General features: G+C 44.6%; 1 protein-coding gene across 4 annotated transcripts; it reads right to left on the reverse strand.

Annotated features, from left to right (window-relative positions):
- Window positions 1-23,092: 23,092 nt before the first annotated feature.
- ZNF326 (zinc finger protein 326) lies at window positions 23,093-102,363 on the reverse strand. Of its 4 annotated transcripts, XM_029617544.1 has the most exons (11): window positions 101,846-101,990; window positions 93,758-94,407; window positions 86,319-86,409; window positions 83,956-84,361; window positions 81,866-82,052; window positions 57,051-57,165; window positions 45,621-45,768; window positions 39,860-39,956; window positions 39,280-39,410; window positions 30,655-30,750; window positions 23,093-23,853 (listed from the first exon to the last, which is right to left on the reverse strand). In XM_029617544.1, exons 2-11 carry the CDS (start codon window positions 93,897-93,899, stop codon window positions 23,629-23,631), a joined length of 1,638 nt encoding a protein of 545 aa, XP_029473404.1. In that variant the 5' UTR covers window positions 93,900-94,407; window positions 101,846-101,990; the 3' UTR covers window positions 23,093-23,628. The 4 variants fall into 4 exon arrangements, with proteins under 4 accessions (XP_029473404.1, XP_029473406.1, XP_029473407.1 ...); XM_029617546.1 differs by lacking the exons at window positions 93,758-94,407; window positions 101,846-101,990 and adding an exon at window positions 102,336-102,363; XM_029617547.1 differs by lacking the exon at window positions 93,758-94,407 and having other exon boundaries at window positions 101,846-102,000.
- Between the last annotated feature and the right edge of the window lie 5,751 nt (window positions 102,364-108,114).

The following is a 108,114-nucleotide window of genomic DNA, read 5'->3' on the forward strand; positions in this document are numbered from 1 at the left end:
AGAGTACAAAGTAGGGGGGGGGGGGTCACACGGTCAAATATTTTTACCCCAGAAATAACCTTGGCAGCAGTATTTTGGAATAACTCTGAACATTTTAGTTTGAAAGAGGAAGACCAAGAAGAAGAGAGTTACAGTAATCAATTTTTTACATAAAAAAAGCATGCATTAATAGTTTTAGGTTATGAAGATCTAAGAGAGGTCATAGACGATGAATATATCTGAGGAAAAAGAAAGATTTTTGAGCAACATTAGAAATATGGACCCTAGAAAATTTAGAATCAATTTATACCTCTAACGCAGAGGAGATGTTCTTGACAGAAATTGGGGTATCAAGCATGACAGGAAACTGGTGTAGATGATTTGTGACAAATCCTCAGGACTTCAGATTTAGCTGGATTTATCTTGGGTTTATGTTCTGACAGCCAGTGGACTATCTGATCTAATCAATGATTCAAGTCAGTAAGTGAAAATGAAGCATTGGCAAGTTAAATGTAAGACATTGATAAGATAGGCTAAGAGGGAATTTGAAAAGAAGTTGGCCATGGAGGCAAAAACTCACAGTTAAAATATATCCGAAGCAGAAAGCCTGTGAGGGAGTCAGTTGGACCGTTAGATGATCAAGGGGTTAAAGGGGCAATTAGAGAAGATAAGGCCATCATGGAAAGAATAAAAGATTTTTTTTTACTTCAGTGTTTACTGAAGAGGATGTTGGAGAGATACCCGTATCAGAGAAGGTTTTCATGAGTAATGATTCAGATGGACTGAACTAAATCACAGTGAACCTAGAAGATGTGGTAGGCCTGATTGACAAATTGAAGAGTAGTAAATCACCTGGACCGGATGGTATACACCCCAAGGTTCTGAAGGAATTAAAAAATGAAATTTCAGACCTATTAGTAAAAATTTGTAACCTATCATTAAAATCATCCATTGTATCTGAAGACTGGAGGGTGGCTAATGTAACCCCAATATTTAAAAAGGGGTAATCTGGGAAACTACAGACCAGTTATCCTGGCTTCAGTGCCAGGAAAAGTAGTGGAAAGTGTTCTAAATATCAAAATCACAGAACATATAGAAAGACATGGTTTAATGGAACAAAGTCAGCATGGCTTTACCCAAGGCAAGTCTTGCCTCACAAATTTGCTTCAGTTTTTTGAAGGGGTTAATAAACATGTAGATAAAGGTGAACTGGTAGATGTAGTATATTTGGATTTTCAGAAGGTGTTTGACAAAGTTCCTCATAAGAGGCTTCTAGGAAAAGTAAAAAGTCATGGGATAGGTGGGGATGTCCTTTCGTGGATTACAAACTGGCTAAAAGACAGGAAACAGAGAGTAGGATTACAAGGACAATTTTCTCAGTGGAAGGGAGTGCCTCAGGGATCTGTATTGAGACCTGTACTTTTCAATATATTTATAAATGATATGGAAAGAAATACGACGAGTGAGGTAATCAAATTTGCAGATGATACAAAATTGTTCAGAGTAGTTAAATCCCCAGCAGATTGTGATAAATTGCAGGAAGACCGTGTGAGACTGGAAAATTGGGCATCCAAATGGCAGATAAAATTTAATGTGGATAAGTGATGCATATAAGGAAAAATAACCCATGCTATAGTTACACAATGTTAGGTTCCATATTAGGAGCTACCACCCAAGAAAGAGATCTAGGCGTCATAGCGGATAACACATTGAAATCATTGGTTCAGTGAGCTGCGGCAGTCAAAAAAGCAAACAGAATGTTGGGAATTATTAGAAAGGGAATGGTGAATAAAACGGAAAGGGGTAGATTTTATAAATCTATGCGCGCGCGTACTTTTGTTCGCGCACCAGGCGCAAACAAAAGTACGCTGGATTTTATAAGATACGCGCGTAGCCCTGCGCGCGCTGCCCGTTCCCTCCGAGGGAAATCAGAGCAGCCTCAGAGGGAACTTTCCTTCTGCCTCCCCCCACCTTCCCCTCCCTTCCCCTACCTAACCCACCCCCCAGCCCTATCTAAACCCCCCCACCTCTGTCACAAAAGTTACCCCTGCTCAAGGCAGGCATAACTTTCCGCACGCCGGGCTGGCTGCCGCGTGCTATTTTCCAGTCCGGGGTCTGGCCCGGAGTCTGTGGCCATGTCCCCGGAATGCCCCCGGGCCGAAACCATGCCCGCAGCGCTGCCCACCCGGATGACACGCCAGTCACGTCACGCCCCCCGATACGCCCCCGATGACGCGCGGGTTGGGACACGCCCCCCCCTCCCCAGGAAAGCCCCGGGACTCACGTGCGTCCTGGGCCTTTGCGCGCGCTGGAAGCCTATGCAAAATAGGCTCGGCGCGCGCAGGGGCGTTTTAAAAGGGTTACGCGCATACCTTATGCACGTAACCCTTTTAAAATCCAGCCCAGAACGTCATAATGCCTCTGTATCACTCCATGGTGAGACCACACTTTGAATACTGTATACAATTCTGGTCGCCGCATCTCAAAAAAGATATAATTGTGATGGAGAAGGTACAGAGAAGGGCAACCAAAATGATAACTGGAATGGAACAGCTCCCCTATGAGGAAAGACTAAAGAGGTTAGGACTTTTCAGCATGGAGAAGAGACGGCTGAGGGGGATATGATAGAGGTGTTTAAAATCAGGAGAGGTCTAGAACGGGTTAATGTAAATCAGTTATTTACTCTTTTAGATAATAGAAAGACTAGGGGGCACTCCACGAAGTTAGCATGTGGCACATTTAAAACTAATCGAAGAAAATTCTTTTTCACTCAACACACAAATAAACTCTGGAATTTATTGCCAGAGGATGTGGTTAGTGCAGTTAGTGTAGCTGTGTTTAAAAATGGATTGGATAAGTTCTTGGAGGAGAAGTCCATTATCTGACTTAGAAAATAGCCACTGCTATTGCTAGCAACAGTAGCATGGAATAGACTTAGGGGTAGATTTTATAAATCTGTGCTCGCGCAAACAAGAGTACGCGGGATTTTAATAGATACGCGCGTAGCTGCACGTATCCATTAAAATCCGGGGTCGGTGCGCGCAATGCTGCCCAAAATCGGCAGCCTGCACGCGCCGAGCCGCGCCGCCTGACTCCGTTTCCTCCGAGGCCGCTCCGAAATTGGAGCGGCCTCGGAGGGAACTTTCCTTCCGCCTCCCCCCACCTTCCCTTCCCCTATCTAACCCCCCCACCTCTTGTTGTACAAGTTACGCCTGCTGAAGCAGGCATAACTTGCGCGCGCTGGCGGCCGGCCCGGCGCGTGATTCCCAGGCCTGGGAGCCGTTTCAGAGGCCTCAGCCATGCCCACAAACGCCCCCAGGCCGGAACCATGCCCGTGGCCTTGCCCCCAAATGACGCACCGCCGCGACATGCCCCCCGACACGCCCCCCCCCCCAGGAAAGCCCCAGGACTTACGCGTGTCCCAGGGCTTGCACGCGCCGCCGAGCCTACTCAACATAGGCTCGGCGCGTGCAGGGGGTACTTCGGCCAGGTTTTCGGGGGATACGCACATATCTTACAGGCATACCACTTTGAAAATCTGGTCCTAAACTTTTGGGTACTTGCCAGGTTCTTATGGCCTGGATTGGTTCCTGTTAGAAACAGGATACTGGGCTTGATGGACCCTTGGTCTGACCCAGTATGGCATGTTCTTATGGTACTATGGAAAGCATGATTTGGACATCATCTACATATATTGAAGGTCTAAGGACACAGTCCTGAATCAGTGTGACCAATGGGGACAAAAATATATTAAAAAGAAGGAGGGGCTAGGATAGAGCTCCGAGGTACGCCAAAAGAGAGAGGCATGAGATCAGATAATTGAGGTTCCCACTTCATTTGAAAAAAAGCGGTCAGAGAGATAAGAACTAAACCAACTCAAGGCTCCATCAATGAGATCGATCTCTTTAAGTCTCAACAAAGAAGGTTGTGAGTGATGCTTTCGAATGCTGTGCTCAGGTCTAAAAAGATAACTGAGGGCATCTTTTCCCTCATCAACCTGAGGTCTGATGTCATTCATGAAAGCTAGCACCAGTTCTATGACACTTCCAGAAACCTGACTGAGATGTTTGCAACATGCTAGCTAACAAAATTATTTAAGCTGGTCAAATACCATATTTTCTATTACCTTTAACAAAACAGCAAGATTTGAAATAGGTCTATAATTTGACAGGGTAGCATGGTCTAAAGGCTCCTTCTTTAGAAGTGGATGAACTCTGGCAGATTTCAGTTGCATAGGAAAATTGCCAGATGACAGAGATGTGTTAGCAATAATAGAGATAGGTTTAGCTAGACCAAGAGAGGGATTTTTCAATAGCCTCGAAGGCATGGGATCTAGCTGAGATGCAGTAAGATGAAGAAGCTTCAATAATAAATCAATACCGGCTGCTGATGTCAAATTAAAAGAAGAAAAATTACTTCCAAGAGAAAAGACTGGTGTACTTGAGGTGAAGGACGAGTTAACTTCCCATCTGATGTTGAGTCTATTACAGATGTAGCTTTTCTTTCAAAAAGAAAGAAACAAAACTGCTGAGGAAAAAGAGCTCACTGGAGGAAATTCAGTAGATTTCTTGGAAAGCTGAGCAATAGTTTTAAATAGAAATATTTTTTATATGAGGAAAGAAGTTTAAGCTGATAATGCTTGCTGGCTGCAGCTGATTTGTTCTTATGTTTATGCCATGTTCACTCAAAATGACAAACTTGCCTTTTTAAGCTTCTCAAACCAGCATAATACCAGGGCTTTGTAGAAGGATGGATTATTTATGCCTACTTTTAGGTGCCACCATGTCAATGATACTAAGGATATCATTCCAAGAGTCAACTTGACAACCAGGAAAAAGTATTGCAAAGCTGTCAGGAAAAGAGATGAAATCAGAAGCTAATAGGTCCAGGTTGATCTGTTTAAGGGGGTCTTTTATCATAGTGCTATATGGCGTTTTCGCATGCAAAAAACACCTTTAACGCGAAAAAGGAGAGAGAGTGAGACAGTTCAACGGGTCCCCCGACATGGACTCCGTGTTTCGCCGTCAGGCTGTGTCAGGAGGGACAGATATCTTTAAGACAGCATTCTGTAAACATAAATATAAAACATCAGAACCGGAATAGAGAGGGAAAGCCGACATAGAAATAAGAATTAACTGACAACATAGCGTATGCGTTGTATATCAAAGTTTCCAGGGAGTGCACAGGCTTCCAGTGCTACAGTGATTTAAAGCCCAAATTTCGGCGCGAAAATTACAGAAAGCTCAGAGGGAAGGAAAAGTAACCAATCAGGACACTAAAAGTCTAATCAAATAGGAGAACAGAAAGGACAGCCAATCCAATCACTGCAAGATAATGTCAAGTATAATAATTCCACTCTAAATCAGCATTCAATCCTTTAGGTGAGACTGTATCTAATACAAAAATCCATTTTTGTTCCCGCTTCAGTAAAAACTCAGAATAGTTACCTCCCCGCAATGGGGGATAAACCACTTCAAGAACAAAGAAATATAGATCTTGTATATAATGTGATGCCTGAATCCAATGGTCGACCAGGAGAGCATTTTCCCATTGTTTTTTGATGTTAGAGCGATGCTCAATGATATGAGTCTTTATCATCCGAGTGATTTTGCCTACATATAATTTCTGGCATGGGCAACAAATTACATACACCACCCCAGAGGTGGAACAATCTGAGGAGCTATATAACACATACGTTTTATTAGAAAATGGGTGACAAATGATGTAATGTGAGAGGTCAATGGGCAAACTGAACACTGGCCACAAGGCTTATGTCAACTTTGAGGTTGTATGTGTGAGTTGGTAGGAAAGTGTGCAGAATGAACCAACATGTCCCTTAGATTGTTTTCCCCGACAGTAGGTGAACCGTAGGGGACAATTAAAGAATTTATCTAATGACAATGAGAACCAGTGTTTCCGGATAACCTTAGAGATTTTAGAGCTCATGGTGGAAAATGGGAGAATACAGTTAGCAGAAGTATCAACTGGGCAGTTTTGAGGTAAAAACAGTAAATCCCTATTTACATTATAAGCACGTTTGTAGGCTTTCTTCAGGATTTTCCAAGGATACCCTCTTTCACAAAACCTAGCAATCATCTGCTTAGCTTAGGACATGAACTCAAGCTTAGAAGAACAGAGCCGACGCAATCTCAAAAATTGGCCCGTGGGAATGTTATGTTTAAGGTGCCGCGGATGACAACTATCAAACGTCATGAGCATGTTCCGATCCGTGTCCTTACAAAAAATAGAGGTAGAAAAACCTGCTTTTCTGTACACTCTCCAACTTAATATCATGGCGATATTAAGTCGGAGGTCCCGAAAAGTAAAAAAAAAAAAAAATTTGAAATAGGCCCGCGGCTCATGGGTTCAAAAAACCGGACGCTCAATTTTGCCGGCGTCCAGTTTCCAAACCCGTGGCTGTCAGCGGGCTCGAGAACTGATGCTGGCTCCTGTCCGAAAAGAGGCGCTAAGGACGCGCTAGTGTCCCTAGCACCTCTTTTTACCGCCGGGCCTAATTTAAATACATTTTTTTATCATATTGCGTGCACAGGAGAGCGGGCGCTCGCCTGCTCTCTCGCGTTTTTTACTGTATCGGCCTGCATGTAAATTGGGATTTACTGTTTTTACCTCAAAACCACCCAGTTGATACTTCTGCTATCTGTATTCTCCCATTTTCCACCTCGAGCTCTAAAATCTCTAAGATTATCCAGTAACACTGGTTCTCATTGTCATTAGATAAATTTTTTAATTGTCCCCTACGGTTCACCTACCTTCAGGGAAAAAATCTAAGGGACATGTTTCAGTCTGCACACTTTCCTACCAGCTCACACACACAACCTCAAAGTGGACATAAGCCTTGTGTCCAGTGTTCAGTTTGCCCATTGACCTCTCACATTACATCATTTGTACATCCATTTTCTAATAAAACTTATGTGTTATATGGCTCCTCACATTGTTCCACCTCTGGGGTTGTGTATATAATTTGTTGCCCATGCCAGAAATTATATGTAGGCAAAACCACTCGGATGATAAAGACTCGTATCATTGAGCATCACTCTAACATCCAAAAACATCAGGAAAATGCTCTCCTGGTCGACCATTGGATTCAGGCATCACATTCCTTACGAGAGCTATATTTATTTGTTCTTGAAGTGGTTTACCCCCCCGTTGCGGGGAGGTAACTATTCTGAGTTTTTACTGAAGCGGTAACAAAAATGGATTTTTGTATTAGATACAGTCTCACCTAAAGGACTGAATGCTGATTTAGAGTGGAGTTATTTTACTTGACATTCTCTTGCAGTGATTGGATTGTCTGTCCTTTCTGTTCTCCTATTGGATTAGACTTTTAGCATCCTGATTGGTTACTTTTCCTTCCCTCTGAGCTTTCTGTAATTTTCACGCCAAACTTTGGGCTTTAAATCACTGTAGCACTGGAAGCCTGTGCGCTCCCTGGAAACTTTGATATACAACGCATACGGTATGTTGTCAGTTAATTCTTATTTCTATGTCGGTTTGCCCTCTCTATTCCGGTTCTGATGTTTTATATTTATGTTTACAGAATGCTGGCTTAAAATATCTGTCCCTCCCGCCGCAGCCTGACGGCAAAACACAGGGTCCGTGTCGGGGGACCCGTTGAACTGTTATTGTAAACCCAGTGGAGTTGCCATAAGAAATACTAATAAATTTGTTTGAATTGTTAAACCGTTAGACCTGCAAGGTTTTTTCTGCACTTCTCTTGTGTGTAGTTATATTGCTGAGTGCAGTTCTCGCTCCTTTGTTGTATTAATAAACTGCCTATTACCATAAAATACACCCTTTTCGTATCACATGCAATATTTAGTGCATTTGATAAATCGAGTCCTAAGATTCCTTCAATAAACAACTTTTGTGACCTGGAAGGACCTAGGAAACTTGAGGTTAAAACAAAAGGATATTAAGGAATGATCAGTCCAGGGAAAATTAGATGAGATGATAGACTCACCCACTTCAAATAGAAAAATAAAATCCAGAGTATGACTGGCCTCATTGGTAGGGAAACTGACCCACTGGATGAGACCCAAATAGGAGGATAAAGTACAAAATGTTTATCTGCATCTCAGACTGGGTTATCAGGATTGACATTGAAACCACAGAGAATTATTAGATTTTGATGATGTATTGCAATGTCAGTAGTAAGATCTGGAGAATTATAGCTAAGGAAACACTGCTAGAGGACTGAGTTTGAAACAAGAAAGAATCAATATTTTTTAAATATCTCAATTCAAACTTTTTACATCATAAAGTTTTTAAATAAAGTACAGCAACTCTCCTCAAGAATGATGTGGTCGATATTTATAGAGAAAAGAATAACCAGGCGAGCAAGCTTGGATAAGCAATATAGGTCAACATTTTTCAGCCAAGTTTCAGTAAGAAATAAAATACGAAATTTAAAGGTAGAAATCAAGGGGTTGATTTTAAGAACCACACATGCACACATGGACGTGGCTATTTATAACATGCGCGGCTCTATATCAGTGTACCATCAAGCTAGGGCGAGAGAACATAGTAGAAATCTCATCTTTGTGAGACTTTTCTCACTCCAGATATGTCAAATCTTCACCAAGGTGTACTGTGCTGTTCGTACAGCTCACTCTACTTGTAAAACTGGCCCATAAACCACCACCACCACCACCTCATCTCGAGCTATTAGCTGGCCCTTCTATAGAGATATAGTTGACTACAATGAAGTCCTTATATATAATATCTCTCTCTCAGAAAAGGAGGGGGGAGGAACCCCATGTCCACTGGAAAAGTTTCTTGGTGACCCCCAAATGCTAGGCAAACCTACCTTGCATATGCATTACTGATACAGACCAGCCTTCAGATACAATATTGGCCTTGATGAAGATTTGCAAATTTCTATGGAGGACTGGGATGAAATTTGACAATCAGCATTCCCCCCCCCCCCCCCCCTTGTTGGAAGGGAAGGGATGTGGTCAGCAGGGCACCTATTTCCAGTTTTGCAACCACAGTTGCCTTCTGGCCGCCACCACTGAGGCTACCCTCTGGCCAAGGTACGCACTAGGTTAGAGCTTGCATCCGCTAGGAATGCTGCAGTGGGCTCCATCACCTCTCTGGAATGCGCCCCTGGGCTATCTGCCTCTCAAGAGAAGCAGACACGAGCGATCTACCAGGGAAAAACAGGAAGTGATCCACAGCATCATTGCTGTCACGTTAAAGGCTTGCTTAAGGATGGACTCCAGCTGCCTATCGTGCGCATCTTTCGAGGCCGCTCCTACCTCTGCTAGGATAGTTGTTCGCTTTGAAAAGGCACAAACCAGAGCATCCACTTTCGGGAAACACAGGTGTTCTTTGGCCTCTGGATCCAGAGGGTACAGGGCCTCCAATGCCCAGCTTCCTTTAAAGCTGGCATCCGGGGCATCCCATTCCAGGTCAATTAACTCCTGGATGGCTTCCAGCATTGGGAAATAGCAAGTGGCTTTCTGTAGAGACAGCAGGATGGGATTCTTCTTTGGCTCCAACATAGGGTCCATGCCAGGAACTCCCAGATTCTTCAGGGTCTGGAAAACCAGTGCCAGCAATTCATCTCTGTAGAAAAATGATACCATGGTCCAGTATGGTTCCAAGCCTGGAGGGATTTTCCTGTCCTCCAACAAGCCTGCATCCCCTTCGTTGTCCGTGGTGTCTGGGACCCTGTCAGGGATACCCTTGGTGAGGCATGTCCAGAGGCATTCTAATAGGGCCAGGAGGACAAGGCCTTCCTAGCTGGGGCTCAGTCTAGGCAGGGGCAGCAGCTGAATGCACCTGAACAAAGGCTTGAAGGCCCTGAAAGAATTCCACCCAAGAGAAGGTCACTGGGTCCATGCCTAAGCCAGAAGGAACTGGGGTAGGCACAGCTGAACTGCCCTCTCCCAAGGAGGATGTAATCCCGGGATTATTTTATTTTATTTATACAACTTTTCTATACCGTTGTACAGAAAGCAAAATTGCTTACCTTGTAATAGGTGTTATCCCAGGACAGCAGGATGTAGTCCTCACATATGGATGACGTCACCGACGGAGCCCAGCGCGGGAAATCTTTCTGTCAAAGTTTCTAGAAACTTTTAACCGGCCGTGTGAGGCCACTGAGCATGCCCAGCATGCTATGATATTTTCTGCCACAGGTGTCTCTCTTCAGTCTAGTATGTAGCAAAAGAGTTTAGTAAATTAAATCATAAAAAAATATGAGCCCAACTCCGCGGCGTGGCGGGTGGGTTCTGTGAGGACTACATCCTGCTTTCCTGGGATAACACCTATTACAAGGTAAGCAATTTTGCTTTATCCCAGGACAAGCAGGATGCTAGTCCTCACATATGGGTGAATAGCAAGCTAGAGGCTGAGTCCTTTTGTTGTGAAGTATTGTTGAAAAGGAATCAGCCGGAGATCATAGAAGATTGGATGTGGAAGGAGTTGGGATTAAGCTGGAAACAAGTTCTTTAAGACAGATTGTCCATAGGCTAAATCTTGTCTTCCTTCTTTGTCCAAGCAGTAATGAGCTGCAAAAGTGTGAAGAGAACTCCATGTTGCTGCTTTACATATGTCAAGGATAGGCACTGAACGGTAGTGTGCTACTGAGGTTGACATTGCTCGTACTGAATGCGCCTTTACTCGTCCTTGGAGAGGAAGGCCTGCTTTTTCATAACAAAATTGTATGCAATCTGCTAGCCAAATTGATAAAGTATGTTTACCCACTGCTTTACCTGGTTTGTTTGGGTCGTAGGATACAAACAGCTGTGTGGATTGTCTGTGTATTGCAGTGCGGTCTATATAAAAAGCTAGTGCACGCTTACAATCCAAGGTATGCAAGGCTGTTCCTCCTGGATGGGAATGAGGCCTTGGAAAGAATATGGGTAAATTTATGGATTGATTCAAGTGGAATTCCGTAACTATCTTGGGAAGGAATTTTGGATCAGTACGGAGAACCACTTTGTCATGTAGGAACTTAGTATAAGGTGCGTATGTGACAAGTGCTTGTAACTCACTAACCCTTCTAGCTGATGTAATGGCTATAAGGAAAATAGTTTTCCAGGTGAGAAATTTAAGATCACAAGAATCTATGGGTTCGAAAGGAGAACACATGAGTCTTGTTAGTACCAAATTCAGATCCCATTCTGTGACAGGTGGTCGAATTGGTGGCTTAAGGTGAGTTAAACCTCTCATAAATCTGCTTACGAGAGGTTGTGTGGAAATAGGTGCATCTGCTATCTTGTTATGGTATGCAGAGATTGCACTTAAATGTACTCTTACCGATGAAGTCTGGAGACCAGATTCTGAAAGATGGTATAAGTAGTCTAGTAGAGAAGTTGTGGGGCAGGTGAAAGGATTTATGTTCTTTTCGGAGCACCACAAAGTGAACCTCTTCCATTTAGAAGCATAGTTCTTTCGTGTGGAAGGTTTACGTGAAGCTATAAGCACTTGAGATATACTGGATGAAAGATTGAGTGGTTGCAAGATCAAGCTTTCAACATCCATGCTGTCAGGGATAGGGATTGAAGGTTGGGATGTCGCAACCGACCCTGATCCTGAGTTATGAGAGTGGGAGCTACTCCCAGTCAAATTGGATCCCTGACTGAGAGGTCTAGCAGTGTGGGGAACCATACTTGTTGAGGCCAGTATGGGGCTATGAGTATCATGGACCCTTTGTCCTGTTGTAGCTTCACTAGAGTTTTGGTTATGAGTGGTATCGGAGGATACGCGTATAGTAGGCCTGAGCTCCAAGAGTGAGCGAAGGCGTCCTTGGCTGGCTGATTGTTCTGTTTGTGAAGAGAACAGAATTTGTCCACTTTGTGATTCAGATGTGACGCAAAGAGGTCTATTGTTTGTTGTCCCCAACGCTTAAATATCCTGGTCGCTACTGCAGGATTCAGGGACCATTCGTATGGTTGGAATTGACGACTGAGTCGATCCGCTACTACATTGTGAATGCCTGCGAGATAAGTGGCTCGTAGGAACATTGAGTGGTTCAGGGCCCAGCCCCAAATTTGTGCAGCTTCTTGACAAAGGAGATACGAGCCCGTACCTCCCTGTTTGTTGATGTACCACATGGCTACTGTGTTGTCTGTTTGGATTAGAACAGTCTTGTGTGAAAGGCAGTCCTTGAACGCATGCAGTGCATAACGTATAGCTCGAAGTTCCAGAAAATTGATTTGATATGTTGCTTCGAGTTTTGTTCAAGTCCCTTGAGTGTGGAGATTGTCTATATGAGCTCCCCATCCCAAGGTGGATGCATCTGTAGTTAAAGTTATCTGTGGGACTGGTTGTTGAAAAGGTAGGCCTTTGCACAGGTTGTCTTTTTTCGTCCACCAAAGTAGAGATGATCTTAGTTGGTGGGTCACTTGAATTGGATAATGTAGTGGTTGAATGGCTTGAATCCATTGTGATCGTAAAGTCCATTGGGTAACTCGCATGGCAAGTCTTGCCATTGGTGTAACATGAACTGTGGAGGCCATATGACCTAGCAGTATCAGAAACTGATGGGCTGTGGTTTGTGTTCGTAAGGAAATGGAATTTGCTAGTAGAATGAGGGAATCTGCACGATCTATAGGTAGAATAGCCTTTGCTAGATCTGTGTTCAACTCTGCTCCTATGAAGTGAAGCAGATGAGTTGAAGTGAGATGGGATTTTTGATAATTGATGAGAAATCCCATGGAGTGAAGTAGAGCAATTGTTCGAGTGAGAGAAGTTATTGCTCCTTATTGAGATGGACTCCTTATGAGCCAGTCGTCTAGATATGGGAAAACATGGACACCTTCTTTGTGCAAGTGTCCTGCTATGACCGCTAGACATTTGGTGAAGACTCTGGGAGCAGATGCATCCAAAGGGTAGAACTCTGTATTGGTAATGTTGATGGTCTACCTTGAAGCGCAGGTACTTGCGATGAGGAGGGTATATTGGAATGTGAGCATAAGCATCTTGAAGATCCAGAGAACAAAGCCAATCTCCTGTTTGTAGAAGTGGAAGCATGATGCCTAGAGAAACCATCCTGAACGTTTCTTTTTTCAGAAATTTGTTGAGATTTCTGAGGTCTAGGATGGGACGTAGGCCTCCTGTTTTCTTTGGAATGAGGAAGTATCGGGAGTAGAATCCTCTGCCCTGCTGTGTCCGGGGCACTGGTTGTATGGCCCTGGATCTCAGAAGGGTGGATAATTCTGTCTGTAATTGATGCAGTTGAGAATTTTGTCGTGGGCGGGAAGTTGGTGGAAATTCTGGAGGAATTGAGGTGAAATTTAGCTTGTAGCCTCGAGAGACTATGGAAAGTACCCATTGATCTGATGTTATGTTTTGCCAATTTGTGTGAAAGTAAGATATTCTTCCTCCCACCGGTAGATTTGGCTTGGGATTGAAAGGTTGGGTCTGTTCTCTGGTCTTTGTTTCAAAAGCCTGTTGCAGGGCCTGTCTGTGCAGGAGGTTGTGGACGAGCAGGCCTGGATTGTCTGGCCTGGGAGCATTGTGTAGGTCTGCTGGACCTACCCCTAGAAGTGTGGGGGTAGTATCTGTGTGGCCTGTAATAGGAACGTCGCATATCTCTTCGTGGAGGACGACGAGAAGACCGAGTAGCAGGCTCTTGAGGGGTTTGAGACAGCTGACGAAGAGTCTCAGTGTGGTCCTTAAGCTGTTGTACAGCTTCTTGAATTTTGTCCCCAAACAGATTGTCACCAAGACAGGGCAGGTCCACAAGTTTGTCTTGTACCTCAATTCTGAGGTCAGATGCTTTGAGCCAGGCCCATCTGCGAGCAGTGATTCCAGCTGCTGCTGTCCTGGAAGCAGTCTCAAAATTATCATAGACTGCTCTCACCTCATGTTTGCCTGCCTCCAGTCCCTTTGTTATTACAGCTTGTGCAGGCTCCTGGAACTGGGTGGGTAAAGAGGTTACAAACTCTATCATCTGCTTCCAGAGGTTCCGCTGGTATTGAGTGATATAGAATTGATAAGCAGAAATTTTTGTGCTCAACATGAAACTCTGATAGACCTTTTTTACCTAGTTTATCCAGGAATCTGTATTCTCTACCAGGTGGGATGGATGAGTGTGGGCGCACACGTTTAGATTTTAACTGTGCTGACTCCACTACTACAGACTGGTGTGGTAATTGTTGTTTGTGGTAGCCTGGAGCTGGTTGGACTATGTAAGTAGTGTCCACACGTTTATTCACTGCAGGAGTAGAAGCTGGGTGTTCCCAGATTCGTTTTTGGAGATCTAGTAAAACCTCTTGTACTGGTACCGCCAGTACTTGTTTGGGTGGATCCACAAACTGTAAAACCTCAAGGGTTTGTGCTCTTGTGTCTTCCTGTGCTATAAGTTTGAATGGAATTGAGTCAGACATGCTGAGTATGAATGAGAAGAAGGAAAGATCCTCTGGGGGTGACTTCTTTCTTTGATCAGGAGAAGAAGGGTTAAATATGAATTCCTCTGAAGACAAATGAGAGAGTTCATCATCCCAGGAATCTTCAGAATTTTCTCTATAAGGTGATTTTGGCATTGATTTAGATGGGACATGGAGTCCTGAAGGACCTGGCTGTGGGTCATCGATGGAAAATCCTGCAGAAGTAGTATGTGGCCTATTAGATGGTAAATTATCGATCACTTCTTGATACCTTTGTAAAAGGTGTCGATAAAAAGACTCATCTTGAACTTCTGGAGGTTCCAATGAAGGTTGCCGCGATGTTCTCGATGTCGTGGTCGGTGGAATTTGCACCAAAATCATCGACGTCGATGGAAGTGGTATTGGCATCAAGGGACTCGATGGAATATGAGCAAAGAGTGATATGGATTGTGTCCCGAGCCTTGGTGCAGTGGTTATGAAACCGGTCGAAATCCTTGGCGGCAAGAAAGGCACTGTCATCGGTGGTGCCACCGGCATCGGTAGTACTACCGGCATCGATGCTGTAGGCATCGGGATCGAAACTGGAGTCATCGGCATCGATGCTGAAAGCATCGGCATCGACACGGATGGTGTCGGCATCGACGGAACCGTCAGAACATTTTGCTCTTGAAGAGCCTGTAGGACCGCTTGTCTTATTAATATAGACAATTCCGGCTGTACAAGTGGTGAAGTCACCGATGTTGTACGCGGTGGCGGTACAGAGATGTCCATCAACGAAGTGTGAGTAGTAGTTGGAATCAGCAAAGACGAAGGCCCAGGCATCGAAGGTGCCGGTGTTTCCTGTTGTCGGGGCCACTTTGGCATCGATTTGTCCTGGGACATCGATGTAGAAGATGACGGACGTTGATGCCGGTTTGGATTTTTGGTGTTCTGCCGATTTAGTCGATAGCACCGACGATGGTGAGGACGGGCGATCACCGGATCCATCCGGATGCGGTTTTTTAAGTAAAGCCCTCTTGGTCGCTCCGGCCGGAGACGACCTCGATGATTTTGAGGGAGAAGGGATTAACTGAAGTTGAAACAGATGTTCCATCTTCTCTTGTCTGGCTTTCCGTCCTTTTCCTGTCATTTCCACACATTTGGGGCATGTACTGACATCGTGTTTTTCTCCGAGGCAGAGTACACACTCCAAATGCGGGTCAGTTATCGACATATTCCTATTACAAATCGGGCACTTTTTGAATCCCGTCGCCATTTTGGAATCGATGGCCGTCGATGGATGCGAATGTGAGGAAAGGGATTCCTAGAAAATATGAGAATGAGGGAAATGGTACTCACCAGCCGGCGAGCTTGAGAGCTCCTATGAGAGAGAATATCAATAAATTGAAAAAATATCGACTTTTTCAGTCACAAGAATGCGGAGAACGCAACGGCTCTAGTCCCGCGATGCGAACGGCAGCGAGGAAAAGCGAAGACTGAAGAGAGATACCTGTGGCAGAGAATATCATAGCATGCTGGGCATGCTCAGTGGCCTCACAAGGCCGGTTAAAGGTTTCTAGAAACTTTGACAGAAAGATTTCCTGCGCTGGGCTCTGTCGGTGACGTCACCCATATGTGAGGACTAGCATCCTGCTTGTCCTGGGATAAATGAGTTTCTATCACTATGGTGTACATAATAATATAAAATAAAAACATAAAAATATAACTAGAATAAAATTACATAAACCATCTAATAAGAATAAACAACACTAAAAGGTATCTAAGTTCATTACGTAAAAGAAACAGTAAAAAATAGACAGTAAAATAACACTCATAAAATAGAACTCATAACTCTCGACCAGTGACTTAGGGATCAACCTTATACACTTGTTGAAAACACCATGTTTTTAACTCCTTTTTAAATTTTCTCAGTCTCAGATTTTGTGGTAGACTATTCCAGAGTTTTGGTCCTGCGATTGAAATGGCACGGTCTCTCACCTCACTCAAGTGGGCGCATTTAACTGTGGGAACTATAAGAAGATCCTTGTTAAATCTGGGGTATTACTGATAAGGTCATGGCTGACCCATCCTCAGACTAGGAGGGGCAGGACTTGGAGCAGCTCTGGCCTCCTCACAGTGCTGACACAGGAAGGATTCAAGGTCAGACTGTGCAGCCCTAACATGGCAGGAAGCATAAAGAGTGTTGCTTGTGATTCTTTGCTGCCAGAGCCATAGTTCAGTGCAGCTTGTGCGTTCAGCCAGTTAGCACTTGAACTCGAGTGCACAAATCTGCCCCCATGTGCATAAGCGTTCAGTTGTGCACGAATATATGTGTGCAGTTATGCACACAGAACACATAGCTATGCGTGCACAAGCCTGAAGCGGGGTCTAGGCCATTGGAGGGCCACTCAACCTCCTAGGAAACCTTCCCTTGCCCCAATGGGATTGGGAACATCATTGGTACAGTATGCCAAGCAAGACACCAAAGGAAAGACTTACAGGAGTTCTTCTTTTTCTTGCCTGACCTCAGCACTTACTGGCTGAGTACAGAGATGGTCTCCGGCTGCAGGGGGAGAGGACATAGGCTGTCACCACCACGCTTGGCTTCCTGCACCCACTGCCTTTCAGCTGCTTCAGCAGCAAAGCCCATGCTGGGAACCAGCTACCAAAGCAAGGCACACCACTGAGGGATCTCAGAAATCACCTCAAGAATTCTGAACTGGGGAGGGACCATTAGGTATCACCAGAGAGCAGAGCTTGATGTTTTTCCAATTTAAAGGTAAAATTTCCTCTAAGGAGCACTGTGTTCCCGATAGAGAAGGCACTATCCACATCTGCTAGGAGACTGAGAGATACTGAATGGCTGAGGGCACTGCAGGGGTATATCTAGGGTGCCATCAGCTATGAAACCGGACTCCATCTGCTAGCAGGGAAGCACATATGAGAATCCATCTGGCTACATGCTAGGAAACTAAGCTGAGAGATTTACACCAAGCTCAGGAAAGCAAATGTACTACTTCCAGGCAACCTTAGTAACATGGCTAGGGGAAGTTGTTTACCCCTTCTCCTTTAGAAAAGGCAACCATGTTCTTACCTCCATCTGCCAGGAAAAAATCCCTCTAAAATGCCCACTCTCTCTATTGCTATTCTTAAACAGAATGGAGAAGCACCACTACCTCTCATACCTTCCCTCTTAACAGGGTGGCAGGAAAAAACCACCACTACCACCATGCATTACATAAAAGGTTCCTGAACATACCTGCATGAACCATGTACAGACATGCTTATAAGTGCACACACAAACTCTATACCTATGCACTTCTGTATCCATTTGCAATCAGGCCAGTGTTAAATGACTTTATCATATCTGCCTTTAAGAGGGCAGGAGACCTGGCCCTGACGAAGATGGAGCAAGGAGTAGCTCATATAACCCAACCACCACCTCTTAGAGCACTCCTGGTCCTAGGCCCACTACTCTACAAAACTCCTTCTCCCAGATGTCAAGGGAATCCATTTCCAAACAGAGATCACAAGCTCCTCTGCTTTGGAGTAGGGGGCAGAAGCTCCAGGACAGGAACAATAGGGTAAACTGCTGCATCCATTTTAGTGCAACACCCCAAATCCTTTTCCTAGATCCAGCTTTCCACCTGTGACAGAGCCCAAGAAAAGGAAGAGAGCAGAGTTGCTTACCTGTAACAGGTGTTCTCATAGGACAGCAGGATGTTAGTCCTCACATATGGGTGACATCATCAGGATGGAGCCCAATCACGGAACACTTTTGTCAAAGTTTCTAGAACTTTGACTGGCACCTACTGGGCATGCCCAGCATAGCACCAACCCTGCATCCAGCAGGGGTCCCCCTTCAGTCTCATCTTATAGTAAAAGAGCATGCGAAAAATAAGAAAACATAATGAACCCAACACCGTGGGGTGGCGGGCAGGTTTCGTGAGGACTAACATCTTGCTGTCTTGTGAGAACACCTGCTACAGGTAAGCAACTCTGCTTTCTCACAGGACAAGCAGGGTAGTAGTCCTCACATATGGGCGAGTACCGAGCTGAGGATGCCCGAGCAATGCACCAAATGTACCCAAAAACAAGCAACAGGCACAACAACTGGGGTGGAATTTGGTAAGGGCATCCTGAACCCTAGCAGGTTGGAGGAAGGATGTTGATACTTCAGTTCACAAACAAGTTGCATAGCACAGACTGGCCGAAGATGGAATCTTGTCTACCAGCCTTGTCTAAAAAATAATGGGCTGCGAAGGTGTGGAGAGAACTCCAGGTAGCAGCCTTACAGATGTCAGCAAGCGGCACCGAACTTAGGTGCACCACTGACGTTGCCATGGCCCTGATAGAGTGTTCCTTGACACGGTCTTGAAGCGGAATGCCTGCCTGCTGATAGCAAAAGGAAATACAGTCTGCTAACCAGGAGGAGAGAGTCTGCTTACCCACAGGTTTACCCAATTTGATGGAATCGAAGGAAACAAACAATTGAGTAGATGTTCTGAGGGTAGCTGTACAGTCTAAATAGAATGCTAGAGCACATTTACAGCCAAGGGTATGTAGAGCCCATTCTCCTGGATTTGAATGGGGTCTGGGAAAGAAGGTGGGTAGTATAATGGATTGATTAATATGAAACTCCAATACTACCTTAGGCAGAAACTTAGGGTGAGTGCAGAGTAGTACGCTATCATGCAGAAGTTTAGTGTAAGGCGCATAGGTGGCTGTCCTGTAATTCATTAACTCTGCGAGCGGATGTGATCGCCAAAAGAAAAATCATTTTCCAGATGAGATAACAGATCACAGGATTGGAGAGGCTCAAATGGAGGTTTCATGAGTCAACCCAAAACCATGTTGAAGTCCCAGGAAGGGCCGGAGGGCACAGAGGAGGTTTAAGGTGAAGCAAGCCCTTCAAAAAGCCCTTCAAAAAGCATGTTACAAGGGGTTGTACTGAAATGGGTACATCCCCGACACCTTTATGGAAGGCACTGACATGTACCCTGATAGAAGAAGCTTTGAGGCCTGACACTGACAGATGCCAGAGATAGTCCAGAAACTTCGGTGTGGAACAAGTGAAGGAATTGATGGACATAGAAGTACACTATACCATAAACCTGTTCCACTTATAACAATAAGACTGCCTAGTGGAAGGCTTTGGTGACGCTACTAGGACACGGGAAACCGGCTCAGAAAGGTGAAGAGGTTAGAGTATTAACCTTTCAACATCCAGGCAGTCAGCGACCAGGCCTGGAGGTTGGGGTGGCGAAGGCAGCCTTCGTTCTGAGTGATCAGAAGTGGGTCCTTCCCCAGAGGAATGTGCTGGTGCACAGACAGGTCATGGAGAATTGGAAACCAGACCTGGCGTGGCCAATGAGGGGCTATCAGAATCATTAGCCCCTTGTCCCTTCGTAACTTCACGAAGAGTCTTTGAAATGAGTGGAAGTGGAGGGTACGCATGAAGGAGACCACTGGCCCACGAGAGGGAGAAAGCATCTCTTGGCTGAAAGCGTTGGCTGCGAGTGAGGGAGCAGAAGTTCCTTACTTTGTGGTTGTGGATCGACGCAAAAAGGTCGATGTGAGGGTAACCCCAACGTTGGAATATTGAGTCCGCTACAGTGGGGTTGAGGGACCACTCGTGCAGTTGAAAAGTGCGACTCAGTTTGTCTGCCAACACATTGTCCACTCCCAGCAAGAAGGTGGCTCTAAGGTACATCAAGTGGAAAAGGGCTTCCGCCCATATCTGTGCAGCTTCCTGACACAGGATGTAGGAGCTCGTTCCCCCTTGCTTGTTGATGTACCACATGGCCACCTGGTTGTCCGTTTGAATCAGGATGACCTGGTTCGAAAGGTGATCCTGAAAAGCCCTGAGATCATATCTGATTGCACAAAGCTCCAGGAAATTTGGTGTTTGGCTTCCTCTGGAGACCAAATGCCCTGAGTTTACAGGTTTGCAACATGTGCACCCCAGCCAAGGTTAGAGGCATCTGTTGTCAAGGTTATTTGAGGTTCTGGAACCTGAAATGGCAGGCCTTGTAACAGATTGGATTGGATTGGATTATCCCCCAAGCTAGCGACAATCGGAGCTGCTTGGTGATGTGGACAGTGGAGGGTATTGGCTGAGAAGACTGAGTCCACTGAGATCTTAAGAGTACACTGCATTACCCTCATGGCAAGGCGAGCCATAGGAGGACATGCACTGTGGAGGCCATATGACCCTCTTGGATCATCTGATCCAATTCCTCACAGAAACCTGGGGCCTGGATATCCGGTTCCAGAGTAGGAGGCAGCACTGGCGTAGCCGGAGGGTCCACCGGTGAAGGTGGCATTGCGCATCCCAGCACCTGTCCAGGTGGGGGGACGCCTCTGTGACCCAGAGACAGAAGAGGACGAGGCCTTTTCTGTACGGGACTTCTTTGTCAGTGGCTCAGACGACGTCGATGCCAAGGGCTTACTCGTATCAGTGGCCTGAGGTTTACGATGACAGTGTCTATGTTTTTTTGATGTTCACCTCGGTGTTTTTCCTGAGGAGGAACAAAGTGGGGTCGACACCCATGGAGTCGAGGCCTGTTGGATAGCAGCGGATTCCCGGTGCTGGCACGATGAAGGCCCTGGTTCAGACGACATTGAAGCTATCGATGGAGTCGGGGGTTTTGGCCGAGAGAAGTCCCATCTTATCGAGCTGAGCCTTGTGACCCTTTGGTGTCATTTGGGTACATTTGGTGCAAGTAAGAACATCATGGCTGGACCCCAAGCACATCACACAGACCGTGAGGGTCAGTGATGGACATTGTTAGAGTGCAGTCGGGGCATGGACAGAAACCAGACACCATGGCCTCGACAAAATTTAGTCGCAGTGTGGTTGATGGCCGGTAGGCTGCAAGGGGAAAATGACGGGAATCGACCGTAAACAGGTAAAAACACCGTTCGACCGCAGAGTAAAGATATCGATAAGGGGATCCCTGTGGGGTAGAAATTTTTTAACAAAGTTCTGTGAGGAAAAATTCCTGTCAGGAATCTCTGAAGAACTCCTTAACCCACGTGGCTACTGCTGTGCAGAAAACAGATGACTGAAGGGGGACCACTGCTTGATGCAGGGTTGATACTATGCTGGGCATGCCCAGTAGGTGCAAGTCAAAGTTCTAGAAACTTTGACAGAAGTGTTCCGTGATTGGGCTCCATCCTGTTGTCACCCATATGTGAGGACTACCATCCTGCTTGTCCTGTGAGAAGTAACATTTACACAGCAACCGAAGGCTGCAATGATCCCATGCTACCAGATCTACTCTCAAAGCAATGTGGCACTTGTCACCTCCCTTGTGCTGCCCCCCCTTCTCCGGTCTTGGGCTCCCTGCCTCTCTGAAGGTGGAGCTACTGAAGCTTTAAACTGTGCTATTTCTGGGAAGGGAAGTCTTTTCTCTCCTGCCAATCTTCACTACCTTCAGGGCCACCTTTATATCTCCTTTTTTGTCTGCACTTTTCTTGAATTCTACCTCAGGGGAGGCAGGGAGAAGGCAAGCACTCAGGGATTTCTTAACGCTGCCTTTGGGGATCTATAGGGCATCCCCTGAGGAACTATAATTTTCTGAGGTTCTCCAAGACAAATGATTCAATGATACTACTAGATCTACCAGACTGGGATGCAGCAGCACTCTGAGGATCAGTCCCAGGGTCAGGGGAACAGCAAGGCAGGTGTTTCAGCCACAGGGCATCAAATCTTAATAGGCCCAGGCTTGGGGCAATGGTAGCACCCTAAGTTGCCTGTTGCCTTATAGGGGTGGCCCAGGTGGTAAATATCTAGGGAAATATCCCACTTTACTTCCCCCAAGGAACACAATTCATCCAAAAAATTGGGTAGTACATTGGATAGTACCACCTTTGTCCCAGGCTGTTCTAGGGGCTTCTACTGCTGGGTTGTGCCCATTCTCAATCCCCTCCACCACAAGACTCATGCTACTGCAGCCATCAATGCACAGAACATTACAGTGTATCTGCTCAATTTAAGAGCTGTCAGCTAGATCTTAGGTCCCATTTCTTTGGTCACAGTAGAGGCTCATTTGTGGATATTTACACCTGGCAGCATATGGTACCAGCCCATGCCTCTGCTGCCTGGTAAGCTCAGCCGCTCGAATGAGAGAACGTCACCCAGCCTTGTCCAATGCTTGCTGCCTTCGGGCAAGTCTTCCCCTGTTTTTAGTTGTCTTCCTGTCCCCCTCTCCTTGGGCAGAGTCCCTGTCCATAAGTGTACTGCTGAATAAGGCAGAGCTCTCTGACATATTCATCTCCTGGGCAGTACCCTGGAAGTTAAATGTCTCTGGGGCCTACCCCAAATGTGTAAGCACCATTAGAGGTTGGAGACATCAGTTGGATGGCGATGTGTTTTCTAGGAAAGGTACTATATTCTACATTAGGGTGCTCCATCTCAACTAGAACTGCTTTGTTGGCCACCTTATGTGGTTTGATCTGGAAGGTAGGGGGGAACCATTCTGTCCAACCTCATCCACATCTTTCAATTGTGCACTATTGGGCACAGGTGTTACCTCAACCTGGGGTGGGGGTGGGGTGAGATTTCCTTCTACCTCAACCATCAAGTCCCCCCGGGAATCTATGTGATTGGGGGCTGTTTCCTGTAGCAGGGAGAGCTCACATCTGTTCAGCCCCCAAGCCCACACCCTCTATTGATCCAGCCTCAGGGGACTTCTCTACGGCAAGGAAAAGGACCTCTTCAACATCATTTAATGCTAGGCTAACCCAAAAAAGCCAAACACACTGCATAAAACCTTGGGATTTTGAAATTTATTCCTTCAACAGTCTGGAAACATTGAGCAATGCCAGAGTTAAAGAAAACAGTATCTAAAAAGATTTTATTGCTACAAATTGATACAATGTGTCACAAATCACTAACCTAAGTTTGTAACATCTGCTTTATCGTATAGTGCGTGATGCATTCCAAAAAATAGCCATATTCACAGTAAAGATAAAAATCTTACTTCTTTATGACTGAAATTTCCATTCTCAATATCAATGTACTAGAAAGTATGCTTAAAATACACTGAATACATTCTCTTTTATTCTAATTATTTCTTGCCCACTATAAAAGCGCAACTAAAATTTACCACTTTTCAAAACAAATGTAAGATTTTCAAAATTATATAAACACGCTCTGGCCACAGAATACATGCTGGGTGGAGATATAGGGACAGAGTGGATACACAACATATTTAGACTGCTAAAAGATTTGTGACTTGGTGCACAAAGCCACAAGACAACAAAAAGTAAAAAGCATTTCTCAATATCTGAAAATTTTTTGCATTCATTCATCAGTAGCTTCAGCAGTGTAGTCACTGGGATCAGCTGCATCTTCACCATCAGTCTTGTCATCCAGCTGCTCTTCTTCTTGATCCTCTTCTTGATCCTGTTCTTGATCCTGATCGGGCTCCTGATCTTGTTCCTGATCTTGTTCCTGATCTTGATCGGGCTCCTGATCCTGTTCTTGTTCCTGATCCTCCTGAGGTGTATCTGCAAAAGGATTTTCCCCCTGAAACAAGAAAGTTCAATACTATAGATATTCTACAACAAAATAGTTTTACCTTAAAAACAGTGTTCCAAAATTTAATCTTGAAGCTAATACATTTCTACTTATCCTTCAGCCTATCTCAAAAAGTTATTCATATAAAGGAAAATTAGTTCTTACCTGTTAATTTTCACCCTGTAGTACCACAGATCTGTCCAGACCGTGGGTTGAGCCTCCTGTCCAGCAGATGGAGGCAGACCAAAACTGAAAGGGTATCCTATATCAGGACAGAGCCTACTACCCTGCTGCCCCTTCAGTATAACAATTGTTAAAGCAGATTAAGAATAAAGATAACCAGTAAAAGATCAAGCAAGTAACGAGAGAACTCACAAAACCTAACAATTGCAAACACTGAATGGACTCTATATGATCGCTCTTGCATAAATATCCATTGTCACCAAAACAGATGCTTCCGGTGCCTTTAAGGATAATCACAGATTAAAAACATCCAGTATCCTGCAAAAGGAGGAAAGGCGCTTTTGAGTGGACGGCAGAAAAGTACAGGGAAGGGTGTCTGGACTGATCCGTAGTACTACAGGAAAGAAAATTAACAGGTAAGAACTAATTTTCCTTTCCCTGTATGTACCCGGATCAGTCCAGACAGTGGGATGTACCAAAGCTTCCCTACAGAGGGTGGGACCGAGACAATCCCGCTCGAAGCACCTGCCAACCGAAGGAACCAAACACTGGCACCTGTACATCAAGGCGGTAATGTCGAGCAAAGGTATGCAGGGATTTCTACATAGCCGCCCTGCATATTTCCTGCGGAGAGACATATTGACTCTCCGCCCAAGAAGTAGCCTGAGAACGCAAGGAATGAGCATTCAGGTCCTCCAGAACCGCCTGGCCTTGGCAGATATAGGCCGACGAAATCTCCTTCAACCACCAAGCAATCGTAGTCTTAGAAGCTTGGTTGCCCCTATTTGGACCACTCCACAGGACAAAAAGATGATCGGAAACCCGGAAGTCATTGGTAACCTGAAGATAATGCAGTAACACGCGTTTTACATCAAGGCGGCGAAGATCACTCACAACTGTACTCGCTATATCCCCAGGAGAGAAAGCGGGAAGCTCCACCGACTGATTGACATGAAAAGAACCAACCAACCTTCAGCAACAAACAAGGTACAGTCTTGAGAGAAACTCCTGAATCAGAAATCCGCAGGAAGGGTTCCCTACAGGACAACGCTTGAATCTCCGACACCCTTCTGGAAAAGCAGATAGAAACCAGAAAAACGGTCTTGAGCGTTAGATCCTTAAGGGTAGACCGATGGAGAGGTTCAAAAGAAGCCTCACAGAGAGCCCGAAGGGCTAAATTAAGACTCCACGAAGGACAAGTGGACCGGATTCAAATGCTTGGCGCCCTTGAGGAAACGGACAACATCAAGGTGAGATGCTACCGCGTAACCAACAATGTTGCCTAAGAGGGAACTGAGAGCGGACACCTGGACATGCAACGAGCTGAATGACAGACCCTTGGAGAGGCCCTTCTGGAGGAAGGAAAGAATCATAGAAACCGGAGCTGAACAAGCCGAGACATCCGATTCCGCACAGAAATTTTCAAAAGCGGACATAAGCAAGAGAGGTAGATGGCTTACAGGCTCGCAGCAGAGTGGATATATAACTTCGTCTTTGCCGTTCAAAAGCCAGGCCACTAGACAGAAGCGATCCGCCTGGTCAAAAAATACAGGACCCTGCCAGAGCAGGCGTGGAAGATGGCAGAGGCGAAGAGGGCCGTCCGTTGCCAGGTTTACCATATCTGCGAACCACGGTCTGCAGGGCCATTTCGGAAGCCACAAGGATGACCGGTCCCCTGTGGAGTTCTATTCTTCTGAGAAATTTTGCCACTCTAGGCCAAGGAGGAAACACGTACAGAAGAACATCGTGGGGCCAGGGAAGGACTAGTGCATCCACTCCTTCCGAGCAGTGCTCCCTCCAGTGGCTGTAGAATCTGGGAGCTTTGGCATTGCTCAAGGTTGCCATCAGGTCCAGATGTGGCGGACCCCAACTGCTGACGATCAGATCCATCGCTCCGTCTGACAACTCCCACTCGCTGGGATCGAGATGCTGACGACTCAGGAAATCGGCTTGCACATTCTCCTTGCCCGCTATATGGGAGGCTGCTAAGTGCTCCAAGTGATGCTCCGCCCAGGTAAAGAGCTTGCTGGCTTCTAGGACCATCAGGCGACTCCGGGTGCCCCCTGTCAATTGATATAAGCCACCGTGGTGGAGTTATCAGAGTACTCGCACCGCCTTGCAGCGAATCAGAGGAAGAAAAATCTTTAGAGCCAGGCAGACCGCCCGGGCCTCCAGGCGATTGATGTACCAGTGGGATTGAACAGGGGACCAGTATCCCTGCGTAGCCTGGGATTGGCAGACTGCTCCCCACCGGAGAGGCTGGCATCTGTCACGACTAGAATCCACTGCGAGTCTGTAGGGACGTTCCCTTCAGGAGGTGCATTAGCAATAGCCACCATTATATGTCGGTGATGGTAGTCTGAGAGCGGGAGAGGTATCTGAAACTGTCCCAACACCGGCTTCCAGCGGGATAGCAAAGCTTTCTGTAAAGGTCACATACGCGCAAAAGCCCTGGGGACCAGTTTGATAGTAGAAGCCATGGTCCCCAGCACTTGGAGGTAGTCCCACGCCGTAGGAAGCGGGAATGAGAGATTTCGCACTTGATCCATCAGTTAGAACGCCCGAGCGTCCGGTAGGAATACCTTGCCGACTCTGGTATCGAAGCGCACCTCCAGAACCTGGGAGGGCTGCAGATTGCTCTTGGGAAAATTGATTATCCACCCGAGGGAGGTGAGGAGAGCAAGGACCCGGTCGACTGCCAGCCTGCAGAGGGTCTCCGACTTGGCCCGCACGAGCCAGTCGTCCAGGTAAGGATGGACTAGGACTCCTTCTCGCTGGAGAGCAGCCACAACCACCATGACCTTGGTAAAAGTGCACGGCGCGGTGGCTAGACTGAAGGGCAGAGCCTTGAACTGAAAATGCTGGCCCAGGATGTTGAATCAGATACTTTTGATGCTCACGCTGAATCGGTATGTGTAAGTAAGCCTCCATCAAATCGAGAGAGGCCAGATATTCGTTGGAGCGAACAGCCGCTATGACCGCCCTCAGGGTCTCCAACCGAAAATGTGGTACTTTGAGGGCCCGGTTGACTCTTTAGGTCCAAGATTGGATGGAAGGAACGGTCCTTTTTGGCACAACAAAGTAGATGGAATACTGGACGGTGCCTTGTTCCTCCACTGGAACTGGGACTATGGCCCCCAGCTCCTGGAGCCTGACAAGAGTCTGGCATATGGCAGCCCGCATCCGGTGAGCGCAAGGAGAGTCTATGTACAGATCTGGCAGGTCTCGAGCAAACTAATGCGTAGCCTCTCTCTATTATTTCGAGGACCCACTGGTCTGACGTGATTTTGGTCCATTCCTCTAAGAACAGGGAGAGACGACCACCTAAGTTTGGAACAGAGGAATGGGCCGGCCGGATCTCATTGGGAGGCGGGCTTTGCGGTGGAATGTTGTGGGTTACCATCTCGGAAGGCATGATGGCCCTGAAAGGAATGAGACCAGGACTGAGATCTGGAGGAATTTCCTCTAGAGAAAGCTCCTCGCTCCAGAGTATTATACCTTCGCTGGCCCCTGAAGCGGGAATGTGTAGGGAAAAAAAGCCCTTGACAATTTCAGGCGGTCCTCAGGTAGCTTATGGACATTGTTTTCACCCAAGGATTTAATAAGCTGTTCCAGGTCCTCGCCAAAAAGCAATTTACCCTTGAAAAAAAAAGTGTGCCCAACTGCGACTTAGAAGAGGAGTCCGCCGACCAATTGCGCAGCCAGAGGAGTTGTCTGGCCGACACTGCTGAAACCATCGCTTTTGCCTGGACGCGGAGTAAGTCGTAAAGAGCATCCGCCCCATATGCTATAGCGCCTTCCAACCTTTCAGCCTGCTCTGCCTCTACAGACGTGAAGTCCTGGGTGCTGAGCAATTGTTGAACCCACCCAAGGCTTGCCCGCTGCATGAGACTGCTGCAGATCGTCGCCCGAACTCCTAAGGCCAAGACCTCAAAGATACGCTTGAGATAGAATGCGAGCTTGCGGTCCTGAATATCTTTAAGAGCTGTGGCCCCCAGCACTGGAATAGTGGTGTGCTTAGTGACCGCCGACACAGAAGAATCCACCATGGGAATTTTAAGCATTTCCAGGCAATCCTCGGGGAGAGGATAGAGCTTGTCCATAGCTCGCCCCACATGGAGCCCCGACTTGGGAGCTTCCCATTCCTGGAGAAGCAGCAGCTTGTGCATGGGATGGAACGGGAAGGTGCGTGGAGGAGCCCTAAGTCCCGCCAGGACCGGGTCCACATGAGCCGGCATCGCGGCTGTGAATGTATCCACTGAAGGACTCTCAATCCCCAGCTCCTGAAGGATAAAAGGAATGAGCGGCTCCAGCTCTTCCCTCTGAAATAAGCGGAGAACTCTGGGGTCATCCCCTTTGAGGGGGGGGTTGTCCCTGCCAAATCCACATCCGGATCCTGGTCCGGAGCCGCAGGTGGAGTTGGTGGATCCGGAGGGGGCCCAGGGACCGCCTGCACCCTAATGGACACCTGCGCATCCAGCGCAGCGGGAGCAAGTGGGGAGGGCATCCGTGGGATTTTAGCGGAAGCAGGATCGAGTAGGGGTTCCTCCTCCTCCTGTAAACTGGCCAGATAAGATTTGTGCATTAACAGCACAAATTCCAAAGAAAAATGTGACCTGGATTTTCCGGAGGGGAGGGGTGGGGGAGGAGGAGAGTCAGGACCTGCCTCCTGAGTCCGCACAGGGCTTAAATCAGGAGGAGAAATATTAAAATCAGGCCCCTCTCCCTTCTGCAGCCCCGAATCGGGAGCTGCAGAGATTCCCAAGATTGTCGCCGTTCCTGTGGTTTGCCGACTCGGGAACGGCCTGGCCCTGCCGTGGGAGGACAGACTCCGGGTCGCTGGCTTGATCGTTGCCGGGGAGGGATCTTCCCCACCCGGCAGGCATCCCAAACAGAGCCCTTCACGTGACAGTCGCAATGCAGGCTTTCCGCAGGCAAGGCAGAGATTTGAACGCGGCATGAAGGTAAGCAGAGCTGCGAGGCAGAGAAGAAAAAAAAACAGCTGAGCTGTGCTGCCTTGAGGAGCGGGTGCAGGAGAATGAACCCTGCTCGCTCCTTTTCTGTCAGAAATAAGCTGCCCAGTAATAAAAAACACCCTTTAAAGATGTAGTGCCTCAATTTTTTTTTTTTTAACTTTGAAAATGCAAGGGAATGAACTTCCCTGCAGGCACAGCCGGGGGATTAAGCGTCCCGGGAAAGAGGCAGCTATATAGGGGGAGTGACTGGACCACCACCAGTATCTCCCCAACACAAGGTTCACCGGGAAGAGAGCCTAGGCTGCATCACACAAGGGGCAAGCACCCCATGGCTCCCCAAGAGCAAGGAGACAGTGCTGTCTCCTGAAGAAACTGAGCTTTTTTTTTTTTTTTTTTTTTTTAAATTGAGAAGGAACAAGAATACTTGCTTGATCTTGAAAGAAATAGAGGAAAATGAACCCCACAGGGCTAAGGCTAAATAATAAAGCCAGGGAACCGTAAGGTGAGCTGCTGGCATTTGCTGGAGACAGACAAATACATAAGGGCTGCAGGGTAGGTTCTGTCCTGATATAGGAAACCCTTTCAGTTTTGGTCTGTCTCCATCTGCTGGACAGGAAGCTCAACCCACGGTCTGGACTGATCCGAGTACGTACAGGGAATATCCTTTTCAGTCACACAATGAAGACCAAGGAAATGGATGCCATGAAGATCCTCCAGAAACAAAAGTGGCCAAAGGATGACTGATAGAGCCCAGTCTTCTCCCATTCCACCCACCCTTACCATCCCGTCAGCCTGCAGAGAACAGTTAAATGGTAACTGTCAATTTTTCTATTATATCAACAAGTTTTATTATTGACATTTCTATCATGTAATGTCATTCCTGCACGAATTCTCATGTATTATATGTATGTACAGGAAAATTTGCAAAATGAGAGTTGTGTTGCAATTATGGTGCAAAGAATCAGCAAATAAAATATGTATAGCAGGTAGTATGCTAGGTGTATCACTGCATGTTGTAGCACTATCGTATATTAGGAGAGTCATACATGTTAATGTAGCTAAACAGTATTAGAGTACTGCATGACATCCAATATCCTCGCCATCCTGGAAATACACTACACACTCATTTTTATGTATTTTTGTGAAAATGGGATGGATAAATGGCAGACTGCATTAATGAAGAAAGCTTGAGATTCACATCTTACCTCTTGCATGCTCAGTTGTGTGTGTAAAAAGACTCAAAAAAACCCTCTACGTTTAGTTTAGAATAAGCGGTGGTGCTTATGCTGTTGAAATTTTAGCTATTATAGGAAAAAGTAGCACACTTGTTATAAGCAGCTTTTTCATGGAAAATCTTTAACAGTGTTTAAAGATAGGGGAAGGCTAATAAAACCCCTAGAAAAAATTGGGTGAGAGAAGCAGGCTTGTTTCACCACCCTTTCCAATATTTCTCGCACAAGAACATTTTAAAAGAGGTGTTAAATTGTATCATAGGAAGCAATGGAAACAGCTGAGCTATAGCTAAGCTCCAGCCCAAACCTACACTAGCCTCAAGTAATAAGATTTCCACTAGATGCCCTCTGAAGAGTAGAGTTTAGTTACACTGACTTCTGAGTTATTAAATGTCCCTAACATTTGTAGAACATCTTACCTTGCAATACAGGTCATAACGCGCTTTCACAATTGGATTATTCAGGATGCTTGTTGCAGTCAATATACTCTCCCTTTTTATTTGTTCCTTGTATGACTAATTAAAAAAAAAAACAAAAAAACAAAACAAACCATGGCCAATGTTACATGCATTACTGTTTTACATCACAGCAAAATGACATACAATATGATTTGTCAAGTTATGGAATCCCCAAATTAAGTTTGGATTCCATTTTATATTTGTGTTGGGACAAAAATATCGTCAATTGCTGCACAAAAGTTTCAGCTTATTTAACAAAATTACATTAGACAAACCTGGTTCTGCTTAAACAGTCAAAACTTTCCCAATAACCTGAACCTGAAGAACACAAATCGGATATCAACCAAACTTTCTAGAGGGTAGTAATTTGCCCACATTGATACAAACTTCATGGATACTTTTACCTAAGGGATTTCCACCACTAATTAAAGCAAAAATTTGCACAAGCTTTTGCTTTCATTATTGCCCCCAGAAAATTTACTTGCAGAGATTACACCTGATCTCTGCAAGTAATTTCATTCAGAAACAGCAAGTTTGCTTCATGAACATAAACTGCTAAATCATTGCCCTCAAGCCTTAACAGCATTGAAATAATCTCTTCAAGGAGGCATTTAATTTAGAAATATTGGCTTTTACGATTGCTCTCCCTTGCTGAGTTCTCATGTCCTGAATGGTACCTGTACAATTTTGCAGCATTTTGTTTTTAAAAATGTTTTGATTACTTTTTTAAAATTAGGTTTGTTTGATAATTTGTGATGTCTAAAAATTTATGTATTTGATGACTTTTCATTCTTATGTTTGATCATTTGTGAGGCCTATCATGGGTTGTTTTGTTTTTTTTTAATGTATTTATGAATGTTACTTGTATTCTTCAAAAGTTTGAAGTGGGGAATAAAGTTATACATTTTTTATATAAATATGCACTCACATGATCCAAACTATGTTGGACATCTACTGAATCATCACCCCTGGGGCAGGGAGTTACCATACAATGGTGAAACCTAATTGGCTGGATTTATGGCCCCCCCCAGCCAAGGATTGGTGTTTTAATTATTAGACTCAGAAAGGTAGGAGGGGATATAAAATAGGGAAAAAATTCCCAGGTAGTCGCAAATTAAAAGTCATAGCTCCAGATCTTATTCCTTGTTTCAATGCAACTGGAAGCCCATGGGGCAGGAAGAAACTGCTGTGTCAAAAATGGAGAAATTACCTGATAATTTCATTTTCCTTAGTGTAGACAGATGGACTCAGGACCAATGGGTATAGTGTACTCCTGATAGCAGTTGGAGATGGATCAGATTTTAATCTGACATCAGCCCTAGTACATATACCCCTGCAGGAAGTGCAGCTCTTCAGTATTCTCCTCGAAAAGCATTGGGGATATGTGTGTGACTGACTGATTTTAATAACTTGAATAACTTCATAACTTGAATAACTTGATTAACTTGATTAAATTGAACTGGTTGAATTGGCTATAGCTGGAGACCGCCAGTGCCCTCAACCGGGAAACGTCGACACCCGGTAGGATGGGTGTCCTAGGTGAAGGAAGCATAGCTTACCCTTGAATCACTCGCTCCCGGGGATGTCCCCCGAGAATTCCATGAGTAATGGCAGCTGTGGGTGGGATGCTGAGTCCATCTGTCTACACTAAGCAAAACGAAATTATCAGGTAAGTAATTTCTCCATTTCCTAGCATGTAGCAGATGGAATCAGGACCAATGGGATGTATAAAAGCTACTCCCGAACCGGGTGGGAGGCTGCCCGTGACCCACTTAGTACTGCCCTTGCGAATGCCGTGTCCTCCCGAGCCTGAACATCCAGGCGGTAAAACCTGGAGAAGGCGTGGATGGAGGACCATGTCGCCGCCCTGCAGATCTCGGCAGGCGACAGCATCTTGGTTTCCGCCTAGGACACTGCCTGGGCTCTAATAGAGTGGGCCTTGACTTGTAGGGGCGGCGGCTTGCCTGCTTCTACGTAGGCCACCTTGATGACTTCTTTAATCCAGCAGGCAATGGTTGCTCGTGAGGCCGCTTCCCCTTGCTTCTTCCCGCTGTGAAGGACGAATAGGTGGTCCGTTTTTCATACAGGTTTCGACATTTCCAGGTATCTGGATAGGAGTCTGCCAATGTTGAGGTGGCGAAGACTTCGAGCCTCTTCCAAGTTCTTATGTTCATCTGGCGATGGTAGCGAAATGGTTTGGTTGAGGTGGAAGTGGGATACCACTTTGGGGAGGAAAGAGGGAACTGTATGTATCTGGATGGTTCCCGGGGTAAGCCTGAGAAACGGCTCACGGCAAGACAGTGCCTGTAGCTCGGATATGCGATGGGCTGAACACACTGTCAGTAGGAAGGCTGTCTTCAATGTTAATAGTCAGAGAGACAGGCTGCGTAGGTCTGAATGAGGCTCCCGCTAAGAAATCTAGGATCAGGTTGAGGTTCCAAAGAGGTACCGGCCACTTTAGGGATGGTCGGATGTGCTTGACTCCTTTCAGGAAGCGAGAAACATCTGAGTGAGAGGCTATGCTGTTGCTCTTGGTTCCAAAGCATGATAATGCAGCCACCTGTACCTTGATGGAATTGAGGGACAATCCCTTCTGTAGGCCGCTCTGTAGGAATTCCAAGATCGCAGGTATTTTGACTGGTCCTCGCACCAGGCTTCGAATACTCTCCAAATCCTAAGGTATGTTAGAGATGTGGAGAACTTGCGTGCTCCGAGTAGAGTGTCAATTACCGCTCCCGAGTATCCGCTCTTCCTCAGGCGAGTCCTCTCAATGGCCAGACCATACGAGAGAATCGAGCTGGATCCTCGTGGAGGATCGGCCCTTGTTGGAGCAGGTCTCTGTGTGGAGGTAGTGGCAGCTGGGTCCCTGTCAGTAGTCTTTGCATGTCTGCGTACCACAGTCTTCTTGGCCAGTCCGGGGCCACCAGAAGGACTGGTCCGCTGTGTTCTATTTTGTGAATGATTGCGCCCAATAGAGGCCACGGCGGGAAGGCGTATAAACAGTCTCCTGTGGCCAGGTCTGTACCAGGGTATCGATTCCCTGGGACTGAGATTCCCGCCTGCGGTTGAAGGAACTGGGTACTTGGGCGTTGGACCGGTTTGCCAGAAGGTCCATGGTCAGTGTTCCCCAACAGTTCACTATCAGTTGGAACACCGCGGGCGACAGCATCCATTCTCCTGGGTCTAGACTTTCTCTGCTGAGATAATCCGCCTTGATGTTATCTTTCCCAGCGATGTGGATGGCCGAGATCTCCTGGAGATTTGCTTCCGCCCACGCCATTAGGGGGTCTATTTCCAGAGAGACACCTGTTGGCTTCTGGTTCCTCCCTGATGGTTGATGTAGGCCACTGTTGTGGGGTTGTCCGACATTACTCTGACCGCTTTGTCTCTGAGTCTGTGGCTGAACCATAGGCAGCCTAGTCTGACTGCCCGGGCTTCTAGGCGATTGATGTTCCATCCCGACTCTTCTGTGTTCCACTGCCCTTGGGCAGTTAGCTCTTCGCAGTGTGCTCCCCATCCTTGTAGGCTGGCATCCGTGGTGAGCAGGATCCAGGTCAGTGAGGATAGCCTTGTTCCCTGGCTTAAGTGACCGTCTTGAGACCACCATCCTAGTTGTGTCCGAACTCTGCCCGGGAGCTGTAGACGTACGTTGTAGTTCTGGGACAGTGGATTCCAGCGCGATAGAAGTGAGCGCTGTAGGGGCCTCATGTGGGCTCGTGCCCATGGCACTACTTCCAGTGTGGATGCCATGAGACCGAGGACTTGAAGGTAATCCCATGCTGTGGGACGAGGTTCGCTCAGTAGGGTTTGCAACTGGTTCATCGGTTTTGATCTCCTTGTCTGTGTCAGGATGACCTGGTCTTGTTTGGTGTCGAATCGGACTCCTAAGTATTCTAGGGACTGGGAGGGCTGCAGACAGCTCTTGTTTGTGTTGACCACCCATCCAAGGTGCTCCAGTAGAGTTTTGATTGTTGGGCGCCCGGTAATTTTCCTCTGGGGATTTCGCCCTGATCAGCCAATCATCTAGGTAAGGATGTACGAGGATTCCTTCCTTCCTCAGTGTCGCTGCCACCACCACCACTATGATCTTGGTGAACGTCCGGGATGCTGTGGCTAACCCAAAGGGTAGTGCCCAGAACTGGTAGTGCCGGTCCAGGATTTTAAAGCGCAGATGTTCTTGATGGATCCGGATGTGTAGGTAGGCTTCTGACAGATCCAGGGATGTGAGAAACTCTCCCGGTTGAACCGCCCTTATTACAGAGTGTAGGGTTTCCATGCGGAAGCGGGGGATCTTCAGCTGACTGTTGACCGACTTGAGGTCCAGGATAGGTCTGAACGTTCTCTTTCTTGGGGACGATAAAATAAATGGAATAATGCCCAGTATTTATTTGTTGTGGAAGCACTGGGGTTATGGCCTCTAGGGCTAGTAATCTGGCCAGTGTAGCTTCCACTGCCGCCCTCTTGGAGGGGTCGTGGCAAGGGGATTCCACCAACTTGTCCGGAGGAAATCCAGGTAGTACCCCTCTCGAATGATGGTTAGGACCCACTTGTCTTAAGTTATCAATGCATCTTTGGTAGAATAGGGCAAGTCTGCCCCCTATGGCTTCTTCCTTTGGATGGGTCGGCTGAGGCCTGGTCCCGAGCTGGTTCCCCTTTTGTTGTGCTTGTTCCGAAAGGACTGGTTCCTGCCTGTAGGATGAGGCGCTTGATAAGTGTTTCTGTATGGATTGAAGCGCTGTGAACTTCTGCCCCTGGAAGATCGGGGGAAAGGTCGCTGGTTTCTCTTATTCCTGTCCTCCGGCAGCCACAGCAGTGGGGACTTGCCCCATTTGTTAGCGAGTTTCTCTAGTTCGCTACCGAACAGGAGAGATCCCTTGAAGGGCATCCTTGTGAGTCTCGTTTTGGAAGATGCATCGGCCGACCAGCTTCGGAGCCAGAAGACAAAACGATTCCCGGCATGGTTAAAAGGGGATGTGAAAAACTATTTTAGCCAAAAGACCTTCATTCAAAAATTGGAAGAAGGATCCAACAGAAGAAAATAGGATAATGCATAAACGTTGGCAAGTTAAATGTAAAACATTGAAAAGAAATGCCAAGAGAGAATTTGAAAAGAAGTTGGCCATAGAGGCAAAAACTCACAGTAAAAACTTTTTTAAATATATCCGAAGCAGAAAGCCTGTGAGGTAGTCAGTTGGACTATTAGATGATCGAGGGGTTAAAGGGGCACTTAGAGAAGATAAGGCCATCGCGGAAAGATTAAATGATTTCTTTGCTTCGGTGTTTACAGAAGAGGATGTTGGGGAGGTACCCGTACTGGAGAAGGTTTTCATGGGTAATGATTCAGATGGACTGAACCAAATCACGGTGAACCTAGAAGATGTGGTAGACCTGAATGACAAACTGAAGAGTAGCAAATCACTTGGATCGGATGGTATACACCCCAGAGTTCTGAAGGAACTTAAAAATGAAATTTCAGACCTATTAGTAAAAATTTGTAACCTGTCATTAAATCGTCCATTGTACCTGAAGACTGGAGGATAGCTAATGTAACCCCCATATTTAAAAAGGGCTCCAGGGGCGATCCGGGAAACTACAGACCGGTTAGCTTAACTTCAGTGCCAGGAAAAATAGTGGAAAGTATTCTAAACATCAAAATCACAGAACATATAGAAAGACATGGTTTAAGGGAACAAAGTCAGCATGGCTTTACCCAAGGCAAGTCTTGCCTCACAAATCTGCTTCACTTTTTTGAAGGAGTTAATAAACATGTGGATAAAGGGGAACCTATAGATGTAGTGTACTTGGATTTTCAGAAGGCATTTGACAAAGTTCCTCATGAGAGGCTTCTAGGAAAAATAAAAAAGTCATGGGATAGGTGGCTATGTCCTTTCGTGGATTACAACTGGCTGAAAGACAGGAAACAGTAGGATTAAATGGACAATTTTCTCAGTGGAAGGGAGTGGGCAGTGGAGTGCCTCAGGGATCTGTATTGGGACTCTTACTTTTCAATATATTTATAAATGATCTGGAAAGAAATACGACAAGTGAGGTAATCAAATTTGCAGATACAAAATTGTTCAGAGTAGTTAAATCACAAGCAGATTGTGATAAATTGCAGGAAGACCTTGAGGCTGGAAAATTGGGCATCAAAATGGCAGATGAAATTGAATGTGGACAAGTGCAAGGTGACGCATATAGGGAAAAATAACCCATGCTATAGTTACAGAATGTTAGGTTCCATATTAGGTGCTACTACTCAAATAGATCTAGGCGACATAGTGGATAACACATTGAAATAGTCTGTTCAGTGTGCTGCGGCAGTCAAAAAAGCAAACAATGTTGGGAATTATTAGAAAGGGAATGGTGAATAAAACGGAAAATGTCATAATGCCTCTGTATCGCTCCATGGTGAGACCGCACCTTGAATACTGTGTACAATTCTGGTCACCGCATCTCAAAAAAGATATAATTGCAATAGAGAAGGTACAGAGAAGAGCGACCAAAACGATAAAGGGAATGGAACAGCTCCCTTATGAGGAAAGACTAAAGAGGATAGGACTTTTCAGCTTGGAGAAGAGATGGCTGAGGGGGATATGATAGAGGTGTTTAAAATCATGAGAGGTCTAGAACGGGTAGATGTGAATCTATTATTTACTCTTTCGGATAATGGAAAGACTAGGGGGCAGTCCATGAAGTTAGCATGTGGCACATTTAAAAGTAAATCGGAGAGTTCTTTTTCACTCAATGCACAATTAAACTCTGGAATTTGTTGACAGAAGATGTGGTTAGTGCATTTAGTATAGCTGTGTTTAAAAAAAAAAGATTGGATAGGTTCTTGGAGGAGAAGTCCATTACCTGCTATTAAGTTGACTTAGATAATAACCACCGCTATTACTAGCAATGGTAACATGGAATAGACTTAGTTTTTGGGTACTCATCAGGTTCTTATGGCCTGGATTGGCCACTGTTGGAAACAGGATGCTGGGCTTGATGGACCCTTGGTCTGACCCAGTATGGCATGCTCTTATGTTCCCCTGAGGCACTTGTGCCCGGGATAGCCAGCTCCTTCAGGCTGTGGGTAACCAGGTCTGGAAGCTCATCCTTGGTGAAGAAGTGCCTCATGTCCAGTGAGGCTCTGTCCCAGGAGGGAGTTCCCCCTCTTCCAGGGGCTCAGATTCCTCCTCCTTGTTGTTTGTGTCCCCGTAAGTGGGGCTTCTGGGCGGTGGATTCACATCTCTGGGCCTAGAGGGGCCCTGGGCGTAAAGGTCCTCTGGAGGAGGCTGTGGTCGTGTTGCCGAGGGCTCCGACTGCATGTGAACGAAGGTGTGCAGGCCTTTGAAGAATTCCACCCAGGAGATAGACACTGGGTCCAAGTTGAGAGGCGCTGCGTCCCTGGGGGGTCCTGATTGAGGGGGGGTCCCGCTGTGGTTCGCTAGGTCCGGGGGTATTGGTTGAGGAGCTAGACCCCAGTCCTGACTGGGGCTGGATTCCCCGGGGCCTCCTCACATTGGATACACAGGGCGTTGGCCTCTGTTTTGTGCGGCCCTGATGTGGCATGCTGGGGAAAGGCCCTGAGCCTTGAGCTCCTTTTCTGGTGGTGCCATGGATGTAGGTGCGTAAAATCTGTTATGCGCTCCGGTGCGAAGATGTGTGCACTCAGGATGTGCGCGCTGGTGTGCGCACAAGTCGCAGTTATGCGCTTGACCCAGTAAGCGTGTGATACGCGCGTATCTTGTGCGCCCGGTACTTATGCGTGCAAGGTTGTGCGCAGGTAAGTTTGTGCGCACGGCTCGAGACAGCGGACAGGGCGGTGAACAGAGTCAAAATGGCGATGGCGACCACACGGACAATATGGCGACCACCTCGGAGGGTCTCCACGTTGATCTGCTAGGGCGGATCAACCCGGTGGCACTGGTCCCGGCCGGCGACCTGTGCGACTCCTCGAGCTTCGGAGACCAGAGCCTTTAAAGAAGATTTCCACCTTACCTTGTCTTCGGTGCTTCCCGGTTTCGTTCCGGGTGGTCTCCGGCTGTGGGGGGGGGGGGGGGGGGGGGGGAGAATAACTTCACCGCCGCGCTCTAGGTTGCACCCGCTGTCTCTCAGCCGCACCCGAAATCGGGGGCTAGGTCACTGCAGAGGGTCAGCCGCCGGACTGAGGCTTACCTCAGAGGGACCACGGAAATCACCTCGGGAATTCTCAACTGGGGGAGGGACCAGAGGGTGTCACCGCAGGAGAGCGGGGCTCGTCTGTAGAGGTAAGATTTCTTATTTTGGGTTTTCTCCGTTGAATTTACTCTAACGCTGTGAGAGCGTGCAGGTAGTCCTTTAACTGCTATGGAGAAGGAAAATACTGAAGGGCTGCACTTCCTGCAGGGGTATATGTACTAGGGCTGACAGATTGAAATCTGATTGGCCTCCAACTGCTATCAGGAATACACTATACCCATTGGTCCCAAGTCCATCTGCTACACACTAGGAAAAGGAAGTTTCTTTGGTGTATAGTACAGTATAAGACATGCAAATGCTCAACAGGCAGCTGTCACATATCAAGTCATGCACTAGTTTATACTTAGCGAGATATCTTACCAGTTTGCTCTTTGCATGATCTGGTGATTTTAAATGCTGTTGCACAGAACTGTACAAAGCAGGGACATACAAACCACAGGCACTGCAGTGCACGGTCTCCACTTTCATCATATGATCATCTCCAGTAACCCCTAGTGAAAAAAAATATTAAAAATTCAACCACAAACATTGAAAGTAGAATGACTAACAAAACTGAATAGTTGTGAAATAGTTTTCTTCTCTGTGTTGACATAAAATAGAAACCAAAATTGGCAGAACACCAAGATTGCTTATTTGGGGAGCACCACCTTTAAAAAAAAATAATAAATAAATAAAAAATGACCCTAGTAAATATTTTAGTAGACAACTGAATTTAGAAAAAAAGAGTGGTTTAAGATCCTTGTAGTGAAGATTTGATTATTTCTCTTTATATCCACATACAATATTACAAGATAAAGAACTGGAAACTTGTTGCTCGAAAGTACAATAAATTAGGGGGAAAAAAGGAAATAACTGGGCATTATAGTTAGCAAGAACAAATGAATGAGCATAAAGCAAAATGGAGTTTTACACAAATGCATGTCTAATAAATATTACTTGCCTTCCATTATATCCTTTTCTATAATTTTGGCAGCCTCATTCTGGGTGCTTTGGATTTTGCGCAAAGATGTCTTTTTGTACTTATTCACCATGCATTCCTAAGAAAGGAAATTGATAGACATCTAAAATTAATCTGTGACAACAGAATTAATTAGCAGCTTAATAAGATCATCACAGAAAGACTAAATGAATTTCTTTGCTTGTGTGTTTACCAATGAGGATGTTGGGAAGATACCCATTTGCGGAGACTGTTTTCAAGAATGATGATTCAGATAAACAAATCACTGTGAACCTGGAAGATGTATTAGGCCAGATTGACAAACTGAAGAATAGCAAACCAGATGATATACACCCCAGGGTTCTGAAAGAACTAAAAAAATGAAACATTGGCCACCCTTCAGTCCATTATACCTGAAAACTGGGAGGCAGGCCAATGTAATCCAGATATTTAAAAAGAGCTCCGGGGTAATTCAGGAAACTACAGATTGACAAACCTGACATCAGTGTCGGGAAAAATTGTAGAAACTATTCTAAAGAACAAAATCACTGAACATATAGATAGGCGTGGTTTAATGGGACACAGCCGGCATGGATTTACCCAAGGGAAGCCTTAACCTCACAAATCTATATTTTTTTTTTTTGAAGGGGTAAACAAATGCGGAGACATCCAAGAAAATTTTAAAAAGTCATGGGTTAGGAGAATGTCCTTTTGTGATTGCAAACTGATTAAAAGACAGAAAATGGAGTAGGTTTAAATGGTCAGTTTTCTCAGTGGAAAAAGATAAAACAGTGGAGTAACTCAGGGATCTGTACTTTAATATATTTATAAATGATCTGGAAAGGGGCACAACGAGAGGATCAAATTTGCAGATAATTTTCAGAGTAGATAAATGGCAGATGAATTTCAATGTGGACAAGTGCAAGGTGATGCATATAGGGAGAAATAAACTATAATGTAGTTTTACAGTGTTAGGTTTCATATTACAAGTTACCACTCAGGAAAAAGATTTAGGCATCATAGTGGATAATATATTGAAAATGTCAACTCAGTGTGCTGTGTTGAAGGAAAAAAAACACCCCACCCACAATGTTAGCTAGGGAATTGCGAATAAAACTGAGAAGATCATAATGCCTCTGAATCACTCCATGATGAGACCATACCTTGAATACTGTGTACCATTCTGGTCATCACATCTCAAAAAATGATACAGTTGCATTGGAGAAGGGTGATCAAAATGATAAAGGGGATGAAATGGCTAAAGAGGATACAGCTGTTCAGCTTGGAGAAAAAACAGCTGGGGGGGGGGGGGGGAGATATAGGAGAGGTCCATAAAATCATGAAAGGACTTGGGTAAATGTGAATCGGTTATTTACTCTTTCAGATAATACAAGGACTAGGGGGCAATCCATGAAGTAAGCAAGTAGCACATTTAAAACAAAGAATTTTCTTTCATGCAACACGCAATTAAGCTCTGGAATTCATTGCTAGAGGATATGGTTAAGGAAGTCAATGTACCTGGGTTTAAAAAAAGGTTTGGACAAGTCCATAAAACGCTTGTAATCAAGCTGACTTAGGGAATAGCTACTGCTTATTACCGGCATTAGTAACAAGGGATCTATTTAACGTTTGGGTATTTGCCAGGTACTTGTAACCTGGATTGGTCACTATTAGAAACAGCATGCTGAGCATGATGGACCCTTGGTCTGACCCTGTATGGCAACTTATGTTTATGATTTGTCTGGTAGGTTGCTAGTATTTTAAAAATTAGAAGTGAAAGCCCACACACAGGTACTCACTCATGTAGCTGAGACTACCAGACAGCTTAGCGGTGTCATAGCACCATCTGAAAACGCCATGGGGGCCCAGATGTTCATAAACAAATTGGTTCTTACTGATAATTTTCATTCCTTTAGTACCACGGATCAGTCCAGACTCTTGGGTTTTGCCCCCCCTAGCAGATGGAGACAGAAGTTTACCAAACAAAACTCTGCCTTATATAGGATGGTGCCACCTACAATATGGCAGTATTACTTAATGTCAAAGCAGACTAAATCACATAACACCCAAACGAACTATATACAGTAACCTAACAACCGCAGACCGGCTCAATCCCCAAATGGATACAGAACCTGTGCTTAATCAAACAACCAAACAGAGGGGTCATTTATCAAAATGTGCTAAGGCGTTTTCGCATGCGTTAAGGGCTTAACGCATATGAAAACGCTTTAACGCACGTGATAGCACCATATTGTATGGTGCGATGCAAATCCAAAAAAGGAGGAGGAGTTAGGGGCGGGAGTGGGCATGGGTTTGCCAGTTTGCGACACCCTATCGCACGGACTTAATGCAGATGTTTGCTACACCTTTTTCAGTAGCGTTAAGGTGTTAAGTTTGAAGCTCCCGGAGCACCACCCTATCCATGGGGGTGGGACAGAGAGCGCGAGAGAGACTAGCCATAATGCCTTCTCCCTAGATAGGTATGTATATCCCTATGGGAGGCCCACCTAGTACCTAGAGGTGAGGTTTAGGTATTAGTGTAGGGGGTTAGGGGCCACTTTGACATTCAACGTGAGACGTACGAACAGAACAGTAGGGTGGAGATAACTTCTTCCTTAAATCCTCTCTCAGTCTTCTCTGTTCAAAAGCCAGGCAGCTAGACAAAAGCAATCCGCCTGGTCGAAAAATACGGGACCCTGCCATAGCAGGCGTGGGAGATGGCTGAGACGAAGGGGCCCGTCCGTTGCCAGGTTTACCAGATCCGCGAACCATGGTCTGCGGGGCCATTCAGGTGCACCAGGATGACCGGCCCCTTGTGAAGTTCTATTCTTCGGAGAACTTTACCCATGAGAGGCCAAGGAGGAAACACGTACAGGACGACGTCATGGGGCCAGGGGAAGAGCCAGAGAATCCACTCCCTCTGAACAGTGCTCCCTCCAGCGGCTGAAGAATCTGTTGGCTTTCGTATTGCTCAAGGTTGCCATGAGGTCCAGGTGAGGGGGACCCCACCTACTGATAATCAGATCCATCGCTCCGTCTGAGAGCTCCACTCACCTGGATCGAGACATTGGTGACTCAGGAAAAATCGGCTTGCACATAAGAAATTGCCATGCTGGGTCAGACCAAGGGTCCATCAAGCCCAGCATTTTGTTTCCAACAGAGGCCAAACCAGGCCACAAGATCCTGGCAATTATCCAAACACTAAGAAGATCCCATGCTACCGATGCAATTAATAGCAGTGGCTATTCCCTAAGTAAACTTGATTAATAGCCGTTAATGGACTTTTCCTCCAAGAACTTATCCAAACCTTTTTTGAACCCAGCTACACTAACTGCACTAACCACATCCTCTTGCAACAAATTCCAGAGCTTTATTGTGCATGGAGTGAAAAAATTTTCTCCGATTAGTCTTAAATGTGCTACTTGCTAATTTCATGGAATGCCCCCTAGTCCTTTTATTATTCAAAAGTGTAAATAACCGAGTCATGTCTATTCTTTCAAGACCTCTCATGATCTTAAAGATCATCTATCATATCCCCTCCTCAGCAGTCTCTTTTCCAAGCTGAACAGCCCACATTCTCCTTGTCCACTATGTGGGAGGCTGCGAGGCACTCCAGGTGACGCTCCGCCCAAGCAAGGAGCCGGCTGGCTTCCAGGGCCACCTGGCAACTCCGGATGCCCCCCTGCCGACTGATATAAGTTACCGTGGTGGAGCTGTCAGAGAGGACTCGCACCGCCTTGCCGTGGAGCAGAGGGAGAAAAACTTGGGAGAGCCAGGCAGACCGCCCGGGCCTCCAGGCAATTGATGTGCCAGCAGGAGTGGACTGGGGACTAGTATCCCTGCGTGGTCTGTGACTGGCAGATTGCTCCCCAGCCGGAAAGACTGGCATCCGTAGTAACTATAATCCACTGCGGAGTCTGAAGGGGCATCCCCCACAGAAGGTGTGGCAGCGATAGCCGTCACTATGTCTGCGATGGTAGAGGCCGAAAGCAGGAGAATCGTTTGAAACCGTTCCAACACCGGCTGCCAGCGGGATAGTAAAGCTTTCTGTAATGGTCGCATATGCGCAAAGGCCCAGGGAACCAGGTCAATAGTGGAAGCCATGGTCCCAGGACCTGGAGATAGTCCCACGCCGTACGAAGCGGGAGCGAGAGAAGGTTGTGCACTTGATCCATAAGCTTGAGTGCCCGATCGTGTGGCAGGAACACCTTGCCGACCCGGGTATCGAAGCAAGCCCCCAGAAATTCCAACACCTGGGAAGGCTGTAGGTTGCTTTTGGGGAAATTCACTATCCACCCGAGAGAGGTAAGGAGAGCAAGAACCCGGTCGACTGTCTGCCGACAGAGACTTGGCCCGCACAAGCCAGTCGTCCAGGTAAGGATGGACCAGGACTCCTTCTCGGAGGGCGGCCGCCGCCACCACCACCATAACCTTGGTGAAAGTGCGCGGTGCGGAGGCTAGGCCCAATGGCAGCACCTGGAACTGAAAATGCTGGTCCAGGATGTGGAAGCGAAGGTACTTCTGATGCTCATGATGAATCGGGATGTGTAAGTAAGCCTCCGTCCAATCTTGGACCTAAAGAGTGATTTTTAAAAGCAGGAGAAAAACAGAATCTACTTGTCTAGTCTGCAGCCTTTTCTTAGAATCAACGATAGCCAATCTCTGTTTGATCCAAGGGAAAAAAAGGAAAATAGATAGAGATCAGGAGACCGAAGGGTGAGCTGATGCACCTGCTGGAGACAGACAAATACTGAAGGGTTACAGGATAGGCTCTGTCCTCATGTAGGACACCCTTTCAGTTTTAGTCTGTCTCCACCTGCTGGAAAGGAGGCTCAACCCACAGTCTGGACTGATCCGGTTTAAGATGGAGATTTTCAACACACAGCATGACACCCTGCCTCCAGTTAGTATCACTAAAAAGATGGCAGAGGATACCAAGCCTTCTTGATGACAACTGAACAAATCCATATCCTAATTCTGACATTATTCAACATTTGTTGATCAGGTAAATTACTATCCCCATTTCACTGCAGCCTTGGAGCAGTCCAAGATGGCTGCTATACTGCCTATCAGCTCTCACCACCCGCTTCAGCAAAACTGCTTCCACCTAACAGCCCACCTGCTATTCTCCAACTCCTGTTTACTATCCTACAGATGTACTGTAGAATATAAAGACAGGTGAAAAAGACTGCAACTGGCACAGTGCTAACCAGCCAGTGTTGCACAGGCACAATAAGCATGCACATTCCAACTTCCCAGTTGCTCACACCCTTCCAACACAGCAAGTGTTTCCTTTCTAAACAAGCCTTTAACAACAAGGATTGATTTCTTTTATTTATAATTTTTAGTGATATACTTTTAAAGTTACATTTTGTATTTAAGATGTGTTTGATCTATAGTTTTATTTGTATTTTTAAGATGTTCTTGGATCCATTGTTATTGTATTTTAGGTTATGTTGAGACAGATTTTGTATTTTAGATGAACCGTTTAAAAGTTACCCTTCTTTTATACGCAAATGTGGTAACTAACATTTGATTTATGTTGTAAACCGACGTGATATGTATCAACATGAATGCCGGTATACAAAAATCACTAAATAAACAGATAGCACATCTGAGAATAGTAGAAAAATAACCACAAAGATTGGCAACAAATGCACACTTTCTACGTGACACGAAAAAAGGGACCCTTGTGTCTTGAAAACTCAAATGGAGATTTTATGGACGCCAATAATGGCTAGGGCTGTTAAACGTGGCAACTCACGTGTAAAAATTCCATGACTACTTTGTCAAATTTTGTTTGCTTCTGAATATGATCTAAAGTTGCTCGATGAGAATCACCATCCAAATGAGCTTCAATGTCTTTTTCTTCAAATGTTCGGAATTTACAAAATGAACAAGTGAATGCCATCCTAGGAGACAAAAAAAAAGAAAAGGAAAATAGATATAGAAAATATTTTGCAAACTGTCAAACTTAATCTACATATATCAGAGCTAAGTGGCAATATTATAACAGTACTGTATATCTATATCATAGAAACATATAAAAACCAGAAATCTGCATTAAATTACTTATGTCTATGAAATATACATAACATCTGTTAATAAAAAGAGTTCCAAAACATTTCAGGAAGTTTAAATTTTCATAACACACACCAAAAATAGCAGCCTTCACATTCTCAAATTTAAGAAGTGTACGGCTTAGTGGTTAAATTAATGGACTGAACAAAGAGATCAATGCTCAGATCCTGCTTTTGCACTGACACTGAATGTCACTATTGGAGAAATTACTTACCTGATAATTTCGTTTTCCTTAGTGTAGGCAGATGGACTCAGGACAAATGGGTATTGAGCTCTCCTGATAGCAGATGGGAGACTAAGTCAGATTTCAAAGCCGACATCAGCCTACATATGCCCGTGCAGCATGCTTAACTCTTGGACTGGAGACCGCCAGTGTACTCAAACTCCGACACCTGGGTAACTGCTGGTGTCTTGAACTAGAGGTAGGCCGTGGCTTACCCGTACTTGCTCAGTCTCGAGATCTGATATCAGAGGTTCTCTGTTTCTGGAGCAGCCGTGGGCGGGATGCAGAGTCCATCTGTCGACACTAAGGAAAACGAAATTATCAGGTAAGTAATTTCTCCATTTCCTAGTGCGTACTCTGATGGACTCAGGACCAATGGGATGTACTAAAGCTACTCCCCTACCGGGTAGGAGGCTGCCCGTGGCCCATTTAGTGCTGCCCTTGCGAAGGCTGTATCCTCCCTGGCCTGAACATCCAGGCGGTAAAACCTGGAGAAGGTGTGTAGGGAGGACCATGTCGCCACCCGACAGATCTCAGCTGGTGACAGCATCTTGGTTTCAGCTCAGGAGACTGCTTGGGCACTTGTAGAATGAGCCTTGACCTGTAGAGTTAATTGTTTTCCTGCCTTTATGTAGGCAGCATTAATGACTTCTTTGATCCAGTGGGCTATGGTGGTCTGCGATGCCGCTTCCCCTTGTTTCTTCCCGCTGTGAAGATCGAACAGGTGGTCTGTTTTGCACAAGGATTCTGATCTCTTCAGGTATCTGACTAGGATTCTGCCAACATTCAGGTGGTGGAGGACGAGTGAGTCTTCTGAATCCCTCTGCTCATCTGGTGATGGTAAGGATATGGTCTGCTTCATATGGAACTAGGAAACCACTTTCCGAAGGAAGGATGGTACCGTACGTAGCTGTATGGTGCTCGGGGTGAACCCGAGGAACGGTTCCCGACAGGATAATGCTTGAAGTTTGGAGATGCGCCTGGTTGAGCATATTGCTATCAAGAACACTGTCTTTAAGGTCAAGAGATGTAGAGACAGGGCGCTTTTTGGTCTGAAGGATTCCCCTGCTAGGAAGTCTAGTACTAAGGTTGAGGTTCCATAGAGGCACTGGCCACTTTAGTGGTGGTCGGAGTTGTTTGACTCATTTCAGGAAGCGGGACACATCAGGATGAGTTGACAGTCTGATGCCGTCCACTTCGGACCTGAAATAGGCCAGTGCTTCGACTTGGACCTTGAGGGAGATGAGGGGCAACCACTTCTGCATGCCGTCCTGTAGGAATTCTAGGATCGTGGGAATCTTGGCGGTCCTCGGGAGGAGACCGCGATCTTCGCACCAAGCTTCGAATACTCTCAAGATCTGTATGTAAGACAGATGTGGTGAACTTGCGTGCCCGAAGCAGGGTGTCAATCATGGCTTTTGAGTAGCCTTGCTTCTTTAGGCTAATCCTCTCAAGGACTATATCGTAAGAGAGAATCAAGCCGGGTCTTCATGAGAGATCAGTCCCTGCATGGCGGTAGATGTAGAGGATTCCCCGCCAATAGTCTTCGCATGTCCGCGTACCACGGTCTTCTTGGCCAGTCTGGGGCTCCCTGTGGTGTTCTATCTTGTGGATGACCCTGCCCAGTAGTGGCCAGGGTGGGAAGGCGTGCAGGAGGCTTTCCTCTGACCAGTTCTGGACTAGAGCGTCGATTCCCTGAGATTGTGGTTCTCGTCTGCGGCTGAAGAATCTGGGGACCCGGGCATTGCGACAAGTTGCTAGTAGAGCCATGGCTGGGAGACCCCATTGATTTACTATCAGCTGAAAGGCTGTGTCCACCAGCGACCAATCCCCCGGGTCTAGGCTTCCTCTGCTGAGGTAGTCCGCAGAGATGTCTTTAACCGCGATGTGGGAGGCCAAAATCCCTTGTAGATTTATTTTCGCCCACTCCTTGAGGGGGTCTATTCTAGAGACACCTGCTGGCTCTTGGTTCCTCCCTGTCGGTTGATGTAGGCAACGGTCGTTGCATTGTCAGACATGACTGACTCACCTCAGAGTCTGTGGCTGAATCGCAGGCAGGCTAGTCTGACCGCTCGAACTTCCAGGTGGTTTATGTTCCATTGCCCCTGGGCTGTTAGCTAACAGTGGGCTCACTGTTAGCTAACAGCCCAGGGGCAATGGAACAAACTCACGTCCGTGGTGAGCAAGGTCCAGTTCGGTGGGGATAGGTTTACGCCTCTGCTTAGGTGCTCTTCCTGTAGCCACCATCGAAGCTGATGCCGAACCTGTCAGTAGCTGGAGGCGAATTGGATTCCATCGTGACAGTAGAGAACATTGTAGTGGTCGCATATGGGCCCTTGCCCACAGGACAACTTCCAGAGTTGATGTCACGAGGCCGAGGACTTGAAGGTAGTCCCATACCTTGGGCGAGCTGAGTTCAACAGGTTTTGCAATTGACCCATCAATTTCCTTGGGGGGGGGGGGGGGGGGGGGGGGGGGGGGGGGTTTAGACAGACCTTGTTGTGCTTGGTATTGAACCAGACTCTCAGATATTCTAGTGTCTGGGAGGGCTGTAGGCAGATCTTGGCTGTGTTCATGACCTGCCCGAGCTCTTGTAGTAGCTTCTTGACTCTGGTCGTCACGTGACAACTCTCCCCCGGAGACTCTGCTCTGATCAGCCAATCGCCCAAGTAAGGATGTACCAGGACTCCTCCTTTCTTTAGTGCCGCCACTACTACCACCATAATTTTGGTGAAGGTTTGGGAGTGGTAGGTAGTCCTAAGAATAGCGCTCGAAGTTGGTAATGATTGCCCAGTATCACAAATCGCATGAAGCGCTGGTGGTCCTGATGGACCGGGATGTGAAGGTAGGCTTCGGATAGGTCCAGGGAGGTTAAGAAATGTCCCGGTTGTACTGCCATTATAATTGAGCGTAGGGTTTCCATACAGAAGTGTGGTTCCTTCAGGTAATGGTTGACTGCCTTGAGGTCCAGGATAGGCCGGAATGTTCCTTCTTTCTTGGGAACGATAAAATAGATGGAATAGTGGCTAGTACTTTGTTGAGACTTGGGCACTGGAGCTATTGTCTTCAGGCTGAGTAGTCTTGCTAGTGTGGTTTCCACTGCCAGTCTCTTGGAGTGGGAGTGGCACGGTGATGTCAAATTTGTCTGGGGGGATGCTTTGGAATTCCAGGGAGTACTCCTCTCGAATGAAGTTAGGACCCACTTGTCCGATGTTACCTCGACCCATCTTTGGTAGGGTAATTCTGCCCCCTATGTCTTCTTCCTGTGGATGGGTCTGCATCTTCTCATTGTGGGGTACAGCTGGAGCCTGCCCCTGAGCTTGCTCATCTCTTACTGTGCCTGTTCCGAAAGGACTGAGACCTTCCCGAAGAACGAGGTGCTTGGGACTGTGTGTTCTTGTAAGGTTTAAAATGCTGCGAACCTCTACCCTTGGTTTTTCTGGGGAAGGAGCACTGATATGTTCTTTTGTTCCTGTCTTCAGGTAATTGGGGTACTGGAGATTCGCCCATTTGTTGTCTAACTTCTCCAGTTCGGTCCCGAACAGGAGAGATCCTTTAAAGGGCATTTTTGTGAGGTTTGCTTTGGACGTCACGTCAGCCGACCAATTTCGGAGCCATAATTGTCTTCTGGCCGCCGCTGCGGCGGTGCCACCCCTGGACAATGTGTGCACGAGGTCTGCAGTAGCATCGGTGAGAAAGGAGACTGCAGGTTCCATCGCTTATCCGGGTGGCATCTCTGGAGAGGATCAAACAGGAACACGCCACCAAGGCCTAGCAGGAGGCAATTTGTAGCATCGTTGCTGAAACAAAGGACTGCTAAAGGATGGCTTCCAGCCTTCTGTCTTGGGCGTCCTTCAGTGCCACTCCTCCCTCCTCAGGGATAGTGGTGCGTTTTGAGACAGCACAGATCATAGTGTCCACTTTAGGGAAGCGTATAGGTTCCTTGGCGGGTATAGGGCTTCTAATGCCTGTTCCCCTTTAAAACTGGCCTCTGAAGGATTCCATTCCAGGTCAAATCAGTTCCTTGATGGGCTCCAACATAGGAAAATAGCATGAGGCTTTACGGAGGTACACCAACATGGGATTCTTTTTTGGTTCCGATGTAGGTTCCGTGCCTGGGAGCCCCAGTGTCTTCATAGTTTGGGACACGAGGGATGGTAATTAGTCCTTGTGGAAGAATCGGCGCATGGTCCGGTATGGTTCCATCCCTGGGGGGATTTCCCCTTCTTCCAGGGAGTCTGTTTCCTCATCTAAGGTGTCTGGATACCCATCCGGAATGCTCTTGGTTAGGAAAGGCATGTCTCAAGAGCCTCGGGAGGTGCTGGGAAGGGCTTGTGCTTCTGGCAGAATTTGAGACAAGTGGACAGTTAGGATGGTTGCACCTGGACAAAGGTTTGCAGCCCTTTGAAAAATTCCACCCAGGAGAAGGTTCCTGGGGCCATGTTGATGCCAGGAGGGATTGGAGTGGTAGCTCCGGAGGAAGTTTCCTGTGGGGGCGCTGACTTGGACATAGATCCGGGGTGCCATCATCAGTGGTTCCTGATCCCTCTCCTGACTGTGGGAGGTCTTTATTTGGATCTCCCTGGTTCTGTTCGCACTGCTGGCACAGGAGGGATTCTAATTCAGGCTGCGCAGCTCAAGTGGCAGGCTGGGCAAAGGAAGGGTCCCTTGGCCTTCTTGGATAGAGGTGCTATTGTTTGTGCACCTGTAGGGCTTAAAAACTCGTCCGTGCGAGAGTTTTGCGCATGGATGCTCTTAGTTGTGCGCATCGAGGGCACAGAAGTTATGCACAGGATGTGCGCACAAGTTGTGCATGCGAGCAGCGGGCTTTGTGCGCATGGCAGTTATGCGCGCAGCCTAGTTGTGCGCACAACTCAGATGTGTGTGCAGTTCAGCATGTATCTCTACGACGTGCTCAAGTTAGAGACCTCGGGCTTCTGGCCTGCTCCGCATGTACCGACGGCGAGGGGAGAAGATGGCGCCAACGACCCCGGCGACAAGATGGCGACCCCCCCCCCCCCCCCCCCAGAGGGTCTCCACGTATAAAGACCCTTCCACCAGATCTGGGCCTAGCCAAAGGAAGGCTGCTCAACCAGACTTAAACCTCTGAGGAAGGTCGGTACAGCTGTTCGAGCCTTGGAGACTGGAGACTTAGAAGTAAAAGATTTCTACCTTACCTGGTCTCGGTGCTTACTGGTTGCGTGCTGGGTGGTCTTCAGCTGCGGGGGAAGAGGGAATACCTTCACCACCGTGCTCGAATCTGCACCCGCTACCTTTCAGCCACCCTGGGGGCTATGTCCACACCGGGAATCAGACAGCGGACTAAGGCTCACCTCAGAGATATTGAATCGACCTCAGGAAAGTCTCGACTCAGGGGACCGTTAGGTTTCACCGCAGGAGAAGCAGGGCTCTCTTCTTAAAAGGTAAATTTCTATGTTTCTTATAGAAACATAGAAATTACGGCAGAAGAAGACCAAACGGCCCATCCAGTCTGCCCAGCAAGCTTTCACACTTTTTTTTTTCCCTCTCACATACTTATCTGTTTCTCTTGGTTCTTAGTAACCTTTTTTATTCTATTTCCCTTCCACCCCCACCATTAATGTAGACAGCAGTGTAGTAACTGCATCTAAGTGAAATAGTTTAATTAGTTAGGGGTATTAACCACCGCAATAAGCAAGCTACACCCATGCTTATCTGTTTAGCCAGACTATGTAATTCAATCCTTGTTCATTGTTGCCTGAATATAGATTCACCTTTCTTCATTCCCCCCTGCCATTGAAGCAGAGAGCTATGCTGGATATGCATTGAAAGTGAAGTATCAGGCTTATTTGGTTTGGGGTAGTAGCCGCCGTAACAAGCAAGCTACTCCCCGCTTTTTGTGAATGCAAATCCTTTTTTCCACATTTCCTCATTGCCGCTGAAGCTTAGAGCAATGTTGGAGTCTCATTAACTGTGTGTATGTTTATTGAATAAGGGTATTATCACCAGGTAGTAGCCGTCGTTCCCGTGAGCCACCCACTCTTCATTCACATCCTCTAGACTTTATGGATCCAGTGTTTATCCCACGCCCCTTTGAAGTCCTTTAAAGTTTTGGTCTTCACCACTTCCTCTGGAAGGTCATTCCAGGCATCCACCACCCTCTCCGTGAAGAAATACTTCCTGACATTGGTTCTGAGTCTTCCTCCCTGGAGTTTTAAATCGTGACCCCTGGTTCTGCTGATTTTTTTCCAACAGAAAAGTTTTGTCGTTATCTTTGGATCATTAAAACCTTTCAAGTATCTGAAAGTCTGTATCATATCACCTCTGCTCCTCCTTTCCTCCAGGGTGTACATATTTAGATTCTTCAATCTCTCCTCATAAGTCATTTGATGAAGACCATCCACCTTTTTGGTCGCCCTTCTCTGGACCACCTCCATCCTGTCTCTGTCTCTTCGGAGATACGGACTCCAGAACTGAGCGCAGTACTCCAAGTGAGGCCTCACCAAGGACCTGTACAAGGGGATCATCACTTCCCTTTTCCTACTCTATATTCCTCTCTCTATGCAGCCCAGCATTCTTCTGGCTTTAGCTATCGCCTATTCACAGTGTCTAACAATCTGAAGTTGGCGAAACAATATCACCCCAAGGTCTCTCTCCTGCTCTGTGTACATCAGCCCTTCACCCCCCCATCGAATACAGTTCTTCCGATTTCCACACCCCATTTGCACGACTCTGCACTTCTTGGCATTGAATCTCAGCTGCCATATCTTCAACCACTCTTCCAGCTTCTTTAAACCCCGTCTCATTCTCTCCACTCCTTCCGGTGTGTCCACTCTGTTGCAGATCTTCCGTGTCATCCGCAAAAAGACAAACCTTACCTTCTATCCCGTCCGCAATGTCGCTCACATAGATATTGAACAGGACCGATCCCAACACCGATCCTTGCGGCACTCCTTGCGACACTCTCTCTTTCTTGAAAATATAGTGTAACATTTACTTTTGGATAGTGCCCGCATCTGCTATGGGAGACTGAGAAATACTGAGGAGCTAAGCATGCTGCATGGGTATATGTAGGCTGGCGTCCGCTTTGAAATCTGAGTCAGTCTCCCATCTACTATCAGGAGAGCACAATACCCATTGGTCCTGAGTCCATCTGGCTACATGCTAGAAAATTTATTTTGTTTAAACAATTTGTATCTCCTACTGCCTTATCTACCCATTTAGTTTTCTACAATAGGTGCTCACTATACCTAATGTAATTTGCTGTAAAGTGCCTTATTTTAGGGTGCTATATAAAAACACTGAAATTAATTTTAACATTAAAGATTTTTCATTCCAGAAAAAAATGGCTAAATAGTTAAAATGCCTTATGCGCAAAAAGTGCAGAACTCTGAAGAGGTGAACTCTAGCAAGTTTGGTATTGACAACACTTTGGGCAGAGGGATCAAAATGGCTTTAACAGTGTTCAAACACACCATATTGTTAATGAAAGAATATTTGTACATTTACATGTCTGAACAAAAGTAGATAAAAGGAAAACAATTTAAAATTCAGTACTGTTTAATATGTACTAGGGATGTGAATCGGGCTTCAGACGATTGAAAATATCGTACGATATTTTCAAAATCATCAGAAATCGGGGGCTCCCCCAAAATGATAGGAAAACACCACGAAATTGTTCATGGGGGTTCTCTTATCGTTTTTGGGGAGGGCGGGGAAAACTGCACACAAAAAAAACCCTAAACCCACTCCGACCCTTTAAAACTAATCCCTTAGCTTCCCCCACCCTCCCGACCCCCCCAAAAAACTTTACAGGTACCTTGTGGTCCAGTGGGGGTCCCGGGAGCGATCTCCCGCTCCCGGGGTGTCGGCTACCACTAATCAAAATGGCGCCGATGGCCCTTTGCCCTTACCATATGACGGTATCCTGTTCTGATTCTGGTTCTGATTCACATCGTGTTTTGTTTTGTTTTTTTTCATCCGGCCGATCGTGGTTTTGTTTATCGGCTGCGCCTGAGCCGATAAACAAAAAACCCACCCCAACCCTTTAAAACTAATCCCTTAGCTTCCCCTCCCCCCCGCCAAAAAAAAAAAAACCCGGATACCTGGTGGTCTTTAAAAATGGCACGGGCCATCCAGTGCTCCCTCCATATGACAGGGGCTGGCCAATGGCACGGATACCCTGTCACATGGTAAGGGCAAAGGGCCATCGGCGCCATTTTGATTAGTGACAACTGACGGCCCGAGAGCGGGAGATCACTCCCAGGACCCCCACTGGACCACCAGGTACCTGTGAAAAGTTTTGTTTTTTTTTTGGGGGGGGGGGTTTGTTTATCAGCTCAGCCGCAGCCAATAAACAAAACTACGATCGGGCCGGACGAAAAAAACAAAACAAAACACGATGTGAATCGGAACCGGAATCAGAACAGATTCCGGTTCCGATTCACATCTCTAATATGTACATTCAATGGGTAATGAATCTAACAATGAATAAATAAGACTAAGTGTGCACTAATTGTGCAGTGGTGTTAAACAGCCTTCACCAACCATCTACAAATGAAACATTTAAAAAGTGATTGAATTACCATATTTTGCGGTCCATAAGACATCCCTGACCATAGGAATCACCTAGTATTTAGAGGAGGAAAATAAAAAAAAAAATTCTGTCCCCATGACGGGCTCAGTACGGAGCTCCCCCTGGAGCGAATGTAGCGTCTCTCTCTCTCGTGCGCCGTCGTCCCCCCCCAGCCCAATCAGTATGGTGGCGCAGGTCAAATGATTTTCTAATATATCTAAACAAATAAGAAGGAAATGGCCTGTACTAACTTTGATGCCATGTACCGTCTTCTGCCGGCAGAGCTTCAGCTCCCTGCCGGTCTGCTGTTCCCATGGTGCATCTTTCTGCGAAGGTCAGCGGCACCCCAGGAACAGCAGACCGGCAGGGAGCTGTTTGAACTGGAGGGGCCTCTGAGGCACACGCGGTTCAAACAGCTAATGTTTGACCTGCGCAATACTGATTGGGCTGAGTTGGGAAGAGGAGAAGGGGGACGGCGCGCGAGAGGGAGAGACGCTACATAAGATGCAGACATTTTTCCCCCACTTTGGGGGAAAAAAAAGTGCATCTTATAAACCGCAAAATACGGTTAGCTTAATTATCTCTATGTAATCAACAATGAAGATTAAAACATACACCTTTCTTCTATAATGTTGCACTTTTATATTAAGCAAACAGCAACACATGGACATATTCTGTACTGCAGAAATTTCATATGTCTTGATGAATTGTTTGGCCTAAATTGATTGCATGCAAGTCCTTATTCTGCTGCTATGGTACATTCTGACACCAATATTTATTTATTTATTTAAAGATTTTTATATACTGACATACACAGAGTATCACATCAGTTTACATTGAAACATTAACTAAGCTTATAATGCTTTACAGAGAACTCTTCATAAATACAAGTTAACAAGAACTAATTATTGAGAATAACAAAGAGTAAGAACTTAATGAGAATAAGATGAGCTTAGCTTACATAATTTTACAGCGAACTCTTTACAAGTGTGAATTATTAGAAGCTGGGGTGAATGGGAAAAGGGGTTTTAAGTATAGCAAGTTATTATCTGAGTATCTGGATAAATTAATTACAGACATTATTTGATAGTCTGGAAACTTAATTACAGAATTAATATCTGTAGGATGATGAGAGGGGTATAGCAGGAAAATGCAGGGAATTAAGGGAGGTCTAGTATCGAGGGGGAGGAGAAGAATATTGGTAGAAAACTGGGGGGCGGGGGGGGGGGGGAAGTGCAGGAATCTAGGTAAAAAAAAACTATAGGGAAAGGAGGTGGCGGAGATGAGAACTTTGCAGGGGTGAAGGGTAGGAAAGCAATCTGATAGGGACCCGATATAAGGGGCAGGGAGGAGGGTACGTACAGGGGATGGAGAGAGTTTTATATTGGATACAGTGTCCAATGGGTAGCCAGTGTAAATCTTTGACGACTGGTGTTATATGCTCATTTTTATGTGTGTTAGTGAGGATGCGGGCAGTAGTGCTTTGAAGGATTTGGAGTGGGTGGATGATGTTTTCGGGGAGACCTAGGAGGAGGGAGTTGCAATAGTCAATTTTCGAGAAAATGGTTGCCTGCAATACTATACGAAAATCGGTAAGATGAAGGAGGGGTTTTAGTTTTTTCAGGGTATGTAGTTTGAAAAAGCATTCTTTAAGAGTGGAATTGATGTATTTTTTGAAGTTCATATGGTTGTCTAGGGTGACCCCAAGGTCTCTAACATGTTGGGTGAATGAAATTGATGTGGGGGGTGTATGGGGAGATAGCAGTGCTATATTGAGGTGTGATGAGCATGAGCTCTGTTTTGGCTGTGTTAAGGGCAAGATGTAAGTTGGATAGGAGATTGTTAATGGCAGATAAGGAGGATTCCCAAGTGTTGACGGCCTTGGGTAGAGAGTCGTCAACTGGAATGAATATCTGCACACCATCTGCGTATAAAAAGTGTGGGAGACCCAGTTCAGATAGTAGGTGGCAGAGGGGCAGAAGATAAATGTTGAATAGGGTGGACGATAGAGAGGAGCCTTGCGGGACACCCCGATTGAGGGGGATGGCTTTGGATTCATGATTTCCAATTTTGATTTTGAATTGCCTGTTGCTAAGATGTGATGTAATCCAACTGAGGGCAACTCCAGTTACTCCGATTTCGCTGAGTCGCTGTATGAGGATATTGTGGTTAATGGTGTCGAAGATCGAAGATAAGTCTAGGAGGGCCAATATGTAAGATTTGCCTTTGTCGAGGCCTTTAATGAGGTGATCTGCCATAGAGAGTAATAGTGTTTCGGTACTGTGGTATTTTGTAGTATAGTATTATCGTAGTAATATTGTGGTATTATCACAGACCTGTATCCATCACCATATTTTTCGCTGTTTTTCTCTCTTCTGCGTCTTTGCTTCTCTCTTCTTGCCTCAATTCGGCGTTTTTCTTCTTCTTCATCCACCTTTTCATCCTGTTTGCCTAAATGTAAAATATATAAATGACAAAAAATAAAAATTGTACATAGCTTGTTAAATATGGTCTGTCTCTTAAGAACTCAATCTAATAAAATACAATATTTATAAGTGGTTACCAAAGTAAAAAATATTTCATCACATTTTAATATACAGTGTGAACAAACATCTCGCTTATATGTCTATATTGGTATTGTGAAACTGAATATATTGAAAGGAGAAGAAACTCATCATGTAATGCCTTAGCACTATCCCTAACACTCTCGGTGTAAACTCTGTGGATACCTGGAAGGTCCTGCCAATTACTGGTTGCCCTCCTGCATCTGTGCATGTACCCCTACACACTAAATGGGTTCCTGGGAATACCTGCCCACAAGGTATTTCCTGGTGATTACAAGGGAAAACAGACCCCACAGAACCCAAGGATCACACAGTTCCTAAAAATAAAGCTATAGACCAAATACAAAAAATGTTGGATCATCATTCAGCCACAGAGACAGAACTAAAACGTCTATTAAATAAGAAAGATCTAATATCCTAATAGGCAACCAATAGATTGATCAGGATTCATATACTTAACATTATATAGACAAGTTTCACTATACTTCCTAATGCCTGGGGAGATTCAGGTCAGACAGCCCTCAAGGTTGATAGATCTGGTACCTCTGCACTCCCAGACAAAACTGGAGAATTCTAGCAACTTCAGGGCTAGTTTTCTATAAGCTGTGTCTAAAGGATCAATCAAGGCACAAAGTAATAGTTTTCTGACAAATGGCACTATAGGATGTTACAATCTTACAACTCCCAGAGGATAGTAAGAAATATGCTGTCCAAATCACATTCTGAATAGAGCAGGCATAACAAGCCTCAGTTTGAACTCTGAGCCTTCTGCTTCTGATGGCCAGCATGGCATGAGACAGGGCTAGCACTCCCCCCAATATGAAAAAGGAGCAAGAGGCCTAGAATGGAATGAGAAGCTGGACAAGCCAGGAATCCAGGGAACTTATTTACAAGTAATCTAGGTGGCTTCAACTCCCCCAGATTCTTTACCAGCTTCTCCAAATCTTCCCCAAATAATACCTCCTTAAATGGAAGCTTATAGAACCGTGCTTTCGAAGCCAAATCTGCAGCCCACTTCTAAAGCTAAAGGAATCACCATGCCAAAACCACAGAGGCCATGGACTTGGCTGAAGATCTAATTAAATCATATAACACATATGCCACAAAGGCAACAGACTAGCAGTGCTAGGTTTTTCCAGGCCAAAGGGCAATGCCCGAAACTGCCATCCTGCCCAAGGAGGAGGAAAATGGGTAAGGCAGAGCAGTCGCTGCTGTCTGCGACCAACGGATGCAACACTGAGGAGTTGTTCTTTACTTACCTGGGCTCAGCACTTACCCGCTGAGTACAGAGAAGGCCTCCAGCATTGGGGTGGGGGGAAGGGGAGGAGAAGAGAGGGCTTAGGCCGTCATCGCCATGCTCAGCTTCCTGCACATGCTGCATTTCAGCTGCTTCAGTAGCAAATTCCACGCAGGGAGAAAGCTACTGGACCAAGGTACACCTCTGAGGGATCTCTGAAATAGCCTCAGAAATTCTCAACTAGGGGAGGGACCATTAGGTATCATTGCAGGAGAGCAGGGCTTGATGTTTCTCCAATTTAAAGGTAAAATTTCCTCTAAGGAGTACTAAGTTCCTGATAGGGAAGGCACAATCCACATCTGCTAGGAGACAGAGATACTGGATGGTTGAGGTCACTGCAGGTGTAATATCTAAGGTGACATCAGCTTTGAAACTTGACTCCGCCTCCATCTGCTAGCAGGGGAGCACATAACCCACATGCTAGGAAAAGATCTTTTTCCTGAGTGGCAACTCCCAGTACAGAACCCAGCATCATGTATCTGTCGGGATTATTTTTCTCTATGTGTATCACTTTGCACTTTTCCACATTAAATTTCATCTGCCATTCAGATGTGTAGTCTCCTAGTCTCATGTGGTCCTTCTGCAGTGCCTTGCAATCCACTGCCATTTAACAACTATAAATAATTTTGGTTCATTACAGATTTGATCACCTCACTTGTTATTCTTTTTTCCAAATCATTTACGAATGTTAAATAGTACAGATCCCAGTTTTTAGTGGTAGTGTACTAAGACCTTTCTCCATTTAGAAAATGGACCATTTAGTCCTACCCTTTTGCTTCCTGTCTTTTAACCAGTTATCAGTCCACAAAAGGACATTGCCTCCTATCCCAAGACATTTTAATTTCCTGAGGAGTCTTGAGGGGGATTTTGTCAAATGCCTTCTGAAAATCAAAATATTCTATAGCAGCTGGCTCATCTTTATCTACATTTATACCTTAAAAAAAAAAAAAACCCCCAAAAAAAAAGATCTAAAAGATTAGTAAAACCATTTTGACTCTTCCCCGTTAAAGCCATGTCTACATACATATATGGTCAATGGTTTTGTTTTTAAGAATGGCTTCTACCATTTTGCCCAGCAGCAACATCAAGCTCACCAACTATAGCTTCTTGGATCACCCCAGAGCCTTTTTTAAAATCAGTATCATAGCTGTTTAAAATGATAGGTTACAGATTATTAGCAAAATGTTTGCAATGTCATATTTTAATTCCTTTACAATCCTAGGGTGGATGTCATTTGGTATTGATTTGTTATTCTTTAGTTTGTAAATTTGACCAATTACATCCATATATGCCGACGATGTCCAGATCGTAATCCCCCTCAAAGAATCCATAACTAAAACTCTAGAATTCTGGGAAAACTGTTTTCAAGAAATCAACGGCCTACTCTCCAGCTTAAACAATTCTAAATTCATCAAAAAGCGAATTCCTGCTCATCTCTCCAGAAAACAGCAATATCACTATGAACCCGCCAGCCAACTTGCAAATCTCAAAAGTAAGAGACCTAGGAGTTACTATAGATAACCGGCTAAACCTAAAATCATTTATTAACTAAAGACCTTTTCCACAAACTACATGTACTAAAAAGAATAAAGCTCCTCTTTCATTTTCATGATTATAGAACAGTTCTGCAAGCAATAATCTTCGCTAAGATAGACTACTGTAACGCTATCTTACTAGGTCTCCCATCATCTCATACTAAACCTCTCCAAATGATCCAGAACACTGCAGCCAGAATATTAACAAACAAGAGAAGAAGAGACCACATTACTCCCGTCCTCAAAGACCTGCATTGGTTGCCAATCCACTACAGAATAATTCATAAGTCCCTCACCACAATCTACAAATAACTCTCAAAAAACACTCCTCCTCCAGACCCATTAGAGAAATTTACAGAGAATATCTACAAGTACCACACGCCAAAGACACCCAACATATAACATTGAGAGATCGGGCCTTCTCCACAGCAGGACCCTCACTATGGAACTCGATCCCCCTAGAATTACAAAAGGAACCTTGCCTTCTAACCTTCAGAAAAAGACTTAAAACATGGCTGTTCAAGCAAGCCTTTCCGGACCCTTACTGATTTGTCCTCCTTCAAACTGATCCAGTCATCACTAGTTACTGCAACTTTCTACCTCTTATGTTAAACTGCCATCTTCTTCTTTCTACTCCCAGTTCGAATCATCCCTGTTTTATTGTAACTTCATCTTTCTTTGCACTTGTTATAGATTTTGTACTGTATATGCTCATGGTATAGTTTTATATGTTATACTATCATTGTTCACCCCTTGTTCAATGTAAACCGGAATGATACGACCAACCGTGAATGCCGGTATAGAAAAGCACAAAATAAATAAATACATCCACTAAAGAGATAAGAACATAAGAAAATGCCATACTGGATCAGACCAAGGGTCCATCAAGCCCAGCATCCTGTTTCCAACAGTGGCCAATCCAGGCCATAAGAACCTGGCAAGTACCCAAAAACTAAGTCTATTCCATGTTACCATTGCTAATGGCAGTGGCTATTCTCTAAGTGAACTTAATAGCAGGTAATGGACTTCTCCTCCAAGAACTTATCCAATCCTTTTTTAAACACAGCTATACTAACTGCACTAACCACATCCTCTGGCAACAAATTCCAGAGTTTAATTGTACGTTGAGTAAAAAAGAAATTTCTCCGATTAGTTTTAAATGTGCCCCATGCTAGCTTCATGGAGTGCCCCCTGGTCTTTCTACTATCCGAAAGAGTAAATAACCGAATTCACATCTACCCGTTCTAGACCTCTCATGATTTTAAACACCTCTATCAGATCCCCCCCTCAGTCGTCTCTTCTCCAAGCTGAAAAGACCTAACCTCTTTAGTCTTTCCTCATAGGGGAGCTGTTCCATTCCCCTTATTTTGGTAGCCCTTCTCTGTACCTTCTCCATCGCAATTATATCTTTTTTGAGATGAGGCGACCAGAATTATACACAGTATTCAAGGTGCGGTCTCACCATGGAGCGATACAGAAGCATTATGACATTTTCCGTTTTATTTACCATTCCCTTTCTAATAATTCCCAACATTCTGTTTGCTTTTTTGACTGCCGCAGCACACTGTACCGACGATTTCAATGTGTTATCCACTATGACACCTAGATCTCTTTCTTGGGTTGTAGCACCTAATATGGAACCCAACATTATGTAATTATAGCATGGGTTATTTTTCCCTATATGCATCACCTTGCACTTATCCACATTAAATTTCATCTGCCATCTGGATGCCCAATTTTCCAGTCTCACAAGGTCTTCCTGCAATTTATCACAATCTGCTTGTGATTTAACTACTCTGAACAATTTTGTTTCATCTGCAAATTTGATTATCTCACTCATCGTATTTCTTTCCAGATCATTTATAAATATATTGAACAGTAAGGGTCCCAATACAGATCCCTGAGGCACTCCACTGTCCACTCCCTTCCACTGAGAAAATTGCCCATTTAATCCTACTCTCTGTTTCCTGTCTTTTAGCCAGTTTGCAATCCACGAAAGGACATCGCCACCTAACCCATGACTTTTTACTTTTCCTAGAAGCCTCTCATGAGGAACTTTGTCAAACGCTTTCTGAAAATCCAAGTATACTACATCTACCTGTTCACCTTTATCCACATGTTTATTAACTCCTTCAAAAAAGTGAAGCAGATTTGTGAGGCAAGACTTGCCCTGGGTAAAGCCATGCTGACTTTGTTCCATTAAACCATGTCTTTCTATATGTTCTGTGATTTTGATGTTTAGAACACTTTCCACTATTTTTCCTGGCACTGAAGTCAGGCTAACCGGTCTGTAGTTTCCCGGATTGCCCTGGAGCCCTTTTTAAATATTGGGGTTACATTTGCCATCCTCCAGTTTTCAGGTACAATGGATGATTTTAATGATAAGTTACAAATTTTTACTAATAGGTCTGAAATTTCATTTTTTAGTTCCTTCAGAACTCTGGGGTGTATACCATCCGGTCCAGGTGATTTACTACTCTTCAGTTTGTCAATCAGGCCTCCCACATCTTCTAGGTTCACCGTGATTTGATTCAGTCCATCTGAATCATTGCCCATGAAAACCTTCTCCATTACGGGTACCTCCCCAACATCCTCTTCAGTAAACACCGAAGCAAAGAAATCATTTAATCTTTCCGCGATGACCTTATCTTCTCTAAGTGCCCCTTTAACCCCTCAATCATTTGTTTTAGTTGCTCAGAATCTCCACCATTAAAGAATTTTTAGATGTAGGTTATGTTCCCAATATCCTCCTCAGTAAAGGCCAAGAACGTGAATTCATTCAGTTTTGCTATTTCCTTGTCCTCCCCAAGTACCCCATTTGCCACTCAGTCATCTAGCAGCCCAACTGACTCCAAAACGTTTTGCATTGAATGTATTTGAAAAAGATTTTATTAGTTTTTACCTCTGTCAAGATTCTTCTAAAATTTGATTGCTTTTGCTTAGTGGTCCCATCACAATAACCCCTTGCACCAGGTCATGTGTTCCACTGAGGACTAGAAACATGATGGTAGAAAGACCATATCACTCATCTGTCCAATTAATCTAGCCTTTACTATTACTATTACTGCCTGAGAGATCCCCCTGTATTTATCCCATGCTTTCTTAAGAACATAAGAAATTGCCATGCTGGGTCAGACCAAGGGTCCATCAAGCCCAGCATCCTGTTTCCAACAGAGGCCAAAACCAGGCCACAAGAACCTGGCAATTACCCAAACGCTAAGAAGATCCCATGCTACTGATGCAATTAATAGCAGTAGCTATTCCTTACCATTTTTGTATCCACCATTCCATGCATCCACCACCCTCTGTAAAGAAATATTTCCTAATATTACTCCTGAGTCTAGCCCCTTTCACCCTCATCCCATGATTCCTTGTTCCAGAGCCTCCATTCCATTGAAAGACTAGCCTCCCGTGCATGGAAACCTTTGAGATATTTAAATGTCTATCCCCTTTCAGCTTGGTTATACATGTTTAGATATTTAACCTTATCCCCAGATGCTTTAAAATGAAGACCAACAATAATTTTACTAGCCATCCGCTGGACAGATTCCACCCGGTTTGTATCGAAGATACGGTCTCCAGAATTGTACAGATTATTCCAAATGAGGTCTCACCTCAATATCACCTTCCTTTTTCTGCTGACCAATCCTCTTAACTATGCAGTCAAGCATCTTTCTGGCTTTAGCTGTTTTATCCATCTGTTTGGCTAGTTTATAATCAGATACTATCACCCTCAGATCCCACTCTTCTTTCGGGCTTAAAAGAATTTCACCTCCCATACTGTACCTCTCCCTTAGATTTTTGCATCCTAAATACATTATTCTGCATTTTTTAGCATTAGATCTTAGCTGCCAATCTCTACACTAGATCTAAAGTAGATGCCCATGTTTCCAGCAAGTATTAGGTGAAGGGGGATGGAAGACTTATGGAAATAAAAAATGTTTTAGACTTAGTTTTGGAATATTTCTATAATTGGTTTTTTTCACGATGAAAGTGTAGAGTATGTTATGTAATCAATGAATAATTCCTACTTTTAATGCAAAACTTGCATTTTTTAGATAACATACAAGCTGTTCAGTATGTTACTTCATAGATTTGATTTATTTTATTCTATGAATAATCTGAATATACTTCTTGTTGATCCCCTTTGTTGTGGCTTACACGAGGGAAATTTATCTTATTATGCAATACAGTGATTTCCTCTCTTTGTATTGTCTTCTGTCTATTTGAGAGCAAGGCGTTACTTTAGGATAAATTGGAAAGGGTGGGGGGAAAAAAAAAAAGCCCTCTAATAAGTATATGCCCTCAAGTAAGAAAAAAAAAACCACAAACACAGAAATGGGGAAAAAAGGGCAGCATCTGGAAAGCTATGTATGCTAATTCCCACAGTATAGGAAATAAAATTCTGGATCAAGCAGCAGTCATGAAAGAGGCAGGCTTGGATGCAGTAGCTGTCATGGAGATTATAGTACACAGAAAACCATGAATGGGAAATTATTCCAGGCCTCAACCTACTCCAGGACAGGGCAGGAAGAAAAAGAGAGGAAAAGTAAAGAACATTAAATTAGCAACTGCAGTACTTACAAAGGAGGTGACTGTCAGGAAAGAGGGAATAAACATCCATTAATATCGGTGTGACATACAGACCTTCACAGGCAAGATAAATGAATAGAAATTTAATGGAGGATGTTCACAAAGTTGCTATAGAAGGGGAGATAATGTTAATCTGCCGGATGTTGAGGAGGAGGAGGAATAGCCTAGTGGTTAGAGCAGTGGGCTACGAACCAGGAGACCAGGGTTAGAGTCCCGCTGTTGCGCCTTGTGACCTTGGGCAAGTCACTAAGTTTTTTGGACCTGAGGCAATAGAAGATAGATTGTAAGTCCTCTGAGGATAGAGAAATACCTACAGTACCTGAATGTAAATTGATGTGATATCTCAGATCGAACGTCTGTATATAAAAATAATACATACATACATTCTGGCTGCAGTGTTTTCTAGAAGTAGGGAGATCCTGAATTCTCTGCATGGAAAACTATTCCATCAATTGATAACATGTCAGAATGGTGGGTCTCAAACCAGTGACCCTTGGAGCTCAGATCGTTAAGTTTAGCCGTGAGTGTAGCAGAACACTTCAGTAGTTATCACCTAGTTACCATGGTTGTAGCTACACTGCCCCCAGAAGCTCTCAACTATATAGAAATGCTGCTCAACTAGCTTGGATTCTTGTCCCTCACCAAGGCCCAAAGCTTCAACCTATCTGTGCAGTCAGAAATTCTTTGGACCATCAAGTTCCCTCCAGAGCCTGCACTTATAGGCTCAATCCATGGAGCAACAAACCATACCATCAGTGAAGAACCCACTGTAGATGGCAGATGGGTGGTGTTCCTTGAAGTGGGAGCTCCCATGACACCTGACAACTTGGACAAACCCAACTCAGGAGGCCAAGATCAGATGGAGGCTCCAGCTGGGATATCAGATTTTAAAAGACAATGAATGCAGTACAGGTCAAAAATACAGTTCCAGGCTTTGCAGCAAAAAGGTGAAAATTCAAGGGGCTATACATGGGACAGAGGAAGTCACACCCCATGCCCATTATCAACCATGGAACTTCAGGTGCCCTTGCCTGAAAAATCTGATGGAACTTGTTTGGGTACACCCCTCTAACTTTGAGGCACTCAAGGTAGACTTCATAGTGAACCTCTTGTCCAAGATGACCCTAGCATGGGTGGCACCCCTCCTGGACCACAACGATTGTCTGAAGTTGAGTTAATGCTTTCACAACTATTGTCCTTGGTGTTTGGCAACAAAGATCAAGCACACAGGGCAGAAATCTAGATGCTGGGACTCAAACAGGGTAGGAGATCTGTCAAGAGTATACTATTGATTTCTGACACCTTGTTACTGACTGACTGGAATGAACCCACTCTGAGCGCTCATTTTAGTTTGGAATTGGCCCTTGTTTTCCTTTTGGCCAGCCTGAAAGCTCTGCTTACCACAAGTACTAGACTGAGAGACTGCTGAGGGAACACCACCTAGATAAAAGCTCAGCCTGAGGAGCCTACCAGTGTTTCTTGAGCCATCCCCTCCTCTCAAGGAGCCCAAAGTGGTGGAAGGTGGAAGGCCTCTCCTTCCACATTCCAAGAAAGGGGTACCAACGAGATGATTGGGGAGGCTGTAGTATAGGCACAACCATTTCCAGTAAAATTGCCCCAGTCAGCTGCAGCCTGGGAACTGTTCCTCAATGGGGAAGCAGGAGCTCTGGGACCCTGTAGAGAGGTATCACCACATCTTTTACTTTGAATGTTGCTCTGGGACCACAGGCTACTCATCTCACAGGTTTGGCTTTCCTGGGGGAGGCTCTGATTTATACACCCCAGCCATGACTGATGCCTCCATCTGTTTATGGACTTTGGCTTTGAGCAAATCCACCAGACTCATCTGCCACAAAGGGATAGGAGTGGTAGTTGAGACAACAGATGGTTCTCCCTGGGATCAGGCTCAGTGGCCATCAAGAACTTATCCCATTTAACCTTATTCAATCACCGTACTTCCCTGTTATGCTATCCTGGTTGGAACAGCAAGAGATCAAGCTCTATGTAAAGCATGTCATTTTTCCCTCAAGGTACAGCCTGCAAAACTGCATTCTTAAACACTAGGCTATGGGAAGCAGACCCTGAAGAAAGTCCCTTGGGAAACCAAGAATGTAGAACCTCTTGCAGGAGAAGTACTAAGAATATATATCAGGATGTCTTTAAAAATATGGCAACAGATGTCTTGACCCCACAACTGCCCAATCGACTTCCAATCCAGGGCTGAAATTCTGTTCGGGTGGATCTACATATCTGAAATGGAACTCAGAACCCTACAGGAGTAACTACAAAACAATATAAAATGGGTTTTTTAGGGCCTCAACTTCAATGGCAGGTGCCCTCAATGGACAAGTCCCTTCGCACCTATAAAGTTATTGGTAGAACTTTTGATTTTCGTTTTTAAATCGAAAAATACTGATAACACTCCGTAGCAGAAGCTGTGTATTTTGGTTATAACCAATTTGCCCTTGAAAATAAACATTTTTGCCATCATCTTCAGCATCATGCTGCATGCTGGCTTGCTGTTGCAGAGAAGATACTTTGTTAGAAAAATTTTAACCAAATATAAAATGTATGTGCCTTTCTGTACACCGTTGTGATGGTGCATTACTAAATGACAGTAGTACAAGTATTGCAGTATTGTCGACCAAAGATGCCAACACCAAAACCAGTAACCAATATGATAGCGTATAGCAATATAAACTTGAGGACTGCTAGAATGCTCCAAACCAAAACCAGTACAGATGATAGATGGGAATTGGAAAGTGAGAGTAGTTAAAAGGGGGGGTCCTAGGGAGGTGTCCACAGATACAAAGAAGAAACCCTAGTCTCTATGCTGTTCCCCTGTGTGAAGAATGAAGACACCTAATGTGAGCCAGGAGTCAACCTGGCTCAAGGGAGGATTGTAGAATATGCAGCGGGGGTCCTAGGGTCATTATGCTGATAGCCACAGGCTCCAAATGTTTCATTAATCTGTTCACGGGCTGGGGAATCTAATTCTATATGGACTCTGTTCGTGATATCAATCCTAGCAGAGTTCCCTGTAGGCTGATATCCAGCTGCCTTTAAGGGCTGGTCACTAACTTTCTGTGTCTGTATAGCGGGAAATTCATGCTCCATTCTATCTTGCTGTGTGAAATCTTCTAACACTTGGATAGCCTCCTGTTCTACCGCTTGCCGAACAATAGGGCATGCTTGTTCGACAGTATTTATTTTTGACGGGGATTCTACTTCTGCCTCCTCTGCACTGTCTGTATCTGTGGAATCCCAAATATTCCTGTCCCATGTTTCGGGATTCCATTCATTTTATTCACTTGTCTACGCTTTCGATATTTATGCTGTGCCAGCCGCACAGCCGCTCGTTCTGCCACTGATTGATAATGGTCTGCTTTCTGGGAAACTGTTTCTAAGTGGCATCGCAACATAATGTTGTCTTTTTGCAGACCATCCATTTCTTTTTCTAGTGCAGCTAATTTCAATTGCAAACTGTGCTTTTCTTCGTGACAGTTTCTGTATCCTGTCAATAAAAGCCAGCCACGTCTTCCTACTGCCTCCAATTCCTTCCCTTTTTTTTACTGGGACCTCTTGTAATTTGTCTACAATATTTACAGGCTCGCTACCTACATCCCATGCTTCTGCCAATCCCATATTCATTGCCCATTCCTGTGCCAGCACAGAATAGGGAGTTTTTTCCCATCCTGGGATTTTAACATCCACAGGAGTAACAGGTTCGGATGGCTGCTTTGCTTTCTTTCTAAATAAAGCCTTTTTAAATAAAGCCATCCCTACCCTCGTCGTCAAACGTTAGGAGTGAGGTAGGCGAGAATAAGGTAAGAGTAAAATAATATGTTTATTGATATACAATCTTAATAATCCTAGGTATTAAAGGTATACAGTTCTAAGTACTAAAATATATAATTCTAAGCATATACAGTTCTAAGCACTAAAGTATACAGTTCTAAGTATTAAAAGGTACAGTTCTAACAGTTCTTAAGCATCAAAAACAATTCTAAGCATATTCATCTGTATCCGTGTTCCGTCTACTTATTCTACGCACCAGTAACTGAATATAATAACCAATGCAAAATAGGAACAAAACATATATACACGCTAGTATCAAACCACACACAGTATAGAAAGATTTTAAATAAAATAAATGTTCCTTGAATAGTTGAGTGCTACTTCCTATTTTTTCCCCCCCATAGAGCTGTCACTGAGAGAAGAGTAGTAATGCTGCAAGGGGGTGGGGGTGTTTGAAGAAGTGTTCAGCCTTATGGAGCTTGCAAATACTTTTGTCAACTTTGGAAGGGGATGCTAGGTGATTTTAATGTTCCAGATATGTCAACTGGTAACTGAACCCACATAGGTGGGAGTGATACTGGCCCTGATGCTTAACAGGGACATTTTGTAGTGGATGATTATCTGGGAACCAGTGATCACCAGATGTTGTGGTTCAATATTAGGACACAAGAAATGAAGGTTCATTCTATGGCGAGGGTCCTAGACCTCAGGAAAACTAGCTTTCTCAAAATGGGAAAGTACTTCAAAGAGTATGATGGGAAAATCTAGGGTAAGTAAAAGGGCAGTAAGCAAAACTAAAAGATTACATACCTAACAAAAAGTTTAGTTGCCCTTATGTTAATAAAGGGAAGAGGAAAAAAGAATTATTACCCTCCATTTTTAGCAGCAATTCCATTAATTTACACCCCATAGAGTCAGACTAACTGGACTGTAGTTTCCAGCTGCCTCTTTACTTCCACTTTCGTGAAAAGGAGCCACATCTGACTCTAAAGGAGGATTTAAAAGGTTAGCTAACAGAGCTGCCAGAACTTCCAAGTTTCCTTAAAACCCTCGGATGTATCCCATCCAGTCACATCATTTTATCTACTTTGGCTAGATTTTGCTAACATTTTTCTGAGGTTTACCTAGCTTCCTCCAGTCTTGGCTAAAGATAATATGGAATGATAATCCAAGTAGCTCAATTACTTTCTAGACCAAGATTTCTGTGGTCTCCCAAGAGGAAGGAAGGAAGACTGGTAACAGGCACCAAGTAAGCCACTTTTGAGAACGAATTCTCAATAACCTGGCGATTGGAGGGCTGCTAGTTTAAACGCCACCTTTTAAAGAGTTTCAAGGAGTAATCCAGGAAACTACAGACCAGTGAGCTTGGCTTTAGTGCTGGTCAAAACATTAGAAACTGTCAAAGCATTAAATTACTGAAAATAGTCATAGTTTAATGGGACAAAGCCAACCTGGATTTAGTAAAAAAAAAAAAAAAAAAAAGAGTTTTAAGTATCAGATTTGGGGAAAATATCTTGATTACATTAAAAACCCAGATTAAAATGGAAATGGTTCACAACATATCTCCTATTATGCCTTGCGAATGTCTGGTTAACATATATTTGGTTAATGCATAATGTATACTACCTTCCGAAAGAAAATTGCATATAAAAATGTGACACTTTCATTGTATGTCTGAAAATTGTCAGAGTTAAAATAGAGTTCATGTGATGTGAAGGGCAAGGATGCTCATAGATGGCACTCCTAACTCCCTGGTACAGAATTCATCAACATCCTAAGCACTCCTTACCTTGTGTGTGCCTTAAAAGATGTCTAGAGATGTGTCTTCTAAATTTGCCTGCCTTATAGCAGGCAGCAAATGCAAAAAATCGGGACTTAAAAAGCAATGAATGGCGGCAGGGAGCAGGCCAAGAAGCAGACTTTGGACGATGAGTGACTACACCGGCAGTCACTCCAAAACAGCTGCAAATCCTGTTTGAATCCTTCTCCATTGAACTCACTGTGAATGTTAATTGGGCAGTAGTGGTCCTGGTGGAGAAAGTAGCTGAATTAGTGGCATCCATGCAGGACAATTCATCATGGCTTGAGGTGGCTGAAACTTGGTTGGAGGACCTCGAGATGTTAACCAAGGCAGCTTCTCTGGAATGGCAGCCTACAAACTTGACAGAGAATTGGGGGCTCCACCGGAATATTCGTTTGATGGGCCTCCCGGAGGGTGAGGAAGGCTCAGCGCTGCTGGCCTTTTTGAATAATGACCCTTGGAGATGCTGGGAATGACAGTGAGCAAGGGCCAAATAAAGCTGAAGCAAATTTGAGCACTTGCGCCAAGCAGGCAGCCGCTCAGTCATCACGCAGCTCCACGCTTTCCCTCATAAGGTCTGTATTCTGGATCCGGCACGCATGAAGGAAGAAATCCTGTACAAAAATCAAAAGATGTTTTTCCAAGACTTTTCGGCGGTAGTGCAAAAGAAGAGAGCTGGATATGCCACGATTAAAAGTCTTGCAGCAAAGAGGTCTCCCAAGCGTATCTAAAGCTTTTAAGTCAACAAGCAGATTAAGATCTTCGACACGCTGGTGGAGGCCCAGAGATACTTAAGTTGGGGAAGCTCTACTGGCTCAGAGACAAAAGGAACACAGACATTTTTTGCTGAGGAATGACAGAGTGGCTAAGTGAGTCTGCAGTATTGTTGGAGCAGGAGCAGTGAGCTGACACTTGCAAAACAGACAGACATGCTTGATTTGTACTGTTGTGATCTTCCAATGGGGTTTCTGCTTTTTCTTTTTTAGCTAATCTCAGCTGGTTTTGTGTGTGGCTGGAGAGAATACTGCAAAAGTACTGATCAGGGTTAGTTTGGAGCAAGATTCTTTTTACTTTTCTGCTTTGGCTGCTACTGTTTGGGGGGGGGGGGGGGGGGGGGCTCCCTATGTGATCAGTGACTTGGATTCTTTACTTACAGGGCCCGCGGCACTCCACATGCTTAGAGGCAAAAGCAGGCACCACACACACACACAAACTACTGCAGGACCAACTGCAGACACAATTGGGATCTTATGGGTCTCATTCTCTGTCATCTTGGGTTACAGTGTTCTGGTATCCCATTCTCTCTGCATTTGTGGGGGATTCTATGTGTTGCTACTTTCATCACTATCTTTGCCGTTCAAAACTGCGGGGGGCAGCTCCAGACTATGTTTCTGTGACTCAATGCACCAGTATTTTCTCTGCTTGTTTTTTTTACCCTGGGGGTTTATAATGGCAGGTGGAGGGGCAGGGGTGGCTGGAAAAGGATAGGGAGCTGGGGTTTGGAGTTATTTGATGCTGTTAGGTAGGGAGTGGACAAGGTATGGATGGAACAGGTGGCAGAGCTCTGGCCCCAAGGAAGCTCCTGTCAGAGAGTGTTCTGTTGATATCTGGAGGGGCAGGAGTTGGAGTTGACTGTGGTAAGGCAGAATGGATAGTGGCAAGTATCTGAACTAAAAAGACAAATACAGAACACTCCTGCACAAATACAAAACCAAACGTGATTTCTTCGCACAGAAGATCCACAATTTTCAATTTAATCCCAGAACCCTATTTACCTATGTCTCTGACCTGATCCACCCAATCCACAACCCACCTTCAAATGATTCTTCAATCAAAACCTGGGACGAATTAGTACAATTCTTCAGCACCAAAATATCTAAATTAATCGCAAAGATCCCTCACGTCAACATGGAAAACCCCATATCATCTAACATTCCTAATTCCACATGGGCTCACTTCGAAACTATTGCATCCACCGAGGTGGAATACCTCATCCAAAAAAAACCCAACCCTGCCACGCATCCACTTGACTCCATCCCAAGCAAACTCCTGAAGCAAGTCCCTAATCTCATCACTAGACCCATAACGGATATCAACCTCTCACTGGAACATGGGATCTTCCTAGACAAACTCAAATCTGCAGTCAAACCAATTCTTAAAAAACCCAATCTTGACTTTTCAGACCAGACTAATTTCAGACCCATCTCCAACCTCCCTCTCATAGCCAAAATACTAGAAAAAATATAGTCAACCAACTAACTCTCCGAGCACCTTGAAAACCATAACATTTTATATCCAGCGCAACACTGATTCAGAAAATTCTTTAGCACGGAGACCCTTCTACTCACCCTCACAATCCTCAGAGGATTAGACACTGCTCTTACCTCTTGATTCTCCTACACATTTCTTCCGCATTTGACACCAATCAATCATGATACACTTCTATACATGCTAAAAGAGATCGGACTATGCGACACCACTCTGAAATGGTTTGACTCATACCTATCTGACAGATCCTACACAGTTAGAATAAACGCATCTGAATCCAAGCAAATTCCCCTTCCACACGGCATTCCACAAGGCTCATCTCTCTCATCCACCCTCTAACATCTACATGCTCCCACTCTTTAAACTTCCATCTGAACTAGGTCTGACCTATTATGTCTACGCCGATGATGTACAAATACTCCTCCCCCTCAAAACAACTCTCGAAAATGCACTAAAAACCTGGAACTCCCACCTAGGATAAACCAGCTCCCTTAATCACAATAAAACCGAAATCCTATACATTACAAACACCACCACCCCATCCCGCATTCACGACCACACTGCAACTCACCTGGAAATACACCTCACCACCACAGTTAAAGATCTCGGAGTCACTCTGGATTCTGAACTATGCCTTAAAACACACAACACACTTATAAAAGATGGATACTTCAAACTCCAGATCCTTAAAAGACTCAAACCACTCCTCTATTCCCAAGACTACCGCACTGTCCTCCAGACATTGCTCTTCTCAAAACTTGACTATTGTAATTCTCTCCTCCTCGGCCTCCCTGCTGCCATTCTCAAACCCCTGCAACTATTACAGAATACAGCTGCCAGATCACTCGCAAACAGCAAAAAATCCGACCATATCACTCCCATCCTCAAGGACCTCCACTGGCTTCCCATCACATCAAGAATACAATACAAAACCTTAACCCTCATCCACAACGACAAGATGGACTGGTTAAACACGTCTCTCCGCTTCTACGCTCCCCAAAGGAACCTCCGCTCCTCCAACACCGGGCTCCTCCCAATACCTACCCCGAAAGCAGCGCATCTGACTTCAACCAGAGCGCGCGCTCTAACAGTGGCGGGTCCTTCCCTCAGGAATAGCCTACCCACACTTCTGAGAACTGAACCCTCAAAAATATTCAAACAACACTTGAAAACATGGCTCTTCCAAAAAGCCTTTCCCCCCTGTGACCTAACTCCCCACCCCTAGAGTAACAACTCACTGTCTCCTCCCCTACGTATGCAACCTCGTCTCATTCGTCTCCCCCCCATACCTCACTCACCCATCCTACTCCCCTTCCCCAATAGTCCAATTTACATTACCTCGCCCTCCTCACCCCCAAGATGTTATCTCCACCCTCAACATATTCGTCAAATTCCCAATGTACTGTAACATCCAAGTTACTGTTTGTCCCCAATTTTCTTGTTTTACCTTTATCCCTATAGCGCCAATATTGTTTCTAAATTTCATTGTAAGAAATAGGAGGCTTTAGTCTTATTTCAACCCTTGTTTACTGTAAACAGATGTGATATCTCCGATCGAATGTCAGTATAGAAAAACAAAAATAAATAAAAGGTGGCTGGGGGTCTCGCCTATGGTCAGCTTTGGTGGTTTATTGCAGGTGAGGGAGCAGGGAAGTTTAGAGGGGGGACTATTTCTGGGTTCTAGAATTTATGTTAAATAAAAAAAATGGGTAGACCCTTTTCTCTGTACATCTCTCAATGCTACACAACTTAGGCTCGAGTTTGCAGTTGATTTGTACACTATTTGAGGATGGCTAATTCTAAAGTAAACTTGGGGTCCTGGAGTGTGTAGGGTATTAATTCTCCCTTAAAAGAAAACATCTTTCATTTTTTGAAGCAGGTAGCTTTATTGCAGGAGACCCACTTAACTGACACAAAACTTAAGCGAGTGTGTGGGACAGACATATTATGCATCATACAACTCGAAGAGTATAAGGGTCTGCATCCTTGTCCGTAGGGCTCTGCCCTTGAAGGTTCACAAAGTTCAAAAGGACCCAGAGGGCAGATACATCTTTAGAGAAGGAACCCTTTAGGAGTAGCTGGTAGAAGTGGCTAATGTTTATGGGCCCAACCAAAACCAGAATGACTTCTCTACTCAGGTGAAGGTACAGCTGGCACGATTTTCTGCATATCTCATCTTGCAGTGGGAGACTAGCATGCTTTTACAGATCTGGTCCAGGACAGATCCTGTCAGGGAGTTTGAGTCCAAAGAGCTCAGACTCTTAGCTCAAGGGGCAGACGTTTGGAGGACCAGTTATTCAAGCAGAGATTACACTCATCATTCCACTGCACACAGCATACATAGTCGCTTGAATTTCTTCCTTTGTTCCAAAAGCCTCATGAGCAGAGTATTGAAAGTGGACATTCTGTCCTCATATGTTAAGACCTCAGCTCCACTGAGCTAGCTATGGATATCTAGCAGATATTGCTAGAGGAATAATCTTGGTGGCTCAATCTGTCTGCATTGGCCAGGACGATTTTAAGACCATGAAGGCGATAAAAGCCTTTACAGAAATAAACACTGAGGCAGACTATAATCCTGTAGTTTTGTGGGAAACTCTGAAAGTCGTCCTCCGAGGTAGGATAAATTATACCAGTTACTGTAAATGGGTGCACAGGGCAAGGGAAAAGTCACTGAAAAAAGAATATTAATAGGCTAGAGCAGTTACATAAATGGGGATGCTCTAAAAAGAACTGGAGGCAGCTAGTGGCGAAGAGGTGAGAGCTAGAATTGCTCTATACAGACAAGTCTATGCGTTTTGTGTGCCAAAAGTTCTATGAGCACAGCAATAAAGCAGGCAAGTTGGCTATTATGCTGAAGAGAAGGGCCAGGGGAATGCTAATTATGAAAATACATACTACAAATGGGAATGCGTCTAGTAACCTCTAGGTTATAAATGACACTTTTTGCTCTATTACAAGAACGTGTGTGCAGGAAGAGAGTCTTGCACTGCAAATATTATTTCTCATTTGGAAAGGGTTGAACAACAAAGTCACTAAACAGAATGAACTCTTAAGAGCACCTACTACGCTGAAAGAGATGGATCAGGTGATGAAACTTCTCCCTGCTGGTATAAATCTGGTATAAACCTGAGTCCCACTCAACTTTTGTAAGACCTTCTTTTAAAACCCGGCCTTCCCATTAGCAAATGCATTTCAGCACTTGAAGGACAATCTATCTTGCCTGCATAGATTAACTGCTGCCACAACTGTACTCATACATAACAAGCGTAGGGAGGAGGTGGACCCAGGCTCTTATCAACTTATCTCCCTACTAAATGTGGACATTAAAATATTGGCTAAGGTCATGTAATTGCGGTTGGAGGAGTAGTTAGTGAAGAAGATCAGATGGGTTTTGTAAAGGGACACCTTTCCACAGCTAACACCAGAAGAGCTTTTCATATCTCTTTGGCTTGTCAATGCAAAATTCAGGAGATTAGTGGCATTAGATGCCAAAAAAAGCCTTCGACAAGCTGTACTGGTCTTTTCTGTTTGCAATGCTATGCACATTTAATATGGATCCAGACTTTGTGGATTGGATCAGGGCATTATATGCACATCCCATGGAAGGCTACTGACTAATGGCTCATTATCCAGCGCATTTCCTATCTGACAGGGTACACCACAGGGGTGCCATCTTTCCCTGCTGGTTTTTCATTTGTCCATTGCAGACCTCACATAGGTAGTTAGATCAGACACAGAGATAACTGGGGTTTGGTTTAATGGGAAAAGTCATAAGATTTTATTTACTTACTTACTATTTTTCTATACCGCCTTTCAAGACAGGGGTCACATCAAACCGGTTTACATTTAACAGGGTGTGCATTATACAGAGAACTCGAGCAACTAATAACTATAAGATCTCTCTTTATACACGTCGTGCTGCTGTACCTCACTGCACTTCAAAAAAAGTCATCCCCTAGAGTTTTAATGGTACTGGAGGAATATGGTCAGGTGTCAAGGTATATGGTTAATTATAAAAAAAACAGAGTTATTTTTTCTTGGGGGAAAAGCAAAACATAAGCCTTGGCAATATATTCATTTTAAGGACCCCAATCCTCCCCACCCATGTGATTATCCAACCTGACCAATTTTGCTGGCTGTTGAGTATCTTGTTGTACACCAGTGTATAGTTTGCCAAGGCTCGTTTCAGCACATTCCCATTGGTGTGCCAGTGAAATTATGGTTCAGTGGAATGTGGATCTGGGATTAAATCTGCTGGACAGAGACTGGGGGAAGTTTGGAAAAAGGCGCATAAGGTTTTTCTCTATAGTCGTAGGACTGAGTTAATGTACAAACTGGTGAGAACTTAGAGATATCCTTTATATTTTTTTTTCCTCTTTAGTTTATTGTAATAAAAATTTAATAATCACATCTTGTATCAGAAACACTAAATGTGTTTAACAATTGAAAATGAAAAATCCATTCCTAGTGGAAACAAAAATCTCTACAGGAAAATATAAATTTTGTTCCACACATCTCAACATCAGAGATAATTGGCAGGGGTGAGAAAACAAAGCAAGAGAGGAGATTATTTTCATACACAATTTTTTCCTTTAAAGATAGATATAGCTAGCTTGAAAGTTTCCCACATTATTTTAAATTCGATCCACTTCCACTTATATTAATGACTGGGGCTTGCCTTCTAGCTCCCAGGAATTCTCTTAACTGATCATCAAAAAATATATACATGGTTCCCAGGAGTTTCACCACACATTTGCATGAGTACTTTAAACAGGAAATTTGCTCCCAAACAACTACTTCGGGTTTCAATTCTAGAAAAGCCTTTCGGTGCATTTGGGTTACCCTGGCTAGATCGGGAAAGATTCTCATCAGGCCCCCATGAAATGGTGTACCCATGCATTAAAAGTAGGAACGCACCACACTATTCATATCTTACTCGAATTGAAAAGTCACGAGCAGAGTTATTCTATCCATTAATGGTGGGGGTGGAAGGGAAATAGAACCAAGAGCTAAGAGAAACAGATAAGTATGAGAGAAAAAAATGAGTGAAGCTTGCTGGGCAGACTGGATGGGCCATTTGGTCTTCTTCTGCCGTCATTTCTATGTTTCTATGTTTCATCACTTCCACATGAGATTCTTCCAGATATTGAGTTAAATTTGTGAAATTTGTAAAGTTTTCCGGAGGATTTAATCTTGATGAGGAGCTTTGCTTTTGAGATAGGTATATCATCTTAACAGGAATTCTTTCAGAGGGTATTCTCAAAATTTCCCCCAGATATTTTTTCAAGGTAATCAGCATAAGCTCATCTTTAACTTTGGGAAAATTCAATATCCATGCATTAAGGTGTCGAATAGAGTTCTCCAGGAATTCCATTCTTTTAACTGTGGCTAATCTCATGTGTGATCATGTGGTTTTTAAATTTTTTACCTCTTCCTCGAGCGAATGAATAGCCGTACATTGATCCAATAAAATACATTGGTGATCTGTGCCACAGTATCTAATTTTAAAGAAACACTTTGTAGTCTTAAGAACTGATCCTGAAAGTTATTGGAAAGTCCCGCCATTAAATGCCAGAGGAATTCTAAAGTCGCAGTTGCTGGTTTAAATAATCCCCACCGGGTTCAGAGTCACCTCTTCAGCTCCAGGTTCACAATCTCCTCCGCTTACCACCACTGGCAAGCCTTCTCCGGCACTATCACTACCTCCTCCTCCGGGGAGAATCAAACTGGTCTGGGTTGAAGTCCTGGCCTTCTCAAGATCTCCACCGCAGGCTCCGTCTGTCTGGAGAAAATTGGCTGGAATCCCTCCTGTTCCTCCAGCGTCTACAGTCTGTCTCAAGGGGGAAGCTACGAGCAGCTGTCGAGGATCTGGGGGACAAAGTTATTTCCGCAGGTGAAAGCAAGGCTCCTCTCACCGCTCCACCAGCGGGGGGGGTTGCCGTCCCCGAAACCACAGCGGGAATCGCGAACTCCGGGATTAGACGCTGGTGTAAGGGAAGGCTGAGTTCGGGCGGAAATACCCTTACCTTACATGCGGCATATTAGTTCAGGAAACAAATTCACCAAAAACAGCGCCGCACAACCGGAGCAAGCTTTCCTTCAAGCCGCCATATTGGATCCACCCCAGATATCTTTTATATTTTGCTAAATTCTCCCTATCCTTGTCTTACGGTTTCCTGGAGTGGGAGTAGGGAAGTAGGGTCCCATTTTCATGTTTGGTTGGGGTGTGCCCTGGTACAGAGCTTCTGGAAGCAGATGGAATTAAAGATTGCTGATGTACTGGGACACCATGCAAGACACATGCCTCCTCGGGTTCTGGGTTGCAGTGTCCTTAGTAAGTCTGCAGCATAAGCTGTGGGATCATTTTTCCATGTGGCTATATTCACAATAGCAACCTTTTGGAAATTGCAACCGCTGATCTCGTACTGGTATAAGTAGGTACAAGACAGCAGATATTGAGAAGTTGACTTTTTCCTTTTGTAAGTCATCTATGTAGGATAGAATCTAGAGGCCCCTACTGGAAGCTTTTAAATGCTAGACAGGGCTTATTGGGATGAAAGATCTATGGGCCTAAATTCTATAGGGAGTAAAGATGGCTAGACCTTAATGTGTTATCCAGATATACCCTTACAACTTGTGATATTTGTGAACTGTACACATGCCAGCTTTGAGATACTGCTTGTTGGCATATTGTTACATGCCCATGTGTTTTTCTCTTATTTAAAGAGAAAGTAAAAAAATAGTTAAGAAATTGCAGAGGACACAGTTATTCAAAGTTGTTAATTCATAAGAGGATTGTGAGAAATTACAGGACCTTGCAAGTCTAGGAGACAGGGAATACAAATGTCAGACGACATTTAATGTTGACAAGTGCAAAGTGATGCACATAGGGAAAAGCAATCTAAATGATAGCTATACAATGTAAGGTTCCACATTAGGGGTCACCACCCAGGAAAAGGTGTCATTGTGGATAATATGTAGAAATCTTCTATTCATTCAGTGTGTGGCGGCAACCAAGAAAGCAAAGAGAATATTACAAGTTATTAGGAAAGGACTAGAGAATAAAATTGAAAATAGAATGCCGCTATATTGTTCCACTGTGCAACCACATCTTGAGAACCGTGTGCAATTCTGTCCACCATATTTCAAAAAAGATTTAGCAGAATTAGAAAAGGTACAGAGAAGTACAACCAAAATGATAAAAGGGATGAACAATTCCTCTTGAGTAAAGACTAAAGAGGTTAGGGTCCTTCAGCAGGGAAAAGAGACGGTTGAGGGGTGATATGATAGAGGTCTATAAAATAATGAGCAGAATAGAACGGGTGACCACAAATAGATTGTTTATATTTTCAAAAAGTACAAAGACTATGGAACATGCAATGGAAGTTACTAAATAGAACACTTAAAACAAATAGGAAAAAATATATATTTTTATTTTGCATACAATTAAGCTCTGGAATTCATTGCCAGAATACGTGGTGAAAGATGTTAGTGTAGCTAGGTTTAAAAAAAGGTTTGGGCAAGTTCTTGGAGGAAGAGTCCATAAACCATTAAGATGGATTTGGGGAAATTCACTGTTTATCTCTGGGATAAGCAGCATAGAATCAATTTACCTTTTGGGATCCTACTAGGTATTTGCAACCTGGAGAAACTTCCAGTTGACTCAGAGGGCAGTTGCCTGTTCTTAGAAGTGCTCAATCAGCTGCAATAGACTATGAAAAACCCCTGAGAAAAGGTTCTGATGAATGCATCCCTATAGGTGATAATTTGAACTTCGGTCTGTGGTATTGACACAGTAAGAATGGAGAGAAGAGGCTGGAACATTACCTCTTACCAAGGAGATGGAAGGAAAGACACAAAGTCCGCAATTTTGATGAGCAACAGATGTCATCTGGCCTGGTATATGGGGTGGAACATCCTCTTCTGAAGCCAGGTTAGGCTCTTACATGAGGATAAGCAGCCTATTAGAAGCGAGTGGTACTTCAGAGATCACTGGGTTTGCGGTCTCTAGGCGAAGTTCCTCTACCACTAGCTTAAGCAGGGTTAGTGACCTGATTATTGGCAACAGAAGCAATCTGATCCTCTCTCCCTCTGATCTAGGAAGGGCTGTATAGAGCTGTGTTGGCAAAGCAGCTTGATAAATTGAAATATAAAGTAGATGCATTGATGGGGTAGAATGTTTGGATGCCGTGGCAAGCTTAGACATGTCTTTTAGAGATGTGCAGCAAGAGGCCAATGACATTGCATCAGTTGTATCAGAGCTGCACTGCGGGTTCTTGCACTGTACATGGTGGGATTAAGTTTGGAGGCTGCAGACTTGAATATTGTGAGCGTTGAGTGGCCCCATGTGCTCTGTGCCACTAACATTGGTGGACAAGATGTGCCATGCGTCACCGATTATTGCTGCATCAATGGCACTGGTACCGATGCACTATACTTAGAATGCTCAAGTTTCTTCGATGCAGGCTGCAATGGTTTCAGTGATTGATGCAGCTTCACCTTCGATGCTGGGTCGCAAGCAAAACCTAACCCCATGGGTTCGGTCAGAGCAGATGGAGGTGAATTTTTGATGAGCTCCTGCTCAGCTCCTTTCCCAGTGAGGCATACAAGGCTGCACTGCAGGATGAGGACATACTGTGATTCTGGAGATTTATACAGTTCCTTGATTTTAAGGGTCCTAGACTTCTGAGCAAAGAGACATGTGTCCACAGGTATAGCAGTTCTTCTGATCGTGATCCGGCCTGAGGTATCAACACCACAATTCATTGCCATCAGTGAGGGACAGAATCTTTCCACAAATACAAGTCTTAAAACCACTCACCATGGATGATTTCTTCTTCTGTCGGACCCGACAGAAGGCCACACTTGATTGATTGTTAAAAAAAAAAAAATGTAAGGAGCACCAAAGTGCTGATGTGGGGCTGCAGATGCAGCAAGGAATCTATGGAAGAGTAAACTATCTTGAATAAAGTAATTTTTAGGATTTTTAAAGAAAAAAAATGTAGAACAGATCACCTCTGCGCTGTGCTCTGACAAACACTGACTGAGAAGACTCAAGAGTCAACTCCTGCACATGTTCAGTAAACCTCAAAGCTCTATTAGACTGGAGACACGAGTCCATTTGGTGCTGCCAGATGTCACCCCATATGTAATGGCTAATTCAGCCTTCTTATTGATGGAAAATGCTGCTTTGTACACCTTACAGAATCAACACCCAATACCTAACAATTTAAGACTACGAATTGAAGGCATTTCATCTCTAATAACTTTTTGAAAAAACTAAGCGACTTACCAGGCTTTTTGTTATTGGCATTGCTAGGCTGCAGTTTGGGTTTCTTGCCAAATGTCCCAACAGATTTATTAAAAGGCTGATTCATTTTTCTTTTCATTCCTCTTGAAGAAGCTGTTCCAGCACTGGGTTGGTTATGATAGTCCACAACAATTCCAGGTCTATTCATATGTCCAAAATCCCCCATTTGCTGCAAACGTTTTAAATCAATTAGCATATGATAGGACAAATTAAACAAGACAATTCATGCAAAAAAATGCCACAGAATCGGAGGGCAGCTTGTGTAGGCTATGAATAGAAACTTTTCTAATTCATTATTAAAAGAAAGATTTAGGAAGCATTTATGGCAAATAAAAATGTTATCTAGTCAGTGGAATTATAAACCATATATTATTTATGTAACCAAAATTGAAATATTTCAACAAATTTTATACCAAAATATTTAAAAATAAACTCAAAATATCACGGCTAATTAAAAGGGACATTGTAGGCTTGATTTTATATTAAAGAAACAGAAGCAAATCAAAATAGTAAAAAAGTGTGAAAATCTTCCTAATGTGCAAAACCTCTACTTTTGCAAAATAAAGATGATAAAATTCATAAAAACACAGTAAAAACTCTTATCTGGTATCCATGGAGAATAGGGGATGCAGGTTAGTCAAATATTAAAGCCTCTGCCATCCCAGGCAATGAATATGCAGGGAAGAGGCAGGAAGAGGTGAGGATGAAAAGGACACAGCAAAGCAGAAAAAAAGAGCTACTCTGATCCCTAATCCAAATCCCCCCTCCCCCCGGCCATTGAAGGGCTGCCTGGGGAAGATGCTGGTAAACAGAGCATTCCCACTGGTACCAAACAATGAGCTTTTACCGTACAATGAAACTTATTCATTGTACTGTCACAATTACATTGGCCTCAATTCTGCACAACTCCTAAGTCACATAATTGAACATCTGGACTTATTCGTCTCATATTTTTCTTCTACAGCAAAACAAAATGTGGCCTGATTCAGAGGGTAACTGTTCTAGATATTTTACTGCTGTACCTATTTTTGAACAATTACGAGTTTTACAGAATTGGGGCCATTGTTCATATAATAGACATTTTTGTATTAAAGCATTATTAAATGCGTCTTTTTTTTTTTTTTTTTACAAATACCTAGTCATTAAAGGTGCAATGCATTTTAAATATTTTCAGAGAGAACTGCAAATCAAAGCTCATGAGAACAGAGGCTAATAAGGGCCTACATATTAAAGATTTTCTCCCATTTTGTGTCTATGTAACTAATGCTTACTATATAAAGCAGAATCCTAGATCTAGAGAAATTGTTTTCATACACATACCCAGCTATAAAGACTTGTGCAGTAATATAGTAAGAAATGTTGGCTTCTAATTTTTTTACCTGCTTATACTTGTACAGCATAATGCCAGGTTAACAATACAGATAAGATTATAAATTTGCAAAGCACTCCAAAATGGAAAGAACACATCAAGGGTTCTACAGTAAAACTATTCAAAAGGCAAGATAAAAAAAATTTGTGTTTAAATGCATGTATTTTAAATGGTCTTTTAAAGATGAACTATATTAAGAATCAAAAGTCAAACAAGAAATGGGAAATGAATATATAAAAAAATCCCAAGTACAAGGTAGAATTAAAAGTAAATTGATGGGACTAACAGAATGAAAAAGTCTGAAAGCATTGACAACCCAGTTTGTAACCATACATTGCACCTTTAACCTTCTCAGAACTTCAAACGGTTCTATAATAACCTTTTTGTTATTAAAAAATCATCACTAGCAAAGATGCTAGTGTCTGAAGAAAAATAGGACTTTAACCCCTTTTGTATGAAACCTATAGTTACATTGCCTCCTTTCATATAAAAAGGAGAAAAATGCCAAATCTAGGATTACCAATTATTATACTTTACACTTTCAAAGACATATTGCTTTAAAAGTCACCTTCAAGGGGCTTTCTCCGATTTTCATGCCCATTTGTAAGTCACTAGGATAACAGTGCATTCCATTTTAAAGTTCTGGTTGTGAAAAAGTTTAAAAGTGACTAGTAAAAAGAATCTGAAAAGATTCTGTACTTACTCCTCTGCCTCGGCCTCTGCCTGTTGATGGTCCTCCAAAAGCATCATAGCTTCTGCTTCCAAACGCACCTTCGGGATAAGCAGGCGTTCCTCTCCCCCGAGAGCCTACAGCTGCAGGCTTCATATGGGGTGAAGAAAAACTGCTGTAGGAAGAGTAACTTTCTCTTCCTCTGTCATCCAAAAACCCAGGTCTCAACTTTGAACGTGAGTAAGATGGTTCCCAGCTAGACCCGCCCTGGTTTCTACCTCCGAAAGAGTCAAGGCTATTCCGGTAGGAGCTGTCAAATCGACCATCATAACTATCTCCGAAGTGGCTTTGTTCGGGTTCATTAAAAGCATAGCCAGATCTGTACAGATCTCGCCCACCCACAGAAGACCTGGAGTCATAAGACTCATAAGGTCCAAACCTGAAAAGTTGCAGTGAGGGAAAAAAAAAAAAAAAAAAAAAAAGTAAGCTTACTGGTGTTAAACATTTCAAAACACAAATTATCAGTTGACATTTATCAACTAAAAATAAAAACCAAAAAAATTCATCTTAAATTAGTCTAACAGATCTACAACTTTAGGTACTTTGATTAGGGCTGGGCAATTCAACCTGTGAACAGATTCAACAGGATGAAAGCTTTACAAACCAATTTACCAAGAAGCTAGACTAAAGCTCAGTATGCCTGAACTTTGCTTCATTTAAGCTTCAAGTGATTTTTCTACCATTAAAAACAGAAAAACATTTTCTGTCACTTTTCAAGCCCAGCCCTAGTCTGAGGAAGAACAGCTCACAGGCTATTCTGTAAACTTTCCTAAGCTCATGCCTAATGCTGACAATTATATGTTTATTTAAACAGTAGGTCAAATGTTATCCCACTTTTCTTCTGTAAAACGGAAAAGATGAATTTGAATACACCTCTTGAATTATATACAATTTACACCAAGGAAACCATATTATACTGTTTCGGTTTCACTTTCTACTGGTGTAATATTTAACTACTAAACATATGGCTCATCTGTCACCATCAGAAACTGATTCTGAAGCATAACAAAATGTAAGACAAGTATATGGCATTCTGAACAGTGACGGCATACTGAAAGATTCTATGGAAATATTAAAATAGGATGGGACCAAGTATTATTTAACTAGTTCTATCATTCATGTGTGTTCTGAGACAGGACCTGTCTTCTCCCAAGTAGTAGAAATAAAAATGGGAGGGATATGCCCTCCATATTTTAACAAGTTGGAACTACAGATTGAATAGGTCTACACCTGTAGTTATTTTTCAGTCTTCTCCCTACCACAGCACAAATGTCAGATCATAACTGACAAGTTAAAAGGAGGACAAAAAGCCATTTCAAGGAATGTTTCATCGCTGAACCAGCTCTCTAACTAGGAGTTAGTAAAACAGGCCAGAAAAATTACAATCTAGAAACACAACATAATCCTGAACTCTGCACTTCATCCAGACATTCGCTCAGTGGCAGGGTTCATCACATTGAGGGAGAGAAATAAAGGAAAAGCAGATGCCTGATATTTATATAGGAGGGAGACCAGAGATAAAATGTAAGCATAGCATCAAACAGAAATTTAAGCTATTAATGTCCCCTTGTAATATGATCTGGAATCAAAATCTAAAATCTCATCTCTAGTAGAATACCTAAATTAAGGATGGAGTTTAGGATCAGTTTTTGACCCTCTTTACTATTAAAGCTATTGCCTTATTTAAATAGTGACCAAATTGAAATTCAGCATTACACTGATGAAAAAATATCAGGTTTTTTAAATAACGCGTACTTGAGAATACAATCAATGGCTCCTTTTGGTTTTTCTGCCTAACACACAATACCTAGGTGAAAGTTGTCCTTTCTGGAATCTAAATACAAGTGACACAAAAAAAAGTCACCTGTATCCAGTAGCATTAAGAATTTAAAAAAAAAAAAGACTTTTTAAACAGGGTACAACATGGAGGTGTAATTTGCTTCCACAACTCCAGTTTTCATGCATTTTGCCTCACATTTCATTTTCTTACTAAACAGCCTGTAAAAATGAAAACAAGAATAATTTTTAAATAGTGCCTGCTATAATATGAACATGACAAAAAATGTACATTAACCCACGTTAATAAAAGTAATTTCAGTATTTGCAGCAAGAGCTACAAACCATCTCAAATTTTATTAAAAACATCCAAGCAATTTCATCCATTTATGAAGAATTTTTAAATTTAAATTAAAATGTTTTCATATGGAAAGACATGCCCAATCTTATGTGAAAGTTAAGACTTTGCCAATTACAATTAAAGTTTAACATATGTGCCTCAGTTTTGCTGGATTTCAATTACTGATTAATTTAATGACACTACATGCAATATTATTTACCTGTTACTACTTTCTATCCCAAATGATTGATTCATATAGTCAATGGATCTTTGGTTTCCAAATGTTCCATGTCCATAATCGCGCTCCATTGCTAGAGAGAAAATATTTAAACAAAAAAAAAAAATTGAGACATGATGTATCACTAAACTGGTAAGTTTACTTAATTTTCATACACAAAATTATGCAGACTACCTTCATACACAAGGCCCTTTCTATGTTGCTACTCTGGCTGTGGCAAGGTCACCAAAACCTGGCCTTTACCATAGAATTGGCCACTGTATGCAGAATTATAGGAAATCAGGAGCCAGACAGGGTGGAGACTGGCTGAAGAAGGAGAAATTACTACTTGCCAGATAATTTTCTTTTCCTGAACAAAGACAAGTTAATCCACAACCAGTGGGGTTATGCACCTCTACTAGCAGATTAGAGACTACTCCTGGGGGAATTCTGCGCAAAAAAATTTAAAATTCTGCGCACAAAAACTGAAAAAATTCTGCAAACTTTATATTGGTCAAAATAACAGTTTACATGACAGACTAAGTAATTACATTTTAAATTAATACAGAAAAAGTTATTAAAGTAGTAGAATTTTAAATATTTTGAGCAGAATTTCCCTAGAAATTCACTGTAAGAGTGCCCCTTTCACATACACACACCCTCATACAGGCTCCCAACTCCCTCTCTCGCGCACACACATCCCCTCATACAGGGCCCACTCTCTTGCATACACACCCACACCCTCACACAGGCTACCTATGTCTCTCTCTCATGCAGCCCTTCATCCAGGCTCTGTCTCACACATACACAATCCCTTCACACAGGCTAGCACACTCACATACACAATCCCTTTTCAATACACACGAGCTCCCAATCTCTCACACATACACACTCCTTCACAATCTCCTCATATAGGCTCCCTCTTGTTATAATTAGTGAGGTTTGGGTGGACCCTTGGACACTGTGGCAGCTGACCACACCCACAGGAGGAAGTCCCGTGAGGGGCCACAGGCCAGGCTCAGCTCAGGACACACAAACACAGAGATCGATCTTTTATTAGACAATGTGATGAAGCCACCAGAGGTGGTAGTAGTGAGCAGCAGAAGTAGCCCGGCTGGGCTAGTATCCCTCAGGCGCTGGAACAGCGACTCCTCCGGTAGCAGTGCTGTAGTGGAAAGAACTGAGAATAATGAGTACAGTGGAATATGCACAAAGCCTCAGTATGGAGAACCCCAGGATAGGGAGACTAGGCCCTCGAGGAGCGAGTACCTGATCCCTGAGAGCTTAGAGGCTTGAAGGTAATGTACTCACAGCAGTTCCACGTAGGAAATGGCACTAGGGCTGGAACGGAGGCAGGCCCTCGAGGAGCGAGTACCTGGTTCCAGGGAACAGCTCTGAGGTGAAGATTGTAGTACTCACTGATGTTGAAGATAGCGAATCCCTCCAGGCAGAAGAGAAGGTAGGAGCAGGCAGCGAGTCAGGGAACATGGGCCCTCGAGGAGCGAGTACCAGTTTCCTGATAGCGACCTGCAAAAGCAAGTGAGGCCCCCGTGGAACGGGTACCCCGTTAGCGTTAAGAGTCCAATGGAAGATTGGAGAGGCAGAGTAGATGGGTACAGAGAGCGAATCCCATCCATAAGGTTACCCCTTGCTAACTCAAAGGCTAGCAAACATCGTAGGCTTTAAATATCCGGGTAGTGTGACGTCATCACAGGGGGACGCCACTGAGGTTCGCGCCAAGTAGGAAATAGAGTGAGGGCCACACGGCGCGCGCACCCTAAGGTACCAGCGGAGGATGGCGAGAGGCAGCGCCCAAGCAGGTCCGGGAATGCCGGAGAGGACGGCAGGCAGACGCCGCGGCAGCCAGGCATCCAACCACAGCAAGAGGAGGTGCAAAGAAAGAAAGGTGGGCGGAGTGAAGCCATCGGGAAGGGACGGTTGCAACACCCCTCTCTGAAACCAACACTCAAGCATCCCCCCAGCCCCCTTCTCTTATCTCCCATGCTCTCTCTCACACCCTCCTGCCCTCATATAGGCTCCCTCTCAAACCCACACTCAAAGCATCCCCCCCCCACTCCCCCTCTTACCAATCTGTCTCTCAGCCTCTCCCACACCCCCTCTCCTCTCTCTCACACACATTCTCTCACTGGCATGCTACAGGATGTGTTCCGTTCGCTGTGAAGATGAAGGCCCGGCATGCCGTTCGCGGCGAAAAGGGAAGGTCCCCGTGTGCATGAACGGCGCGTCGGGCCTTCATCTTCGCAGCGGATTGTGTGATGTGGGACGCGCTCCGTTTGCGGCATGCTGGGGTCTCCTCTGCTATTTTCTGCGCAGAATTTGGCAATTCTGCCGGGGGGGGGGGGGGGGGGGGGGGGAATTTGGCACAAATTCTGCATGCCGCAGTAGCGCAGAATTCCCCCAGGAGTAAGAGACTCAGCAAAACTGACATCACAGTATATGTACCCTGCACTGACATCAGCCTGCCAGCATTCTCTGCAAAAGCCAACTGTGGACAATTAAACAATACATGATCATAACTATTAAACAGACAACAATTCAAACACACAGTTAAAAGGAAAACAATGAGCTCAGACTGGATCTGACACTTACCAGTAACCACAGGAAACACAGTCAAGAGGGCCAATAGCACCACCATCCGGCAGACAAAGGTGGTAAGGTGGATTTACTTATCTTCATTAAAGAAAAAGGAAGTTATCAATTAAGTAGTAATTTCTCCTCTTAGCATTCAGACATGTTAATCCATGTCTAGTGAGATGAACCAAAGCTAATCCTGAACAGGGCGGGAGGCTGCCTGTGGTCCAATCAACACTGCACAAGCGAAAGCTGCATCCTCCTGGGTTTGCACATCCAGGCAGCAATACCTGAAAAAGGTGTGTAAGGAGGACCACATCACAGCTCGGCAAATCTCCATGAGAGAATCTAATCTCCGCCCGTAAAACTACTGAGCCCTTGTGGAATGAGCCCTAACCTGACAAGGCAACAGCTGCTCAGCATCAACATACGCTGCTGTGATATGTCCATAATCCAGCAGGCTATCATAGCCCGCAACACTGGCTCACCCTGTTTATCACCACTGTGGAATATAAATAGCTGGTCCATCTTCCTGAGAGGTTTAGAAACCTCCAAATACCTCATCCAAGGTTTAGAAACCTCCAAATACCTCATCCAAGGTCAGTTACAGATTATATTTATCCATATCTCTCCCTGTCCAGTTCCGGCAGGGAAACAGATTCAAGTGAAAATCCAGGCCCACCTTTAACAAAAAAGACTGAACAGTTTGCAGCTGGATTGCCCCCGGAATAACTCGCAGGAATGGTTCCCGGCAAACAGAGCCTGCAGTCCAGAAACTCTACGCTCAGAACACCATCCTCAAAATAAGTAACTTCAAGAAGAGGCTATGCAGTGGTCAAAAAGGTGATACCTGTCAGAAAATCCAGAACCAGATTAAGACTCCACAAGGGCACCTGCAACCACAAGGGGGTATTAAGTTGCTTCACCGCTTTCAAGAACCAGGCTACATTCGGATGAGCCAACAAGGGTTCACCATTCACCTGACCTCAGAAACAGGCAAGAGCTGCCATCTGTACTTTCAAGGAATTAAAGGCCAAACCCGTAATCAATCCATTCTGCAAAAAATCCAAAATGAGCAGGATCTTAACCAAACGAAGATGAACCCCTCGAACCTCACACCAAGCCTCAAACACTCGCCAAAACCGATCATAGGCTGCAAAAGTGGAGCACTTTCACGCTTGAAGCAAGATATAATTATAGCAGTGGAATATCCATGCTTCAAGCCCTCTCAAGGGCCATACAGTAAGAAAAGAGTCAGATCTTTGTGAAGAATAGGCCCCTGATTACCAGTCCACAGGAATCTGGTACATCAGAGAAGAGAGTCCACCAGGAGCATCCACAGATCTGCATACCACAGCCTCCTGGGCCAATCTGACACCACTAGAAGCACCAACCCCTTGTGTCTCTTGATCCTCCAAATCATTCTGACCATCATTAGCCACAGGGATAAGGCATATAGAAGCTTGCCTTCCGGCCAATCCTGCACAAGGGATTCAATGCCCAAAGACATCTCTCCTGCGACTGAAGAAACAAGATACCTTTGCACTGTGTGATGTTGCCAGCAAGTCTAGAAACAGGAGGCCCCCAGTATGAGCTGAAATGCTTTGTTTGACAATTCCCCCGCTCCTGGATCCAGACTCTAAGAAAGTCAGTTCATACATTGTCTTTTCTGCAATGCATGAGGCCAAAATCTCCTGAACATGCACTTCCACCCATTCCAAGAGTTAGGCTATTTTCTGCGACACTTGCTGGCTCTTGGTTCCTCCCTGGCGATCGATGTAAGCCACTGTCGTCTCATTGTCCGACATCATGCAGACTGCTCAAACCTGCAAGCAGTCGAATCGCAAGCATGCCAACCGAACGGTACAGGCTTCCAGTCAACTGATGCACCAGAGAGACTCCTTTGTACTCCAGCACTTCTGCCCTGTCAACACTTGACAGCAAGCCCCCCAACCCTGGAGTCTCACACATCTGTTGTGAGTACTAGCCAATCTGGTGTTCATAGGAGAATGCCCTTCCTTAGATCCACTTGCAACCATCACTGCAGTTGGATGCTGGTCTCCACTAGTAACTGAAGCCAGATCAAATGGTCCTCAGACTAAACTCCAACGTGCAAGCAGTGAGCGCTGAAGAGGACACATATGAGCCATTGCCCATAGAACCACCTCTAGGGTGGCTGCCATCTACCTGAGCACCTGTAGATAAGACCACACCATCGGGCGTATTGTTTTTGTCAAAAGTCGAACCTGCACCATCGGTTTCTGATTGCGGATTTCTAGCAGAACACTCTGCCTTGCTTTGTGTTGAAATGAACACAGATACTCCAGGATCTGGGATGGCTGCAGATTGCTCTTGGCCAAGTTCACCATCCAACCTAGTTTCTGCTGTAGGAGATCACCTTGCTCGAGGCCTGAAGACTCTTTCCTGCTCTTGGTCCAAATCGGACGATAGTCTAAGAACGAGTGGACCAGAATGCCATCTTCTCTCAACACTGCTGCCAGCACCACCATAACCTTGGAGAAGGTTCTGGGCATGGTGGCCAAACCGAAGGGTAGCACCCTAAACTGATAACCGCCCCAAGACAGCAAAACGCAGAAGACTATTGATGTTCCAGCCTGATGGGAAGATGCAGATATGCCTCTGACAAAACCAGAGACATAAGAACCTCCAAATGTACTGCCATTATCACCGAGCATAAGGTTTCCATGTGGAAACGAGTCAGTCATAAATGACAGTTAACTCCCTTGAGATCCAGAATGGGGCAAAAGGAACCTTCCTTAATGGGTACAATGAAATAGAATATCTGCCCATATTTTCTTGTGAATAGGTACTGGGACCACAACCAGCAGGCTGAGGATAATGTACACTCTACTGCCTGTCTCTTGAGGAGAGCTGCAGGGAGACACCATGAAAACGTCCCAAGGAACGTTTTCATGGTGTCTCCCTCTTATCACTTCCAGAATCCACTGGTATGACTTGATCTCGACCCACTTCCAATATAAAAAAAAAAAAAAAGTGTCAAGCGACCTCGTATCTCCTGTACCCTGTGGTGAGTCAGCACACTCTCATTGAGGGGGTTGAGGACACTGTGCTTGAGTCCACGCCCCATCTGGTCTGCCTAAGACAAAGAACTGAGACCTACCTAAAAGGTCGAGCCCTCCGAGAAACCACTCTTCCATAGGATCGCAAATGTTTTAAATCTCTAGCACAACCTCTCGCACCAAACAAGTGTGGCGCCTACCTTTTATCCTCTGGTAACAGAGGAACCGGGGATTCACCCCACTTATTGACCATTTTTTTCAACTCTCCCAAACAAGAGCGATCCTGTAAAAGGCAATTTCATAACATTTTGTATTTCATAAGAAATTGTATCAGCCGACCAATTGCTCAGCCATAGCTGACACCTGGCTGCTATCACCGAAGCCAGCCCTCTAGCAGAAGTGCGGAACAGGTTGCAGCCCGCAACTGCCAAAAAGGCGGCTGCTGGTTCCACCACTGCCCTGGAATTCAAGCCAGACTCAGCAACTTCCTGAGGGAAAAGCAAGCAAGAGCAAGCCATCAGGGAGTCATGATTATTTGTCCAGAACAGTATATAAATAAATATGAAATAAAAGGCTATCTGCAAATTCATTGCCACTGTTTCAAAGGCCTGTTTAAGGATAGCCTCAATTCTCCTATCCTGCGCATCCTTCAATGCCACTCCCCCTTCTACAGGGACAGTCATCCACAGCACCCACCAACTTTCAGAAAGCGCAAATGTTCTCTCGCTGCTGGATCCAGGGGATATAGTGCTTCCAAGGCTCGTCCCCCTTTAAAATCAGCTTCCAGGGTGCCCCATTCAAGATCAATCAATTTTTGAATAGCATTCATAATGGGAAAGATAAATGCTTTACGCAAAGAAACTAAAATGGGATTCTTCTTTGGCTCAGACATGGAATCAGCACCCTGTACCCCCAGTAGCTAGGAGATCAGAACCAGCAACTCATCTCTATAAAAAAACACAACATTGTTCTATACGGCTCCAACCCCAGAGGAATTACCCCATCCTCCCAGGATTAAGGATCGCCTTCATCATCCATGCTGTCTGGGCCCCTATCAGCGTGACCCGCAGGAGGTCTAGACACACTCCAACACTTACTTGCGGCACCTGGCATATGGGAATCCGCAGTCTGTGATCCTGAACTCTTAGGGTTGGCTGGCTCAGACTATGCCTGAAGAAAGGACTGCAGACCTTGAAAACATTCCACCCAAGAAAGGGCAGAAAACCAGGGGGCATGGAAAGTTTAATATTCTCAGGTTTAAGTATTGCATCTTATTTTCAACTTTCCTTATATTATCTGATTGAATTAAATTAGTTTGTACTTCTTGAACTGATCCGACACTTCCTTAATTCTAACTTCATGATTATTTACCATAGGTTGCATAACCTGTATCATATTCTGTGAATTATTTATTACACTAGTTAATGAAGAAAGAGCTTTCCAATATTACTATCGCATTCCATATTACATCCAAAGTAATTATATCAGGTTTAGTTTTTTTTTTTTTTTTTAATAGTGAAACCTGTACTCATCCCCCCTTCTCGGCAGGCTTCAGAAATCCATTTGATTTCTCCTGCTAAGTCTCCCCCCTCTCTTGTTCATTCACATTCTTAAACATTTCAGCTGTTATTGTAGGAACCCTCACCTCCCCCCCCAAGTCCCCCTTTGCATCCAGATTTTCTCCGACCTTTGGGTGGGTATCTCGGACAGGTTTTTGAGGGTTGGCATGGAATGGAGGAGAGGGAGTTTCAGGTGCTCCCGGGCTTAATGAAGTTTGTTCATCCATGAGGGGCAGGTTATGTTCCTTACCTGAACCCTCTGCGTATTTTTCTCCCCGTCTAGAGGCTGCAGTCGGAACGAAGTATCTCTCATTTGAAGGTTGAGAAGAAGTAGCTGACGCTGCGGCAGCGGCCTTCAGTCGCTGACGCCTCTTACGCTTTGAATGAGTCATTTTGTGTTAGAGGAAAATATAATATTGATAGGGTTACCAGTCTGGCCTCTCCTTAAAATATCCACTAAGATCCTTTTAAACGGAGGTTTCAGAAAAAATACCACAGTTCTAAAAAGATTTAAAGTTTCACGTTGAAGCAAAGTCTGAAGCAAAGTCGGAGCTAAGTCGTGCGCGGCTTCGGGGCCGCGCTGCCAAGGGGGCCGGTTTTAAGGACCCTGCCAGTCCGCTTGAGATGACGTCACATGTGAGGGCAGCAGCAACGCCGTTGGGGCCGGGAAAGGAATCCTCACCCCCAGTAAGCCCTGCAGATGTCTCTCTCCTCCGCCTCAGTCAGTCCAAGTAAGGGGCCAGCTTTAAGGACCCCGCCAGTCCACTTGAGATGACGTCACACGGGAGGGCAGCAGCAACGCCGATGGGGCCGGGAAAGGAATCCTCACCCCCGGTAAGCCCTGCAGGTCTCTCTCCTTTCTTTCTCCTCCTCACTTTCCATGCATTAAGTTAATTTCTCCTAAAGAACAATTTAAAAAATACTTAATGGATGTTTTATTATCTTCAGATAAAATACCACCAACATCTAAGATTTACTATGCTCCAACATCTAAGAATGTTAGTGATTTAGCTACACGAGTTCCTAATTTGAACATTGAAACAGATCTTACTGCTTTTCTGGAAGCACCAACTGAAGAACAGATAGAATATCAGGAACTTTACTTGTATCTTATTTTCCCCACAGATAGGGACTTAGTTCTAAGGTTGTTCCTCCGTAACCGAAATAAAGTGTATTTTGGACAAAAAGTCTGGATCTACCCAGACATTATGAGACACAAAGTAGTAGGAAATTTGTAGGTATGTGCCAGGAAGCAAGATTATTAGGTGCCCAGATAAATATCAGGTACCCATGCAAATGTGTTTTGCAATGTGATAACAAAAGTTATATTTATGAACCATTTCAATTAAGAAGTTTTTTGGATAAATGTAAAGGTGAAACCAGTGCCACCTAAACCCTTTTCAGGTCTGAATAGGATAAAGGGCTGATATTTCCTCCTTATTTCTTTGGATAGAATAGAGAAGGAAAATTGTTTATGTTCCATTAAATTCTAAGATCCTTTTATCTTTCTTTATAACTTGCAGAAAAAGAGGTTTATATTAAGTTAATGTGAACTGTATTGTGGTTATTGATTCTGTTCAAGAAAATAATTTATGAGATTTAATTTAATGTAAATTTTTCTGTTTGTAAAAATGAAAAAAGTGAAAGAATTAAAAAAAAAAGAAAAGAAAAGAAAAACCAGGGGGCGTTTGTCCTACACCCAGAGTTGCCTTCCCCTGTCGACGAACTAGTTAGGAGAGCCCCAAAACCAGGCAAAACTTCTGACATGACCCCCTCCTGTCCAATTTAGACATCATGCTAGAAAGGGCTGGGATCAGCAAAATCAGATGGAGACAACTCTTCCTGAGCCTTCAAGCAGTGGTGACACACGTTAGAGGGGACACCAGGCTGAGATGCCTGATTATGGCAAGAAGCACAAAGGATAAGGCGCATAGGCTTCTTTGCTACTGGTGCCATAGATAAAACACCCACTAGCAGCATGCTCCTAAAGGCATCTGACAACTGTGCACCCTTTACCTGAGCTCAGCCTGTCCTGGCCAAGTAGAGTCAGTCTCTGACTGCAGGGGGAGAGGGCAAAGGCCTTCACTGCCACACTTGGCGTCCTGCACCCGCTAGCCTCTCGGCTCTCTGTTTCTCTCTACAGTAATGTCCACTCTGGAAAACCAGCTACTGAACCAAGGCACACTGAAGGAGGGATCTGCAGATATCACTTCAGGAAAACTCGACTGAGGGAGGGACCATAAGCTATCACCACAAGAGAGAGTGGGGCAAATTAATTTCTCCCTTTTAATTTTTTTTTTTTTAAGCAGACCCCAATATAGAGATACACATCCACCATCTTCTGGAGATGGAGAATACTGGCAGACTGATGTAAGTGCAGGGGTGTATAAACCATGACATCAGCTTTGCTCTGTCTCCATCTGCTGGTAAAGGTGCATAACCCACTGGTCGTGGATTAGACTGTCTGAATGGTAAGAAATGAATTAAGTCCCTCCCTTCCCACCCATGATAAATCCCCATCTCAATCCAGGCCAGGAGGAGGAAGCAACCTAAAGTACTGCTGCACTCCTCTTGCTGGTCCACATCAGGAAACAATTATCAGCTGGGAAGGGGGCAGAAGGAATAATTGAACGAGATGGTAGTTGCTAGCGAGAAAGAACTATCATCAAGGGGAGTGTGCATGTGTTGTGGGGGCAGAAGAGAGAACAATAAGACTGGGCAGGGATGGAATGCTAGGATAAACAGGGATGGATTAGAATAACCCCACATCCCACAGATGCCTGTGCTTCTCTTGTTAAGATATCCAAGCGCCTACACACAACACTCCCCCCAAAAATGCAATAGATTATACAGACTCATGAGTAAGGTTGAAAAACTAGTTTTGTTATGTAAAATATATGTGCATGTAATAAGCCAATTAACTCTCCTCAGTTGTGCCACAGAAATCTACCTCTGATCTGCCACAGGAAATAGAGGGCTGTGATCATACTGTGAACATTGAATAAAACATAATAATGAAATATGGGCTATATTCTGCTGCTGTTCAACATAACAGTAGCTTTCGATATTCTTGACAATAGTTCCTTCTAATGTGTCTGCAATCAATTGGGATCACAGGATCAATTCGTAAATGGTTCTCTTCATATTTAACTGACAACACAACAAGTGAAATTAGATCCAAACTTTCAAACTGCAATACATTAACAGGTGTTCCACACGGGTCAGCACTCTCGGCCACATTATTCAACATTTACCTATCACCTTTTTCTCAGTTATGAGCATGCTTAAGAATAAATTATCAAATCCATGCAAATGATATCCAATTTTTCGTTCTGTACAGAACCATTGTTTGATACCCTATCCTTGGTTTCACTCTGCATGAATTCTATTAAAATGTTGGTTCTCTCACAATAGATTAAAACTTAATATTGCCAAAACAGAAATAGTGTTTTCCCCTTCTTATGATGTTCCAATCTTGATTTTCCAAGGATAGTGCATATCTATCACCAAGGCAAGGAATTTAGATATGAGACTTCTGGATAAATCTAAGTCAAATATATTTCCACCATAGTGAAATCATTTTTAAAAAGTTGCATTTACTGAAACTTCTAAAACCTCTCCTACAAACGCATGACTTCCGCTTAGTTTTACAATCATTAATACTCAATCGTGATTACTGTAAATACTTATACCTAAACCTCCCCACATACTCAATTTGTCCACTACAAATAATTCAAAACTCGGCTGCACGTCTTAACCGGTATTCAGTTCGGCGATATTAGCCAAACTCTGATTTCCCTACATTGGTTCCTTGTGGCATTTTGTATCCAGTATTACACAAGGATTCTTCCATATAAGCCATCAAGAGAATTTCGTTCATCAAATAAGAACCTGCTGGAAATACCGTACTTTTCGCTCCATAAGAAGCACTTGACCATAAGACCCACCGAGGATTCAGAGCAGGAAAATTAAAAAAAAAAAAAAATAATAATAATGGTGTGCTAAACCGGCTCTGTTCCTAGGCATCTGTGCGTCTTATGGAGCAAATTAGGGGGAGGGCATAACATTTTTTTGGTCCCCATTTCATTTTCGGGTCTGGGGAGGGCAATTTCTGTCTACTCCCCGGATCAGAAAACTTTTATCTTGCTCTTTGTTGGGGAAAAACAAAAAAACAAAAAACCCCATCCCAACCCTTTAAGGTTAACTACAACCCCCCACCCTCCTGACCCCCCCCCCCAAGACTTGCCAAAAGTCCCTGGTTGTCCAGCGGGGGTCTGGGAGCGATCTTCTGCACTCGGGCCATTGGCTGCCAGTATTCAAAATGGCGCCGATAGCCTTTGCCCTTACTATGTCACAGGGGCTACCGGTGCCATTGGTCGGCCCCTGTCACATGGTAGGAGCAATGGACAGCCCACAAAATAGCACCAGCCATCCATTGCTCCTACCATGTGACAGGGGCCGACCAATGGCACCGGTAGCCCCTGTGACATAGTAAGGGCAAAGGCTATCGGCACCATTTTGAATACTGGCAGCCAATGGCCCGAGTGCAGAAGATCGCTCCCAGACCCCCGCTGGACAACCAGGGACTTTTGGCAAGTCTTGGGGGGGGGGGGGGTGTCAGGAGGGTGGAGGGTTGTAGTTAACCTCAAAGGGTTGGGTGGGGGTTTTTTTAAAATATTTGCTCCATAAGACGCACAGACATTTTCCACCCACTTTGGGGGGGGGGGGGGGGGGGGGGGAGTGTGTCTTTTGGAGCGAAAAATACTGTACCCACCCCTAAAGTGGCAAGACTGGACATTACCAAAAACCTAGTCTTCTCTGTCACTGGGCCGAGCCTTTGGAACTCTTTGCCAGATGCTGTACAAAATATTCCAGACATACAAAACTTCAAGAAAGCCTTAAAAACTGCCTTATTTAAATTGGCATTCCAATAAAAATGTTTTTCAATTTAACCAACTTCCAATAACTTGAGGACCAATGAAATACAGTGTGCTCAGCCAAGTCAGGTGCAGGTTAAATAGGCGCTAATCCACCCCCTAATGCAAAAGGGGGATTAGCACCTATTTAACGCATGTCCAATGCGGAGTGAATGGGATAGTGCTCATCACATGCATGCAAATGCATGGGAATGAGGCTATTACTCATTCACTCCAATGCAAAAAAAATAAATGTGAGTCTCAGATGCACATTTATCACTCAGCTATTATCGCCTGCCTGGAGCTGGCGTAGCTGAGCGCATTGAAAAGAAGTACAAAAAAAAAAAAACAAACTCAGCTGGCCGGTGTCGGTTTTCATAACCGGCCGGCCACGTTATGAAAACAGACGCAGAGTTTAGCACCTCCTTGCTAACCCTACCCTCTAATTACAATATAGCATGGTGCCCCTTGTGGGCGCCATGCGCGCGTTAAAAAAGCAGCCGCTGACTTTTCAGCGCCCGCTTTCCATGCTTTTTTTTTTTTTGCATCAGCCACTTGGTTTGTTATAGGCTCGTTGAATTATATGCAGATTTTTGATTCTCCAATGCTGTGATATTAATTTTGTTTGCTTTGTTTATGTTTTGGGCTTTTATGTTATTTTTTAACACGTAAACCACCTCAGGCATTCTTTAGTAGCGTGCAGTATATAAACCTTTAAAAAAAAAATAAATGAAGCATTAGGATAGGTGCTTGTCCAGAATATAGCTGAGTTAACTAGAATGCTCCTATTATAGTAGCAATGTCTTATGGCACAATTTACATTTAGAAGAAACTAAGAGTTAAATTGATTTAAAAAATGGTATAGAATCATGCTGTGTCTATGGGGGGAAAAAACTTGGTAAACCAGGCTCTAAAATGTAAAGTTAAAACCAGACGTTTACATGGAAACATACCAAGGATCACTTGCTCTGTATGATGCCAACTATAAAAGGTTTGGGGGCTCAAACATGAAAATAGTGCTAGCTCCGAAACAGGCACCAGTGACTAAAATTAACTTGCAAACATTTTGTATAAGAAAATACTTTAATTGGAGAATCCAAAATTTTACAAAATCACAACTTTTATACAAAATTAAAAAACTTAAAAATGCCATTTTTTCTCTTCAAATTCATACAATACCAGTTATAAGAGGCTCAAAAGGAAAAAGTGACGACCTGCACTTTATGCCCCACCATATGCATTAGACATCCTACTTCAACTGATCTAACAATAAAAACAGACATCCTGCACAATATCCTGTTATAGTACATGCAGTCCCTATAGACTAGCAATTGCACAGCATTGCTCAGATTGACTGGTTCATAACCAAATTAAATTTTAAAACCAAATAAAAATGAAAATGATTAGTTAAGAAAATAAAACAAATTAACAGAAAGCATATAGAAATTTACATTATAAACTACATTGACAGTATATTAGACATTGCTTGTTGCCCAAGTCTAGAAAGCAGTAAATAGTGATTGCTATGAAATATTTAAAAAAAGCACTGGTTGCAGTACTGCACTATTTAATGTCCTCCACTGAGAGCTGACCAGTTTAATATTGCTGGGGGAATTCCTCACAAAATTTTAAAATTCTGCAAAATCCTGCATACTTTGTCATGTGTATTTGTTATTTTGACCAATAACGTCTAAGTAATTAATTAAATGTAATATAGAAAAAAATTACTTAAAGATGCAGGTTTTAAATATTTTGAGCAAAATTTCCCTAGAAGTTCACGGTCCCTTCCATCCTCTCTCCTTACTCCCCTGGCCAGTCTCCTTTCACTTTGCTCTGTCAAGCCCCAACTCCTCCACCTGCTACTATCTCTCCCCTCCCCCTCTAGATTCACCCCCTTCCACTCTCTCCTCACTGCCAGAGTTAGACTCCTCTCAGTACTGCCCTTCTCTCTCTCACACACACACCCCCACACAGGCTCCCTTTCTCTCTCAGGCATACAACTTCAGACAGGCTACCTCTCTCTCAAACACACACATCCCGTCAAAAAGGCTCTCACACATACATATGCCCTTAAACAGGCTCCTCCTCTCTCAAACAAGTGGCCTCACTCCCTCAATTACATACAATCCCCTTTTCACACACACCACCCTACCACTCTCTCACATACATCACTCCTTCATAATCTCCTCACACATGCATATTTATTTTAAAAGGTTTCCTGATGTCGTTACTTGTTCCAAAAGTCAGCATTTAAGATCCAAAAACAAGCGTCTGTTGGATAATGTTCAACAGTAAGAATTTGTAATTTACTTGTATTCAAGCAGTTGCAGTGTTCACTGGACAGGGATAAAAACGAACACCGCGCACCTATTTCCCTAACCCGTGCACCCGATGGAGCGCTAGGGTTGCACAATTTCCCTTAGTGCGTCCTTTTTAGTGCAGCAGCTCATTAGATTATTGCATCGGAAACCCAGGGGGTGCCTCTGCAGGCGTTAGGAAAACGGGCACATATGAGCATCAGTCCCCATGTGTGTATGGGAGCCCGTGTGCATATGTATGGACGAGACAGGGCTTTACAAAGCATATTTTTGCACAGTACACCTTCCACTATTCCAGGCGCCAGCTGGTGGCCACAGCCCGACAGTGGGACTGACTGACCGACTGACCATACAATAAAATAGATAAAAGACCTTAGAATATAGAAACACCTCAAATACTTAAAGAAACTAATTGAACAATTTTTAAATGTCAAGACTAAGCGTTGTAATTGTTTTTGCCCATTTGAGCGCACATTCTAAACACCCTAAGCAACTAAATATATACCTATATGCTTTAAATAAATGCTGAAACCTATCGGGGGAAGGAAGAGGAGGAGTTTACAATAAAAAATGGCAGTGATTAATTGATCAAGTACTAGTGGTTCTTTACCAGATAAAAGGCCTGGACTAACTCCAAACGGTAAACCCAGTAGGTCACGTTTTAACCTGGCAACAAAATTATCCTCACCATTCCCAGCCATAAAAAGTGAAAAAGTAAATTAATAAGACCCGTTCCTAAAGAGCGTTGCATGATCCCCGTGGAGGCTTAACAAAGCAAAAAAGAGAGACTCGCACAGAAGGCCTACAAAAAAAAAGTCATGCCAGTTTCGTAAATCAACTCAACGCAACTGCTCCACGTTTACACTAATGATTATTTACGATGACACAGAAGTCACAACATGTGCCAACGGCATGCATTCGGACAGACGCCATGCGTGTACAAATAACGCCTGCACAAACCCCGAGCCGCCATTTTAAAGCGGCGGGTATTTTCCTCACCAGCCGCTTCCTGCCACCGTTAAGAATTTAGTAAACCACAACCTTCTCGCTCCGCAACCTCTGCGGCACCGTGATGTTAAGCACAAAAAAAAAAGGTGTCCTCACCTCAGCGACTGTCCACGCGAGACAATATTAGTCACTTGAGAACCGCTCCCTCAGCAACAGAGAAAAGACGGAGAAAGGCTGGGGCTCTAAGGGTAAAAGTAAAATGCTCTTTTCCGATTGGCCAGTGAGACCACGTGACAGTAGTTTGATGCTGCGCAGGTCTCTGGGAGTGTGATTCACAGCCAGGATTAAGGTTGAAAGAATGTTCCTAGGGCAATATTTAAATATAGTTGGAAGGTCGGAATGTCATGTTTTTTCACACTGCGTTTTCTTTAATATTTCCTTTATTCTTTATGTACATGACCAACAAGCATAAAATAAAATAACCATACATAGACCACGAGAATGTAATTCATCAACAACAAAACACAAGCATTGACGCAATTAAGTAACTTTCGCCACGAATTAAAGCGATTATAGCCACCGATGTGGCCAAAGAACTTTCATGAACATTTTCTGCAATAAAAGCTTGAAATTTAATTAGGCTTACCGAGGCAAATCATACGTCTTTTTTTTCAGCACGGAGCTTTTCATTGGTGCATACTTTTTGTGGATAACAGCATCTATCGTCTCTCCGCAGTGGTAAAATTCATAGAACTGAAATAATTTCCAGAAATAATGCTCTATTTCAAGAGGGGTTATAGGCAGAGCTACCAAGCAGGAACCATTTTCAAAAGGGAGGCTTTTAACATATATTCTTGCCGCCAACCCTTCACAGACTTTCTTAAATTGTATTTTTACCATAATCACACATACTACAACCACAGTCTATTTCCTCCTTCCCTATCGTGTAAGCTTCTCTGTTTCCCTCTCTGGGCCCCCTCTTACCTCTCCCCCTTCCCTCCTTTCTCTTATCCCTGCTGTCTGTCTCTCCCCTTTCTTGATTCTACCCTCTATTCCTTGTGGCTCCTATCTTTCTCTTATTTATTTTCTGCTTGATAGTCAACAATTGCCTCCTCTCCCCCATCTTCCACTGTAGCCTGTCTCCCCCCACCCTCCTTGCCTTTCTTTGTGCCAGCTTCACTTCAGCAGCTCTCTTGCACACAGGAAGGGTACAGGACATTGTGCCCCACCTCCTCTCTTCACAGTTTCTAATCAGAGCTTAGGAAAGGGGGCAGGGCCAAGGGCTCACAGCACATCTTTTAGCTACAACAGTGGTTCCCAACTGGAGTTCCATGGATCCTCCAGACCATAACAGTAGAAGAGAAAGCCTACATCGTGCAAAAAAAAGCCCCGACAAGCCACCACGGACCCCATCCTGCTGTGGCCACAAAGAAGGGACCCGCCAGGCTACCTCATCCCACCAGCAGATGAAGACAAAAGGAGGCCACTGGCCACCAGCAGCCAAAGACTAAAGGAAGCTGCAAGGTGGCCAGTGCATCTCAACATGCAGGCAACCTGAGTGAAGGAGGCTGCGGAATTCCCGCTTCCCCCGCAGACTCTAGGGAAAAGAGAAGGAGTATGAGGGAGCCTATGTCCATGAGAGGAAGTGTATGTGTGTTTGTGTGTAGGGGGCAAAGGATGACTGCTGAAATTGGTGGTGCATCAGAAAATTTGCTGCTGCCATGTGATTGAGCCTCTGAGCTGCCTTCCTAGCCTGACATCCTTTGATAAGCTAATATGTACAACCTATGATGATGATGATGTCAGGCCCTGGGAGTTAGTTTAGAGTGGCGGCAGCCCAGCGCTTTATCAGTAGCTGGTGCCCGCAGTCAGGAACAGCTCAAGCTAATCTGCCTGAGGTGAGGGATGCGATGAGATGGCCCCACTCCTACTAAGGTACCCAACAAGCAGTGGCGTGGTAGGGGGGGCCAGAGGAGCCAAAGCCTTCAGGCGCCAGGCTGAAGGGGGGCGCCAAGGGGGCAGGGGATCCCATGCTGCCCAAAGAAGAAAAAGCTCTTCGGCCACCAGGGGCACTTATGCCGCCTGACAGCAGAAGAGGAGGAGGCCCATGACCTACCTGAAGGAGAGGGACTGGAGCCAGAGCTTGCCCGCAAGTGTTTGTGTGGAGGAGAGGGAGTAGAGCCAGTGTGTGTATGAAGGAGAAGAAATTGAACCAGTGTGTGTGTATGTATGGAGAGGGAATGAAACCAGCCTGTGTGTGTATATGGAGCAGAGGGAGTGGAGCGTGCGTGTGTGTGTGTGTGTGAAGGAGAGGGAGTGGAGCCAGAGTATATGAGTATGTAAGAAAGAAAGGGAATGGAGCCTGTATGTATGCGGAGGAGTGGGAGTGGAGCCAGCTCGTGTGTGTGAGTAAAGGAGAGGGTATGGAGCTAACCTGTGTGTATGTGGCGAAGAGGGAATGGAGCGTGTGTGTCTGTAAATGGATAAGAGGGAATGGAGCGTGTGTGTGTGTGTGTGTAGGAGAGGGAGTGGAGCCAGTGTCTGTGTGTGTAGGAGAGGGAGTGGATCCAGTGTGTATGTGTAGGAGAGGGTATTGAGCTAGCCTTTGTGTGTATGGAGGAGAAGCAATGGAGCGTGTGTGTGTGTGTGTGTAGAAGAGGGAATGGAGCCTGTGTGTGTGTGGAGGAGAGGGAGTGGAACCAATGTGTGTGTATGAAGGAGAGGGAATGGAGCCTGTGTGTGTGTGGAGGAGAGGGAGTGGAGCCTGTGTGTGTGCGTGTGTGGAGGAAAAGGAGTGGAGCCTGTGTGTATGTGGAGGAGAGGATATAGAGCTAGCCTGTGTGTGGAGGAGAGGGAATGGTAGGGATGTGCATTCGTTTTCAACAAATATGCAATCCGCAAATCATAAGTCCCTGTTCGTTTTATTCGTGGGTTCGCGAAACGCATGGCGATCCCCCACGAATGAAACATATCAAATTAGTTTCATTCTTTTGGTTCGCAGTGATTTCTTAGCGGCTGTTTGAAATAGAAGGCCACGTGAGAGTATCCATAGCAAAAACCAACCCTTTCCTGTGAGTCATAAGTGACCTCACAGCCCTGTCATAGAGTGGGTCAGACAGGTTGGCAAGGAGACGAGAATGCAACCTCTCAGAGCTAAGCAATTTTCTAATGCAGCCAATCGCCGCTCTCAGTGCTCTGTGATGCTGTGCGGTATGCCACACACTTTTTTCTCGGGTGTTGTCTGGAGAGGTGGCTTTACTCAGAGCTAGTCTGAGTGTCTCAGATCTGTATTCAATTGCTATTACAGCTTGTGTGTTATGGTCTTGAGGTGTTTGAGTGGATTCTTGGGTACTGCGAAGATGGCCACTCCCACGGGGAGGAGCCCCGTGGGGAACCACAGCACTAGGCTAGACTCTATACACGCAGACACAGAGAATTTGTGTTTATTATACAGCTTGGTGGTACTGCCCAGAAGGTGGCAGCAGTGAGGTAACCCAAGCCTGAATAACCAGCATTATCTAAATTGCTTTTAATTTCCTATCTACCTCCAGCTGAGCTTCTCTCATTAGCCAGTACAAACCTACCACTTGCTGGCTGTCCCTGCAACCAGGCCAACTCAGTTTCCTCTCTATCTGAAACTTTTAAACTTTTGTTTTGTTTTGGGGGGTTTTTCCAGTGCTTTGTTTTAGAATCACAGGGCTCCTGTTTTCTGTACTATGTTTAGAACCACAGGTCCTCTTGACAACTTTCTGTACTCCAAACAGACACTTTCTTGGAGGCTGGGGTTTTTTTTTTCCTGTGCAAATCTTTAGAAAAAATCCCATTCATGACACCATATGTGAGACTGAGCGATGATTCCCACAGGCCTGGAGACAAACTAGTCCAATTCCAGCCTTGCTTAAAACAGTATATCTTTATTACAGCTTCACACATGCACAACAGTAGGCTGTCTTGCCTTCAGAACAGTGTACTCTATTTACTTACAGTTCAGTATTGCTTCCCTCAGTACTCACACTTCAGCTTCATCTCAGCTTAATATTTGGACAGTTTATTACAGGAGTTGCCTTCCTTCTAGAGCCATAGGCCTGGTCTGGTTATCCCTACCCAGATCCCAGCTCTTATTCCCTTGTCTCTGGTTACAGCCTCTGAACTCCACAGCATACTCTCAGTGGATTTAAGATGGACCAGGCATCGAGTCTGGTCCTGCACACTAGGGACACTGCCTCACAGGAACATTCATCCATTCCTCAAATTTTCATTAAATCTAGTTTTAGAAAATACCTTGTGGAGGGTTACTTATTTTTCAGTCACTTTGATATTTCATAGTTACATGATAGTAGGGGTGAATTTGGTTGCCCTCAGTCGCTAGGCACTGATTCAGTGTTGGTGCCACCCTCCCCCTTACCTCATCCCTGACAAACCTCTAACGTGGAGAAGTGCAACGTGATGCATTTAGGGAAAAATAACCCTGGCTGTAATTTCACAATGTTAGGTTCTGTCTTAAGATTTATCGCCCAGGAAAGAGATCTAGGCATCATAGTGGATAATACTTTGAAATCGATGGCTCAGTGTGCTAAGGCAATCAAAAAAGCAAGCAGAATGTTAGAAATTATTAGGAAGCGAATGGCAAATAAAACAGAGGATGTCATAATGCCTCTGTATTGCTTCATGGTGAGGCTGCACTTTGAATACTGTGTGCAGTTCTGGTCACCGCATCTCAAAAAGGATATAGCTGCTCTGGAGAAAGTGCAGAGAAGGGTGACCAAAATAAGGGGCATGGAATGACTGCCCTATGAGAAAAGGCTAAAGAAGTGAGGATTGTTCAATGTAGAGAAGAGACAACTGAGGGGGGGGGGGGGGGCATGATAGAGGTCTACAAAATCATGAAAGGACTTGAACAAGTTAATGAAAATCGGTTATTTACTCTCTCAGATAACAGAAGGACCAGGGGGGCACTCCTTAAAGTTAGCAAGTAGCTCATTTAAAACAAATCGAAGAGAATTCTATTTCACTCAGCACATAGTTAAGCTCAGGAATTCATTGCCAGAGGATGTGGTTACAGCAGTTAGTATAACTGGGTTTAAAAAAAGTTTGGATAAGTTCCTAGAGGAAAAATCCATAAATTGCTATTACGGTAATTAGCAATAGTAGCTTGTGATTTATCTAATGTTTGGGTACTTGCCAGGTACTTATGATTTGGATTGCCCACTACCTGGTGTTATGTTCGGGCTTGTGGACCCTTGGCCGACGAGAGGATGGTATACCTTCCGGACGGTCCATAGGCTCTCTCGTCAGGTGGCGAGGCAGGACAGGAGGTAGGACCAGTCGACCCTTGGCACTGGAGGCTGAGGTGAACACGGAGGCGATGAGGAGTCGGGACGAGGTGCTGTGTCTTCACCACTGGTGGTCTGCGGTCCCCCCAGGAGGAGCCCGTAGGGACCCGATCGCTGGGACTTAGGTGGACCTCGAAAGGTCAGGCAACGGTGCAAAGGCCAACTGGAGCTTCGCCCTGGAAGCCCGCGGTCCCCCCAGGAGGAGCCCGTAGGGACCCGGGCCGCTGGGACTTAGGTGGGCCCTTGGAGACAGAGTCTTGAAGAAGTCCTAGGTCGAATACCAGAGGGTCAACGCTCACCAGTCCAAAGTCGAGTGCCAGAGAATCACCGTCAGCCAATCCGATGTCAGGAACCAGAGAATCACCGTAAGCCAATCCGAAGTCAGGAACCAGAGAACACCAAGACGTAACAGGAGCAAGAAGCAGGAACTCACCGAGGCAAGCAGACTCAAACAACACTCGCAAGAGACGTTGCCAAGTCAAGGAATGAGCAGAGGAAGCCTCCCTATATACTTCCTCTGCTCTGGATCATTGGAAGCAGGTGAGTCTAGTTAAAGGGACCAGGTCCCTTTAAATGCAAATGAGTTGACGGCGGCCATCTTGGATCCCATGGCGGTGGCCTTCTTGGATCTCCCCGGTGGAGGAGAGATGCCGCTGGGGGAAGCAGGACGGCTTCCCCTGCAGCGGGCAGCACGGGCCCGAGTCGGAGCCCTCCCCGGGGCTTTCATGGCGCTGAGAGTCAGGTGAAGGGTTGCGGTCGAGGGGCGCCACGGCCGCGGAGCACAACAGTACCCCCCTCTTTAGGGCGGCTCCCTGGAGGCCTGGGTTTGGACGGGTGGTCTTGGTGGAACTGGTCCGATAGACTCCGATCCAGGATGTTAGCCAGAGGCTCCCAGGAGTTCTCCTCGGGGCCGAAGCCTTCCCACGCTAACAGGTATTCCCACTTCTTTTGATGCTTCCTCACATCTAGTACTTCCCGGACCTGATAGGTGAGGTCATCTTCAGAGGCGACAGGTTGGGGAGTAGGAGGCGTGCTGGAGGGCCATGACAATACCAGAGGTTTCAGGAGAGAGACATGAAAGGTATTATGTAT

Source organism: Rhinatrema bivittatum, chromosome 10 (assembly GCF_901001135.1).
Source record: "Rhinatrema bivittatum chromosome 10, aRhiBiv1.1, whole genome shotgun sequence".
In the NCBI taxonomy this organism is placed as follows: domain Eukaryota; kingdom Metazoa; phylum Chordata; class Amphibia; order Gymnophiona; family Rhinatrematidae; genus Rhinatrema; species Rhinatrema bivittatum.

Coding starts and splice junctions, on each gene's coding strand:
- ZNF326 (XM_029617544.1), bottom strand. CDS start 93,899: ATGACTCATTCAAAGCGTAAGAGGCGTCAGCGACTGAAGGCCGCTGCC. Junction 82,053..83,955: donor GCAGAGGCCGAGGCAGAGGA/GTAAGTACAGAA, acceptor AAACGTTTGCAG/CAAATGGGGGATTTTGGACA. Junction 45,769..57,050: donor AAATATGGTGATGGATACAG/GTCTGTGATAAT, acceptor TTTGTCTCCTAG/GATGGCATTCACTTGTTCAT.